Source organism: Pagrus pagrus, assembly GCF_965226575.1.
Source record: "Pagrus pagrus genome assembly, chromosome: 10".
Classification (NCBI taxonomy): domain Eukaryota; kingdom Metazoa; phylum Chordata; class Actinopteri; order Spariformes; family Sparidae; genus Pagrus; species Pagrus pagrus.
In genome coordinates, this window is record NC_140194.1 from 20,753,567 (window position 1) to 20,886,563 (window position 132,997).

Consider the following 132,997-nt stretch of genomic DNA (forward strand, 5'->3'; position numbering starts at 1 on the left):
TGAAATACATCATACAATCAATACATATCAATTCTGAATAATTGAAATGGTTTCAATACTCGTTTTTTGCTGTATCGATACACCAGTACTAGCCACATCTTTTTCTAACAACCGCAATGCTGTATTGCCCACATAGCCCCACCTCCTCCAGAAGTAAATGAGTTTATATGATCTTAATAATGACTACAGACGCCTTTTTATATTTATCTTTTAATAAAAAATATTACATTTTACGCTCTCAAACGTAGTATTGAGTAGCAAGATTATTCAAGGTATCATTAGTTAAGTTTAAAATTCCAGTATAGTGATAACACCATTTTACACACATTGTTACAGCTCAGTGCCAGAACTCAGCCATTATTTTTTGTATTGTATTGTTCTCTCCACCCTTCTAGACACCCACTGGGAGCATGACTGCAGGATTTCTTTCTACCAAACACGCTACACCAGCTCATTTCTACCAGCTCGTTTCACCTTAAACAAGAGTTGGGGAGGACTAATCACTGAAGCATGCTGTACAATACAGTTGCACTGTTGCCTTGGAGAGAAAACTATCTTCGTGGGTAACTAAGACTGCTTTGGATTAGTGATATTTCACTTACATTTCAGCACAACACCACCTGCTGATTTCGGTGATTAGCAGTGAATGTAGCCGATTTGGTAATTGGTTTCTGTGTAACCTGGCATTTCTTCAATTTTGCATTTAAATAAAATCTAAAAAACAAAAAAACATTACATAACTATGTATATGGCCCTTGTAGAGACTTATGATCCTGAACTAAAAAATAGCAGTGACAGTTAATTAAAATTTATGGATTCAATATTAAGTATTATGTTTAGATGACTCCTAAAAACCATTATTTCTTGCTTCTTTTCCTTCTGTGGGAATGGATTTTTTCTTGGCAACAGCACAGCAGAAAAGGTGAAGAGGTGGGGGGTTGATTAGCTGGAAGTGCCAGGGAGGGTTTCTGGATGTCTAGGGTGATGGAGGTCCCCAATTATTTTCCTGGCTGCATGGAGTAGAGGAGGTCATGACCCATGCCCTCCTCAGCAGACAGAGCGATGTGGTGCAGTTTGCCCTTGGCCTGGACTGATTCAGCTCTAAACCTGGCGGTTGTGAATGAAGTTAAATTTAAGTCAGTTGTAGCGGCTCAAGACTGGACAGTGATTGGACGTAGACAGTAGATTTTCTTCAGCAGCTACATCAGCACAGATGCAGCAAGAGTGGGAGAGCTCCTTAATAGGAGGTCATGTGTTCAATCCCCCGGTGACTGCTGCATCCATCAGAAGTCATAAGCCCACGATCATAAAGAAGTTGAGTGTGTGTACTTAACTTGTAGTAATTTGAACTGCGTATAGAAGTAATGTGTCATTTGCAGCCTCTAGCAACCCAAACCCTGACATTGACCCAAACTTAATTCTGTTCTTCATGTTATTTATGCCAAGTATTGATTCCTCAGTATTACATGGGCAGCAGCAGCTCAGTCAGAGGGGACCTGACGGAGGGGAACCTGAGGGCAGCCGGTTCAAGTAAAACACTGACCAGTCATGAAGTATGCAGCAGGCGCCTGACTATGTGGGAGCTCCTTCACTCTGACATCTCTATGTACTCATGCATGTCCTGTTTGAAATAATCAAATTAATAAAGCATAAAGCATGCCCCCTTCTTCTTGTACACATAAAGTTCAAGTGTAGGGATACTTACACTGGGTTGATATAGTGCTAAAAGTTTGTATTGCCTTTTATGCATAAAGTCTATATATACAGTATATATATATATATATATATATATATATATATATATATATATATATATACATATATACATACATATATGTAAATATATATTCATGTGTGTGTGTGTTTAGTTAGTGTCTTTTAAAAAAAAACAACATTTTTTTGAGAGGCTATTTCAATACATATTCACCTGTTTCAAGAGCTTTCATCATTATTGCTGTGATACAAGTGCAGTGATTTGTTGTGTTGTGTCCTTATACTTACACTCTGTTTCAGAAGATTCCTCAGACAATGTATTGGGACTAGGAACAGATAAAATAAACACGTCAAGAAAATGTTTTTGCAGCATATTCTTATGTGTTTCCCTATAAAAAATGTAAAAAAAAAAAAAAAGTATTCTGGGACCAAACAGGTGGACATTGTACAGTTTTATTATTATATATAATTATATACACACACACACACACACACACACACACAGCATTGTGTTTGCATTTTTGCACAAAGTCGATGAGTTCGTTCCATTGGTTTTCGGTTAAATGCCACGTCTGTGGTTACCTTAGGCTTAAGATATTTACATGTTTTGTCCTACAGCATAAAATACATCATTAAATGCCCCACAATTTATTTATAAAGCGCTTATGTGTCTTAAAAACAGCGGTTGCTAACAAGTGGCTAGATGAGACTACAAAAGGTGTCAAGGGTGTCTTTACAGACCGACTTCAGTTTGAAATTATTATAACTGGTTTACAACATCTAGATTGATCAATTTACAGAAAACGGGTAAAGTAATTGTGTAGTAAGACGCTTAGTGGTGGTGATATTTAAGCCATGTGACCATGATGTAGACTGTTTACTTCTAGCAATTCAATCTACTTTTCGAAAATCACAAAGGTGGTGTTCATCTGAGATCATCTTGCTGAACAAAACGTGTATGTTTCTTAAAACTTGTGTTTGCCACTAAGATTATTTTCAGTGTTTTTCCAAAAGCAAATTCAACAATCCTATAGGCTTTTCGCCGAGGGAACCAGGGCGATGCTGACTTCCGTGTTAGCCTTAAAAAAATTACGTCATCGCTACACCGCTCTGTGAACTTTTCTGAATTGATCCCTGCTTGGAGATTAACCCAGATATGAACACTGAAAAGCACTAGATTGTTTTTTATAGTCACTTGACTGTAAGCCAAATATCATCAGAAAAATTTGATAGATGGATAAAGGCCATTGTGTTTTCTCCACACAGATGTGAAGTGAAATGTCTTTATGCTATATGACCAAATTAATGTATATTCTGTGGAAATAAATGCAGGACTATAATTATTATTGAAACTTCTGGTCCTTCACAGCCATAATCTGTTGGGGATACAGGCCCTATAACATCCCATACATTCTGAATTATTATGCTATTCACAGGTCTTTATTATTTGTATTTTCTATCAATAATTGTAAAATAAAATAAAATAAAATAAATAAGTGGTTCTGTACAAATAGTTGTAGACATTTAATGCCTTTATCTACATTAATTTAAGCAGATAACCAGTATTCTGCACTGCAGATGTTAAATTGTGTGTCAATCAACTAAAAGAGGCGGTCTATTTTGTGTCAAGAAGCCTCTCATTGGTTGTTATGGACTTCTGGAAACACCTTTTTAACATAGCTTTCTTGTGATTGGTCAGGATTGACATGGCAACAAAATACGTGACCAATGCAAACCGGTGACTTTTCTGTCCCCATCAAGCTCTTGAGCTCTCCATCGGCTAGCTAGCGCAAACAAGCCAGCCAGGCTGCTACTAGGGGATTGATGTGTGTGTTTGTGCGGTCATCTTTCTGCTTTTAGCTCTCCTGATATCCGTCGCATAACCCGCCATCCTTTAACAACTGTATTTTTTCTTCTTTGGTAGTCACACAACAATATAAAACTGAAGTTGCTTTGGTGAAGGTAAGGCAGATTTTTCTCCCTTGCAAAACCGCACCGGCTCATCCAAAATGGCTTCTGCTAGCTAGCAAGCCGAAATACTAACGTTTAACATCGGCTTACTTAAGCTAACTATAGTTAGCATCTTAGCTTTCGGAGCCGGTAGATAGCCTAGCTTACCGAGGGCTCAGCTGATTAACATTCAAGTAGAAAATGGCGTCGTCGCCTAGCTACTCTTGGCTATTAACGTTATTTGCAGAAAAATAACGTAGCAATGCACGGTATGTATCAATCCGAAATGATGTCCGCTCCATTGCATTGGATTCGGGTCACGGACACCTCAATACTGACGTTAGCCTCGAATCCTAATGTCAAGTCCCAGCCATGATGGGATGGCGACACAAGCACAGCCGACTGCAAGCATTAGCGGCTAACCACGCTGCCCTGCCCCATTTCACTGCATCACGGTGCAACGCTAGGTTTGATGGCTTGTCCTGTTTTCGATCAAGCTAACGTCAAGTAGCAAACCAGCGCAAAGCACCTCGGACTTGACAGCACCAGAATTCCTATGTAACTGCAAACATTTCACTGCACACACGGTTACACAATACACCGAACCCATTACAAATCGTGTAAACAATGATATGCAAATGCGGCGAACCTCTCACCAATGTCGTGACGTAGCTAACGTGTAGGTTTTAGCAGCCTAGCGAGCTAATTAGTGAACGTTAGCTTTAGCCAACGGTCCTTTGCTTTGTTGAAACAGAGCAAAGACGGGCACAGATTTCTACGTATGGGCATTTGATGTAATTGCACCAGCACGGTCATCGATACTCAACTATAACACCAATGTTGCGTAACCTATCGTGTTCATAATCTACTGTAGTCACGGGGTTGCTTCGATAATTACATTTTTCGTTCGTGGTCAGGCCTAACATATAACAAAGCCCTGGCTACTTAACTGTTTATCAAGCTAAGTTAGCTCACTGACAGTGGTGTTAAACTGCATTGGATAACGCACAGTACCCCGCTACATGCCCATGTCAGAACGTTAAAGCTAATAATGTAGTGCATGGGTGTGTGTTGTTTTTCCCTAGCCCTCATGTAGTTACTAATTGTACTCTTTTTCTCTTCCACAGCACCGTTTTCCCCCTCCCTTCCTATTATTCTTATTCTTTTGAGTATTCTTCATTGTCAAGCCGCCAAAGTGGAGAGTGTGATTGCAGAAGGGGGTGCTTCTCGTTTCAGGTACATAACCAAAACTTGTACAGGAAATACCAACATGGAAATCCTTTTTTTCTTCTTTTCCCTTTGTTTTTTTTTCCATGGTTAGCCCCCTCATAGCATTTTGGGCAGGGACTTCCGGCCTTAAGAACAAAGCAGGATGTGGGAAGGCTCAAAATGGCTGTCAGACACTTCTCTTTGTGAAACCTTTTGAAAAGGGGGGTTGGGTAGACATAATAAGCCCTAAGAGGATTTCTGTCCTGTTGGTTATGTAGTGCTGGTGGCAGCGCACACCCAGTATAGAGTAGCAGTCAACAGGATGCCACGCTTCCTTGATTAAGTGTAAAATGTTTACGTTAAGGCTTGGGATGTTATGTGATACTGTACGGTGAATGCGAAAGTTATTGTCGGGGGGGTTTTAATTTTGCAGTTTTATGGTGCGGGTTCTGAAAGGGCTCCAGAAATATCTGTTGTCATGTCATTTGGCAGTTAGTAAATTGGTCATGTTGATCTTCAAACCAGTTCAAAATTGTTTTAACGTACCTTCAAAAGGTTGGCTGAGGTCCTGTGTATGCAAATAATCAGTTCCAGTCAAAAGCAGGTGTGCTGGTGACTCGTGTGACTGTTTTGAAAATTTGAGTATCGTTAGACCGTAATGTCTGTGATCAAACACGGGCAGTAGAGCAGTCATTGTGAAGAATAACCTGTTCTGCTTTTTCACTGCACCTGAAACCATGCATGTTGCCGTAGCTGTCTTGTATCTCATGTTTTTGGACATTTAAGTGATGTTATGTCTACTCTTCTTTGGTAGTGATATGAAGTGAAAATGTAGGCATCGTAAAACTGCACGAAATTGGCAATGCGACTTTTGAGCAGTAAATTAGTAACTCACAAACTTGTGCGGCCAGTTGCAAAGGTGTAAACTAATGTGGAGCAGTGGCAACATATTGATGTAGCAAAATGATTTGTATGAACTGTACATTTTTTGAATGCTTCCAACAGGTTTGAAAAATAAATTAAACCTTCACCTAGCTGAACGGCTCCACTACTTTAATCAAACTCGGAATTAGCAAAGATGTGTAAGTGACATAACAGAAAATCACATTTAAGGTCATAAAGTAAAGCTTTATTTATGTATAAACTATGTAGACTCTCTTAGCTCACACTTGTTGGACTGAGCAGTGCATTAATGCACATGCCATCACCTTAAATGTTCTGCTTTTGGCAGTGCTCTTCATATGCATGTGTATTGTCATTCTTGAAGCTGCATCTCCTACTCTTCAACGACCGATTGTGACAGTCCCTTGAAAAGCCTGAGGCAGTGTTTATGTATGAAGCTGTCAGCCCAAGCCATCAGTCCTCCTTAGTTTCTACTTTCAAATTATTGTGTAAAAGTCATTTATTTATTGCTTTTCTCATAACTGACAGTTAGCAAGTGATCAAGTGCAAGGAAACAACTAGTTAGTAGTTTAAATGTATAACCCATTTATTAAAGACATTTTAATCTGTACCGGATGATTGAATTGAATTCTTCAGTTTTCTGATTGCGCATGTTTTGAGTTCTTAAGATGGTCATTGGATCTCACTCGTAGCCGTGGGCTCTTGTTCCCCAGGGACTTCAGTGTAAATAATGGTTGACTGAATAAGCAGGACAATTAATCGTGTTTCCTACGATGTGAAGACACAGGCTCATACCATCTAGTGCAGTGTTGTGTGCCTAATGTGTTCCCATCCTTGTGTCTGCTTCTGCAGTGCTTCTTCGGGGGGAGGAGGTGGTAGGGGTGCACCTCAGCACTATCCCAAGACTGTCGGCAACAGGTTTGTCATTTGGCTTTTTTCTGAAGCACACTAAATGTATAGCGATTCAATTACTATTACCGTGGCTCCAGGGACTATTGTTAGTATTTCCCCCCCACTGTAGAAAGTGGGGAAGACATGAGACCTCAGAGGGCCTGAATTCTAGGAAACTTAGATTTGCATATCTAGAAGTCCTGTAACATGATGTCAGTCAGCTGCAGACAGCGCATGCATGTTTACCAGCTGGGCGGTCTGAGATCATTTTACAACAAAGGGTATAAAAAAAGGGGGGCAGGAATGTGTTTGAAGGCCCAACACTTGTGTGAAATATAAATACAAACAAAACTTGTTTTTACTGCTCGTGCTAATAATCTACACCCAACGCCTGAGTTTTATTTTAAATAAATAATAAAATGAGGCAGCATAGATTGTGTAGCATTTGTAAAATAAGTGTGCGGATGCATGTAAAAGAAGTATTACTAGGGTTTGTGCTCGAACAATAATTGTATTTTGAGGTCATTTGTGTATTTTTCTGTTCCTGCCAGGATGTTGTTACATTCTGTGGTGCTCAGTGTCTCTCTCTGTACTTGTTTAGCGAGTTCCTGGGGAAAACCCCAGGGCAAAGCGTTCAGAGATGGGTTCCTTCACGAAGCACTAGACGAGATGTCAACTCCAGCAACGAAAAAGAGCGACACGATGCAATCTTCAGGAAAGTGAGGGGGTAAGGTTCAACCCTGTACACATATTTGAAGAGTTAATTATCCATCCCCAGGCACAAAAAGCACCCTTTTTTTTTTTTTTTTGCTAACTCCTCTTTGACATTTACCCAGACATAACCCAGAAATGATGTGAAAGAATTTGCTCTGTTGTGGCTCAAAGATTGTTGGTACTAAAAACATTTCAGTTCAGTCCACTTCTATTTAGATTTACAAAATCCATTGGAACATTGGTTCTTTTGGTTTGGCTTGCAGAATTGTATTCTGGATTCCCAGTATAGCTCATCTGAAGAAAAATCCAGTAAATGTCTTGAAAGTTGGAACAGTGAGCTGGACAAATGTTCAAGGACTCCAGCTGATTTAATGAAAATACCAAATCTGTTAGAAAATCTAATTTGAGCTTCTTCTAAATGGTCTTTTTATCCAGAATGGCCCTTCTGGGGATCGATCGTTAAAGGCTTATCTTGTCTTATCAGGAGTTTAGGAAGTTCATCAATTTCCTCTTGCTTCAATTTCAGCAGGGACAGTGTGTTGAATTGCTTAGTTCTGCACTCATTAAAATGGCATGTGCTTTGCTAAAGGCACTTAAGCCCTGTTCCCCTCGTGTCAGGTGATGTTTACAAGTGCAAAAGATGGGGAGATGAGTTCTCTTCTGGAATGTAGACTAACTGTTGGCCACAGCAGGAGGCAGCTTTGCTTTCTTTTCACAACTCCTGTACATTTTATGTACCCTAATTAAGCCAGATTTAGATCCAGTCAATGCTGTTTTTCCTGAAAAAAGCCCTGTGTATGTCATAGAAAAAGCTACGATCTACAGTACAGTGGCTGCAATATCTAAGTCTCCTTACCCATCCTCGGCATGAACTTGTTGCTGACATGTCTTTTTTTAATTCAAGATCAGAAAATCAAGGTGTCTAAAATTACCATACAAACTGACAGTGTGCTGTGCTAAAAACCAAATCAGTTAAAATGACAAAGCTAATGTGGCTAATAAAGATTCAGTATGCCTGTGGATTAAAAAATCATTATTAATTGGCTCTGTTGCAGCATATCAACAGATGCTGCATCTTTGCTCAGAAGTGTGAATAAGAATCATAAAATGGTCGATGAACGATTTTTGATGTTATGTCGACATCTTGATCTCACTAAGTAATACTGACTTCATTATCTTGCTGCCTCTCTGGCCCCCTCTTGTTTTTGTTTTTCTAGCATACTCAACAAACTCACGCCTGAGAAGTTTGACAAGCTATGCCTTGAGCTCCTGAATGTGGGCGTAGACTCAAAACTCGTCCTTAAAGGAATCATCTTGCTGGTAAGCGCACGTTTCTTTGGTACTCTGCTAAAAGCAAATGTATTCATCCATTCTTGGCAGGCTGCTCTGAGTGACTCATACACCACACGTTTTAATGACCTGAGTGGTCCCTCTCTGCCTTCTCTCTCCTCTCCTCCTCCCTCACTGTGGGTTAGATTGTAGACAAAGCCCTAGAAGAGCCGAAGTATAGCTCGCTCTATGCTCAGCTATGTCTGCGCTTGGCAGAGGACGCACCAAACTTTGATGGCCCTTCATCTGAGATCCAAACATCCCAAAAGCAGAGCACAGTAAGTGTGGCTGTTCACGTTCTGCTCAACAGTTCAATACGTTTTCAAGCCTTTAGAATATTTCTCTCCTCTCCTTCATGTCGTTACTGACATAAAGCCATTGGTACTTCTGCTGATAACTGACAACTTCTTAATGATTATTTTGTTTAATTATAAACACTTCCGCAAAATATTGTGAAATAAACCCCATTCCTCAGCTCATTTTTGCTTTGATATTTCCTGTTAAGCTACATCTAACCAATGGATAATAGGTTTGTTTTTTCTTTTTCTTTTTAGACCTTCAGAAGACTGCTGATTTCCAAACTTCAAGATGAATTTGAAAACCGCACCAGAAATGTTGAAAGTAAGTTCATGTTTTTGTGCATCTTGTGAGAGGGGCAGCATCTTTGTAGCTCATTTCACATCAGCCTGTCTACTACTAACTTCTGTTTCTCTTTGCACTTCAGTCTATGACAAACATGACAACCCTCTTACTTCTGAGGAGGAGGAGCAGCGTGCCATTGCCAAGATCAAGATGCTTGGCAACATTAAATTCATCGGGGAACTTGGCAAACTCGACCTCATCCACGAATCTATCCTTCATAAGTGCATCAAAACAGTACGTGCACTCTCCTCTTGGTGTTTTTTGCGTGTTTGAAATTCATATCCTTTTACATTTCTAAGAATGTACAAGAAGAGTTGGAATCAAACGAAGTACTGAATACCTTCTTGACAGTAGAGTATGTACCTCGTATGACCCCCTGTCTTCCTTCTCTCTGTAATCTTTTCTGAAGCTTCTGGAAAAGAAGAAGAGAGTTCAGCTCAAGGATATGGGGGAAGATCTGGAGTGCCTCTGTCAGATAATGAGGACAGTGGGGCCGAGACTCGACCATGAGAAAGCAAAGGTAACAGCTCCAACCTTAAATGACACCATAACCATCTGGAGAGGCTGTTGAGCTCTGTTTGGATTTTGTTGGTGGAACAACGTGTCCCAATAAGCACAACTTATTCATAGGTGTGCAAGTTAGTTGTGCTGTTAAAAGCTAAAAAAAAAATAACTAAAGGCTTTAGGGGGGAACTTACAATTTCTTTAAGATTATAAGAGTGGTACACACAAATCAGAGATGTTGGGTTGTTTTTTTTGCTCTGCCAGCCTCTTTTCTCTGTGCCCTCGTGCTCCTGTCTGTGTCAGGACCATGTCATTTCAGGTCCTGCCCAAGCTCATCATCTGGCTCGCCTAAGGCCCCACTTGGCTCACAGCCAGTCCTAACATTAATCCAGCTGCTTTACTGTATGGCGCTAACGTTGCCTGTCCTCACTTTCCCCTCCTCTGTCCACCTGTTCTCCACAGTCTTTAATGGATCAGTACTTTGGCCGTATGCGATCCTTAATGAACAACAAGGAGTTGCCCGCTAGGATCCGCTTCCTGCTGCAAGACACAGTGGAACTGCGAGAAAACAACTGGGTCCCCCGCAAGGCTTTCATCGACAACGGACCAAAGACGATTAACCAGATCCGTCAGGATGCAGTGAAAGTGAGTCAAGTGAAAATGAACTGAAAATTGGATGATCACTGTTCACAACCCTGATACAAAAAAGGTTGGACGCTGTGTAAAACATAAATAAAAACAGAACCCAATCATTTTCAAACAAACTGTGTTTACTGACAACAGTTTACAAAGTGTTCCAGAGCCCATTTAGTAATATCCTTCAGACAGTCATGTGTTTCACAAAATGGTGAACCTCACCTCCTCCATGCTTGTGAATGACTGAGCCTTTCGAGGATGCCCCTTTCATACCCAGCCATGATACTGTCACCTCTTACCAATGAACCTGTTGACCTGTGAAATTTTCCAAACAGGTCTTTTTGGAGCATTCCACAAATGTCGCAGTCTTATGTTGCCCCTGACCCAACTTGTTTGAAATGTGTTGCTGGCATCAAATTCAGAATAAGCATTTACATACAAAGAACACTGGAGCTGATGATGTTAAACATGAAATATTTAGTCTTTTTACTGATTTCAAATGAGCGTATGTCAAAAAGGATTAGCAAATGTTCATTCTGTTTTCTGTTTTAAAAAGCTTCCCAACTTTTTTGGAATCAGCGTTGTAGATCACACACATATTTGGATGATTAATGGTTAGTACCCAGCACCAGAAGTAGAGGTTGAGGCATGCATTTGTTAAAAGGCTCCCAAAATAAACTTGTGAAATTATAACCCTCTCTCTTTTACAAACGACAAGTTTCTACACATCAGTAAGCAACCTTTTGTGAGCAGTATGCGTCAGCAGCACATTGTCCTGACAATAAAGAATGTACAGGATGTAATTAAGTTTCCCTAAAAACTCAAGTTAATGTTAGAAACCCAAGTTGGGTCAGATGCGTAATCATGTGATTGGACGGTTTTCTGACACCAGCTCTGTTGTGTGTTCCTGTAGGATTTGGGTGTTTTCATCCCAGCACCCATGTCTCAGGGGATGAGGATGGACTTCTTCCTGGAAAGCCCCTTCATGCCCAACAGAGTGAAACTGGACAGAGAGACTCTCGGGGGATTGGCCGACATGTTTGGACAGATGCCAGGTATGAGCTTTGTTCCTTGGTGACATGACATGATATATGGTTTGATCTATTATGTTTTGTTTTTTATAATGATATGATGGCATGGCAAATTCAAATATATTTGTATTTTGTTTTCTCAGGCAGTGGTATTGGAACTGGCCCGGGGGTTATTCAGGATAGGTACTCGCCCACTATGGGACGCCATCGCACCAACCCGCTCTTCAACGGCCACGGTGGCCACATCGCCCCTCCACCACAGTCGCAGTTTGACATGGGGCCAAAGTCTTTTGTTAAGTCCAACCAGGTGAGCCTGCAGTATATAACAAGTGTTGGTCAGCGGTTGATGTTCTCCTACAACTCCTGAGGTTACAGTTTAAAAGAGTGATCCTGTATGCCCATGTGACTTCCTACAGGTTCAGAACCAGCATTTCATCAACCAGAACCAGAACCATATGGCCCAGCAGCAGGTCCAGTCCAAGGACATGCCTCCACGATTCAGCAAGAAAGGACAGCTTAATGCAGATGAGGTAACTGGTACTAATTGTAGCTGGGTTGCAAGATACAGACAAAAACTGAATAGCAGTCGATTTGACGTGTTGTGTATTCAACAATTTATGAACTAAAATCTATGGATGATTTTTAAAAAGTGAGAACATTAAGCTTGAGCTAGATCTTTTTGCAGTTACGATGCAATCACACTAGCATTATAGGCTGTATCATGCAGTCCTCCATGCCAGTGTTCAAGTCTTCATGCCCAGTGATTATAAAAAAGACGCGTTATTCTGAGGAACAACCTGCTACCAGTCTTTCTTCTACCTCTTACTCCATCTTTGATCTATCCTCCCTATCCCTCCTCCACTCCTCCTCTTGTCTTCAAACTGGTAGCTGGCCCACTGACTGCAAGTGTAGGATGAGGGCATGAATTTAGCCAATATACTGATTTTTATTAGTGTGATTTTTTTATTTTTTCAAAGACTATGACTAATCCTGTTGTATGCTCTTTCTTCATGGTGCTTCGTGGTTCCACAGATCAGCCTCAGGCCTGCTCAGTCATTCCTCCTCAACAAGAACCAGGTGCCCAAGCTCCAGCCCCAGATCCCCACCATGATGCCTCCCAGCGCTCAGCCCCCACGCACTCAAACCCCCCCTCTGGGACAGGTGAGAGACAGTCCCTTCTCCCAGTTTACCAATATGTTAGTTTAACTAAGACAAACGTAGATAAGAGGGAAGAGGAAAACTATACAATACATACTATGGCCCTTTGCTTCTTGTCATTCCCCCTCTCTCTCATCCCATGTCCTCCCACTCTTAAGCTGTCCCGTATAATAAAGCAATGAAAAGGCCAATAAAAGAAATGTAAGGTTTGCGTGCAAAAGGGGAAAAAGTCCTGGGTAAAAACCCACTCATCATAAAATTTTTGTTTTCTTGGTGGAACTATATCTGTTTGATAACCACATGACCTTTTCCTCAGCCTCCACAGCTTGGCCTGAAGACCAACCCTCCGCCCATCCAAGAGAAACCTCAGAAGACGAACAAGAAACCACCTCCTGCCAGGGAGGAACTGCTTAAAATGACTGTAGGCAAAAACGTTTATATCTTCCCCTCTTTTCAATCTAGAACAGCTGCAACAAATAAATAATGGATTACAAATTAGATTGGGCACGGAAAAATCAGCAAGGAGGAGGAATCGGAAATGAAATGAAGCAAGCTAATGTCAGAACCTACATTTCCTACTTTGATAGCATCAGACTAGAAAATGTCCGACCTCCGAAACATATCCAGAAGATGGTACTGTACCAAAACTGTAATAATATAATTAAAAAGAAGCTGTTAATTAGGAATCAGAGTTTGAATACAACAAAGTATGTCTGCTCATAAGAAAATTATTGATTGCTTATCTGAACCAGAACCATAACCTCCAGATCTGGGTGATAATATCTGTTGAGAGCTCAAATCAGTTTGTACGCTTAGTATTTGATGATCAAACAGCTCATTTCTGCGCACTGTAATCTTCCCTTCAGGAGGCGATCATGACGGAATACTTGAACAGTAAGAACCTGACCGAGGCTGTGAGCGGCGTGCGAGACATGAAGGCTCCCAAGCACTTCCTGCCAGAGATGCTGAGTAAGATCATCGTGTGTTCCCTGGACCGTCCTGATGAGGACAAGGAGCACGCGAGCACTCTGATCCATACACTCCGCACTGAGGGCCTCATCACTGGAGAGAACTTCATGCAGGTATATACACTCAACATTAATTTATGTAACACTCGAACTAGACTGATCCAATGGTTTGTAGTTAAAAATGATAAATTATAGAGAATTAATGGCAATATCTTACTGCTCTCTACTGAATAAATTGGATCTATCAAAAAATCAAGCACAGTATGTCAGAGATTTGCTTAAAAGGGTAGGAAAAACACATTGTAACTTGTAAGGAACTGCCCAGGACGTAACACCTTTGTCACTGGGAGCCATGAAAGGGGCCACATCCTTATTCACACACTGGCATTTCCTCGCCCTCATGCCATGCAGGCTTTCCTCAATGTCCTGGACCAGTGCCCTAAGATCGAGCTGGACGTGCCCCTGGTGAAGTCCTACCTGGCCCAGTTTGCGGCTCGGGCCATCATCGCAGAGCTGGTGAGTGTGGCGGAGCTGGCTCACCCACTGGAGAATGGCACCCACTTCCCCCTCTTCCTGCTTTGCCTGCAACAGACGGCCAAGCTGAAGGATCGAGAGTGGCTCACCGACCTCTTCCAGCAGAGCAAGGTCAACATGCAGAAGATGCTCCCAGGTACTTCTGTCCTACAGGCACAAACACTCAAACGCAACATCAAACCAATATGACCTATACAAATTCAAAATGCATCCCGCTGAGGCAACAGTTGTTAGCATCATGACCCCCCTCCGAATAACAGACTTCTTGTTCTTGGCAGAAATCGATCAGAACAAGGACCGCATGCTGGAGATCCTGGAGGGGAAGGGCCTGAGCTTCCTGTTCCCGCTGCTGAAGCTGGAGAAGGAGCTGCTGAAGCAGATAAAGGCAGACCCCTCTCCACAGTCCATCTACAAGTGGATCAAAGACAACATCTCTCCCAAGCTTCACACTGATAAAGGCTTTGTCAACATCCTCATGACCAGGTAAATGAAGAGCAGGTTAAAGTTTAATGTTTGTCTTCATTTGATAGATTTTTTTGTATCTTATAATACCAAAGGGTCTTTGGAGCTAAAGTCGCAATGCTTTCATGTGCATTCTCACTGTTTGGGGCACCAACAAGTGATATTTTTCATCATCGATTATTATTTCCCCGCAAGACCGTACATTAGAAATGATCAGACTTTATATGAGAGGTATAATTTGTGTGATTGGCCTTTGTCCTCTGCTCTTTTCCCAGTTTCCTCCAGTACATCTCCCAGGAGCTGTGCATCGTGGAGAGTGACGAGCCGCTGACAGCCCCCTCCAAAGAACAGCTGGAGCAGGAGAAGCAGCTGCTGCTGGCCTTCAAGCCCGTCATGCAGAAGTTCCTGCACGACCATACCGAGCTGCAGGTCAGCGCCCTGTACGCCTTGCAGGTGCATTGCAATGCCAGCGCGTTCCCTAAAGGTAATGTAATCTCTTCTATCTGTAATGATCATGATTCCAGTATCTGTTGGGCTGTGTTGTCTACAGTTACAAGTACAGCAGCTCTGGCTACAACAATGATTTAGAAGCACTATAAATCCTTTCTTACCTCCCTCTTCTTTGAAAGGCATGTTTTAACTAAAGCAACCAATCATGGCTTAATCATACATTGCTAGTAGTACAAAATGGCTTGTTCTCTTGTCAAATTCATTAATGCATTTTTAAAATAATCTGTCCTGTAAGGCATGCTGCTGCGCTACTTTGTCAACTTCTACGACATGGAGATCATTGAAGAAGAAGCCTTCCTTGCATGGAAAGAAGACATTACCCAAGAATTCCCTGGAAAAGGAAAAGCTTTATTCCAGGTACAGTAAAGACTATTTTGTTTTTTTGTTTCGCAGAACAATTTCTGCTGAAATGGGATTGCTTTCAAGAAAATGATTTGCCATCAAATGTTTGTGACTGAACTTCTTCATAAACATCGTATCATACAGTTTTTTCCCCCGTTTTCCTTCCATCAGGTCAACCAGTGGCTCACCTGGCTGGAGACGGCAGAGGAGGAGGAGTCTGAGGAAGAAGCAGACTGAGAAACCGAAGCAGAAGCATCATGATGTAGAAGATCAACCTCATCTTATTATTACAGTCGCCTTTCCTTTATTAAACTCCATGCTTAATTTAACCACTACCACGTGGCACGCGGCTGCTTCTGTCTGCAAATATAAACCGAAAGCTTGTACCTGTAGGGCCTCATGTGTTACCACCCGTACCGTGACGATAGGCTGAGAAGCATCATGTGACCTGTTGCCTGATGGATGTTTGATTTTGGATCTGTGTCCTGATCAGCTACATGAATTCTGAAGACTGGAGTGGCTCAACCATGTGTTTTTTTTTTCTTGCTCTGACTGTATTGAGTTTGTAACTTCTTTTTTTTTTTTCACTGTATCGCATGTTTTTAATTTTCACACGATTTTTACTGATTTGAACCTTCCCCCATAGGAAACGGCTTTATTTAAGAACATGTAGGATTTCCCCCCTAAATAAATCAAATAAGTGCTCATCTTTGCTAATGCTAGTTAACGGCATAAGAACATTAACAAAAGGTGTTTTCAGTGTGCTGCTTTGTGATCTTCTGTTAGGGTCTAGCCTGGATTCCCCTTCCAACACACCTCTTATGTGACCTTAAGAAACGAGAGGGGGATTTAAAATCACCAGACAGGCTGCAGCACGACCCACATATAGACAATATATAACATTCAGCCTTTGTTTGGGAACGTATGATGAATAGCAAGAGGGGCACACTGAAGTGAGAGTGACGCATTAGCCGGCAAGATATTTCAAAATGACTTGAGGTGCGTGTTTAGTCGACCTTAAAAAAACAATTCTTTTGTTTTGATTGTTTCTGCCCCCTTTTGTTATCTGTCTCTTTGTTGTCTTTTATTACATGAGTGGTTGCAATACTCATCCTCCAAATGTTACAATATTTTAAAAAGTTGTAATCATTGCTGTGCCGCCGTAACGTTTCAAAGTTGCCTGTGTTTCTACCTCTTAGTTAGATGGGCTTTTGTTTGTTTTTGTTGTGCTGGGATAATGAAATCTACTAAGAAGAACCTAGAGCCCAAGCTCATGCTGAAGTATTTGATTTAGTCCTGGCCTAATTGCACAATAAATTTATTGAAGCAGACTTTTCCTATGAAGCCTCACCTGGTTTACAAGTATTAAGAACGAAAGAAAAAAGCTTGTTTTTATTGATTCGACAGCTCGGCGTCTTCTGAAAAATGTACCCGTTAAAAGGTTTCAGAGTTGCATGTCGCTCAGAACTTGGGAGTGACGGCGTGAACGTGGCCTGTGTATTTTGATTGGCCAGCATTAAAAATGAAGCAAGGAATTTTAAATGTTTTTCTTACATTAGCGGAAGAAAGAAATCAAAGCCTTTAGGTAGGTTGTAATCGACCCCTCTCACTAAAATTAGTCTAACAGCTAATTAAGAAACAGGTTTTATCCAAGAATTGTGCTCACAAGCCATGTTCATGTATAAGGCAATGGATTTGGATCATATTGTAAGGTAATTATTGTGCACCTCTATTGCTTTAATGACAATAAAGTCCAATACATGAGCACCAAAACTGTTTTTCACTTTTATTTACACTTCTGCACCTAACATGTTCCAACAAAATGCTTCACACTCTCACACACCTTCACATCTGAGATTTCTGCAGTCTAATTCATGATCTGCTGGTCGGTGGGCAGCTCCACTGAACCACCTTGACTTTTGATGCCTTACTGAAGAGCATAATTAACTGAATTAACATCTTTAACTGTACATTCTAATAAAACCGAGGCAATTATTCTGGACTAAAGATTCTACTGTTGTTGTGTTCAACGGTCAAGAACTTGAATGTCAATCAAGTCCTTGAATGTGACCAAACAAAACCCTGAAAGTATTTAAAAGTACTGCAAAACTAGTTATAGTCAGTTAACAGTTTGAGTGAGCCACAGATACAAATCCATCCTGTACCTGTTCATCATAAGCTTTTAGTCATTTACACAGAGTTACTTATGATGAGAGGAACTGTATAACATACTTTGTTGTCAAAATAGGAACCATAATTTTAAAAATGTGAAGAGCAAGTGTAAGTAGGATAGGCAGGAGTTTATCCAGGCTGTACTGTTGGGATGGCAGTCCACGGCCTGGTGGTTTGGATGTCTGTCACGTCATCTCAGCATTTTCCCCAACAACAATCACTTTGCTCCTTTGTATCTCATAAGGAACTGTAAAAAGAAAACCTTGCAAGGCAGGTTTCACCCTTCCTTGTCATGACAAAATGTTAAACGTGGACTACTCCTGGTCTGTAGGGATCCAGAAGTATTCCACCACCTTCCTGCTCCTGCGTTGGGGGGCAGAGTCGGGTCGTTCCCCTACGAAGGCGGGAAGCTCATCGAAGTGACTCGGACCCGGATCCCTCCCCGTGTGAGGGGCAGAGACCCTGAACATGGTCCTGAGAAAAGATTCATTTAAAAACATGTACAATAAAAGACATCAGTCATTTCAAAGGTGCTATGGGGTGGCTTTAACCTGTACAAAACAGGATAAAACAGAATAGTTCAAATGAATACAGGACCTCACATTTTGTCAGTGTCAGATGGAAACCTCATATTTTTTTACGTATTTGGCCCATAAATGGATAAAAGTGCTAAGAATGTTATATCACACGTCAAGGATGTTTTTCTTAGTTCCTGAAAAGTTGATATTTTTGGAGATACAAGGTTTCCCCCTGGTGGCCACAGCATTACCTGGATGAACTCCTCTCAGACTCTTCAGGACTGGACTCAGGGGTGGAGATGTACACAGGGTCCCCCTCCTGAACAAAATCATATGACACAAGAACTGCTCACTTTTTCCCCCCGAAAAGAACAGCACTGTTGTCATTAAAGTTATCCGATACTACATGAGCACATCTGCAGTCATCTCACCGTAAAATTTCTCGGGGTGCCGTCTTGATTTCTGAGGATTTTAACCCTCTGATCGCTTTCTGTCTTGCAGAGGAAATAACTCTTGATGTTGGCCTGACACTGTAGGGAAACAAACATTAGATTAGACAGTGTTATTAATGGGGAAAACCAAAGTAACTCCTGCAGAAAACAATCAATTAAGACCTTGCATTCACAGTACACAGCAGATAACAGCATAAAAAGTGATTTGAAACATGATAAACAGCTGAACGCTGCTTTTACTCAACCTCTGTGTTCTTTTTCAAGTTTGATTTACTGTCCAGATCGACACTAACATACTTTCTCTATCTGCTGACCCTTATTTATCACTGGGAAGACATCCTCCCTCGTCCTCAACACATCTGACCCTTAACCTTTGATCATAAAATTTACCTTAGAAACATATTAACCAGACTTCATCTTTAAAAACACAAAAAACTATGAAAGAAACATCAATCTGTACAGACCACCCATGTATTTAACTGTGCCTGTGTCGCATGTCATTCATCCTTGTTGAGTTGTAGTGTTATAGCAGATGATGACTTGCAAAGTAATTTTATTTTCCACGTTTAAATTCTACTGTTTGCTGACGTGTGTACCACAATGTCATTGTGTAATGACTGTGAACCCTGTCAGGATTATTTCTGCAAGACTTGGAGGACGTCTTTCTTGTCTTTCTTGTCTTTCTTCATAAGATGATTTCTAACTGTTCAATATTCACGAGGTGTGATGAACAATAATGGATGTCAGGGATGTTTTCTCACTGCTTTGCTCTGCCTCAGAGCCTTCAGGTCCTCCTGCGCTCTGAACCTGTTGGCTAACTCCTGGTGCTTCTCCCTCCAGCTGAGACACTCGGCCGTTCTCTCCTGCCTCTCCTTCTCAGCCAGACGCCTCTCAGCTTCGGCCTCCCGCTGAGCCTGGTTGGCTTTTTTGCTCTCCTCCTCCGATGCCATCGCTCTGCGCCTCGAATTCCCATCACTACAAGCACAAGGCTGAGATTAAACATCTCAAAGCATCTTATTTTTACATTCGGACTGTAGAGAAATTGTTTTGATTCCATTTCTCACTCTTTTTTTTTTTTGCTTTTACATTTCCGTTTAACTTTGTTCATTTCCTTTCCATTTTTATTCTCCTTTCTCCAATTTTGTAACTGCTGTCGTGCGAAAAACATCTTGCGTTTCTTCGGCCACATGTAAGTCTTTACCATAAAAATGATAATCAGTCATTTAACTTTCATGTGGATACAAAACAAGCAAAATATAAGCCAGAAACTTAAAGCAACAACATATTTACGAAGTCTTTGAGGTACATGTGTCATCAAGCCACATAGTGGATTTGGATAAATCTGTCTATGATAATTAAGCACATCTGGATTCCTCGATTTTTCCTTTGAAGAATCACCCAAGTTCACAGAGACCACCTATACTCGTGTCCAAATGAAGACAAAGACGTGTGATTTAATGGAGTTTTAAATTGTTTAGCCTTTTAAGATCCACCGCACGTCTATGTTGAATATGTCTTCCAATCAAGCAGCCCTTCCCCTCTCCTACTTTCATCTTACTTTCATTTGTTATGTTCTGCAATTCATCTAATCTGATGAGCGTCCTATGTTACAAGTTATGCTCCCGGCTTTACATTCAGCAGGAGGAAATATGTCCTGTCTGGTTTTGAAAAATGAGAGGTTAAACAGAGCTCATGTACTTATGCACTTGATGTATGATGCAGCGCTGGGAGGCCCAAAATGGTAGCATGAGATGGATTTCAATCAAATTGTCTGAAACATAAGAAATCACTTTGGAACATAATGCTCGAGTCTCCACAGACTATAAGCTCTAAAATGGTGATTTGTTATACAGTTACATAGTTTGCTGTAATTTGATTTATTCCTTATGATAACTGGAACACATTCCCACTGTGCTCTATGTTGATAAGGGCTACAATCAGGTATGATATCCTACCCTGCTGCATAGCTCTTCCTATTTTTGTACATGAAGTGGTGGGAGACACGGTGAACCCAAATGTCTCTCCTCTGGCGACCTTGACATTGTGCCAACTTCCCGTCTTAAAGAAGTATTCAGCACTACTGGCCCTACAGACGCCTATCAGTTGTCGACAGCTCACATTGTTCTGACTGTGTGCCTGATAAGTTTAAGAAAGCATTTGTTTAGTCACTTTAAAACAAGCCTTGACCCATCACCTCCTCGTATGTAGAGTGTAAACAAGGTGAAACAGCATTTTTAGGGTTTTAAACTGTGCTGTAATTCAAACATACAGCTGAATAATGTATTCTGGAGCTGCTGTAATGTGACAGTAAGATTTCACACTGCTGTCAATAGTATTTTACATAATGTGTTGTGGTTTGCTGTGAAGCACTTCTTAATCATGTAGGAAAAGTTTCTACATAAATTGAGGCTTTTCGTGATATGAGATTAAATATCGTCTTCGATTTTGGGTGTTTTTATGTCACGATATGGCATATTAGTGTTGTCTTTTCCTGGTTTTAAAGGCTGTATTACTGTACAGTGATGACATTTTCTGAACCTACCATGCTTTTCTACTTGCTCTAATACTTTACTACTTACATTACTGATGATTACTTATCAAAAAATTATTCATTGTATTAATATTTTCCAATAGCAATCCCTACAATATTGTCTATATTGAGGTATTTGGTCATAAATATTGTGATATTAGACTTTGTCGCCCAGTCCTAGTACTAAATGTGGAATATGTGGGAATTTTAAAACATTCAAAAATGAACTAAAATGATCAACATGTAAAATGTGTTAGCAAGCTAGGCCCCTCACCGCACCTCTGGCCTGAAAACCTCCTCCTTCAGGTGGTCCAAAGCTCCTGTGAAGCTTCCAGTCCGGGCAGACTTGAGTAAGCTAATAGGACCACTAGATGGACTGCTAAATGAGCTAACTAGCTAAAAGCAGCTACAGTTATCAGATGTTAGAGGGTTACTCTGGTAATATGCTTCTCCCAATTTTTGGACATATTGCACCTTTATATTGCTACAAACTGTCACATAGAGCCCATTTAAAAGCTTCAGAGGAGTTATTTTTACGGCTTTATTGCTCAGCCCTAGTTATTGTTGTTCATTCTAATAACTGACTACTCCCTTTTAATGTATATATATGGGAGGTTTGGGGTTTTCATGGTGTTTTGTATTGTTCTGTTTTGTTTTGCTTTTAACCTCTGTGAGGCACTTTGTGCTACTGAAACGTATGAAAAGTGCCATATAAATAAAGTTGATTTGATTTGATTTGATTTGATATAATCTGTTAGTAGTTTTAAGAGGCTTTAAGTGGTATATACATTGGCGTAGTGGAGAGTTTGAAATCCCACATCTTGAGCTAAAATTAGGCGCACACCAGGGTTCTATCCTTGGTCCCATTTAGTTTTATAGCTGATGCTTACTCTCTGAAGTGTCGCTTCAAGGCTATTTATTACCATTGTCGTGCATATACATTTTTCAGTCTCATTTTCAGTGTTAAAATTAGATCAGTTTTGTGATTTCTTACTCTGCAAACAATTAATTTATGTTTTAGTGTTTTTTAGTTTTTCTTCACCTAGTCTGTTTTAATGTCTTTTAACCCCCTTAGGTTACCTGCTGCCTGACTTTTTCATTTTTTACTTATGACCATACCTGACGGCAGAATCAGAGGAATAAAGTGCATGTGTAACATCTCAGTTAGTGAGGTGGGATATTCTCTCCTGTTGCAGGCTTATTAGATTGTTTTTATATAAAATTCTTGCCTCGTGCAACTTCAACGTCTGAAAACACAGCCACATTCCCAATTAGATACACCCACCTCTCTTTAATTTTGACATTTTCCTCTGTGGTCTGTCTCAGCTTGTGTCGGAGGTTGTCTCTGTCTCCCTCCAGACTCCTGTTCTCCTGCAGCAGGGCCTGTTTCTCCCCAGACACCCGGTCCAACTTCAGCTTGGTCTCAAAATAACTCTTCTCTGTTTGTGCTAGTAATAGCTGCAGATCAGCATGCTACGGAAGAAATGGAAAATGCCAAATTACTGCCACCGGTTGTAATTGAATTGATTTAGTCCAGTGATATTTTTATATCCTGTTTATTTCCTGGTTGATTCAGGGATAATGATGTTGGTAACAGAGAGAGGAACCTCAGAAAGGAGATGTTATCTGCTGTTGATTACTCTGCTCATCACCACATAATTATGGAAATGATGATGATTAACCATCAAGTCTTTCCTGTCATCCCATGATCTGGTGAAAGTTATGGGTTTCAGAGTGGAACCAAATAAGGAAGTGGTGTAAAATCTATTTTAATATATTACATTTTGTTTTTCAGACCTTCAATGGGATGGCCTTGTGTTATATTTCAGACCTTTTAAACCCTCAGGCCTAACCTCAGTCCTTGAGGTTCTCTGACCTCTGAAATACAAAGGTGCTCTCTTGTGATTATCAAACCTTCAGGCATGCCTTAAAGGCCAATTGTATTTGTTTTTTAGCTTTCAGGGTCTGCATAATTACCTGTTATGTCCCGTTGTGCGCTCTATATCTCTGTTGCATATTCTTACAATTGAACCTGCCTTGAAAATTGTACAGCGCGACAGCTGATTTGTTCCTACTGAAGATCTACAACTTCAAAAAAACAAATGAAAAGCTTTAGAGCAGGGATGCCCAAACATTTTCCGTTAGAAGACCAAAACTGAAACTTAATGGTGGGCCACGGGCAAAAAATACCATTTTTATCTTATTTCTATGATGCAGAAATGGAACTAGGATCTGAAGTTCCCTTAATTGACTTCCCGCACCAAGTGTCACTCTGCCCGCCATTTTCAGATTATGGAAAATCATTTATAATTAGGGATCTTTTATGTTTACAGAACACACACAAATTAAACAACATAAACAATCATTTATATTATAAATTGAAACAAAATATTATTAATATTAGTTTTACTAGAAACATCTAGAGGCCCACTTTGGGCCGCCCTGCTCTAGAGAGAACTTCCAGCAGCAAGTTAGTTTGTTATAATTGGTTTCTTGATATATTGAGCCAGTTCTTTCATTAAGCCAAGTATCTGATATTCAGAGTGTGTTGGATATAATGTAGTTTGCTTCTGGTGTAATTGATCAACATTGTTTATCTCAAGAACAAATTCTTATTCGACATTTTTGTCATACGATTCAAGGAAACTTTTCATAATAAAATAATGACTTGTATACTCTTATTAAGTGATGTACTGTTTTCTTTTCATACTATGAATACACACACATTCTTTACTTGGAGTTGTCAAATTGGTACTTAACCCACTACGCCTCTGTTCTACAACTACTGTATAATTTAGTCTTAATAGGGAAACACTAACAGCTGAAATTTGGGATGAAGTGGAACATCCCACCCTGAGTCATGATGGAGCGTATACATTACATCTTGTACTACAGTTACTAATTGCTGCCTCTAATTATTTCTGTTGTGTCGCTAACAAGTTTTTTGTTGGTGAGTGTGTGGATCAGCTGACAATATGTGTCAAACTGTGTGTGTGTGTGTGTGTGTGTGTGTGTGTGTGTGTGTGTGTGTGTGTGTGTGTGTGTGTGTGTGTGTGTGCGTGCACCTCTTTTTTGAGCTGCTGCAGCTCCTCGCTCAGGCGGCTCCTGTCAGCCTCTGCTACTTCCTTGTCCCGCTGACACCCGAGGGCCCGGGCCTCAGCTAGGGCCCTGCTCTTCTCAGCGTCCCGTCTGGACTCCTCTGCCTCGTCTGCAGCTCGTGTGCACAACGTCGCCCTCTGCTGGCTCTGATACTGCTTCTGCTTCAGCTGATGGGGGTCAGAGAGAGCGTGGGTGTATACTGTAGTGACTTGGTGAGGAAACAGTAGAGGCCTGTCTTTTTTTCTAGATGTAATATGACTCCAACCACTCGATCAAAGTCGGAATGAGGGTCAACGGTGAGCTAGAGAGAATGAATATAAGTTTAAAGTACTACATGAAACTCATCGATACATTTATGTAAGATTTATACCATCCTGTGAGACTAAATATGATCATCTCTGTCTCTACCTATGGTCTATTTCTAACATCACATCCTTACCTAATTTGATGTCTTCAGTCTTTATTGGAAGTGTGTTTAGCTCACTATAGTTTATTGAAGGCTGTAAAAAATCTTTATGACACAGCACCTCATAGTTCATAGCTGTCATGGCAACAAGTGTCAAACAGCGTTATTGATGTGAGGACAGAGGTTTAAAAAAGAAAATGCATAAATCAGTTGAACATCTGGTATGTTGGATGTTTAATGAAGATCTATAGCCTTCCTTATTTTTTTCATCAATGATCAGGGGAGGCAGGCCCTTCTGTCTTATCTTATGAGTGATGCACTCTTGTAGACTATGTCAAGTGTGTGAGTGTACCTCTTTGACTTGAGCCTGCAGCTCCTGGTTCAGGTTCCTGAGGTTCCTCATGGTCAGCTCATTCTCTGTGCGCATCATGATCCGCTCCATGTGGATCTCATTTGCTAAGTACTTGTTTTCTTTTCTCAGATCCTCGCATTCCTGAGGGAAGGTTACATTTTATTAGTGATGTGTGATGCTGAGCAAAAACTTGAGAGATTAATTTCAAAGGACACAAACTCACAAAAATGATGGATTAGAGAAAAATAAACCAAAGATAACCTTTTGTGAAAGACACCTCGGACATTCATGAAAACTTATGATGAATGCTTTGAAACATCAGTTTTGTACATTATTTTTTCACTCTTGGCACAGCAAACAATACATTTGTATTCTTAACAGCCTCTCTCAGACTCTCAGTATCGCTTTTGCCATTTTTGGTCATATTATCTTTTATGAACATTTAAACTCACAGCAATCCTCAACGATGCTGGATTCAAAGGTAATGTTTTGACCAAAGAAATAGTAGTTTTTTCTCAGTAAATTGAGAAAATCAATCTCACCACAACCTTCATTTCACAGCTGTTCTAGAGATTTTGATTTAATCAAATCACGTAAATTGAATCACCTTAATGACATCGGCAATTCAAATACAACTGGGCAAACTCTATTTGGGGATGAAAATCACACATATATCTAACTTTTTAATTCCAGTCCAATATAAATGTTTTTTCTGTCACATTGTTGCAGATTAGCCACAAGAAGGAGCTGTTAGCTGTCAGTGACGACATGACCCAACAAATACAGGTCTGTTTTTTGTCAAAATGAAACATTTGACAAAATTTAACAACATGATTTTTGATGCTTCAGTGGAAAATGATGTTCTTTGTTGACAAGTGGAAAGCTGAGACATTACAATGTGATACAATACAAAGATTTAAGCGGCCCAACACTGCTGTTAAAAACAGAAGAGCCTCTCATTTGGACAGGGATATTCTTTCATCACATCATCTACAAATACTGCAGATGATGTGATTGTGTTGAGGATATAATATGATACACATTTTTAGCATACTCATCAAACCATCAAGTGACCCCTCGTGCCCCATGGATGAGGCCCCCCACACAGCATAACAGAGCCACCGTTTGTTTAGCTTGTCGTCTCATTTATTCAGGTTTTTTTGTTTAATTTGTCACCCGTCTGTAGAGACTGTGCCGTCCCTATTCTGCTTGTGGTCACATTATTTCCTTTTCCTCAGATTGAAAGCAGAGAGAGGCATGCTTTTGTTTCACTGTTCAATGCTCTATTTGTACTTGTTGATATTATTATTGAATTTACTCATTTCTTTTCTCTTCAATGGGATCGTTCCGTTCTAACCCTCTATTGGCTCGACGGTATTGAATCTCCCTGTGGGATCGCTTTCAGATTCCTGGAACATTTTGAAAAGTTTGCTTTAATATACCCATCGAAAGTGGCATGTAACATTATTCCTGGCTCGACTCATCTCCTCTGACCCTCTCTACCTCCTTACCTTCCTCTTTCTGACCAGCTCTCCTTGCAGGTGGTTGATCTGGAGGAAGGAACCATTGGAGCTGATGGCGCTGACCGGCCTGACCACCCGCACAGGCCTCCTGGACGGTCTGGAGAGACCTCTGACCTCTTCCGCTGTCCCGTTCCCAAACCGACTGCCTCTGTGCATGTTACTGCTGCTCATGGAGAACGACTTGTACAGGCTGTCGTCTAACGAAGACTTCCCAGCCGTCTGTAGGTCAGTGTGGGATTTGGCTCTGAGGGACATTTCAAAGCCTGATCGGTGCAGCTTTGTCAAAATGCCACTTCACGGTAATGGTGATGATCCTGTGAGGAGCAGGCGCCGCTCCCGGTTTGTGTTCTGAATGTTGGCATATGATGTGAATGAAGTTCTCAGTTTCACGTCGAGTTCACTGGGTGGATCCTATCACCAACTCAACATCATTCATTATTTGTAAGGTAACATGATAGGACAAACCTGCATGGGACAGAGGCGGACAGTCTCTGTGTTTAGGTATGAGAGCGTTTTAACAGTGAAATGTAATCCGAATGTTGACATGAATTCTTCACACTTAGTGATGTCACTCAGTGTCGCACAGCGAAGATGTTATTAAGCCACAGGGGCTTAACACAAAAAATAAGTCTCACATCCCTGGAGTCATAGACGATCTCGGGCCCTTCTCGGGTAGACAGAGCAGTGGGGACACAGAGGGCCAGGCAGTGTTAGTGGTTACTGTGCAAAATGCAGTGCAAAACAAGATGTGTGTTGTTGTGCTTTTATGACAAAAGACTAAAGCCAGATAATAGATGCATTAAGTCTGTCAATCATTCCTAAACCTAAATTAAATTACAACTCATTTGAAAGCCTTGTTCTGAGTCTTTCACATCCAACGTGGAAAACTTTACAGCCAGTTCTATTTGTTGTAGTGTATCGAGCACCTGGTCCTTACTCAGAATTTTTATCTGAATTCTCTGAGTTTTTATCAAGTCTAGTCCTCAAATCAGATAAAGTAATTATTGTAGGTGATTTTAATATTCATGTGGATGTCATTAATGATAGCCTTAGTACTGCATTTATCTCATTATTAGACTCTATTGGCTTCTCTCAGTGTGTACATAAACCAACTCACTGTTTTGACCACACCCTTGACCTTGTTCTAGCTTATGGTATCGAGATTGAAAATCTAAGAGTTTCTCCACAGAATCCTCTTTTATCAGACCATCACTTAATAACTTTTGAAGTTCTACTACTGGACTACACACCATTAGGCAAAAACTCCTTCACTAGATGTCTATCTGATAGTGCTGTAGCTAAATTTAAGGAAATTATACCGCTGGCACTAAATTCAATGCCATGTCTTAATATAATAGAGGACTCCTCCGCTAACCTCAGCTCCTCACAAATCGATCATCTTGTTGATAGCACTGCAGGCTCATTGCGAACAACACTGGACTCTATTGCCCCCCTGAAAAGGAAACCTATAAAACACAGGAGGTTAGCACCCTGCTATAACTCGGATACCCGCAAATTGAAGCAAACATCACGGAAATTTGAAAGGAAATGGCGTTCCACCAACTTGGAAGAATCCCGCTTAGCCTGGAAAGATAGCCTTAAAATATATAGGAAGGCCCTCCGCAATGCCAGAGCAAGCTATTACTCGTCATTAATAGAGGAAAACAAAAACAACACCAGGTTTCTTTTCAGCACTGTAGCCAGGCTGACAGAAAGTCACAGCTCTACTGAACCATGTATTCCTACAACGCTCAGTAGTAATGACTTCATGAGCTTCTTTAATGATAAAATTTTAACTATTAGAGACAAAATCCATCATCGCTTGCCCTCAACTGGCACTATTGTATCTTTAAACACAGGAACCTCAGAAACAGTTGTAAATTCTGACTTATATTTAGACTGCTTCTCTCCCATCGACCTCCACCAACTAACTTCGATGGTTTCTTCATCTAGACCAACAACTTGTCTCCTAGACCCCATCCCAACTAGGTTGCTGAAAGAAACTTTACCTTTAATTAGCACATCTCTACTAGAAATGATCAACCTGTCTCTATTAACAGGATACGTACCACAATCCTTTAAACTAGCTGTAATTAGACCGCTTCTTAAAAAGCCTAATCTTGATCCAGAAGCTTTAGCCAACTATAGACCTATATCCAACCTCCCTTTCCTCTCCAAGATCCTTGAGAAAGCAGTCGCCAACCAGCTATGTGACTTTCTTCATAAAAATAGTTTATATGAGGATTTTCAATCAGGTTTTAGAGCACATCATAGCACAGAGACGGCACTGGTGAAAGTTACAAATGACCTCCTAATCGCTTCTGACAAAGGACTTGTCTCTGTCCTGGTCTTACTAGATCTTAGTGCTGCATTTGATACCATTGATCATCACATTCTACTACAGAGACTGGAACACTTAATTGGCATTAAAGGACCCGCATTAAACTGGTTTAAGTCCTATTTATCGGATCGATTTCAGTTTGTACATGTTAATGATGAGTCATCCCTGTATACCAAGGTTAGTCATGGTGTTCCTCAAGGCTCCATGCTTGGACCCATACTATTCACCTTATATATGCTCCCTCTAGGAAATATAATTCGGAAACACTCCATAAACTTTCATTGTTATGCAGATGATACACAGTTATACCTATCAATAAAGCCAAATGAAACTAATCAGCTTACTAAACTCCATGCATGTCTCAAGGACATTAAGACCTGGATGACCTGCAATTTTCTGCTGTTAAACTCAGATAAAACCGAAGTTATAGTACTTGGTCCTAAACACCTTAGAGATGCATTATCTAATGATATAGCGAGTTTGGATGGCATTAACTTGGCCTCCAGCACCACCGTCAGGAATCTGGGAGTTATCTTTGATCAAGATATGTCCTTCAACTCCCACATAAAACAAATTTCAAGGTCTGCATTTTTTCATCTACGTAACATTGCAAAAATCAGGCCCATCCTGTCTCAAAAAGACGCAGAAAAGCTAGTCCATGCATTTGTTACTTCCAGGCTGGACTATTGTAATTCTCTATTATCAGGCTGCCCTAACAAGTCTCTAAAGAGTCTCCAGCTGGTCCAGAATGCTGCAGCACGTGTACTGACAGGAACTAAGAAAAGAGATCATATTACTCCTGTATTGGCCTCTCTGCACTGGCTCCCTGTAAAATCAAGAATAGAGTTTAAAATCCTTCTCCTCACTTACAAAGCTGTTAATGGTCAGGCGCCATCATATCTCCAGGAGCTCATACTACCCTATCACCCAACTAGAGCATTACGCTCCCAGAACGCAGGATTACTTGTAGTTCCTAAAGTCTCCAAAAGTAGAATGGGAGCCAGAGCCTTCAGCTATCAAGCTCCTCTTCTGTGGAACCATCTTCCTGTTTTGGTCCGGGAGGCGGACACCCTCTCTACCTTTAAGAGTAGACTTAAGACCTTCCTCTTCGATAGAGCTTATAGTTAGGGCTGGGCCAGGACAGGCCCAGGCCTGTCCTGGACCAGCTCTTAGTTATGCTGCTATAGGCCTAGTCCGGGGGACAATGACACACTGAGCTTCTCTCTCCTCCCCTCTCCTCTCCTCTCCATCTGTATACATTATGCCTGTATACATGCCCCATCTCTGCATGTCACTGACTTACTTCTTCCCCGGAGTCCTTGTGCTTTCTAGTCCTACAGGCTCCCATGGATCCTGGCCGCGCCCGGGTCGTGGATCGTGGATGCGCCCACTGCTATGGCCCTGCCTGATTGTGGATGCGCCCACTGCTACGGCCCTGCCTGATCGTGGATGCGCCCACTGCTATGGCCCTGCCTGATCGTGGATGCGCCTACTGCTATGGCCCTGCCTGATCGTGGATGCGCCTACTGCTATGGCCCTGCCGGATCGTGGATGCGCCTACTGCCATGACCCTGCCTGACACCCACCACTACTGTCACTAATATTAGTCACATCTCTGTTACATACGTTCCACTACTATTATTGTAATGCATTACTACATACCATCCTTACCATTAATCACTACTACTGTTATCACTAGTAATCACATTTCCATGTGCATTTCATTATTATTGCTGTAATACATCTTTATGTACTTTCACTCCTGTCAACCATCGCTCATAATTGAATACATTGTGATCTCGTTGATCTGCTCTGTACATGCGACATCTATTGCACGTCTGTCCGTCCTGGGAGAGGGATCCCTCCTCTGTGGCTCTCCCTGAGGTTTCTTCCGCATTTTTTTCCCTGTTAAAAGGCCTTTTTTTGGGGCAAGTTTTTCCTCACTCGAATCGAGGGTCGAAGGACAGAGGGTGTCGTCTCTGTACAGATTGTAAAGCCCTCTGAGGCAAACTGTGATTTGTGAATTTGGGCTATACAAATAAAATTTGATTTGATTTGATTTGATGGAATGTGTGAGGGACATTTCTTTACTATTATTATATAATACTAAGTACAGAGCGCTAAATGTGTAATTTTAGTTCTTCCAAAACATTAGCTAAGTAGTTTTTTTTTGCCTAAACCTTACCAGATATTAACTACAGAGATGGCAGAGCAGAGAAGGATCATATGAATCAATTCTTTATTGGTTATTTGCAATGATTTTGGAAAGCACTGATAAATGAAGTCATGCCATCGACAGGAGCACCAGGTCAGAAAATGCCCACATGGGTGGTTTTTAAAGGCAGAATTTATTAGAATGAATCATATGCACACTGTGCAGGTGCGAGGCAGTCAGAAAACAGTGTCAGTGAAAAAAGTCCAACAACGACATTTCGATTCTACTTTAATCTTCAACTTGATGAAGATGCAGTTCAGCTAGCAACATTGTTTTAAATGGCAACAGCAAACATCATAATTTGTTGAAGTACTTGATGTCAGATGTTTTTGGTCCTTTGTTGAAAAAAAAAAGTCTGTCTTGCTACCGTAGTTATTGCAACATCATTGGAAAACACAGATGAGGAAATCATTAAATTATATTTTGATGATCACAAGGAAACAAAATATAAAAAATAAACTGATTTTTGGCCTCTACAACCTTCCATAGAAACTGGACTTTTATACTACATCTGTCATCTTCCCAGTATGGTCTCTGGTCTTAAATTTAGGTGCCCATGAGCAAGGGATTTAAGGCACAGTATGTTAACTCTGTCATGCAAAACAATAAGAAGCAGTTCGGTGACATAGTCAGTTAGTGTAGGATCATGGGAGTTGTCATCTTCATTGTAAAAAAAAACCCACCATTGCTGATGCAAATCTGTCTGAAGAGACTCAGGCACAAATGTCAACAGACAATGTAATGTATCAAAATGATGTTAGAAGTATGAATTTCAGGGTTTGAACAGTATTTGAAACATTTAAAAGTACACAACTCAACAAAATATATATCAACAGGCCAGTCATTTGAGTAATGTTAATGTGGAGATGTTCTATTTATATCTTTATGCCCCAGCTGCTGCAGTTCAGCTTCTCAAAGACAGAGTAGGATTTTCAGGCAGGAATGTTAATATAGATGAAGGCATGCCTAAAGAACATTCCTCCATGGGTAGATAATAGTTCAAGCTAAAATGATATCAACAGTAACAGTAATAAACTTTGCTATACTATATTACGACTGAGAGAAACCGTGAAAACAGACATTTAGGGAAATCATTTGATAATTCTGTCTGTGAAAAAAAGAAGTGTAATAGGCTTTGGATCAGTGGCCTCAGAAAAACTGTTTCAATTACCCTCCCCTCTTGTCCCTGAGGACAACTTTCTCTAATGATGCCGCGTGAAGGAAATTGTCACACTTATATCAGTGAACTATGCTTTTCTGTCCCAGTGGAGGAAGTGAGACTTACACTCTTCCTGACCAGGCAAGTGTGACCAATTAGCTTCTCCTCCAGCTCCTATCTGTGTTACAGCACTGTATCCTTTACAGCCCAGCCTCAGTCATCCATGCTGCAGCCTGGGGCAGGCATTATTCACACGATTTTCATGGAGTCATTAAAGAAGACTGTGTTGATCTCTCTTTCTGCGCCACCAATTTGGACCAAGAGAGTGCCATTCCTCATGCGAACAGGCCGCTATCACTCTCACGTTCAGGTCTCCTAATGCTGGGTTTGAGAGAGACTAGAGAGGCATGCAGGTTGCTGGTTTGACATAGAGATGAGCTGTTAACGTGGCTTATTTTGTGCCACAAAAGCTTCAAATGTCCATCGGTATGTGAGTACGCTAATTCAATCGCACTTCATAAAGCCTTCTCCTTAAAGGAGCAATACGTAAGAACTGGCCACCTGTCAAATTCACATTCATAACAAACAGGGGGCAGCATATCACAGTAACAGCTAGCTGTGACTGACATTGGCTAGTTAACTTGGTTAGCCATGCAGTCAGTGAGCAGGCTGGGAGCTCAGGGACCAGGGGAGTATTAGCATTTACACTGCTAGCAGAGGAGCTTCGGACCAGGACAGACTGGGGCTATCTGGTTAGCATTCAAACTTCAGTCAATACATAGACATCACAACATCAGCATCAAAAATGCTATTTCTTCACATTCTTTTGAAACCTTTTTTTTATGTTTTCAACTAACATTCTTACATATTGCCACTTTAAAGGTGCACTATGTAGTTTGGGGGAAGAAGTTTTAATCAGAAGAGAAAGATCTTCATTGACTTCATTGAAAAATTCAATAAACAAACTCTCTTTGTTTTCCTCACTGATTAAACAAACTTTTTTTGTTTGTTTGTTTGTTTGACTGAAGCCAGAAAGCATTAAGTTAATTTATTGTCTATCTACCAGTGTATTTGCGTTTTTATAAGTTGGAAAATGACCGAAATAAACTAAACTAAACTAAAATAATAAACAAACTTAATGGGCAAAACAGCAATTTCATATGGTTTCACTTTGTTTATATGTGGCGGATCCTGCCACCTTTCTAGTCTCAAACAGTGTTCTTGGGCCCTTATTTTCCTCAGAGAACAGCTTGTTTAGTCAGTTATGGGAAGAAAAAGATATTTCTGAGTTTGTAGTATTACCCCATTAAAATTGTAAATATTAAAATTCTGAGTTTGAATTTCTTCTCTAAAACTACATAGTGCCCCTTTAAAAGTAAATAAAACTTCTTCTTCTTATAACATCAGTCTTTGTCCAGATTAAACAGATGTGATGTGACATGTTAATTTGTGAGCTCTGTGGATTCCCTGGCCAAAGCCCAGCTCGCTGTTTTTCCCATTTTCCCGCCTTTATGCTGAGCTAAGCAAAATGTTTGCTGGGTTTTGGCTTCACATTTATCCGACAGATATGAGAGTGGTATTGATCTTCTCTTCTTACTTTGGTCAAGAAGGCATATATAATTTTCTAAAATGTTTAACTACTTTAAAAATAGATTTTTACCAAGGTGTCCTCCAGAGGTGGAGTTTCAAAGCTGCATTAAAGTGGAGGATTGAGGAAACAACTTTAGATCATTTCAGTTTATATTGAGCTTTAGTGGTGCAAATTACCTGTTATTTAACTGAATTACAATTATTCAGATACCCACAAAACTAGACAGTAAACATGGGGGCCTTGGAATTGCAAACTTTGCCTGGCTAATACTCTAGACTTGCTCGTCCTACCTGGTCAGTGAGCTGAATGAGTCAGAACACATCTGATTTCACTGTGCGTAACTTTAGCTAAGCGTGACAGATTGTTTGCACTCTTCACTGTAATTTAGATTCTCAGATGTCTGCTACCCAAGACGGGACACATGAAGAATAACTCAATGAATGTATTCAAGCATCAGCGCAGTTCAATCAATTTTGCTCATCTTGACCTAAAGTGCAATTTTTGAAACACAAAATGCGCACTGTTCCTTTATCTGTATCGCTCTGGTTTCCTGAAGACGCCTGTCCCTCTGTAACAGCTCAGAAAAACAACTTGATGTTGTTTTATAACCTTGTTATTACCTCATGACTGTCCTTATTTTATGTGTTTACGTGCATATTTTTATCTTCTGCGGGCAGTGCTTTTTATTTATTTTATTTTATTGTATTATTTTTATCTTTTTGATGTGTACTTCATCTTTTGTTGTGCTTATATTGTGTTATCTATTTATTATGTTTTTTTCTTGTTGTGCAGCACTTTGGAAAACCCTGTGTTTGTTAAAATCGTGCTATATAAATAAAGTGGATTGGACTTTATTGGATTTTAAAAGACGATAAATGTCATGTTGAACTGAACTTGACATGTTTCCACCACAGAAAGACCTCAGCTTGAATCTGGTTAAATGGAGTTCAATAAACTCTGTATCTATGATTGGTGTTGACAGGGCTTTTACACGGTATTATAATTCACTTTCTAGAATTCCTAAAATTTGGGGGTTTTCAAAATAGTTTGTTCTTAGCTGAGACCTGTCTGAGGTGTAATAGACCCCAAATATAAGTAGCACCACATTGTAAGACAGCGTACTGTTTACTGCTGGGTTGCATTATCCCTTTGTTAAACATAATGATTTGTGTTTGTTGAAGCATAGCATGACATGAGGGCTGCAACAATAATTCACATAATGGATAAGTCAGTTGAAAGAATAATAATTGCAAACTATAAAGATGACTGTTCTGTTCATTTTTCAAAAAATTGGTTATGGTCATAAATGAAGAGTCTTAAGTGGATGTGCCCCAGTACTGTCAGGGTAAGAGGTTTGATCCCCCACTGTGGCGCCCACTGAGCATGCTAACACGTTAAAAACAGGCTGCCGTCTAGTACATTTTGTCCCTGGTTGGATCTTGAGCACACTGTTATTTCTCTGTGTTCACTTGAAGCAAAAGAAAGAGGACTGAACGTATTTCCTGTAGGCCAGAGAGCAATGTGGTGCAGCAGAAATATACAGAAAAATACCACAGTTTAACAGAGAACGGGAACGCTAGAAATCATTATGTAGTAAAGGTGAATAAAATGAGAGACAGAGAAAGAGAAGAGGGACAATGCGGAGGAAGTTCCCTTTTCCGACCAGCCTGTCAGAGCGAACATACCTCTGAAGATAGATGTTGGCTAAGCAGAAAAACTCCAAATCACTGAAACCCCCTAAAAACAAATTTAAAAAAACGTTATTTCTTCATCCATATTTGGTTGAGAACACACCAGTGTGAGGAGCAGTAAAGCAACCAGCCGATGATCTCTTCTTAGTCATTTATCTCAGAGCACCAGTTAGAGCTTATATCTCCTGCCATCCTGCTTTAATACTTCCTGGAAATCCTCAATTAGCTTTTATTTTGGAATACTTAAGCGTTGAATAAGCTGTTTAAGACACAGATCTGGGATTTTTACAACCAAAACAACAACGTTTGGAGAGTTAATGTCAAGTTGTCTCTCCTGTGGATGTGTGTGTGTGTTATCTCATAAAGGGGCGTCAAGCAGATTTGACCCCCACTTCCTGTTTCCTCATCCCCTCCACATCACGTTTTGTTCTGAGGCTTTTTCCCATTGCGTTTGCTTTATTTGGTTCTTTACCTTCAACCGTGCCAGTTATATTAATGTACTATAAAACATGGCTAGATTGTCTTTTTTGAATCAATTCTTACTCTTGTCTTTTGCAGCCTTTTTTCCGGCCTCCAACTCTACTCTGATTAAAGGTACGTTGTTTTTTTTCTCATGTGGGTGGAGCACCACCTTTAGACAAAATACTTAATGCATTTTATTATGAATGTAGAACATTTACATATTTTTTTTTTGTAGATCTTGCATGCATGACCTTTTATTTTCAGGACACTCTTGGGTGCTTTTCATGTGACCGTCAAAAGTTAATTCTGTGGTCACAGTTAAATGAAAGTATCAAGAATGCGTGAAAAATAATCATGAGTTAACTGTGGAAAATGTCAATTATCATGGTTTGTTTTAGTTGTTGTTGTCCCACAGTGCCAGAGGTTAATTTCTGGCCTGTGTTTTAGTATATTACGTACTGTAAGTTCAATTGACCAAACTAATCAAATCATACAGCTTAAGGACAACAACCCTGTCATGAGATGAAACACTTTATACTGGCACAGATAATACGATTAGCTTCATATTTATATATTTACAATGTTGCTGGTAGCGACAGAACTCTTGAAAAGCTCACAGTACGACTGAAAACGTTTAAAATGTGTGTATTGAATTGTGTGTCAGCAGTGCCTCAGAGTCACAGAGCGGCTGGAGTCTTCATGCTTATCGAAGGAGGAAAATACACCTTCAACTTCACTGCCGCCAGAGCTGCCTGCCTATTTCTGAACGTCACCATAGCGACCACAGCCCAGATGGACCGAGCGGTACAGCACGGACTGGAGACGTGCAAGTAGGCTCAAAGCATGTGGTGACTGTTCTGGTGTGGTAGGAAGCCTGTTAACGTGTTGGCTGAAGATTTTTGCTCATAGCTTTTTAATGGTTAAAATATTCCAGCACTCAATTATTCTTACTGAACTTATTTTACAAATGTTATTGAACCATACGCACCTCATCATACAGGCCTACGAATACCAGCTGATGCCTCATTCAGAAAAAAGAAAGAAAAACAGAAAAGAAAAAGAGACATTAGTCAGTTATATCAGCCTTTTTGTTCCATTAAGAAGGCAATGGGTTTGCTAATTAACGACATCTGCGAGCTAGTTCAGGTATAGGCACTGATATACACATGACATTCCCCACTCTCCAGACTCATCTACCAAACGCACACTGTCAATTTGGTGGCCTATTTAAACTGCAAGAATCTCCCATCTCTCCCTCTGCCTGCCAATGCCACCACTGCCCTGCTTCAGTATTGCTGCACGTTCTTTGAGCCCCGGCATCCGTCAAACAACTCATTTCAAACATGAGTTGTTTGACTGGACCAACATTATCAACAGAGTGTGAAGGAACAGCAATGTTGATGTTTTTCAAAGATGTCTCTGTGTTACTGCAGATATCTCCTGAAGATAGACCCGGCCGATCCTGTCTGAATAACACCACTTTTTTAGCATCAATAATTTAATTTGTCTGCACTTTCTTATTTTTCTCATAGATTTGGCTGGACAGCTGAACAAATCGCGGTTGTTCCACGACTTACACCTGACGAAAAGTGTGGAAAGGGCAAAACTGGAGTGGTGATGTGGTACGCAACTGAAGAGAAAAAGTTTGGTGTCTTCTGCTTTAATGCATCAGGTACTTTTAAATCACTGCACTGTGTACTGTATATTCCCAATAATATAATACTCAACTTTTTTATTATAATTATCAAGATTTTAATTATTATTTGTAAAATCTGTTAAATGACTAAAATGTAAACCTTTTTCCTCACCACTTACAAAATCAGAGGAAATTCCAAACAGATCAACAGCCAGTCCACGAGTCTCCACGATCTCCACCCCACTGACAACCCTGACAACCCTGACCCCGACCTCAACAACTGCCCCACCTCTGCTCAGATCAACGACCAAGTCTCCACCTTCAAGAGGGCCAAGAACAACACAAGCGCCTTTCACCTCAGCTTCTACCCTCCTTCTCCCGTCAACACATTCAACTAGGATTCCCTCCACCTCCACCACTCTTAATACCTTCTCCACCCGTAATCCAACCTCTCTCTCTCACCGTGTCACCTCAAAACCCACTGTGGTCAGTTCTGCCTTTTCTACCTCTGTTCATGCCTCCAGCTCTGTTTCCTCTGCGTCAGTGATGCCGACGATGGTGAGCCCTGCAAAACCTTCTCTTGGAGGTACATCCCTGTTTTCTTTTATTTTTAGATTGATATTTTTTTCTAAAGAAAGAGCATGATGGAAGCCTGTAAATGATCTTTATTTTATTTCTTTCTAATCACCAGTAGGGGTCAATATGAGTCATGCTTGGGGGTGTTCTTTTATGTATTTCAAAATCATAATTGATTAAAATGCAATGTAACATGTGATGTTCTGCAAATTTGGTGAAATAGATGTTGGAGCTCCAGTAACCACACAGTAAATAGTCTGGTTATAAAACACTGCAGTGGCTTTGGAGGCATCATGGTTGAACTGATGGATGAGTTTGCCTTCCAGCAACCTTGTTCAGTTTGCAACCCTTGAAAAACAATTTCCACTCAGGGTATTTCTTTTTTATTTTCATCACATGTTTTTCCTATTTCACCAGCATTAAAATAGGAAAATCCCCTTACCTGAACGAAATGCAACTTTAAAGCCGCATTAAGCAAATGTTAGCCACTAGGGGGCAGAGAAACACCACAATAAGTTGATGGACAGACAAATGCAAGTCTAAACGTTTACAAATGGGATTCGGGCCAATTCATTTAAAAGACGCACAAAAGTAAAGAAAACTAAAAATATCAATACAAAGAGTCTTAGTGAGGTTTTAAACTATCGTGATGGATTGATCAAGATAGATTGTAGCAGGAAGTGGAACTACTATGGTCAGCTTACAACTATCATGGGATCATGTGCACCATCGTAACTCTGGAACGAAATTTTAATATCTTGTTACGAATCTTCTATCTGCCCTGCCGACACGCCAAATTTCATGCAGACCTTTTTAGCGGAAGATATGCCGAAAAACCCAAAACATTCCAAAAAGCACCAGAAATGACAGTGTTAGAATAAGGAGAGAAAACACAGGTGAAACAAGACATCATAACTCTGGAACCAAAAGAGATAGAGACTTGAAATTTTCAGGCCTTGTGACGAATCTTCCCAGAATGATTGTTCACAATGGACGTTTATATGTTTAAAGTTTATGTTGCTTTATGTTGCAACTTTATGTTTCATTCAGTTTTCAATTTTACATCGTGACGATGCTGTACCTATGGTTCAGTTAGGTTTAGGCACATAAACCAATTGGTTAGGGTTAGGAAAATATCATCTTTTGGCATAAAATACCTTTGTTGGTCGCCACAAAAATGGCTGCAGATATCCAGACTTGAAATTATCAAGTGGTTTCACACTTACAGATGTTAAAACGCCTTTATAAACTGTCATCATTGAGCTGGCAGCCTTCTTGCCTAAACCTTCACCCCCATTCCCTCCACCCCCTGCTATGCCAGTCGGGTTATTAAAATGTAAAGTGAACGTGATATGACATGTGTGGAACAGATGTCGATACGGCACGTACAAATGTGCATGTATCATAGCATTTTATTCTGGCAACTGGGCTGACGTGCCATGTGCGTAGTTCAGTGTGGAGGAGAAATCACAGAATTAAATCTGTGATAACAGGATGAATTTTGTTGGATTTAAATTGGTTCATGTAATGTAATGTAATGTAATGTAATTACGCAATATAAATCAAATAGAGTTTGTGGTAAAAATCATTCATCATATGTTTGTTTATTTTCCAGATGTACCAACAGCACTTATCATTCTTGGCACCGTCCTTCTGCTCCTAACAGCAGCCAGCATTGTGTGGTACTATAAACTGTGAGTCACGTTGGCGGATGTCCCGCAGTGCTTGGATAACTGTTTGAAGCATTATCCCTTGACAATATTAATTTGGAAACAGAAAGGGCTACTCTAGTTTGGTTATATCCCGGAGGAGAGAAAAAGGTTGAGACCATGAATAGCTCTGTTTTCTCTCTAGGGTGTTATTGTGTATTGGAAGCAGCTCAACCACTACCATCTTAAATTCTTGAGCGTCATGTGTTTCGTACTTTGTGTGCTTGTCCCAGGAGGAAGTTTACAAAGCGGATAATTATCTTGGAGGCTCATTTATACTGGATTTAATACGCTGTCAGTGATGCATCTATACTGTGTTTCTAATATGATTTGTTTTTCTCCTCTTTTGGAAAAGGAACATTTTCACCTTTTGGCCTCAGGGGCAGCAGAAGGACGACATAGAGACAGAGATGTGGAAGCACACCGACAGTGAGATGGACCTGCAGAGTCAGCATGAAGGAGAGGAAGAAGAAGAAGACAGGAAGTACTCCAGTGATATCACGCTGTGTGTGAATCCAGACATGAAGACACACTCTTTTGAGTAGCTCTGTGATATTTCTCTGGAGGATTTTTCTAAAACAGATTGATGAATTACAGACACAGTGTTACCTGATAAATACATTCATACATTGTAGAAGACAGTTTACTTTATGAATGCTTTGACTGGTTTATTGAACTTTTCAAAGTGACTGAATATATATAAACATTTCATGAGACTGAAAAGCAGCATTATTCAGTTTGTACAGTCTGTCCCTGTATGTTTGCATGAGCATATGATTTACCCCTTAAGATCTTGTACATCATTTTGAAATAAATGTTTTTTTATGGAGACTGAAGTCTGTCAGCAGCATAATTCCTTATCTTATAGAAGGATTCCTGTTTTATAGCTCATCTGGACCAAATGTGTGAACGATGTAGAATACTTGACTGCTGACTCATCTCTGTACATGCGAAGCACTCAGGACGCTCTGAGGCGAGGGAGATAATGCTTACAGTTTGACTACTGTTGGTGATACTGTACAGTCGTGGTGAAAAGTTTGCATACACTTGTAAAGAACATGTATGTCATGGCAGTCTTGAGTTCAAATGATTTCTACAACTCTATGATAGAAATGAGTGGAACATAAACTACACAAAAAACATTCATGAAATGAGGTTTAAATAACATGCGGTTAATGATGATCTCCCTTAATTAGTACATTTAGAAAACAGATTATAGTGTTAAACTAAATTACAGAAAAATGTCATCAATGAGGCTTTTAATTGTTGATAATCTTAAATTCTAATTATTAAAAAATACTTTTTTTGTGTTTGTTTGACTTTTTTGCCTCGAGGGGAAAAATATATATAACATAAAGGCTCTGATTTAAACACACTGCAATAAAGAGAACATGACGCACAAACTCAGCACAACAAACAAGACAACTGGGGGTGAAAACGTGACTGTTCAAAATATAACTCCAAATATGTCCAAACATGAGTACATTTTCATTCAATTTAATATAATTTAAGAAAATATTTTCTTATAACAATGTGTTTTTTAAAAGAAGCTCAGGGGTTGTTCAATAATTTTGCCATAAATTGTTTTAAAGTTGGATTTTCTCTGTTAGTAGTCTGTTTTATGAGAGAGATTCCCATCCACACAGCATGGGGGCGCCAACGAGCCGTTTCAGTGTTTACCAACCGACCAAACATAGAGAAGAAGAAGAAGCGCGTCACATGACCACACTGTCATTCACATCCATGCTGAAACATCTCTAGCATGTCTTTGCTCTATTAAACGATAAAACATAAACATTACCGGGTGGTTTCAGGTGGATATTATAAGATACGTCAAAATGAGACGTCTGGGCTCCGTTCAGCAGAAGATACCGTGTGTGTTTCTGACGGAGGTGAAGGCAGAACAGTCCAGAAAACGAGACTATCAGGTGAGTTGATTTATAAACAATACGAAGCTGATGCTGAAGCTGAAGCTGGTGCTAGCATGGACTGACAACCAGGTGTACTTTAACACCGAGTTAGTGGCTAAATAAAACAACAACGCGTCCTTTCTGCAATCCACATGACGCTAATGTTTTGATGCTAATGGCTTTACGATGACGCATTTTTCTGTCGTCAGTACCGCAGCATGCTGTTCATCCTCCCAGCTTTGATGCTGTTGGGGAATGTTGCCTCAGATGGCAGGTGTATATGTTGATGCACTATTATGCTCATTTACAGGTTCATAATTTTATTTCGGATTACTACCAGAATAGGTTTATATGTTTAGATACATGTTTTGTCTGAAACGCTTTGTTTTAGCTCCTGTCTCTTTAAGGCCCACTCCCCCTCCTGAATACCCAGTCTGCTCTGATTGGTCAGCACACACACACCTGAGCCAGCATTGCTAACAACAGTAGAGTAGTTATGCTTAAACAAGGCCAGGCATAAATTATGCCAATATGTGACATGCTGATATAGTGATGTCACAAAGTCACGGAATTAAAAGCGGGACTAGGGATCACAATTTTAATGTATTTGACCCATATGAACAATGTTAATAAGAAAAGATAGGGGAATCACAATTTTAATGTAGTTCTTCAGTTGTTTGCTTCAAGCCTTTAATGTTTAAATATCTGTGTCTCTTCAGCAATTTCAGGTGGTTGCGACTGAAAGTGTGAACCCTGTCGCTCTGGAGGCAAACATTAATTGTGCCCTCGCCACAGAAAAACTAGATGGCACTTGCTGTTATGTTACAGTTTGTAAAGGTGAGTATGTATCAGAATGACAACTACCATATAAGCTTGTTTGAGCGAGGCACTGGAGTCGTTTTATATGTAAAACTAGTAAAAAAAATAAATCTAATTGCGATTATTTTGCCAGATATTAAAATTGCGATTTGATTTACAGTTAGTGGGAATGATCCTTCCTGCATCACATTTTTCATTTTCACTGGAAAAAAGAATGAAATGGAGGTTCTGCAACCTTTGATAATATTTCAATTAATTGTGCAGAGCTATGTAAAACCATGTAAAAAATACAAAAAAGATACTGCTTCAAGCTAGACGGATGTGAAAAATTGTTGCCGTTTACGTAGCCTTACTACCATTGATATTCTTATCCGATTTCTATAAAAAGAGGGACTTCTGTCACCTTCATTTGTAATTTTGTCAATTTTCTTGCAGTGGACTGAATTGGATTGTGGTTTATCCTTTCTTCTGTAGGACAACCTTACCTCTGGGCTCGACTCGACAGGAAACCCAACAAACAGGCGGAGAAGAGGTTCAAAAAGTATCAGCACTCTCACAGGAGCTGTAAAGGTAGTTAAGCATCAGCTAATAAAGTAGAAAAGTATGAGGGGGGCAGTCACTTTATTTCTACAGTGAGGCTGGACTTGTTTCATTGTTTCTGTGTTCTTTCTCAGGTTTCACGTGGAACGTAGAGGAAGATTTTAAGACGGTTCCAGAGACGTGGATCCCGGCCCACGGAGTCAAACACCACAACGGCCATCCAGTGCCTGATGAGCATGGACACATTCCAGGTCCTGAAGTTTAACCATTAATCATGAAGTAAATGAATCATAAAATAATATTTGAAGGTAGAACAGGTAGAGTAATTTCACGAAGCTTTACTGCCAATGTGATAACACAGAGCCCATCAGTTTAACTTCATGAAAGATTTAATCTGGAGTGTTTATTATGGTGCACCAGTGCAGGACAAAAAGGTCCCACACAACAAGATGACAGCAGTGTTTGACGTCATAAAACACAATGAACTGACCCTGCAGGCCAGGGCAGTATAAACAGATAATGGATGACTGAATAGACGGAAATTGCATCTTTTTAACTAGAATTGGACATTTTTTACACAAGTTCTGACTTTGCAGTGTAATCAGAGTATCAACACAGTCTCACTTCAGTATGAATGAGTATGAAGGCAAGCATTGACAATAAAATGACACCAAATCACAGCATAAGCTTATGTTGCATTTGGTCTAAAATCATCAGATATACTCTCAATCATTTCTCAGACCTGGTGCACAGAGATGAAATGAAGAGAAACAATTTCCTGGATTCCATGAACGAATGCAAGTGGCAATATTTCCAACATAGAACATGGTGGACTACGTTTACATGCACAAAATATTCTGTTTGTTGCCTTTAGTCCGTCAGTTGCAAAATGCGGTTAAAATCCCCAGTTGTGAAGCAAATTGTGTATGTGCTGTATACATGTCCAAAGAATGCTCCTAAAACTACATCACACATCAGAAAATACTACATTCAGAATAAGGCCTAATTCAGAATATCCAAATGGAATATGCTGTTTAGATGACCCGTATCAGATCCTGAATATTGTCATATTTAGAGTAATAGTGGAATATTAGCATGCATGTAAACGTAGTCATTGTGGATGATGCTGCCTGCAGAGGTAGTGATTTGTTCCTTGTGAATGTTCAGGCTGGGTCCCGGTCGAGAAGGACAACAAACAGTACTGCTGGCACTCCTCTGTGGTGGATTATGAGGTCGGGGCGTCTTTGGTTCTCAGGCCAAGCGCTGACGATGAAGGTGTGCTAGAAATTGCTGCAGTCCCGCTGGCCGACCTCCTGGAACAAACACTGGAGCTCATTGGAACCAATGTCAACGGAAACCCTTATGGTAATGTGATACTGTATTTTCCTTTAATGTTCATTTTCTGGCGTGTAGAGGGAGGATCGTTTTGAAGCGAATAGTTGTACATATCAACACAAACTTGTTTGTCAATTTCAAAAACTCAAGTTGTTTATAAGGACTGCGGTGCCTTGAGGGTATTCTACAAAAGAACTTCTCAAATTGACAAGGATCCTTTCTGAAAGTCCACCAACACCCAAAGTAATGTCCTCTGTGCCTTCAGTGTGTTCAACTTTTATGCTTTATACTGTACTGATGTTTATGTAAAAATGTATTCATTACAACGGTGACTGATTGGGGTGGCAGTTGTATTTTCTGTGTCTAAAATGTCCCAAATCTACGGAAGCCCTGAGGAAATTGTTTTTTTCTGGTGATCAGTTTTTTTAAGTTCATCTTCCTTCGTGTTTAATGAAGACATTTCAACCTGATCAGGACATTTTAGGGAAGTAACAGAAGCATTAAAAGGATGTTGCATATACACTGCAACATATACTAGAATTTATAGTTTATTTGATACTAGTTTTATTGTTTAAGTTTTATTTTCTTAACAGGATTGGGGAGTAAGAAGAAGCCTGTCCATTTCCTGGTGTCACACGGGAGTGTTCGAGTCAGAAACCCTCCACCTGTCACCTTCCAGCAGCTGTGCTCCTGGTTCCAGGAGAGTCCAGAGGGTCGAGTGGAGGGCATCGTCTGGCACTGCAATGATGGCACGCTCATTAAGGTCAGAAAAGTTAACACACAGCGTCTGCAGTGTTGATCAAGGTGAATGAAAGTCCTTTTTTGAAAGATATTTCCTAAGTGATCATATTGACACTGTCGATCTCAAATGTAGAATTTATCCCCATTTGGGAGGAAAATTTTGCTTAAAGATGAAATAAAACATAAAAATAGCTTTATGATTAATTACACAAGAGAGGATGTTTGGTATAAAAGACACCAATCTAAAGACAGATTCCACTTTTATCATTTAGAAGGCTTTGAGATGTTCACTGGCTGTTGTGTTGTTAGGTTCATCGTCATCACCTGGGACTTAGGTGGCCCGACGGGGAGACGTGTCTCGGTGACAGGCCGGTGGTCATTCATGTTGACGGGACGGTTGACGAATACAACAACAGCAAAGACGTGTTCACATCCTTCTCCAGACTAAATGGACAGTGTTTCAGCCGACTGCAGGACATGCAGTTCGACTCGTGAACACAGGTGGAGAAGAATGTCACGTTCCTTTTCTGAGGCTTGTGCTGTGACCCATAAGGAATCATCATGTTGGTGATAGCTGCCAGATATTTTCACCAGTAATTCCAGATGAATGCAGAGTGTATTACAGCCTGAAGACAGTTTGACATTTGCTTTGCAGAAACGTGTTAAAAAAAATGTGGAAACTGACCAACTGGACATTTTTAGCACCTAAAGTTGTCAAAAATGTTCCATAAATATTCTGTAAATAGTAATTACTGTATGTTACAGTCGAAGAGTAAATAATGAGTATGTAAACATCTTTTATTTAACAGGTTTTTATGACAGTTGGATAGTACAAAAGCTGCTTTATTGAGAAATACAAAGAAGAACAATATGTAAAAACTACAGAAGCCCTGAGGGGCAAGTGTTTTTCTTCACTTGGTTTCTTGCGCACATGGGGGGAAAAAAGGAACTTTTTAAGATTAGACTATTCTAGCAAAACTTTTTTTTTTACTTGTAACTCATATAGGGTCACATGACCAAACCAAGAATTAACAATAAACAGCTGCCTTACAAGAAGCTAAAGTTCTTAACTCTTGAATTTTGTCTAAATGCAAGCAGCCTAAATAAAAAAAAAATAATATGCAAAATCTGGAACTACCCAACTGTAAAGATCGGTGAAGAAAAAGTAAACAAGATATTAAATCTGAGCAGATGCGATGCGTGATACATCAGTGGCTGATTTATTATTGTTATGGTAATTTACACAGCCATGTTAAGCTAATAGGGGAATGTCGTAAAAGGCTGGCAGCGGAGCCTATACATGCTTGTCTAAAAGGACACATACAGTAGTATATATAGTCTGGTATTAGTCAAGTCTAAATAAATTAAGAGCAACAAAAAACTTACTATAAACAGATTTACAATAAATTAAAGTTTTTTTTATTCTAGGGTGGTTGAAGGCTCTCTGGATATTGGTGTATATTAGAAAAATAAACCTAATCCAAAAACATATATTGATTTTCCTCTTCATATTTATGCAGTTGTAAGTTTAATATGATTGGTTATTAGCCTCAAATTCCACTTTGGTGCCTCTCTACGGATCAGACATTCAATGGCAACATTTAGTGCCTGACAGTTTAAAAAATAAAGTATTTCTATTGAGGGTTGACACCAAGCCCCAGAGATATAAATGAAAAATAATCAAAAAATTGACACCCATAAAAGTACATTCAGGTGTAGTTTTAACAGTGTCGACGTCATGTCAAAGGCACAGGGACCCTGAGTTAACTGATGGACACGCTGGGCAGTTCAGCTGTAACACCAAACTGAGCGCACACCTTCTTCAGCTGTTCCTCCAGCAGGATGTTCTTCTTCACCTCTAAATTGTAGTTATATTTTAAGTCTTCAATCTCGTCAAAGAATGTCGGGTCGAAGCTCTCCAGTTCTTTCTTCAGCTTTTTAACCTCAGTTTGAAGTTTTGTCTTTTCCGTTTCGGCTGCTTGCAGGAGGTTTTTTAGCTTCCCGTAGTCTGAGAATACAAAGACAAGAGAAGACATAACAGTTTACACTACATATATTAAAATGTTTTGGCTGGATAACTTGATAGACATCACACTTAAATATGATTATTACGAAAACATAGGATGTTGCGAAAAATGACAGCAGCGTTACCAGACAAGCAGAAGAAATGTCACACAGCTTGTGACAGTGTGTTTAATGTCTCACCTAGTTTAGAAGATGTTTCACCGTATCGCTGACTGTACTCGTTCAGCCTTTGTTTCAGTTCTGTGTTTTCCTTCTGCAGCTCAGTGTTCAACAGTCTTAAAACGAGATGAACAACATGAAGATTTTTGTTACATAACTGAGAAAGCATGTCAAAGAAGCATGGGAAATTACTGACATCCATCTAAGCATTGTGAAACTCTCTAGGTTCGCTTGCACTAATTTGGTCTTGAGAAAATAAAACATTGTGTAAATTTTGTATAAAAAATAAAATAAAGTGTTTGCTTGATAAACAGTAGCAGTAATTGTGACTCTCTTTCTCCTTTGGGGTGCAGAGGCATTCAATTTCTTCTTGACATCATGCAGTATATTAATACTGGCTTGGTGATAAAGCTATATTAGGTAACACTTTATATTAGGGAACACATTAACCATGAACTAGTTGCTTATTAGCATGCATATTAGTAGCATATTGGCTGTTTTTAAGCCATTATAAATCACTTACTAATGCCTTATTCTGCATGATCATATTCTGCAACTACTAGGCCATTAACTACTGTGAGAGTGCTACTGCTTATTGACAGTGAGTTAGGGAGTTGTTGTAAACCACTTACAATCTTAATATGCTTTGGGCCTTACAAAGGTGGTTGTACCTCAAGAATTCTCATTCTCCTTCATAACAATTGTCTCACTCAGAATATGTTCCCATTTCTAAAGTGAGGTCTTGCTCAGTACTAATTCTCTAGTCTCCCTTCAGTAGAATTGTATTATGAGGAAATAACAGCTAAAAGTTAACTTGTTTTACACATTTTTAATGGTTTGCTTGATCGTACGTATAAAACAGTGCATTTAACTAATTTTGATTATATTGTATCTAATTTTGATTTGCCATATTGTGATATATATGGCGATAAGAATAACCATATTTCCCAGCCTAACATGACTATATCATCACTGTATCACCATTAATGACAAACCTCATTGCCTGGAACTCCTTGGTGAGTCCTCCTCCAGTCTTTGCAGCGGTAGGAAATCTTTTCAACATGTCAACCTAAGAAATGAAAACCCATAATAACAATTTAGATACATGTATTTCAAACATAAGCTGTGCAGTTATACAAGCCATATGACAGAAATGCCAGACTTTGAACTATTTTCTTTAAAAGGAGAAGTCAAAGTCAATTTAGTAGCCAGGCCTTTAAAAACAAGGAGTTTGAAGGATGTGGTTAAAAGGCAGGGAGTGTCTCACAAAACATTACTGAGTTGTATTATGGGAAAGGTAGGATCAAGGAGCTTTGGAGCATGACTTATAGGGAATAAAACACCCCATTTACACCCGCTAATAAAATGTGATCTGTATTCAGACACATTATCCGGATAAGGAAAAACACATGTCGATGCAAGGTGTAAATGTGTTGTGATTGGATCTGCCTGACTTCATCTGGAGGTAGTCTGGCTCGTTCAACACGCTGGCTTCAGTTCCGAACATAACAGATATTTTTTCGTAACTAACAGAAAATGTAGGTTGTTATAAATTTACAGAGTGAGCAAACAAGAAGCCTGAAAGAGACACGCCTCTTACTGTATATACTGTTGAGGAGATGAATGATTTACAGTAAGAAATAACTGTTCAGTGGTGTGCGTTGCTGTGTAGCTGGCGGGTAATAAGTGTTATAATTTATCTAGTCACTGACTAGTCCACAGGTCAGTCAGTACAGCAACACACCAGGACAAACTGACACAATATGTTTTATACAAATAAGGGAATAACTTTATGTAGTACATTTGCTGAATTTAGAAGAGCGGACAAATAATCAAGACTTTGTCGATGATGAGTTTTACAAAGGTTAAGAAAGTTTTCATGAACTCAACGACTCACAAAAACAACTATTTATTTTTAAAGGGAGTCTGGGACTGATTTGCCACCTCAAATTACTAAAGGCACAGGTCACGCTCTGGAGAACAGAGATCTGATCTCAATGAGTATAACCAGCCGTATTAAAAATAACCGTCGAGATCGGATCCTATAATATCTGGATAGTGTGCCTGAATATAGATGTTCATTTATTACCAGTACCAACTGGTATTAAATGGATACCAGTAGTAAATGTAACTGCAAAGACTATCCCAATATTTGACACAAGTCTGAGGCCAAATCACAGTAACATGCAGTCCAGTCCCTCAAGAGCTGAGGCAGCAAACCAACAGCAGTAAGCCTATAAATAAAAGGTTCTCATAACATTAATGGGGTATATGCAGGAATCCTGAAGTTAAATTTAATACCTTTTAAGACCCCTTTTTAAGACCCTTTCCATACATTTTAAGACCTCATCGCCACCTTGAGTTCTAACCGGTGACATCAGCTGACACACTTTTACTTACACTTACTATATACTGATTGTAAGATAGCACAACTAAACAGTCTTAGTTTGTGGTAAATCCTTATCAATACAACATAATTCAAATAGGCAAGGTGGGAACAAAGCACAAGAGAATGAACTGAGTGACTAACCCAATGCAAGGTTTGTTAGAACGAAACCATTAGAAAACAGTATTTGACGAATAGACAAAACAATTGACAAAACTAAAAATGAAATATATTAAACTTTGGTGAGCTTCAGGAGGGGCATGCCACGCTAAAAATACCCAGTGGTGGAAGAAGTATTAAAATCTTTTATTCAAGTCAAAGTAGCAATACAACAATGTAAAAGAACTCCACAACAGGTAAAAGTCCTGAAATTGGCCCTGTGACTGATATATATTATTATCAGATCAATTATTATTAGATTATTAATATTGGATCAATTCTGTTGTAGCTATAGTTACTTAATAAACTGTTAGGTAGAGTAATCCAGTGGTTCCCAACCTAGGGATCCTCCAAAGGTTCATAAGACAAATCTAAGGGGCGCTGAGATTATTAATGCAGTAGAAAATAAGAAAAAACTGTTCTGCTATGCAAATTTGTATTATTTTTCCAGAACTTTATAAAATTTGGCTTTTTGTGAAATGTTTTCGAGTTTTACCTCTAAGAGCCTTAGATATATATTCAAATTAAACCATATGAGGAGTTAAGAGGGGAAATGTCACAACTCATGGTCACGCAATGATTAAATTCAGGCAAACTTTACCTATTTGGATAAATATACATATTGAAAACAAGCTATAAAATGTAATACCTTGGGAGATGGCATTTAAGACTTTTTAAGGGCCTTACCTATTCGCTAAATTGATTTATCAACCTTTAATACTTTTTAAGACCCAGCATACACCCTGAATAAAGAGTGAGTAGGCGAACTTACTGACTGCTGGTATTAAATTAAGTTGTCATCCAGCCTGTACCTGATCTTCAAGTTGTCTGACGCTTATCTGAGCTCGCTCCTCGCGCTCGTTCACCTCCTTCAGCTCTTGTTTGAGTTCAGACAGAGTGGCTGTCTTCTGGGAGAGCTCCTTCTCCAGCTCCTTCATCTTATTCTCAAACATTCTGTGGAGGTAAGTGAAAAAAAAAAACACGGGCTCACACTCTATAAACTATACATGTAGCCCAGAGCTTTTACAGGTAGAGGGCACAGGGTCAAGTTTTTAAATTCCTAAGGGATATCCGGACTAAGAACAAGGTAATGGAGACTGGGTGCTTCCTGCTGGTGCTTGATAGTGGAACTTGTTCTGGATCCCCATTAAAACAGACCCTAATGAATTGGATAATAAACACCACGCTGACCTTGTTACCACAGATGCCTTCCAGGTCTTACTGTCCGCTCCCTCTGTGATGGGTCTGGACAGAGCTGCCCGCAGTCTCTGCTTGGTTTCTTCCAGCTCTGCCTCAAGCTTCTCAATGGTCACCTCCAGACTCGTCTTGGTCACTCTTAGCCTCTCTGCAGCTTCCATTTCCTGTCACAATATGAAACATACATTAGATGATTAGATTTACATCTACTTTTACAGCTAACTAACTAAACATATACTGCATATGTAGTTACCCTTTTGATCTCCTTGCGTAGACGTTCATTCTCCATGACTATTTTCTCCAGTCCTTTAGTTTTAGATTCAAGTTTGGAACTCAGCTCAGCTTCACTTTGACTTTTTAGTTTCTCATAGTCAGCCTAGAAAAGAAGCCTTACTAGTTATCTTACAGCTGTGTTAACAGAACAGAGATGTGAAAACACTTGTCAGAAGGAGTGGATATGAAATGTAAGACATGTTGTGATCAACGACCTTTAGTTTTACGTTTTCTTGCTCCAAGGCAGCGACCTTGTCTTGATTTGCGGGTGCGCTGGATTTCTTCAGCGTTTCATTTTCCCGCTGCACCCTCTCCACCACCTTCTTCATCAACCCGATGGTCTTCTCAAGTTCAGGTACTGTTTTACCACTGTGACCAGCCTGATAACAAGCACATTACAAATCATGTTTAGATTTACAGCTGCATCAGGAAAGTTAGTTTCAATTTAAAGGGCAAACCTCAGATGAGTTGCTGCTACAGTTTTACTTAATGTTATTTCTGTGTTTAGTCACTTCTTGGCAAATACTCATGTTTAAGGTTAATGTTTAACAAAGGTGAATACATACTCCACGTATATGTGCCAGCTTTTTCTCCCCTTCTGCCTTTTCCTTTTTCAACACGCTGCACATCTCCTTTAGGTCTGCCACTTGATTCTACAAAAAAAAACAAAGAAATTGGTTAAAATCTTACAAAACACTCTTTGCCAGAAACACTTACCTTAATCAGTATTGTGCTGTATGTTTAATGAATACTGCATTGGGGTTCTATTGGGTTTTTAAGTGTTTCTCTAACATGCCTTACAATCATCATTAATATCAAACGATGGCATAGCATGGAACTACCACCTCTTGGTTTGAATAATGTGTACCTTGAGTCTTGGTAAGTCTTTGTTGGTCTGCTCCAGCTGAAAGCGCAGCTCAAGGTTCTCAGAGGCCAACTTGAGGTTTTCTTTCTGGAGGTCCTGATCTCTCTGTGAGGGAGTGCCAGTTCCTCGTCCTGAGGTCTACAGCAAATAAAGCACAAAATCAGCCATGCAAAATATATTTAAAGGCATGGTAGTATATCACGGTTGGGAGGAAAAATTGCCAAAGCTTTAAGGGAGTGTAGAAAAACAGTCTGTCTCTACCTACACACGACCACAAAAACCTTGTTTACCTAGTTAACCTAGTTTATATTGGACGATGCAGAGGAAGGAAAGCACCAACACACTAACAAGCCACTTCTCATGTTTGCTGCCTTGAGTTTTGCTACTGCATTGCTAGCACAGCACTACCAATTCAGCTGGGTGACTATATAAGTACCTTCAGATATCTAAGAGATCTGCTTTCTCGTTTCTGTATGGGATCATCCCTTTTTTTAACGATAAACCTCTCTGGGTGTTTGCTCAGTGTGGAGTCCACATCTGGTTCTGCTGGGCAGGACATTTCTGGATTATCATCCTCTGTTGCCTCCTTTGTAGTCTCAACTGCTTCATCTCTCAGCTCGGTTTGTTCCTCAGCCTCTTCCAGCCTGTTCCCTTCTTCCCCGATTCCCGCATCATCTGTATCTTCATTATCTTGTTCACCAACACCCTCTTTATTCAACGTTTCACAGGATTGGCTGTTGGTTGCTGCCACCATAGCTAGCTCAGAGGTTGACATGGCTGATCCTGGTCTTTGAGAAGGATCATTAGGATCAGGCTCATGTACTTTGGTGTTCTGTGGTTCCTCTTTGTCTTCGACCACATCCCCATCAGAAACACCTGCTGGAATGTCTTGTGAGCTTTCTACATCTGCTTCTTCCCTAGACACACCTGTTTTGTCTGCTGCTGCGCTTGCTGCAACATCGGGACTAGATGGCTCTTGTTCAGTGCGAACATCTTCAGCTCCCACAAAGCTGGTCTGAGTTTTTTTCTTGATCTGGCTCCTCTTTGGTTCCCTCTGTTGCTCAGTGGTGTCTCCAACGGTTTTGGGGCTAACAGAGCGGCTGTAGGTTTCAGCAGGATGGAGTGCTGCAATCCCTTCGCATGACACATCCTCAACATCAAAAGTGACAGAGCAAATCCTTCTCGAAGTATGTGAGGAAGAGCTTTTCACCTTCAATGAATCAGATTAAATCCAGAGAAGGAGATACATAAAGAAAGGGAGTAAAGAAAAATGAACAGAGCGGTAAAAGAAAATCATGTTTGGCTCCTTAAAATAGAACAGGGACACGAGAAACTATTCAGTACATGTACTGCCTACTGTATAACCTGCAATGAATGTGAGGTTTTGTAATCTCTGAAATATGTTTATAGGTCTGAAAATAATGACTTTTTTCATTATAAAAATCAACCTAGATTATTTCCCAATCAATCGTTCAGTCTATAAAATGGCAAGTTGCCATCACGGACAGATGCTGTCCTCAAACTGCTTGTTGTGTCCGACCTACAGTTGAATACTTAAAATATTCCATTTTAAATTAAATAACACAGCAAATTCTCTTATTTGAGAAGCTTAAACCAAAGAACATTTGGCTTATTTGATCGATAGACTTCTTCTGTTCCATTGTGTAATTATGTTTCTATGCAAATGATCTGACATAAAATCTTCCACATGTACTACAATCGTCATGTTCTGCATGTTGATGAGCACTTACAGAGGGTCTTGATGATGGCTCTTTGGATATCTGGCTCTCTAAAGAGTGGAGTCTCTCCTCCAGGTAGCGGTTCCTCAGGGTCAGATTCTCCATGGCGTCATCACGAGGTAAAGCCTGGTGCTGTCTGCAGGTTCACCAAGAAAAAAAGATACAAGTCTTGGTCTTGATTATATGACTCTATAATTTGCCTCATTAACAAGGCTTTGACATTACTGACAATCATATTTCATACATTTTTAGAGAATGACAGCATGACAAAAACATTTGAGGGGTTACTTGCCAAAAACATTTATGGTCAGTTATTTATGTTGCTATACCTCAGACTGGAGTGGTCCAGTTACATGAATTATTCTTTAGGGCCTCCAGTTCAGCTTTGTTGTTGTATTCAGCTGAACACAACAGTAACACTTTGTCAAAAGTTTAGTCTGACTTGTAAAAAGAGATGTACTGACAATAATAACTTTCTTTGAAAGACTGATAGTTACTTTATGGTGAGGATCTGTGATTCCAGGTCTGAGTTCTTCTTCTTCAGCTCTTCAATCTCCTTCTCCATTTCATTGGATCGCACTACCACCACCTGGTCAGCAGTCACACCTCGGGCCTTCAGCTTTTTTTGCAGTGCACTCTTCTCTTGCTCCAGTCTGCGCACACACAATGAAACAAAGAAGGTTAAACAAATGCCAAAATTGGCATCCTGGATTTGGCCACTTTTGCTCTCCATTTTTGACATTTTCAAAGTTGCGACAGAAGCTCAATTCTGTCAGATAAAACAAAACACTGATTTTATGTTTACTAACTTCCCAAAGGTTGCACTGTCAACATTAGTAAATGGTGTATACTGTATACTTTATGGCACTGAGTGAGCTACAAGGAACTTGACACTATTCTGATAAACAATTGACTGATTGTGTCAAAAATGCCAAATAATTCAGCTTCTTAAATGTGAGAATCGTGGCTTTACTTTGTTTTAAATAATATTACATTGAACATCTTTCAGATAAAACAAGTAACTTAAAGACTTCGCCTTTCTTGAAAACTATAAAAGTCTTTTTGTTCTTTGACAATTATCATTTTGTAGACAATGATTGGGAAAATAATCAGCAGATAAATCAATAATGAAAATGATACTGTAATAATAATTAGCCCTCATTATAATGATGATTATCATTATAATCATTATTTTATTACAGTTGACATTGACATCACAATTATGATCTGTAAAATGACCACCAGCTGTGGATAAAGAGTGTGCTGTGCTATTTATCGACCTCATGCTTTTGTTTGAAGTCTGCATACTTCAGTTCCTCACGCTGTCATTGAAGCCAGATTTTTCCAGCTGCCTACTGCAGCTTTAGGTTGAAGTAATTCAGTTATATTTACACAAGAGAAAGATCAAAGAACGCTTTGTAAAACATAATTTATAGACTGACCTGCCATACAGGTCTTTAAGAGTGCTGAGCTGTTTCGACAGGGATTCATTCTCACGTTCCTTCTCCTTCAGGGAGTTCTTCACCTTCTCCATCTTGGCCTGCCATTTCTTACCCTCCTCCCAACGCACAATTTCGTCTCTGGCCTGTCAGACAAACAGATCATACATCAAGTGAACATGCAATGAATGATAATAATGCTGATAACCATAATAATACAGTACAGTTGTTGCAATATGTGATGTTCAAACCTTTCCATGATCATCTTTAACATTTTTCATGTCTGTTCTTTTCTCCAAGTCAGCCTCCAGCCTCCTGATCTTCTTCTGCAGATTCTCATTGGTTGGCCCCTTTCCATCTGGTTCTGGTTGATTCTAATCAGCAAATACAGAGATAAAGATTTTGATGACACCTCACTTTTCTCAGTGTACCTAGAGACTGACAGTGGTCCTACCATGTGATCCATTCCCTGTTTGAGTCAATAAGAAAAGTAAGGCATTAACACTGTAAAGGTCAGGGTCATAACCCATGGCATCATGTTAAAAATATTAGACACAGAGATGCAGCCAAAGTCCTGAGACAAATCTGGACTGACTTTAAAAATACATGCTGGCACTTATCTACACAAATACCTGAATAATTAAATCAACTCTGTTATCCACTAGAGGAGTAGATCTTACATCTTAGAAGAATGTGAGATTACACTGTTGATACAGTCCTCAATTTTAAAAAAATTACTGCGGAGCCTGGCAGGAGTCAGGAGATTGTGGTCATGTGTCCTTATTATGTTAGTGTTGATGTTGATAAAGGCTGTATCATGTGGCTGTTGTTGAGTGTATTAACCCATTACTTGTGTATTAACAACAAAAGCAACAATAAGGTCCAGAGCAGTCGAACCGACCAAACCCTTGGTCATGCTGCACGAATTTCAAAGTCTGTACTGCAAACCACACAACATTCAGTCCTGTGATCAGGAATCTTGTTGTTGTGGTTTGCCCAATACATGACTGATCAGTGGTAGAGGGTCAAACATAACAAGATGGGAATAATACAGTCCAAGTTGTTTGTGCATTGATTTGCAAAGAAAAAACAAGGAAGATAAAGAAACAAAAATGGTTGAAAGAATGGAGTAGGCTATGCGGCCAGCAGAGATTATCTTTTAAGCAGTTGGTTGTTAGGTTGGTTGTAAATACATATTTTGCAATGAAAAAGTGGTTCAGCAATGACGACACAGTTACAAATAGGCTACTGAAGAGCTTGTGTGTATGCCAATGTATTCTGATATAAACTATATTATTGTGCCCGCTCCATACAAATAGATGCAGCTGCATACAGAATGCTGCATGCTTTCTGACAAATCAGAAAGTTGCGGCGTTATTCCACGCTCCTTACAGATACTAACCTGAAGGGCGCTGCTCAGCCTCTTGATTTGCTGCTTCAGCTCCTGTATTTCCTGCTCCCTCTCCTCCTTTTCAGCCTGCAGGCGTCTCTGGGTTTTTTGACTCCTCTGGAGATCCTGGTTCAGGCTGTCCACTTCCTCCTTCAACAGGTTCTCCCGGCCTCTGGATGCTTTGGCAGAATCCTTTGCAGCTTGAAGTTCTTCATTAAGTTCTTGCACCCGCACCTGGAGAAGGGGGATTATCAAAATTAAATCAAAGGTTGGGTGACATTCTATAGTTTTCTTTCTAACAAGAAATCACAGAGAAGTCTAAAGCAATGACAGAATTTATGCTTCTATTCAATGTGTATCCGAAGCCTGATATATCATATTCTTCTGTGCTATAGAGCTCAACTGTTCAAATGCCATAAATGCATTAGACACTCCTCTTTCCGTAGCAATTGATAAAAACTACAGTGCCCAGCTGTTTTAGGAAATGACCTTTTTAGAAAATACAATCTTATGTTTCTGACCTCTTTTTAAAGATGTCTTTGTGCACTAAAAAACAAGAATATAGCCAGACTTTTCTTTTAATGTTACAATCACTAATTGTTTACTAAGTTATGACCATGGAAATGAATTGCCTAAAGGCATTCTATGAATACCAGTATCTCCAAATACAGCAATCTGTTTGTATCATGAATTCATTGCAAGGTTACAGGAAACATGGTTATTTCGTGTAACCTGAGTTACACTCTGCAATGTAACAGAGACTAACAGGCATGTTTTTAGCTGGTTATAAATAAAAAGTGGAAACTTAAATACTGGCTGTAAATGGTTATTAACAGAAAGGCCAGTTAGACTCACACACGTCAAACATGCTGTACGTACAAAGAGGCACATTCACCAACTTGACCTTATGGTAAGCTACTATTCAGAGACACTGAAGACACAAAGTCTGTGACTGTAAATCAACATAGACCAGAAGCATTAACTAATGTTTCTAATGAGTGTAAAAGTGGGAGTAGATGATATTTTAGTTGCTTTATGTTCCTATATTATTGAAAATATTTTTGTTTGTGTAATCTGAATTAACTGAGGCTTTCTTTGTGTCAGCTAATTAGCTCAACAGCTATTCATAAATATCATAAATACAATACAACATGCGTGAAAAACAAGCACGCTTTTACGATAAAGTTGTCCCACCGTTAGATCTTTGGTGTGTCTGTCAACCAACATCTGTACATTGAGACTCTCCTCTTTTTGTGCAGCGCTGGCTATGACTTGTTGCTCTGCAGCAGACGTCATCTCTGCCCGCAGCTCCAAGAGAGCCTTACTGAGGCCCTGAGATAATACAGAGAGCAAAGAGATACCAGCAATGATAAATATTATGAGTGCATTGGTCAGATCTAATTTAAACACACCATCCAGCATGAACTACTTCCTGTATCCCCAACTTGTTCTTGGTAACGACATTCATTTCTGCATGCAGTGAATAATGACAGAATGTGATTGTAGAGTATGTATCATTTAAATTGCTTTGGACAGTATTAGTATTCCTGGATATTCAGATCAGCTGCTCTTATTTGTTATGCAGCTAAAATGCTCAAAAGCAGTATTAATCCATCCATCCAATCATATTAATCTAATCCATCACACAGCCAACACAGAAACAAACATATACACTCTGTGTGAGGAATTTACAGTATCCAGTCTACCTGTCAGGCAAATCTTGGGCTGGGAAGAAACAATGTTACCAAAGGTAAACAATTGATCAACAGACAGCATTTCCACATTCCTATAAAATGAATCAATCTGCGATGTTCGATAACATTGTTCAATATTGAGATGATGATATGACTGGCAATAAATTAATACTGAAGTGCCCATATTAGCTTTTCTCTCCTAAACTCGCAGTCTCAACCAAATTGACTGGGATTAATATGAGGGTTGCTGATGACTAGCTTGGGCGTCATCAGTGTGGAAATACTTTTTGTTTCATATTCATTGCATTTTAGGTGGTCTTTTGCGATGTGTTTATTGAGCAACCTTGAGCTTTTTCTCTTTCTGCATGAGCTGTGCTTTCAGTCGTTCCACCAGGTTCTTCATGGTGTTGCTAGGAGAGCGGACGTTGGCCTCCTTCTGGGCTGCCAGCTCTGTTTGGAGGTAGTTCATCTCCTTCTCCATCTGGGCCATCTGGCTTCTCTGATCCTCAGTCTCAGCAGTCAGAGCCTTCACCTGGGCAGCATTATACTCCTCCAGCCTGCAACAAAAAAGCCCTTTGTTAATCTGTAACATACAGTTTTTTCTTTATTTGTGCCTTTACATAATTTTAAATACTTTTAACATGATTTTTTATTTATATCTGACAGGGTGGTAGGAAAATATTTTTTTTAAATGTTCCACTAACTCGAGACAGTGTGTCTTCATGTTTTCTTTAGCTAATGTGGTATGCAGGGGGTGTAATCGTGATTAGAATACAAATTGCATACACTTAAAGGGAACACCCAAAATTGAGCCTGCAGCTAACAGAAAACAAATGCAAGCCTACACCCTCAATTATACAAGAGGGTGTCTTTCTTGTATTCTTAATATCCGTAATGAAGAGCCCAAGACCATTTTTACCATAAGTGATGATTTAAACAGATATAGAGTAAAGGTGTACCTTTTGTTAAAATATCAAGAGTGTCTAAAACTATTGAAATTGTAATTTTTCTTAATTATCATGCACACAGGTTAACAATGGCCCAGCCTAATGTGAAACACTGTGACTTTCAGACACACACGTTCTGCCATATTGTCAAGTCACTTTTCACATTAAATGTAATTCATTTGGGAGGTAGAACAGTAGTGGTTCCAAGTAGGGTAATACTTCTGCTAGATATGAATATCTCTCTGTTTAGTGGGTCATTTTAACACCCATATCTCTTAAGGCCAGGCTTGGCAATTTTCTTGGGTTGGCAGTTTTTTTTGTTTTTTTTTTAACCACAGATAAGGCGATATTTGTTTCAAGCAGGGGGCTAATTTGGTATGCAGGTTTAGTCTGCTAGGTTGGCAGGTCTGTTCGACAAGCATGGGGGTAGTTCTGCTTCATTACGCCTAATTATGAGTTTATTTTACACATGTAGGGTAATATTTCTGCTCGGAGACAAAACATCCATGACTTATTGTCTATTTATTTTCGCATTGATCAATTATGGCCAATCAACAGTGATCTAGAAAGCTACATGTTTTCTGCTGCAGTGGAATGCAAAAGTGCTGAGCTATACAACAAGTTGCCAGTTTATTAGGTTAACCTCCTGTAGCAATTCAACACAATTACCCTTCAGTACACCCAATGTCATATTCAGCTTTTGTTGAGACTGAGGAGAGGTGCTGAATTAACTCGTCCCCTGGAAGACAGTGGGGTTTTTATTACTGCAGTATCTTATCTTATTATTACCTCTGCCAAATGTTTTCACCTGTGTCTGTTTGTTTGTTGGTTGGTTGGTCCACAGCATTACATAAAAACTTTTGAACGGATTTCCATGAAACTTGGATGGAGGATGGGTCTTAGCCAAGAACAGACCTCATTAACCGTTGGTTGCTCTCTTTTAGGGCATTTTTGGAATTGGGAATAATGCATGGGTCTTGATGGAAAAAATAATAAAAAATCTGTTGTATTTAGGTTTTTAGGTGGATGTATGCGCTCCTCTCTTCTTTAACTTGTGCAGGGAGCTAAGCTGTACCCTGGAACTGACATCAACCTGGTGTCCTTAAAATAGGGCTTTTCACACAGGTGGTTTACTCTTCACTGAGATTCCAATTAGCATAGTGCTTGCTATCTTTATTATATGTCTGTTAATCTGGAATTCACTAAAGATAGCAAAATACCAAACAAAACCGAGTTCAGGTCATTGGTGTGAATCAAGGTTAGATGGAGGCAATGCAATGATGTGTAATTCATCAATCCTCTACATGTTTCATGCCATCAATGTTCCTGTGGGGCTTAATGTGAGAACTAAGTTAATAAATATGCTTGCACTTGCAAAACAAAATGTTTAGACTGAGGTTAGCTGATGTAAATTCATGAACTCACTTAAACAACTACGATAAATGAAACATAAAGGATTCTGTTTTCTGCTTGTATGCAGTCTTGACAGATGACCACAGGTTAAATAAAGGTATAATCACTTTGACATCTCGTCAGTGTGTTTCTTAGCCTGTGTTTCCATGGAGATCCTTTGTCTTTCCAGCTCAGCGGTGGTTAGGTTTAGCTTCCCCGTGACAGAGGAGAGCGAGAAGTCCTGTTCAGCCACTGTCTGCTCCAGCTCAGCCAGACGCTCCAGATGCTTGGTGGTTGGCACTCTGATAGTGGGCTTCTTCATCAGTTCCTGGAAAAAAAGGAAGGTCGAAGCATTAAACAAGACACACTGCTTCAAACTAAGCAGAACATTTCAAATAGCGCTCAGAGCTCACGAGTAACATGTTCTATATTATGCTCGGAAAATGGGCTGTTGTCCCATGAAACACTAGTTAATTAATGTCAAATTAGTGTTGTCAAAAATATCAATGGATTGATACATATTGATTGTCTTCTTGTGACTTGTTTCATTTGCTCCATCGTGTTCGATTTTTTAAAAATTGCAAGCACAGAGCTTCCTGACTGGTTTTGGTTGACAAAGAAAACGTGTGTTTTAAATGTTGAGCTGTTTTCCTTTCAATATCTTTTTCAAATATCTTCCAACCAAAAGAGGTATCTCTAAATATTAATGTGAACCTGATGTCATGGACTAGACATATACCAATGTTCTTGTGAGCCTTAGCTCAACAATCCAAAGCTATTTAAGCAGAAAAAAGCTCACAGAGAGAAATGGATACATGCGTACCATTGCTGTCTGTTTAAAGCGGTCCAAGGAGGTGTCTGAGTGCAAGTCCAACTTCTGATGCAGCATTCTCAGCTCCTCCTGGTGTCTCTTTATCATGTCCTCTTGATCCTGGGATCAACAAGGTTTAGTTAAATGAAACAAAGAACACTTTGACTATAAAAATATTTACCTTCTAAAAGCTGTTTACTCATGTTTACTCTAATCAGGTGTCTAAATAGAGGTAATAAGTAACACTTTTACTATTTCTGTGGAGACAGCTCATAAAAATGTAATCGAAGTGCTGAAATGTCTTGATTTAAACCCTTTGGAGATTCAAGACATTCATAACACTAACTCCACCTGTTGTTCAAAAACTAGCGAATACCTTTTAAAAAGAACACACAATATAAGATATGTTGCAGTGATAATCATTGTGCATCCAGTATTTGTCAGTGTATCAGTGTACCTGTCTGGCTTGAGCCAACTGGTTTTGGTATTTCTTTAGCACATCTTCTTTTTTGTCAAGCCGACCCTGGAGGTCTTTGATGGTCTGGTGAGCCAGCTTGAGGGCAGGCTGACTGTCTGAAAGGCCCTCTTCATGCTTGGCAAGGTCAGCTAACAGACGTTCTCTGTCAGCTGCCGCTGGAAGCCGAAGTCGCAGCTCATTGATCACTCTGTCCCTGGACACAATGTTTTGTTCCGCCCTCCACAGAGCTGCTTCTTTCTCTTTCAACTTCTGCATATGAAGGAATGAGAGTTTAAAAAACACTACATATCTGATTTGATGCGGAATACTGATTGTATCAACAGGGACTGAATACTGTACCTCATCTAAACGTTTGCAGGTGGCCTGTGTGTCTAAGATGGTGTGGACATGCTCTCTGATTTTACCCAAGGCAAACTCTAACTGGTGAGCAAGGGGTAGACTTGGGTCTGGTAGGGATCCTGTTCCATCCTCATACTGCAAACAACCAAAAATAAAAATAAATATAGATAAAGACAAAGCTGAAGCCCAGGCTTTATGACTGGATTTAAAAACTGAAAGAGAGCTTGATTAACAGCCTGTTGGTAAATAGTCATGTTTTACTTTCTGTTAATGACAATTATTTTATCTTCAGCGGCTGTAAACAAATGTTTACCTTTTCAGAACTTCTGCTCAGAACTTCATTCTGGTGCCTTTCATACTGGTCCAGTTGGCGCTCCAGCTCCACCTCTCGCTGATCCCATGCAAGCTGGTGTTCGTCTTGAAGCTTGACATAGTAAAGAGAAGAGTTTTCTGCATTACCTCGACATTTACCCTAAATACTACTGACACAGCTCTGTCCCTAAAAGCTCCATAACAAGTGACGTAATTAAAATTGCATATTAGCTTCTATAGAACGCTCCAAGAGTTTTTCTCTCACCATGTTTTGCTGCACCATATCTTCTTCCAGCGAGCGGATGTTTCGCTCTTGTTCTTCCACCAGGTTCTTCAGATACCTGATCTCCTCCTTCTGGACCACCAGCTCCCTGCCTTTCCTCAGCTCCTGCAGACGAGCTTCTTCCATCTTCTTGTGCCACTCAGTTACCTGTTTGAAATTTTACAGTAGAGTTGTTTTCAGAAATTGCAGCTTCTGGTCAAGATGTCACAAAAATGATATCACATGACTAAATATCTTTCAACAGTTGTGATAACATTTTTAACTGTCAATCAACCGGAATGACCTTCTGAGCCCCTTTCACGTCCTTCAGTGTTGAGATGAGCTCCTCCAGGCCTCGAAGTTTCAGCTCCAGTTCTTCTGCTCTGCCCTCAGCTCTCCTTCTCTCCTCCTCAGCCTTCTTCTTCTCCTCCTGGGCTCTTGCTCTGTCCTCCTGGAGGTTCACCATGGTCACAGAGAACTTTTCCTGCTGGGGAAGAGGCAGAGCTCCTGCAAACTGCCTACGTAATGACTGGATGGTCTGCCGCAGGTGCTTGGATCGATTTCTGCCCTCCTGGCGGGCGAGGAACAGACTGCCCTCGCTGGCGTCCAGCCGCTGTTCAGCACGCAGCTTGTAGGTCTCCAGCTGTTTGATGTGAGAGGTGGCTGCCTCAAGCTTGGCCACGGCAGCTGACTCACTAAGCTGCAGAGCCACAATGTGCTGGTGGAGCTTTGCAATGAGGGCCTTCTCATCTGACTGTGACTGTGGGAGAGAGATAACAGTGAAGATACACACTCAAAACTATTTCACTCGACTGACGGATGTACGTAACTGGCTGCAACACAAACCTGGTTGTTTCTGTTTAAATTCAGAAATTTCAATATACTTTTGACCCATTGAATATTTAGAGGATGTTGATTCATGAAAGGGATAAGGTTTGGTTGCTTTACAAAAGCTTCTGACTTTAAGGGCAAATCTTTGAATTTATTCTACAAATAAAGTTAATGATCAACCCTTCCAAGGTTCAATAAATTTAAGAAAATAAAAAAGAACACCCGATTACCTGGAGGTCCAGTATTTGTCTCCTCAAAGCTTCTACTTCCTTCTCTTTAGACTGTTGTCGGGCCTGTAGAGCAGACGCCTGCATCATGGCCACATCAGACACCTCTTGAAGTCTGTAGAATAAGCAAAAAACAAATAAAACACAAATTACATTCTTAACACAGTATAACAGTATAATAGGGGAAACATGTATTTGTTTATTACAATTATAAGCAACAGTGAAAAGCTGAGTGTCACAACTCACAACCAATATATAAAATAAAAGCAAAGGCGTGCTTGTGCATTACAGAGAAGCGTTTCAAGGAATGACAAGCTTATGTTTACATCATCTGAAAGTTTGATAAAGATTTATTCTCAAGTAAACCACTGTGTCCTCAAAAACAGTTATATCTAATAAACAATGTAATTCTATGATTCTAAATGTAATCTTAACAAAAATGTATATTTAAAGATAAGAGCATAATCTCATAATCTCATAAACATAAAATAAAAGCAAAGGCGTGCTGGTGCATAACAGAGAAGCGTTTCAAGGAATGACAAGCTTACAGTATGTTTACATCATCTGAAAGTTTTATAAAGATTTATTCTCAAGTAAACCACTGTGCCCTCAAAAACAGTTATATCTAATAAACAATGTCATTCTATGACTCTAAATGTAATCTTAACAAAAATGTATATTTAAAGATAAGAGCATAATCTCATAATCTCAGCCCTGCACATTGTCAAACATACTTAGAAACCTCGATGCGAAGCTCAGCCTCGGCCTTCTCTAACTCAGCAATCCTGGCTCTGTCAGCGTCGCTCACAGCTTTGCTGATGCTGTCCGCCAGCTCGTCTCTCAGCTCCCGCTCCACCCTCTGGGCCTCTACATTCAGCTTGGTCAACTGCGGAAAAAACAGTGGTAACACTTCTTAATAAGATTCTTTAAATAATGACTTTTGGGAAAAATTACCTAAACAGGTGAGATTGTGGCAAACACTGACAAGTGTTAAAACACTCACATAGCTGAGTTGTATTGATGTTTTAGAGGTCATTAACCAAAATGGTGAGATAGAGAATATGGAATAAAATAGATTTCCAGAGCAAAGTCTCTAGTGTGTGTCAGAAATTAACTTATGTGTTGTTTTCTTTACCTCTGCAAACTTAGACTCCAGTTCTAGGTTCCGTTCCTCCACCTGCCTGACGGAGTTCCGCATTTGTTCATACATTTTGTGGGCATGCTCTGCTCTCTGCCTCTCGTTCAGCTCCTTCATCTCCAGAGTGGTGATCCGCCTGGCTGCAGATACCATCTCATTGTTGGCAATCGCCTTGTTTGCCTTATCCATGCTATTTTCACCTCCTGAGATTAAGAAAAAAAAAACAATTTGGGATGAGAATTGGGAGGGTGGGAATCACAAGCTAGACTTAACTCTCAAGTTACGACATGCTCTATCGTATTGCATCAAAGCTTTTGGCCCTGTGGCCAGTCTTTGGTCTATGCTGTGTCTAATGGAATCACCTCATCCAGGCAAATGTTAAGACTGATTGTTAAAACTTCAGCTTGTATAAAAACTGAACATTTCCTTTAATAGACCAGTCAGCCCATGTGTGCTGTGTTAATATACTACTTGATCAGAACTGATCCCTGTTGTAGATGCTTTACATCGTTGCATTTTGGCATTATAACACATTTAAAAACATACAGTGTGTACCATCTATCAGTTTATAATGTTGTATATTCAAAATAAAACAAAGAGAAAAAAAATGTTCTTGTTCTGACAGATAAAAATAACTAAATACCAATTGCACTGATGTTGTCCCATGCTTGCTCCAAAGTATTCAGTTTCTCCTTTGTGATCTCTAGTTCTTTATTCATGGCAGAGATTTGCTCCCGAAGAGACTCATTCTCACTCTGAAAGACAGGATAATAAGATCAAATTTCATGTGGTCAGTTAATAGTCAAACACAAAAAAGTGTGTGTGTATTGGAGGAGTAATAAAAATTCTTGGGAAGTTGTTTGTTTTAATACCTCCAAATGTTCGAGGTTGGTGGTTCTCTGTATGAGCCGGCTATCCCTCTGCAGCATGTCTCTGTACTTAACCGTCAGCTCTGTGTACTGTCTGTTCGCCTTCTCCAGGTCAGATGAGGGTGCACTGTCATCCAAGGCCTTCTGCAGTGCTGCTATCTTATATGCAGCCATTTCCTAAAAACAAAACAAAAGACAGGGCTGTCTGAGGTCATTGTATGGTGGAAATAATAGTTGACTCCATACTTATGATTTTTAAAAAGAAGTTACTGCGGGGATTATGAGCGTTTGATACAATAGCTATATTGATTTTAAGGGGAATACTTAATATTTGGTTGGAGTCAAAGACCAGTAATTTAATTTCGATTTGATTTGTGTGTGTTTTCCCACTCAATATCGTGAGAAAAGGAGCACCAGATTTCATTTTATGTATGATCTTCGGAAAGACCTGTCTGATTTACTCTAACCTTATACTTCTATACTCTGGAAAATGGACATTAGAATGATTTTGCTCCAGAGTTTGTTGGTGGAATTAAACTTTTGTACCTTGTATCTCTGAAGGTAGCCCATCCTCTGGGTGACGGAGGCCTGCATGTTGATGCTCTCCTCCTTCAGCTTGCTGTTCTCCTTGCGGAGGTGCTGCTCTTGCTCCAGCAGGGTCATGTAGCGCCTTGTCAGTTTCTTCTCATTAACCTTCAGCACCGTCAGCTTGCGCAATGCTTCACTGAGCTGTCTCTTGATTTCGTCTGGGTCCTTCTGAAGGGTGTCAAGCAGCTCCTTATGGGTATATATGATCAGGAAATTACCAAACAAAACTGACCATTTATGAAATTTTTGGGAGAAAAACTCACTAGAGGGTAGACTGAGGATAAGTGCAGGAGGCAAAGTAGGATGTCCATTACAACTGAGGCTGGATCTGATCCCAACATGTGCAGACATCAAAGGTTAAGTCCTTTCGGGCCTATGCGTGTGTAAACTTTATAATGGAGTGAAAAAATTTGAATTTTCCCCTTGGGAATTAACAAAGTTATTCTTCTTTTCTCTCTGAGGCAATCTGTGCAGCCTGAGACTCTCAAGGGTCTCACTCTTTAACTGCATGAAAGAGTGAGTGGTCTGTTGCCCGTATGTGTTTGACAATGATTCAGTTAGAGGTGGAAGTTGGACAGAAACACAGTGACAGTAACAAAGAAGATTATTTAAGATCAGAACATTAAATCATCTCAAAGTATTGGGCTTAGATTAATGCAGCCCAGCCTGCAGCTACTAAGTTCCACTAACCTTTAAAACATTTATTTTTCTGACTTACTTTGAACTCCTCAATTTTAACAGCGTCCACCAGTTTTTCCTCCTCCAGTTTGTTCTTCAACTCTGTAAAGGTCTCGTTTTTCTTTTGCCACTCTGCCTTCTCACTGAAGAAAAACACAATAAAAATGGTCTCAAATTTTACACGTTACAAACCAGCTATAAACTGCAAGAAACTTTCTTGTTAACCAACCTTAGGTATTCTTTATAGAGGAGTCCCTGTTGATGGCTAACAACAGAGAACTTCTCCTTGTATTCCTCCAGTGTTCCTACAAGTTTCTTGCTTTGTTCCTCCTTGTTTTTGAGCTCCTAATTAATATAAGATTTACAAATGTTTACCTTATAGTTGAGACATATGGTTGGGTCTGAAGAAGACAGCAATACTGACCTGAAGAAGTCGAACGGCATACTCATTCAGAGAGCTGATGACCTCAGTGCTGCTGGACCCCAGGCCCTCAGGCAGGGTCAGAGGTCGGAGGATGATTCCACTACTGCCTGACCTCCTTAGCAGCTCCATTTCACCTTCCAGTTGGCTCACCTGAGAGATAAAGAAAATACCAAGAAGTGCCTGTTTTTTTAAAATATAAACTTCAATGTCATTGTCAATAAAAGCAGAAGTTTATTTCTAGTATCAAAGGCATATTAAGAATAATTGTTCAACAATAGAAAGCATCGATCAAATTTGCTAAGCTTGTTTTTCCTTCACACAAGGTCAGAAGGCATTGTTGGAAAAAATGGTAAAGACCTGAGAAAAAATACACAAAAGAGAAGCAGTGGTTTACCAGAATTATAGTGGAGAATTTAAAGATGAGTTATGATTGTTGCCTAAAGGAAAGACTTTGATGGCTTTGATATAAAACCATGCTTTCCCCTTTGAACAGCAGGGGTCCAACAAATATTTTGTAGGCCGTACTGTGGGAAACACGGCTTCTATTAAAACTGTTTAAATAGCTGAAAAGCTGAGACATAAGTTTGTTTACCTCATTTTGCTTGTTATATGAAACAGAAGCAACACATATTGAAAACAGAGAAGATGGATTATGAAAGCAATGTTCCAGTCATGCGAATTACTCTGAGAGACAAAGACCATGTCAGGCTTTGCCACTGTCGCTATAAACATGCATTATGTAAATTTGTACATTTCTCTGGTTAACTACTTTAATGTGAGACATTTATCTGTTTATTTGGAGAAAAGAGTTGTGACACACAGCTGTAAGCATTTGGAGTTCGCTTGATGGACCAGAGTTTACAACTGCTCGCTTGAGTGACTTGGCAAATTGAAATATGCAGCCTGAAAAACCTGGGAAAGTTAACAACACCGCTTTGTGCTTTTGCCAGAGGAAAGTATATAGCCAAAGAAAGGATTTGATAGAAAAGTTAATGTATCACGACTAAAAAAGAAAAAAAAGAAGAAAAAAAAAGAACTACAACCATGTTGTCTGTCATTATCAGTCAGCAGTATCGTTTACTTACCTGGAGGTAACACAGTCTGGACGTACCTTTTCTTTGGCTCTGGCAAGCTGACTGAAGCTGCTGGTCGCTTCTTCCCGAGCCAATTTCAATTCCTGCCTCAGTTCTTCATTTCTTCCCACCAGCTGATGTATATGGGATTTGAGGTGCAGGGCTGACTCAGACTGCCCAGTCATGTAGTTAACATCGGTAGCCTGTTATTTCGGGGATGAGCACAGTTAATTGGTTTTTAATACCATTAAAACAAACTCAAAAAGACTGAATGATAAATAAATGAGCCAGTCTGTGAAATAGAAAAGATCCTTTGAGGTTCTGCCTGTCAGTCAGTGTAACCACCATCATATTCACTTCCTAGTAACATTTGCTAACACTTCTACTTAAAAGAATACTTTTCCAAAATCACACTTAGTAAAGATAACATTAAATCTGCAAGATCTGATTGATTTTCAGTTGCATGTGGCTTGCACCTGGCATTTCCTGTCACCTTCTCCTGACATGTCTGGCAGAGCCAAGCAGTGCAACCTCAAAGCAAAATAAACATCTTCTTCAGCTCTCTCGAATTTGACTTGCTGATGGATTATCAGCACGGCACAATCCAAAAGTTTGACCGCTCTAAACTTTTTTTCTGGTTCACCACATTTGTTGTTTATCAAGTTGCTATGTGACGAGCCCTCAGCGGACATTAACCTAGTGGTTGTATGTCCATTGTTTTCAGCAGAGCAAGTCTAACAGCACTGTACGTGGTGAAAACTGAGACAGTGGGAAACATTTTATAACTCTCTAGGAAAAAATACACAAAATTCATGTGATCACAGATTCAATAAGCATGATGTGTTCCCTGAATCGGTTACAGAGAAAATCTCATTATTCTATCCCTCCACTTGTTTTTGTTTTATATAACTGTATTTTATTCGACATTTCAGTCATCTTAATTTATCTATCAAATTATCCTGCGTAATCTAAAAATATTACTGGCTTGTTATTAGCCAATGGCACACCAAGACTGCCTTTTCTTTGTAAATCTTTTGTTGTTGTTTTTTCCTACTCTTCGTTATGTAATTGAGTCAGTGCCATTGCAAATGAGGATCACCACTCAATGATCTCTGGTGTATAAATAAAGGTTGAATGAATGAATGAATTCATTTTGTCTAATTTGATATGTTTGAGGTTATTTTAGCTGAACTAGACTCAGTATGCCTTTACTTAAGAGTGGACCTGAGCTGCTTATGCAAATCTTTATATAAAAAAGATTTTTGTCCCTGCATCATATATTTTTATAAACTGCAAATATTTTGGAAATCAAATCTATAAACTTTTAACACGAATGTCACAATAGAAGGAATTTTACTGCATATTATATCCGAAAATAACTAAACAGTAATTAGACTTATCATCATAACTTCAACCTAAAACCACCACTAACTGCTGATATGCTACATCTACTACTGGTGCCATTACTGCTCGCCTCATCGCACTCTCATATTCTTCAGAAAAAAATCCTTTTCTGTTTTATCAAAATGTAGATAACTTCATTTATGTTCCCAAGTGGCATTTAATTATACAACAGATCAGATATTGCAAGATTGGGCAACAGAACAGGCTGTTGTTTTCCATCAGCTGTAGCCAGGGGAATGTCACATGGACATTGATCTGATCAGTTCCAAGAGGACAGAATACAGACAAGAATACATAAAAACAGACAGAACACAGTTAAATGACTTGTAATAGGTTAAGAGTGCACACATTAACTACACTGACAGCTCAACTCAGTGATGTCATATGTCGTTGAAAACAATTGAAATACTGCAGTTTGAGTAAACATCAGATCATTCATTGTGATGCAATGATTTAGGAGACAGAGCAGGGAGACCAATTTCTCAAAAGGACTACAATGGACGCATGAATTAAGCTATGTAATGTTTGTTATTGTCTTTAAAATTTCTGCGTCCTTACATTTAATATAATATTTGAAGTACTGGAAAATCTAGTTTCATGGCCCACAAAACATTTTGAGAGCTTCACACTGAAACAGTGTTGTAGCATTCTTCTAAACAATTGAAGTGGATGGGGACTTGTTTCAAAACGTAAAAAACACCCAAAAAATAAATATAAAATGGCTCCATACAGCTTGTCTGGTGTAAGCCAAGCTTCCAGAAGGCCTCAGATTACAACGAAAAGATTTTTACGTCCTCAATGTGCAATCGAGCTTGTGCGCCCACTGCATGGGAGATACTTACATTAGCCAGCCTTTCCAGACTGGGAATATTGATGGCAGCGTCAGATGGAAAGGCGTCTTGATTAACTCTCATGACTTGGAGGACATCTCTCAGCGCAGCCTCCAGATCTCTCTTCACTTTTGACAGTTCATCCACTATGAGTAAACACACAGGAGGGACCAATATCAGTGAAGCTGTGGTCACTGATTTTTTTCATTTACTTGTAAAAGTCTGATCTCTGCAGCACATATTCCTATACTTCAAGTGTTCAGACGAACAAAATCTATGGTTGATGGAACTGACTCAACCGTAAAACTGTACTTACATTTGATTTGAAACTGGGTCTTGTGAAGTTCCAGCTCTCTTTCCTTATTGCCGAGTTCTTTTTCCAGGTACTCATTCTGCAAAGAAAAGTCACAAAAAAGTGGATTTCCTGCCAGATTCTTTTTTCCTTTTTTACCTGTTTACCTGTTTTTTACATAACCCTTGACTGTATTTACACAACATACTCAACTGCTTTTTTACAATCCATGTAACCATTTCATTTCATGTTGTCCATCCTGAAAATAGCATGAATGAATACCACCAGAGAACCAATAGAAAGCATCTTGACTGGAAAGACCACCCAGAACATCATTGGTACCCATCTAACAAACAACAGTGATGTCAGTGAGATGTCTGCATAGGACACTGAAAAACAAAATCCACACCAGCCACAGTCTGTTCACCCTGCTGCCTTCTGGCAAAAGACACGGCAGTATCTGCTACTGTAACACCAGACTGCGTTAGACTTGTGTTGTATAATGATAATCAAACTGAATTTTGAATGACTAATTCTGTAAGTACTTGGACACGCTACATCAGCTGATTAAAACATTTATCAGACATTTGTACTATTGGCACTTAATAAAAACTGAATAAAAGGGGATGGATTTATAAAATCCTCAACTATTTCTTTCTCTCCAGTCTCCCCTTCTATCTTCATTTGTTCCCACTTCTTCCTTTACTGTTGTTGGTGTATGAATTGTGTAACCAAGTCCGTCTAAATAAGGGACACTGTCGATCTAAACCAGACTACCCTGAATAAATAATCAGATAAAATGAAACACTGAACACAAATCATGCTGCTGGTTCTAAAACGACAAATCGTTTTTCTGTGAATATCAATTTATGTTGACACTAAAAATGTCAGTTCATCAGTTCATTGGTCTCTCTTTCAAATGCTGGGCCTTGATTGAAGTTGAGATGTAAGAAATGATGTCATTAGCCCGGAGCTTACTTTGCGTCGGAACTCTTCATCTGTGTAGGTGCCTGGTTTAAATGGCAGCTGTCCAGTTCTGCTGGGCCCAGCATCCTCCTCCAGCAGCAGGCTTGACTGTGGGATCCCTGTATACACAAGTTATTGTTACTAAGACCTAATAATAAACATCAGAATATTTAATCACTTTCTGTCAGTACAACACATTTAAAGAGTAACAAAAAGACTTCTAGTCAATAATATAAAAAGGCTAATAAGAAACGTTCAACTTTTAACTAGCCAACTGCTGTACTGTTTGGATTTATTTGCCAGAGTTTTGAGATATCTATCTAGCGCTTGTTGGATTAAATTTCTGCCTCCTGTCCAATACAATGGACAAATCAACATTTAGTGAAACAGACTAAGAACACTTGACCCCTGGGTGAAAGTCCTGCACATGCCCATTCATTCACCACAACTATGGGCACTTTGTAACTCATTATACTACTAATACGATCAATATTTCCTGGTTTGTAAGAGGAGTCTGACTCGACCATTATTGGACAGATCAGGCAATCGAAACTTAAAAGTTTTGTATGAAGGCTCACTAAAGATACAATATCAAACAGGCAGATGAAACACCCTTAAGTATTCTTTAGTCTCTGAGGAGAAAAGCATGTCAAAAAAATGTTAATACAATAATTGGTGATATTTAATTCCATGATTCTTGTTCTTCCACCTCTTTCCTTCACCATGCGTCTGATTTGTTTCTTTAGCTCCAATCTTTCCTCTTCAAGCCGTTCAATCTAGAGAGAAATCAAGCAGAGAGGTGAGAGGTTCTCAGAAAACTTAGTGGTTAGAAAAGCAGTGGTTATAACGTATGTAATCTCACTTTACCTCTTTGGTGAGGACTTGGTTTTCTGCTTTGTACTGGCGTTGTCTGAGATCTTTGGCTCGCCTGAACTCTGTCAGATCCACTTCTTGCTTTGGTTCCAGACCTTCGGAGTCATAAAAAGACAGAAATAAACAAAAGAAAATGAGTTTCACAACCACGAGTCAGCCAGTGGTGTTTACATATACTGAGAGGGAGCCATAAAGATTTTCTTTGTTAAATCTGACCTAGTTTTTCTCGGAAGTCCTCATTTTCGTCCATGAGGTCATTGATTCTCATCTCAAGCTGGTTGATCTCTTTCGTCATTGCCTCTGCCTCACGATCTCTCACGCTAATCTGATTTTTATACTCTTTTATCTCTACAATGGCTGCTTCCAGGCCATAAGTACCCTGAAATGTAAAGACAGAGCTGTTGTTACTTATCCATCAAAAAAAAAACATGATTTGTCTCACTTTTTATTATTTCCTTGTTTTTCAACTTTGGCACTTAAGGGAAATCAGGATGTGATTAGACATAGTGAAAAACAAACACTTGGCTTGTGGACTCAAAAACCATGTAGATCACACCGCAGTCACACTCTCATTTCAGTGTCTCGGATAAAAGTGAGGATGGACAGGAAAAAACAAAACTTTGCTTCTGGGAATTAAATTGTCTCAATTAATTCGTTTTGGATAAAAAAAAAATAAAAATCTTTGATGTAAGCCAAAAGTAAAAACAAGAGAGAAAGAGAGGGCATTTGTAGACTCACAGACTCGTACTGGCTCAAGCGGTTTGAAGCCTCAATGAGTGCTTTGTCTTTTTCCTCAGCATGAGCTTCTGCAAGCTTTACTGCCTGCTCTGCTACCACTGCTCTGGCCTCTGCACTTTCCAGCTTGGACTTCAGTGCAGCCATCTTGTTCTGTTGTATGGACGATGGAAGACCTTGGAGAAAAAACAAAGGAAATTATTACTTTGAATACAGAAAAAAGTGATGATTTGGTGGTTGCAGGGTATCAGAATTTACTTGTCAGTCCCTCTAGTTCACCTTATAATATGCATTAGTAACAGTACAGACTTAGATAAACTAAGTTCACCTGTGTTTAACAGCCACAGAATTTGTTTAAAGATAGCTTCAATAACTCAGTAAGTATAGCTTAAACTTAATTCAATAGAAGGCTGGCATATCGGATGAGTAATGACTACCAGGGCTGGGCGGTATGGCCTTAAAATAATGTCACAATATTTTTAGGCTGTATCGCAATACATATATATCTTGATATTTTGAGTCCTAAAAAGCAGTTCATAAATGCTATGATTAAGCATCAAATCACAGTATTTATAATAATACATCGATATTAACATTGTGACACATGCACAAAGTTACAGAAGCACTTCCAAACCAAAGATGCTTAAATGCCCTGCAGAGATCAGAGGAAATGGAAATTCAAGCAATAATTCTCTGGGGGCTTAAAACTACAAGTTTCCTTTTACATCACTGTCACTTGATACATTCTTGATAGCCCCCTTTAATAGCGGATGAGACCACAAAAATTCCTTACGCCACAATGAGGGATTTATTTTTAATCTGTCTGTTTCTGTGCCTAGACATACATTACCTTAAAGACAAGTATTTTTTCTCTAGCTTGCAGTCCATAAGTGACAAAAGAAAAGTGCGGTGTTTTTCCCAGGTATGTGAAAGGCTTAGGTGCACATATTTGGCAGGGGCATTTGGCCTAGGTGATGCCCAAAACGGCATGGGTGTTGCGCTTAAGCCTTTTAATAGTAGAAAAGAAGTTCATCACAATTGTCTCTGGTATGAAAGAGTTCAGTTAGGAATCTCCACCCACCTCGTTCTTTCTTGGACGTCATTAGCTCCTCAATGAGCAGGGTGTTCTTCTCCATTTCCCCTGTATACTGCTCCACCTGCTCACTCAGCATCTTGATTTGATTATCTCTCTCTTGGACAGCCTTTAAGCATTCACAAACAATTTGAAAGAGAAGAATACACATGTAAAATGGAGCACATCCGCAGCACACAAAATAGGCACTTTCTTCAGTATCGCTGATGAATTTATGAAACACGGGAGGCTGAAGATAAGACGCACATGACAGATGAAACTTACACTGAAAAGCTCATATATGACCTGGCCCAGGGCAGCGATAGAGAGATGGAAGGGAGGACAGGATGATAAAATGACATGAAAAGGGAAAGACGGAAAGCAGAAAGCAAGAAAAGTGATACATGGAAAAACGTAAAATGTCAAACCAGTCCAAGTAAGGATTGCCCCGCTCCAAAGGACCCAAGAACAGGCATGGACACACAAGAACTGTCCACATTGTAATTAGGATTTTATATTCAAGTTAATTAACCCTTAAGTGATCCTGCAGCTTTTACCATGCTATATTAAAGCATGACCATTTACTGTAATGAGGTCATAAAATTAATGTCAACTTGTATTGCTGGAGCAATACAAATTTGTGGTGCCTCCTAGCAATATAGTTTTTCCATTAATAACTCATTTATACTATTTTGTCATACTAAGATATAAGTGTTTTAAAATCTGACTACATCATCTACCATATAAGGAGAACCTTTGGTGTAAAAGTTTCTTGATATGTCATGATAATACCATGATAAAACAATGGCCCACATTGTGTGCATTACAATGGCAGGAGATAGTAAGTCATAAATATACTGTGTTTACATAGACAACGAGGATTAATTCCCCCCCACCCCCCCCACCCCCCGTTTTGGAGACAGACCTGCTGCAAAGCAATAATGTTGCTTTTGTCCAAGTCCAACTGGGCTGAACGCAATTTTTCTCTCAAGTCGCGGATCATCTGCTGGTATACCAAAATGTCATCATCCTTCCCGGACAGCACTCTCTGTGTGTAAGGATAAGATCAGGTCAGCACAGTGGAAAGCTCATGATGGTCTTGGGGAATAATTCAACAAAAAGCAAATTCAAGGACAATATCAAAGAAACATGACCATCAGGAACAAAATCAAGGACACAAGTCCTTTCTACGCTTTCCAATTTGCTCTCCTACCGCCTCTTAAGATCTGTGAAAAGTAGGCAAATTACTCAAATAACGTAATAAAAAAAGGAGCAGACACAACAACACAATCCTGGTCTTTGTAGTTTCCTGTGTGACTTTGATGTTTGAATGGATATTGTAAAGGAGACATCCAGAGTTAGGGAAGTCTGTTTTCGTACATGATCACGTTGATACAATTGCCATTCTCTTTTATTCTCATATTAAAGTGGTTGGTAAATTGACTAAGTAGTATGGTTTGACATCAATACCTTTCAAAAAAAGGTTCTGGGCTTTCAGAAAGTACTCCCTTCAGAGCAGGGACCTTTTGTCTGCCAAACTAAATTTAGACTCTCTCCAGTTATGTTATCTGAGTTCATACAGACGGTTACTGGGTTCCTGGATGAATTTCTCTAAAGGAACATATATCTTATGTACATCTGGCTCAAAGAAAAAAAAAAAGACCAGAGGTGCCTTTTTGAGAGCTGTAAACACTTGATTAACACTCACCTTCCACTCCTCCACTTTGGCATTGACTGCTGCCATTATTGGGTCATCCTCCTCAGTCATGCTATGAATCTTATCTGTTAACTCTCTGACCTGTACGTAAAACACAAAGAGAAAGCCTTGATTCACAGCTCCGACCCTGCAAACTTTTTTTTCAGTTCATGTATGTGATAACCTCATAGTGGAATGATGAATGGTGTCAAGTAATTCAGAACGAAAATATGTTTTAAAAATCGACCCCATTTTTAAAGTGGCAATATAATACTATTTATTTACTTGTAGCTGTGCATGATCCCTCTCTTTCCTGAGCTGGTCCATTATGGAGTCAGTCTGCTGCACAACGATTTTCATCTTGTTGTACTCGTCTGTCATCTTCTCCATCTCCTTCACCGACTCCTCCAGGCTTTTCTGCATCTGCTCATTCTGTGTCTTCAGGTGTAAGATTTCATCCTCCGATTGCTAATGGAAACAAAAGCAGTACAATGAAAAAAATTTGAAAACCATAAAACTAAAGAAGTAAAATATTAAATTAGTAATTGAAAGCAACACTGATCCTACACATTTTTATCAGAACACAGACTTTCCTTTGTCAAGGGCCTTGGTAGTTCTGTGTTTCTCATAGACTACAGCTAAGCACTATTGCCAGGCTTGCCACCAGATGGTATAGTTAATAAATATTTTTCCAAGTACCTGAAGGTCATCCAAGCACTGGTGGAGCTGGCGGTTGGCTATGCTGAGCTTCTTCTTGGTCTCAGTGTTCTCATCTCTGGATGGAACCTGCTCTTTCTGGTCCAACTCTTCGCGATAGAAGTCCACATCCTGCTGGAGCTGTTCATTCTGTTGTGGTGCAAATACAACAGAATTAAAGTCAGAAATGGAACTGGATTCAATGTCCTGTGGTCATACAGTAATCTATTCACACTACATTTGATGACAAAAACAATGGGAAACTACTATTATTAGATTACTTGATCAACAGAGATTTAAAATGTAAGAATTTTCATAATCTAATACTTTGTTCAATAATTTTCCCACAAAATTCCCTGGTTGCCAGCTTCTCAAAAAAGTGAATTTCCCACCATCTATCTTATGCAATAGTTAACTCAATATATTTTAGACTTTTGAACTGTTAACTTAATCAAACAACCAATTTTGAGACATCACTTTGGATTCTTTGAAGTTGTGATGGGCCTTTTTTTTTGTATTTCCTGATATTTTATAGGCCACTTTATCTACTCATCGAAAAATCCCTTTCCATAAAGATAATGAAAATGAGCATATGCTTCCCTACATATATTTGACAATGACAATGACAATTCGTTGAATTTATATTAAAATGTATACACTCTCCCTCTATGAAATCTAGTCGCTTAATACTGGAACACCAAGAAACTGCACTATTACACATAGTATACACATAGTACTTCATTTGTGCACACAGGTCTAAGATAATGTACCATCTACACTGTATAATTCTGATTCAGTTGCTATTTGTATAATGTTCCTACCTTCCTCTCTGGTCTTAATGATTTTGTATCATATTTGTTCATATTTTCAACTCTTACACTGTCCCTGCTCTTACACTGCTTTAACCTATTATGGTAGAGTTATATAAAAATCTGTGGCAAAATAACATAATAACAATTCTGTAGCAGTAATATATGTACAAAAAGTGACCATTTGTAGAGAAATGTTTAAAACATGTACTCCACATACTGGCTCACTTGTACATTTATACAACTACACACACTATAAAACTTCCAGAAAAATTGTGACACTTTTAAACATTAAATAAAACAGAATGTGATAATTTGTTAATCCTTTTTGATATATATTCATTTTGTAACCGTACAAAGATGGTATATTTTATTTTTTACATATCTATCATCAACTTCACTGATTTTTGTAAATATATGCTTATTCTGAATTTGATGCCTGCAACATGTTTCAAACAAGATAGGACAGGGGCGAGAAAAGACTAGGAAAGTTGTAGAATGCTCCAAAAACACGTTTGAAACAACAGGTAAACAGGTCAAATGGTAACAGGTGGTAGTATCATCATTGGGTATGAAAGGGGCATCCTCAACAAGTTCAGTCGTTTACAAACGGGCGATGTTCATCACTTTGTGAAACACATGGTTGAATTTGGGATGTTACTGCATGGGCTCAGGAAGGCTGTTGTTGTGGGTATATATAGTTTAATAGCATTCTGTTTTTCTTTATGTTTACACAGTGTCGCAATTTTTTGTAATCAGTGCTGTAATATATAAAACCTAAATTTACTTCACTACCCTTAGTTCTTACCTTCTTCTTAAGCTTTTTTATCTAAGGCAATGCAATGCAACAGGAAGAGATGGAAAGAGTAGATGAAAATTGATAAAGCATTCAGATGAGCAACACACAAGAGCACACAAGATTGCGCAAGTTTTCAGTGAAGACTAGATGGTGTGCCGACTGAAGATGAAGAAAAACTAAAAGATACTTAATGATGTAGTGCCAGCTGCAACATACCTCTCTTTTCAGCTTCTTGACCTCATCCTCGGCCTCCTCTGCTCTCTCAACCAACTAGAAAAACAAAAGAGAGTACAAATTGCAGGAACAGACTGAAGTATGAATGTAATCACACAAGATCCATGACAAACACATGTAACATTAGAGTCGCACGGAATAGTTTGATGCTTCGTAGATTCATTCATAATGTTGATATTTGAATTGTAAATCAACATTTGAATGCCTATAAACTTTTTGTGCATGTCTATTTATTTTGTTTAAACGTGGCATTTCCGCACAGTTGCATATAAGATTAGGCCAAAATTATTATTAGTATTATAAAATTTGTAGAACAGTGTTTCCGACTATGGCAATACATTTCCAATAACTCAAGAGTGTTTATAAAAAAAAAAAAAAAAGGCAACCATTTCCAACTAACAAAATAAATATACATACATATACATATATATATACATATACATACATATACATATATATACATACATATATATATATATACATATATACAGTATATATAAATATATATATATATAAATATATATTTATATATATGTATTTATGTATGTATGCGTATAAATAAATGCGTATAATGTGTGTATATATATATATATATATATATATACACACACATTATACGCATTTACTAAGGACATACCAGCAAAACAACAATACAGTGTGTACCAACTGTACCCATAGGAATTATGGGTAAGAAGCGCCTACCTCCTCTTTGGTTTTCTTTTCTTTGCCCATTTCTTTCTTTAACTGGGTCAGCTCTTTCTCCCTCTGCTCAAGCTGGTTCTCGAGCTGCCGGATTTCATCTCTCAGAAAGCGGGTGTCTGGCCCTGTGCCGGAGTGCTGAGCCGAATGGGCCGGAAACAAGACATACAAACACCCAAACAACCCCCACCAAGAAACCTCTTAGTCTCCCATCACCTCCATCTGTTCACAACGATAATGCATGCATGCAATAATACTAACAAATCCCTAAACAAGGAAGTATTTTGTCGTTCCAAGGTAAACCGTTCTGCATACATGCATACAAACCTTAAAAAATGAAAATAATAATCAGGTTGAAGCTTGAGGTAATGGCTGTGAGCATGCAAGGAATTAGCTGTAATCTTCTTAGGTGCTGTCATTCAATGGTCACCACAACCAATCCCTTTGTAGCTGGAATTAGACTCTATGATTGGCTAAAAGAGTTGGCACTGTTGCCGGAAGTAAAGTAGCATGAAGGGTGTTTCCTTTAGTCAGACTGGCAATAAACGTGAAAAATAGGTACTGGCAGTCATGCCACTGAAAACACCTTAGTAGCTCATTGAGTAAATAATAAAGAAAAATGTGTGATGTACAGTATATAAGTATGTAGACATGCAGTGTAAAGTCAAATATACAGGCAGATGATGAAAATGTTTTACCTTGCATTCTTGTTCCAGCTTCAACACCTTCGTTTTGAGTTTCTTTTCTACAGTACATAAGACATGATCAAAAGCAAAAACAGTGCTGTTTGTTGGCAAAGCTTAAACATTTGTAACATTTTGTGTGCTAAACTTTATCTGTACACTAACCAGTTTCAGCAGTTTTTTCTGTATGCTTGAAGAAGTAATCCTCTGCGGCTTGAAATTCCTGAACCTTCATCTAATAAGCAGAGGGGGAGAAAGACAATTACACATAAAGTAACAAACCTACATTCATTTTATTGCAATATTGCAAACAACAAATGCCACCAAAAAAGCTTTACAGTCAATAATGTGAATTATACACCAAATATCTTTGCTCTTTGAAATACATTATATTGGCTGTGGGGTTGCTGATAGATGCCAGTAGATGATACACAGGGGAGATAAGAATATAACAATAACAACACTGATCACCTTCAACAGTGCCTGAAATACTCTGAGGACGTGAACAATGTTGTCTGGAGCTTTATCCTTCACCTCCCATTCTTCTGTCTGCATGGAAAACACAATTTGTAGTCATTCAATGTCATAATAATCCATAAATACACTCTGCTGACAAAGCTTGATTGAGCAAGGGGTAGCCACAACAATGGCTGAATACACACAGCACCATGTATTCAACCTGCAATTTAAAACCAGAGAAGCTGGTTTTAAATTGCAGGTTGAATGGTGGTTGAACAACTGTGCAGAAATGAAATTGATATGGGTGTTAAGTGTGGACAGTTACCATCTCTAACATGCTGGTGACGTCCATTAGGTCCTTTTCAGACTCATAGAGATTCACTGGGTCAATTCTCATCACTTTATCCCACTCAAGAGCAGCAGGCATCTTGGCGTGGTTGTAGAGACTTAATCAGGAATTGAGCAGACAGTGCAGTGATAACTAGCTAGCTAAAAGATGTTAAGTGTTAGCTGGTTGGCTAACTCATTATAGTCAGGAGACTAAACCTCGCTGTGATTCTCGACTGTGCCATTGTTTTCGTCGACAATGCTACAGTACAATACGTGTGCTAAAGCTGTACGTTATCGTTACTGCCTAAACGGCTGCAACAAGTTCTGAGACCAAGCAACTCAACCACACGGTGACATTTATAAGTTAAACGTTCAAAGCAAGTGTCTCCTATTATTTAACATCACTTAATATGGTCATTTGAAAATACCTGATGGAAAAATATAGGCTACAGGTAAGTTAAAATAACAGTAAACAGCCATCCTGATTTTCCATGATGTGATGCTTTGGCTGCTAGGTTACCAGTACCAACAGCAGTGTCAGTTAGCCAATTAAGCTAACATTAGTCCACAAGAAAATAAGACTAGTAAAAAGCGGCGAGTGGAACCCTGCAGGGAACTCTACCAAACTGTAGAGACGTGACGGTATCACATTATCGCAAAACACCAATAAAGCGCACTTGGTATTGACCGCATACACGTGAGTTTGTCAAAAACATCGAGTCTAGCTTAGCTATCTGTAATGTTTAACTTGCGCGGTCACCTCTGCACCGGAAGTGATAGTGACGTTGTGTTGAAGCTAGCTTCTTCCCCAAGTGGAATGCCGCTTGCTGAAGTGAGTATTCCGTATGAGTAACCATTTCTCGTTTCTGATATCACCTCTGCAGTCGCCGTCTGCCCTATTATAGACACGGTAGGTAGGGCATTTCAGAAAACCCTAAAAATACATCTGCGTCTACCTTATCTGGTTTAAAGACTAGTACAAACCTAGTTAGCATTAGCTGCTAAATTAGCTTTAGCGTTAGCTAACGTTATGTTGCAGCAGCCAGTCTGAATTTGACAGAGCACGCAATCTGGCTTTTGTACTTTTAATACAGCAGCGATCGAGCGATAGCAATGTAGATTGTTTTCACTTAACACACGCCTGCTATTCCATAGCTATTTAAAGAGGGTGATGTTGACAACCATTGCTTTTTATTTTCCGTTAAGGTCCACCCTCCATTGCTTTTGCTTTTTACAGTCAGCTGTCAAAGTAACGCTACTGGTTGCTGGACTGTTTGATTTTTCAGTATCCGAGCTAATGTTCCCACCCACACTGTTAGCTAACGTTACTCGTAGGGTAATTTAGCTGCCAGGTTTTATTTACAAATTTGAAATTAGAATAATTCACGTCCAATTTAATAAAGCAGGGGGGCTGTTTATAATTGTGGTATAAGGGACAGATGATATTTCCAAAGCAGATTTTAAGTCGGATAACAGTGGGTAAGAATTGTGACAAGGAAGCTTCAGGACGAGTTTATCAAATTAATTCTAACTTACTTATTATATGAGGTACCATACCAAGTAATTTGGAGAGCTGTATTATTAGTGTGAATGAATGGTTGTGTTGGAAATACTAGATCAATCAGGAAATTGATCTTCTTGACAAGGTACCTGTTTTACATGTCTCGGTGTCAGCTAATTTTGATGCATCTCAAACCTCTTTGCTTTCCTGTACAGTGATCAATGACGGCTTTGATCAGCCATGGCTGTCGTGTCATGGAAGGAAATTTTACTTTTGACTGGACTGGTGGTGGGATGTTACTGGAACAGTCTGTCCTGCGGCTTTGTGTTTGATGATGTCTCAGCAATCCTTGACAACAAGGACCTCCGGCCCTCAACACCTGTCCGCAACCTATTCCTCAATGACTTCTGGGGAACACCCATGGCTGAGGTAAGTAATGATCCATGACACACCTCTGTGCTTTGTACATACAGTTTTAGTTTTAGTTTACACAAAGCAAAATTCTATTATTACATTGCTTTATTGTTATGCAGCCTTTGCAAACCAGGAAAAGACAACACTTGTCCCATATTAAGATAAAATTATATCCAGGAACTAAGACATTAAATAGTCTCCTGTTACGATAATGATATAATAGTGATATATTGCTTTGTGCAGTTTTTAATTGTGTACATGCCAAAATGGTTTTCTTTTTGGTTTACAAAGCCTCTCAACTTTTTTTTTTAATCAAGGTTGTATTTACCTTCAGGGGTGGTTCATTAGCAGTTTTTTTTTTTTTTTTTTTAGATTAATGAAATTTATATAGGTCCAGTGAAACTTTAAGGAATCACTCTTAAGCCTCACTAAACATTTGTCAGCCTTTAATTTCTCTCAGTCAAGTAACCGACCTGCATCTAATAGCACATATGCCATGTGTATCCCAACAACAGGAGCGGAGCCATAAATCTTACCGACCCTTGACTGTACTCACCTTCCGATTGAACTACCTCTTCAGTGAGCTGAGCGCAGCTTCCTACCATCTGCTCAATGTTGTTTTACACGCCGTAGTATGTGTGCTTTTCCTGCGAGTGTGCCGGTTGTTCCTGGACAAGACTTCCAGCCTGGTGGCAGCATTGCTGTTTGCTGTGCACCCCATCCACACTGAAGCTGTAAGTGTACATTTCCTTGGTAAAGGCAATTTATGTAATGTGTGTTATAACAGAACATAACTTAATTCAGAAATCGTACTATTCCTCTTTAAGGTGATGTATTTCCTGTTGACACAATCAGTAAGGGGTCCATTTTAGGTTCAGTCCCTGGGCAGAAATTAATTGGTGATCTTTATTAGTTGAACTTTTAAGTTACATAAACAAGGTCACCACTGGAGACATCCTGTTTTTTTTAAGTAGTTCAAATCAGAAGTGTCCATTTCATAAGATCCTTATTCAACCCTTTCAGTTCTAGGAAGAAAATACCCAGCATTTACCCTCAAGCAAAAGTGAGGCTCCTTCCCCGAATGATACTCCACCACACATGTGGGAATGTTGGCGAAATGCTAAAGCAGTGAAGTTAACAGTACACTGTAAGCAGTGTCAGCAGCACACAAGCTATTACCAGTGCAGCATTTTCCTGTTTGAATTTAGATATCCTGTTTGCTAAACAAAACACTCTCGGTTTGTTTCAAACAAGGCAACGTGCCAAGACAATCCATGTGCGACTTCATAAAACAGTCTGCTGTTGCACTAGTGTTCGTTCATACATTGCACAAAATGAAAGAGCCAAAACATCACATCAGAACTCAGTGGTGCTTCTTAACAGGGTTATTGTTTTGAGGTCCAATAAGGTGTAAAGGAGCCCGTAGTTTGTAAGCCATGTATATATGTACGTGTTTTGTCTTTACTGAACAGGAGTGAGGAATTAGGAAATAACTTGTCTGCCGTGCTGCTGTAACATCACAGCCTCGGCATTGCTCCAACATGCCCGCCAGTTCTCTCTGTGGGGTGCGGCATTTTAATCAGACATTGCCTCAGTTTCGTCGCTTCTGAACGGGTGACAGTATTTATGTCCTTATCTATCTGTTTGTGTCTGGTTTTTCCACAGGATCAATAGTAAAGATTTCCTACCCACTATTACAGCTGTAGAAGCCACCTCAAAATCAAATTGTTTTTATATGTTTTTTTAGAATAATGAGATGGTGAACAGGAGGTAATGAAACAATAACTGTCCATGTTAGTGATATGAATTTAAAGCAGTTTCTTTAATAGTCGGCTGCCCCCCTTTTAAGCACTGACGTGATACAGTATATGTTCAATGCAAAATCAGAGTAGGCTACATGTCATACCATTTTGATATATTTGACAATAAGGGATTTGCAATTAGTAACAAGATCCATTATGATGTATGAGTGCCCTTCTCTGATTGTCATGAAGACATTTTAACCAGATACATTCTTAATGGTGATTAATCGATTGAGTAATCTTTTACATTCCCAGTCCAGTATTGTTAGAGCCTGCCCCTTATGGCCTGCTTAGGGTGTGGCAATACCTTATCCAAGAGATCCCCTGCCCTCCTTGTGGACTGATCGTGTTATTAACTCACTTATAATAAGATTAAGGCAACTCCAGTTAATGTCATTGAAAGAACTTCTGTTTATAGAGCAATGATGATCAGTCCTCCTCTTCTGACACTGAATATTTTAAAACTAGTCACTTTTCAAAACTTTAAGCTTCTCTTTTGACATTTGAAAGTAAGCGGTCACAGCTGTTTATCATGAATGTTATCGGTACCGCACAGTTGATCTTGAAACTGAACTTGATGGGAAACCAGAAACCTTTTGCTTATTGTTTATCATTTGAACTTGATCTTGTTGTCTTCTATAGGGCCTGTCTGAAAAGGCTCTTCCCCAATTAGGACCTGTAATTCATCCTATTCAACATAGCTGAACTAATGACCAGACAGGCCCTGACCAGAGTAGAAAAACAAAGAAAACATTCTGCTTCTTGGGATGGAGTGCTACTGTTACACAGCATGCACCGCTGCGCCAATCTTCCTCGTGGTGTTCTCTAATCTATGCAGAGTCTCTCAGACTTCTTGAATGGAAACAATTTGCCTCACAAATGAGCCCTTAGAGTTAGTCCAGCGAATGCCCTTCATGTTATCGCCGTCTGGAATCTCTCTCTGAACGGATCATTTGTTTTTGAGTTATGCTCCAAGCACTGAAGGTCCCTTTATGATAAGGGGGTACAAAGAGTCCCTGTGTGTCCCCATGTCTTTCTCAGTGTGATTTTTGGTTATCTGTCCTTTTGAATGGAGTCTTCAGGGGTTTTTTTTTGGTGTATCCAAGTATCTTTAAATACAAATTATTTTGTGTCGTTGACAAGGGTATGTTAAACCTCTAAAATGGAATAAGAGGAAAGCACTTACTGGAAAGAGGCACCCTAATGCTGTAGAGTCAGACACAAAGTGACATGAAAATTGGATTTGTAGTCTAAGTAATTCAGCCAAATTTAGCTGTAGTCATCTTATCTAACATTCTGTTGAATAAGCTTTGATGGAATGATGAGAACATTTTAAGACTGTCTGTAAGCAGTTGTACTGCAAAGTCCTTAGATTTCCTTGTTGCTTAAAAAACGTATCCTTCCCCTGATTTTTAAAATGCTATGTGACCAATTAAATATAAAGGTCACTGTGACAAGTGATAGCTCAAAGTATGTCTAGACATGTTCAGATAATGCAGTTCTTAACAGAACGTCAAACAGCAACAAACTACAACTGCATAAGAAATTCAGCCACCTTATCAGGTGAGCTACAGGATTGTGGCTGCCTGATAAGGTAAGTGTAGGTAGGTGTTGTGAATCTGTGCAGTTAGGTTTTTTGAGAGCAACAGACCGCACCATTCAAAGGACACAGTGATATACAGTCTTGTAGTTCCTTAAATAAGCAACCAGTGAGTTATTTCTTCTGCCACCAATAACCACTTAGTAGGTTATTCAGGGGACAACGCGTAAGCCTTGTCTGAATGCTTGTTTGAACATTTCTCTGAAGTTGTAACCGTCTTATAATGCTTAGTGAGGGAATACATATGAGACTCAACAGGCTCTTTTGTAAAGTGATTTGCAGAACCCTTATGTGTGGTTTTAGGGTATGTCGGTTTCTAAGAACTCAGGTCTTTGGATATAAGTGAGATGTTATTTCTTCCACACGAGGGCAGTCATCATTTACACAAATGACAGGCGTTGCTGTCAAAGAGGCTGTTTTACAGAGACGTATATCTGCTTACCATCTCCTGAGAAGATTTACCTGAATAGACCTGTTTTTATAGCTGGATTCAAAGGCTTTAACGTGTGGAATTTGGCTACTGCGTAAGTCAAGTAGATCTGTAATGTCATAAAAGGGATTAGAACAAAGCATTACTCTTGATTATTTTCTTAACTTGAAGTGTATCGGGAGTTGTGCAACGTGCTTCTAGGCTTTTGTCAATGACAGTTTCCCACAGGTTGAGGATGTATTTGTGGTGGTCTTTGACCCCTGGGGAGGAAGGGTCATGTGCTGGAGGGAAGCTCTGACACCTGGACACCTGAGCGCCCATGGCAAAACAGCATGGCATTTTGAAAGTAACGTCTCATTAAGAAAGTAGTATTTTTAATCTATATAAATGAAAATACACTAATGTTGAAATGAACTCACAGTTGTCTGCACCTCAATTAGATGTAAAATGAACAAGTGATAAGTATAAATCAGTATGAAGGGACCGCTGTACTGACTGCTGTCATTTTTTGTCATCAGGTCACAGGTGTGGTTGGCAGAGCTGAACTTCTCTCCTCAATCTTCCTCCTGGCTGCTTTCCTGGCTTACACAAAATCAACCAGTGCAGATCACTCCATTGGTAAGTCCAATGTACCTCACCAGTCTTGCAGCAAGATTTACTGTGTTCATGTCATGTCAGCTTTTTTCTGTTAAGACCCTATTATTGGAAATATTCAAGACAGAGATGGGAAACAAAACTCAAAATGCCCACTTGTGACTGACTATAGGACACAAGTAACCCTCAGGTCTTTGGCAATGTTGCAGTCCTCCTTATTCATTGATAAGCAGTAATAGTCCACAGTTTAGTGTCTGTGGCAACAGGAGGGAGGGGCTGGGAGAGGATCAAACAAATGACTCAGAGGAAAACTATCAGGGTTCAGAATTTCAGGTTCACAGTTTTGTTTCCTAGATAGGTCAATTAAGGTTGGATATTCTGTCATTTAATAACACACCTGTTTCTTGACGACTGCAATTATATTAACATTGACAGTGTTCATTGTTGAAAATGTAATGCCGACACACCTTTATGTCCTGTGTTTCATATGCAGTTGGTAATTTGTTTGTGGTTCTCCATGTCCTGGAATCTGTTATGTAATCAGAAGTTGTAATTGTATTTGTACCCTGAGGAAAATTTCTGTGCTACAACATCAGTGCCTTACAATTTTGTTTTTTATGTGCAACATGCAGTAACCATACACAGTATGATAAAGGCCTTCAAACCTTTAGATTCGCATGGAGTTGCTCTAGCTCTGCCTGAGTCCTTTGTTGACATTCGAAAGTAACAAAACGAACAGAAACCATGACATAAGTTTTAATTAAAGCCCAACCTTCACCTTCAGTTTTTGATCAGGATCCTTTAAGTTCTTATGAGGTCATAAAGTTTATGAACAAGATGTTGCCTTTCACTGGCAAACAAAGAATAAATAGCAGTGGAAATAAGGGACAGGTTCCATGATGGTGTTTACAGGAGTTATGATATTTCATGTAATGCACATGATGCACGGCTGGCAAATAGTGTTCCTGGCTAATGGAAAATACATCAATATAATTTCCTTTTCTGTGTAATGTCCTATGATTAACAGCATCCACCCTGGTAACAAGAGCAAACACAAGAGTGAATTCCGGACTTCCCTGCAGGGTTTTTTGTTCATTTTGAAGTGGTATTTTATTATTGATTGATGGCCACCTAAGTGCAAATGTTTGATGTTTGCTTGTGTGATATTTTCCAGTTCTCCATGTTGATTAGGAATGTCTGAATGTTGCATTAAATAATGGATTTTCAAATACTGCATAGGATAACTGGGTTGTATCTATTCAAGTAACAGAAGGCTGCATTGTACCAGGGATTGGCATATCATTTATCAAAATAATCTGTCTACCTAGAATTTGCCCACTCATAACGGTGAACCACTGTAAAGGGATGTTTTGTTGTTGTTATTTAAGAGTATGCTTTCCTCTTTTTTCAGTTTGGGCTCCCATCGCTCTGACAGTCATTCTAGTGGCTGCAGCAACACTGTGTAAGGAGCAGGGAATCACTGTTGTGGGCATCTGCTGTGTCCATGAAGTGTTTGTTGCACAAGGGGTAAGGTGGACATGTGGTCACTCTTTGTTCATATTGGTAACGTCAGCAACATCAAAGCAGGGCTGGCTTTTTGCTAAATTCTCATGTTACGCATAAGCTTAAAGGCAGTCTAAACAAAAATATTTGTTTACATCAAAATGGAACAAAAAAGTGAAAAGCTAAAATTGTGCAGAAACACTTTACATTAAAATATTGAGTTGACCTTTCATCTCTGTTGCTGCTCTCAGTTTACGTTGCCCATGCTTTTGGAAACGCTACGCCACGTCCTGCAGGGTAAAGATGGTTTCCCCTACGCTGTCCTACAAACCCTGCTGAAGCTCATTGTCCTTGTCATCAGCACCCTGCTGCTCGTCATCATCAGGGTCCAAGTCATCCAGTCCCAGCTTCCTGTCTTCACCAGGTAGGCAGCATGATCCCATCACCTACATTTAAATGGTGATTAAAGTTGGTAAGAAATCTAGCTCTACAGCTGCTGTATCACAGCTGCTGTATCTCATCTGCACAAAGGAAAAGGAAAAGACATTTGTAGATACTAACAGACTGTGGAATACAGTCAAAGTCATGATTTAGATGTAAATGGATTGCAGGATTATATAAACACATTATACTACTCTGGTTCTTTATTTATTTCAGATTATGTAATAGTTTACATAATGTCTTTATTTATTTGATTAAAGTAGAAAATTTTCCCATGACTTTTGACTTCCTGCAGTTAATGGATGTGACTAACAGACCTATATCTATTTTGTAGTGCATAGAGCGCTGCCTGAAAATGAGTTTTACATGTATACATTTGCATTGTAGTTGATTTTCAGTGTGACTTTAATTCCATGATCTCAAATGTTGAAAGTAACCAGCTGTTAGATGTTCAAACCCAAAACAACAAAAAAAATACTCCCTGTAATCCTCTTACAGGACAGTGTACGAGAAAAGCTGGCATGCTTTTCATCTTTCTTCATCTTTTTTTTTTTCCCAGATAACACATGCTGAGTCTCCCTCAAGGGAAATATGTTTTTGTGATATGTATGCTGTTATATGATATTTCATAGCAGGGGAATTTTAGGATTTAATATGAGTGAACGGAGCTTGTAGAGGTCATAGGATCTCATGTAGGTCACGATGCATACATGCTGTACTCAGCAGTGCAATCATCTTCTGGAGCTCTTGTGCATCTCAAGATCTGTGCTGTATGTGCGCCTTCAAAACGTTAATATTTTCTTTCACTTGCTGGGTCAGGGGCGAGTGGGTCAGAAATCTACTTTCCCAAAGTCAATTTATACTTGCTTCTATACAAATTGGTTACTGGTATAGTATTATTGTATTGTTGTAAGCAGTTATCGAATAAAAACAAATACCAAAGTTAATTTTCATGTTTAATCTCATCTGCCTTGCATAGCTCCATAGCTGGAGTTTCAACCAACAACATCCCACTAGCCTCCTGCCTCCAGGATAACTGAAATGTTCACTTGCGCTGCAGCTCTTAAACGTCTTTACGCCAGCATTTTTTGTGTGTTCCTGAGTGATACTGTGCGTGTGCAACTCTCCACATAATGACAAGGAGGCAAGATCACTCACTCTTTATCTACTTCCATCATCAGCTGCTGCTCAGAGTTGCTAGATTTACTAGCTCAACGTGGAATTTTTACTTGCCCCGCCAATCATAAGTTCAAAAGTGCATGCATTAGGTATTGACCTAATTTTTAGCATTGAATTACTCAATTATATGAATAATAATCACGACCATAAACTAATTGTGTCTTCATAACATGGTTCTCTAATAATGATGCTTGTGATTCATTGAATAATTGTCAAATAATACTGATAAAGAAGGTCACTCGAAAGAAAAAACATTGACAACCTTTAGACAAAGGTTTCAAATTAAAAAATGTTCTTGTGCTAAAGTCCTTTTGCATGAAGGTGTGTAAATTTGAAGGACATTCTCATCTTTTAATTCTTCATTTAATTTTAATTTATGCAAGTGAAGACCTGCATTTTACTTAAGAGAATGGTTAAACCGACTTTATGTCAGTGAATAAGTAAGGAACTTTGTTTAGTCATCGATTGTATTTATTACACTTTTGTTAAAAAAAAAATTGTGTGCATGTAACCGTGGACAATGAATCCTGTAAAACTGAATTGAAGAAAATTTTATTTTTCATTAGTTTTAGATTCAGTTTTCTGCGCAATCTGTCTTTTATAGCAACAACAACCATGACCTGAAGTGGATAAAATGATAGATATGAGCTTGTAATGGTAATAATTCAGGAGAAATACAGTATTTGGGTTACTACGTGACCCATTGAGAACACTATGCCAATGGCCAAATGTTAATAACTCTATTAGATTAAGTGTTGACTCTAGACTATTTTGAAATAGTCTGTACAGGATTCCACACAGACTCCACCTAATGGCATTTGATCTTGAAGATAAGATTCCACACAATTAGTCTAGATGTGCTAATCCTCTGGTGTAATCCCAAGGATGTCTCCGGATTGTCTGAGAGAATTTCTGTGTTCAAGCCAAAACAATATTGCACATTTAGATTATCACCAGTTGTGATCAGTAGAGGACTACTTCTTTGTAAAATTAAACAAGTTTGGACTACCTGCTGGACCTGAACAGTTTAAATGCAAATACAGAGAGGAAGGGTTTACCTGTAGCACCAAAGAGAGACATCATATGTTAAGGATCTAGGGCTGTCGCTGGCAGCTGTATAGACAAAACATATTCATTGTTTAGAGCGTTGTCTTTTTTTTTGGTAAGATCAGATGTTCGTTGTCAGAGCCTTCCTCAGATGGGTCTTATATTTCTGTATACATTTACATTTTTACAGTTGCTTTTATTTTCAAATTTGTTTTAGCCCTCCTAGTAACTGGTTCAAAGACTGGTTCATCCGACACAAGTACAGAGAAAATTTCAACAGCTACCGGCCAGAAAGCCACACATTTTCAGAATGGATATTTATTTTCCCATGTTAATGGCCCCTTAACGACATCGAAGACCTTTTAACCTTTAATGTAGCACCACCATGTGGTTAGACTTTCTCCATGGCCAGCAGTTTGGTCTACAACAAAAGGTCGCAAAAAATTAGGGCAAAGTCCTCATTGAAATTTGCCATGGATGACATTGAGATTGCCAGAGGATAAATCTTCTGACCCCTGACATTTCCTTTAGTTCACGTTCATGCAAATTTCACTAAGTCACAAAAATTGATCGGCCAGATTGCAATGTAACATATGACACACGCCTCCTTTCATTTCTGACATTCTCTGAACTTTCCTTTATCAAGATGAATCTTTTCACTCAACTTATCTCACTTTTTGATAGCAACTTTTCAATTCATAGCTGACAGCCAGTCTGTAAAAAACAATGTGATTTCATCTCCCAACCAGTGATGTTGGAATTATGGTTGGTATTGAGAGCTCCGGAGGCTCACCATAATGACAAAGATTGTAAAGCCTAGTTTATGCTTCTGCGTCGCGGCGACGGCGGAGCTACGTCGTCGACCCTACGCCGTCATTGAGCATTCGAAGTTCTGCGTCGAGGGAACGCGTTCAATTCACCACCAAGCCGCGAGGGGGGGTGGGGGTGGGGGGATTGGTTTCGGGGGGTTCTTGCTCTCTTGCACTGCAGTTGCGGTCAGAGCGGATATGCTGTGTAGCATTCTGGTCACAGTGTGGGGCTACAAGCTACATGCTGCACAACACCAATACTCCTCCTGTCCTGCTGGGATCTCACAAAGCATGGAGTTCACAAGCAATAGGAGACAAGCATGCAAGCAGCAGAAGTAACTGGCGGTGTTGTTATACTGTTGACCGGAAAAGCAACTGAAGGAATGACGGTCTGAGCGGACCAATCCCAGTCCTTGCCGTTCGCGTCTCGACGCGTCGACGTGACGCGTAGTCAGGATTTTTTGGAGGCGCACGTCAGGCTACGGCGCAGGGTCTGCGTAGGGGTCTGCGTCGACGACGTAGCTACGCCGTCGCCGCGACGCAGAAGCATAAATCAAGCTTAAGACTATCCTAATAAATCTAATAAAATGTTAACAGTAAGATGCATCAATCTGTTACAGTAAAAGTAAATGTCCATAAATGCAAAGCTTAGAATGTATTTTATGACGTCTCTTTAAGGTTTTAAGAAGTCCCTATTATCAATGAATATATAAGATACAATTTGCTGTATTGTATTTAATATATTGTGACCTTTGTGCTTGTAAAATCTAATTTTATTGAAAATTACTCAGGTTCAATCAAATTTAGTGAAGTACGGGGACGGGTTGGGCGATGTCTGCCGAATTGGCAGATGACGATGTCTACAGTGAAACATCGTGATGGACGATGACATCATTGTTTATAAATTTGAGGCAGCGTGTCCCCTCAGTGTTGTCGTAAGGCAGCAGTGGCATATTGGCTCACCACTGTAGCCTTCGCTGTTTCCCACCTTTGCTTTGACATGAATCTTGCTGTGCCAGGTCTAAAAGTGGCCTCACCTCTGCACCACATGTCCGTAACTAACCCTAACCCGCTTTGTTCAGCCTTGTATGCTTAAAAAAATTCTTGGCCGACAAGCCAAGGAGGGTAAGCTAAGGAAACTGTGTATAAAAACGGCATGACTGAGAGAAACAGCGCCCCTCGGGTATAGAAACACTGCTGCCACAAATTTAAACGAGTGTCTTGGGTTCGCCTAACTGAGCTGGTTTAATAAGAAAATAATTAACAGGAAATGGAGACGTAATGATAGTGCAGTGAGCAGCAACATACTTCTTTTCGTCCATCGGCCCAACCCTAGTATGAAGGGGACCAAATAAGGGAATATTTCAGCAAAATATGTATGTAAATACTGACATAGGTTAGACTTAGCTTTTTTTCCTTACAAATGTCACACCAGTCCATATTACGCAAATGTTATACCCTCTCCTGCTTTATCCATGCCGTGCCTTATTGGTAAGATTAACTTTTCTTCTTTGTGTTCTCTATGGTAGATTTGATAACCCGGCAGCAGTCAGCCCCACTCCCACGAGACAGCTAACTTTCAACTACCTTCTTCCTGTGAATGCGTGGCTTCTGCTGAATCCTTCTGAGCTCTGCTGCGACTGGACTATGGGCACCATTCCTCTGGTGGAGTCACTCATAGACCTCCGTAACCTGGCCACCCTGGTGTTCTACATTTTTTTGGGCCTGCTAGCTTACCACAGCCTGCTCTACAGACACAGCTCGGCCAAGACTGTCATCATGGTGAGAGGAAGTTTGGTCAGATTATTCAAATGCACTATGATGCAATATGTATTGTCACAATTTGCATATGGTCAACGCAGTTCAGAGGTCAGACTGCAGCATTGTTTAGTATGCTGTACAGTAGATGTGACACTGAGTCACTGGGACACAATGTCAAAGGGAGGTATCAAGTGGTGTCACAGGATGGGAAGACACACAGCCAACAAAATGTATTTTGTTGATTCAGTACAAGTCAAGTACAACATACCACCATCTTTATATCTAACACAAGGTGCAACAGCAGCATTGCTACACAAAACCACTTCTTTGCAGAGCAATTAGAAAACATAGTGCTTGCAAAAAGTGAGATTTGTATATCTTGGATACCTATAAACAAAAGCTCATTAAAACAGATGTTATGGTGTTTCTCTTTTGCAAAACACATCATGCATATTTTCGCTCCTTGTGAGTCAAATTAGGGATTTGGCATCTGGGATACAGCAGTAGCCAGAGGCATGATATTTTGGGAGGTCTGTCTTTCACTTTCGCATACATGCGATATCTCAGAAACACCTTGAGGAAATTTCTTTAAATCTGGCAAAAGTGTCAAGCTAAGACTGAAGGATGAACCTGTTGGTGGAAGATCAAACATCACTGTCACCATGAGCTCACAAAAGAGGTTTTTATGCCATAACTTACTAAAATGTTAAAGTCATGACAGTAAATATCTAAAAAGTCAAAGGTTAGATGATGTGTGTGAAGCATCCACTTTTAAGAATTTGTAGCTTTAAGACAGTCACACACATATTTGAATTGTAGTCCACCACAAGTTTGTTTTGCTGATATTGAGCATCAGGTGATCGTCTTTGCACCATGTGAAAGAGCTCTCCATCAGTCTTTGTACTGCCTCTAAGTGAAGACAGCATGTTTCTGGCTGGAAATGATTCACTGAAATCATACATGTCAATACAGAGCATCATAGCTAATGCTAAAATGGTCCATCATTTGCAGGACAAGAGATTTTAGTACTGTATGGTAAGTACAGTTGCTCAGGTTCTTACCTTTGTTGTCTACTTCTTGTTTTTTATCGATAGCAAAAGTCTTGTGACGTATGCTGCATTACATTGTTGATTCACTGAGACAAAATCAGGATTGCAGAACATTCCTACCAGCTAACATTAAATCAGCACAAATGAGAAGAGATAAAACATAAGCTCTTTCTTAAGCTTCGAAGGAATGAATGAGTGGTGATTGTTCATTGTGGCACACAGAAACAAATTAGGATCTGTTGTGCAACAAACCCATGGCTCTCTTACTTCAAGGTCAGTAAACTTCCCTCAAAGCATTGCTCTCAGCTTCAGTTTAGAAAAGGGGACCACAAATCAACACAAAATAAACTGAATTATGACCTTTGCAGTGTTTACTCTGGTTTGCTAAGAGCATTTTGGAATATGTTTCATAACAATATCATATCACATCAACATACTTAGCTTCATTGCAAAGCTACCAGCTGTCTCACATGGAACGTGAGACACATTAAATAGTTTCAGAGAGCAGTTGTCCACTGAGGAGGCTCTGAAGTACCTTCCGTCCTATATTGGCTGGGTTAGCAATTAATTTGCTGATTTATTTTCTTGGCTAACCATTTAATTATTTAGTCTACTGAATGTCAAAATGTCAAACTGTATTGTCATAGAGAACTAAGAAAACCAACACATAGTCACATTTGACAAAGAAAAAGAGGAAGAAGAATCGGTATTTATGTCACATATCATGTACAACATGGTGAAACTCTACATTTAACCCATCCCGAGGGAGCACTGGAGAATTAACCTAATGTGCATGTTTTGATGGTGGGGGAAACCCACACAAGCACAGGGAAAAATGCACACTGTTCACAGGCCCTCGGGGCGCTGCCCCAGCATGATCCAAACCCAGGACCTTCTTGCTGTGAGGCAACAGTACTAACCACTGCACCACCATGCTGCCCCAAAAGCCAGAAGCTGTACATTTTTGACATTTTGCCATAAAATTGTGAAATGGAAAATGTATTTTCAAAATAGATCTTGCTGATTAACTCATGTCAATCTACTAGTTGATAAATCAACTTATCATTTCAGCTCTACTCTACACAGACAGTTGTAAGCTTTTTAAAACATGAAAACTTTGTCAAAATTACCAAGGCAGGGCTCAAGTCGTGTAAAGCTAGAAAAAAGCCCTTCATCAATGAGAAGCAAAGAAGAGCCAGGCAGATGTTTGCAAAAGACCATACGGACTGGACCATAGAGGACTGGAGTAAGGTCATCTTCTCTGATGAGTCCAATTTTCAGCTTTGCCCAACACTTGGTCGTCTAATGGTTAGACGGAGACCTGGAGAGGCCTACAAGCCACAGTGTCTCGCACCCACTGTGAAATTTGGTGGAGGATTGGTGATGATCTGGGGGTGCTTCAGCAAGGCTGGAATCGGACAGAGTCATGTTTGCGAAGGACGCATGAACCAAGCCACATACAAGGTTGTCCTGGAAGAAAACTTCCTTCTGCTCGGACAATGTTCCCCAACTCTGAGGATTGGTTTTTCCAGCAGGACAATGCACCATGCCACACAACTAAGTCAATCAAGGTGTGGATGAAGGACCACCAGATCAAGACCTTGTCATGGCCAGCCCAATCTCCAGACCTGAACTCCATTGAAAAGCTCTGGAATGTGATCAATAGGAAGATGGATTGTCACAAGCCATCAAACAAAGCTAAGCTGCTTGAATTTTTGCACCAGGAGTGGCATAAAGTCAACCAACAGCAATGTGAACGACTGACTGAGAGCATGCCAAGACGCATGAAAGCTGTGATTGACAATCAGGGTTATTCCACCAAATATTGATTTCTGAACTCTGACCATTTGTCATTCTCTGCAAACAAATGCTCTAAATGACAATATTTTTATTTGGAATTTGGGAGAAATGTTGTCAGTGGTTGATAGAATAAAACAAAACTTCATTTTACTCAAACACACACCAACATCAGAGAAACTGATAATTTTGCAGCGGTGTCTTAATTTTTCCCAGAGCTGTATATTAGTAATACAAGGAATAAGATACCTACTGTAATTTGAACATAAGTAATTAGTTTCTGTACTCAAATCTTTTTTTTTTTTTTTTACGGTGAACTTAGACATTGCTTGCTTTGTCTGGCCAACAGTAAAAAAAAAAAACACAAATATTATGTCACATCAAGATAAACAAAAGTTTAATTTTCTGCTTTTGTCAGAAAATGGACTGCAATTGTTTATTAGATTTTGAAAAAAGGAGCCAAATTATTTTCTATCTAGCAACTAACAAGTTAATATATCAATTGTTTCAGCCCTAGCATAATCATTGTCTGTAGCACATGTTAAGCATTATATCTGAACTTTACAATGTAGTCAAGCACATTAAATCAAGACAGTTCATATGGACTTAAGTCTTTTTTTTGTCTTTGTCCTTTAGGCCCTGTCTTTAATCGTCCTGCCTTTTATTCCTGCGTCCAACCTCTTCTTCCCTGTGGGTTTCGTTGTTGCAGAGAGGGTACTTTATGTTCCCAGTATGGGCTTCTGTGTTCTTGTTGCGCATGGTTTCAAGATTCTCTCACATAAAGGGTGAGTGTTTGTCCAAAATTAAATTACTGCTCTGAATATAATACAACTGTGACCTGACAAATTTTTAGAAACCTGTGCCTCAGGGAGGCAGGAATAATAGAACACACAATGTTTATAATCCTGTCCTATTTTCCAGGAACTTCTTGAATGAAAGAACACAGTGCATTCTTGTACTTTTCACAAAATGATCAGACTCTTTGAATTATCAAATGTCAGTAATTATTGTGTTTGTTTTATAACCAAATCAGTATAATTTGAAACTTTTTCTTTTGTAGACACCTAAAGAAGATTTCGTGGTTGATAATTGGGGTGCTTTTAACTACACATGCAGTTAAAACCTTCAACAGGAATTGGGACTGGGAGTCGGAATATACTCTATTCACCTCTGCCCTGAAGGTAAGCTGGAAAGACGATTAAGGAAGCGTTGCCAGAGTTTCTTGGCCCACTTCAGTATATCCTGGCTGTTTTCCAATGGTAAAACAAATCTCTAACCAACTTGTCATTAAAGGCCTCAATACACGGTCAAACAGATGACTCATCTTTTCTTAATAATGATAATGATCTTCACAATACAAAACAAGCTTATTATCATGTTTCTCAAACTGTCTGGTTCTTCAGGTCAACAAGAACAATGCCAAGTTGTGGAATAATGTTGGCCATGCCCTTGAGAACCAAAACAATTATGCAAAGGCACTGCAGTATTTTCTCCAGGCCACTCGCGTCCAGCCAGGTAAGAAATGTCAATCACAAATATGAGGAAGACCACTGCCAGGTTTGCTAAATAATTTTTCCGACAAGATACTGTGAGATCTCTCATATTCATGTTCTGTTTGCAGTGGGATTCGGAGTGATCATAATGTTAAATTTACCATTTTTTACCATGTATTTTGAGAAACTGTGTTACAAGTTATTTGTAAGATCAAACAGAAACACCATTCAAAACAACAGGGCTAGGCAATATTTTGACATCATATTGTTGTCGTGATATGAGACTATATATCGTCTTAGATTTTGGATATCGTAATATGGTGATACGGCATAAGTGTTGTCTTTTGTTGGTTTTAAAGGCTGCATTACAGTAAAGTGTTGTCATGTTCTTATGCAAGTACGGAAGCCATAAAGGGCCATGCATTCATACATTGTATTTCCTCCGTTTTCCTGTGATAACGAGTTAATTTCATTTGTTTTCTCGAGATCTCGAGTTATTATCTCAAAATAACAACTGCCGTTTTCTGGAGATAACGATATAATTAATTCGAGATCTTGAGAAAACAAAATGATAGTGTAGTATATTAAATCATTGCAGGAAACATCATTCAGTGTAGCAATGTCAGAGGAGCAGGAGCATATCAATCACCGCGTCACATATCTTTTCAATCAAGGCCTGACACAGGCTGAAATAGCATTATGCCTTGCTATTAGAGATAATATACACATTAGTGTGCGTAATCTAAAAAGACGATTAGCAAGGCTTCAGCTATATTGGCGGCGCAATCTAAGTGAGCCTGATGTCCTCGTTAACTACATAGCTGACCAGCTACGAGGTCCCGGGCGTCTCCATAATCGCAGGCCTATCATATCACAGTCATGATCTTGAGATCTCGAATTATTTATATCATTATCTCGGGAACACAAAGTTTCGTTATCTCAAGATCTCAAGAAAATTATCCCGTTATCTCGGGAAAACGGCAGTTGTTATTTCGAGTTAATAACTCGAGATCTCGAGAAAACAAATGAAATTAACTCGTTATCACGGGAAAACGGAGGAAATAAAATGTATGAATGCATGCGTATGCAAGCACCCTTTGAAGTTCTTTACAGTTTTTTTTTTTGTTTTTTTTTGTTTTTTCGGTCAGGGTCTGCATGTGTTTGCCAGTGCCGTTTCCCTCTGTTAATTAAGGTGCTGATCCCTTCTGATTCTTAATGTACAAAGTGTCTACACTTTTGAATTAGGCTAACAAAGGCTATTGTTTATTGTTCACAGGCTTACTAATGGCTTTCACAGCTATTGCAGATGCTAGTTTTCCTATAGTCCTCAATGGAACTGAAAGAAAATAAACGGAAATGTGTAAGAAACCATCACAAATATAGAGGAAATGAAACATAACATTTTTAAACAAGACTGAGTTAATACAATAAGCTAACAAGGAAAAAGAACGAAGACAAATTGAATACAGGAAGTGCAAAAAGGGGTGCAACTTAACATGTAAGATGCTACGCTTTGCAATAAGAGTAAAACTGTGTGACTCTACTGTGCAGAGATCTTAACGGTAAATAAAGCGATGACTGTTCGAAATAAATGTAAAAACTTGTACAGTGACACCTAACCTCGTCCTTGTTCCCCAGGACTTTGTGCTTATACAGTTGTTTTGGATTGTCATTTCACTTCTCTCCACACATGGTTAACAGCCACCTACTATTCAATGAATCCATTCATTATACTCTTAAGAACCACTGCATACAACTGACAAATCTATACCAAACTTCATACATAAAATATACAGTTGGAGCAAGTTAAGCCTCTCCCAGCACGTCTGTTTTGCTTCACAGCTTAGTTTTCAGGAAGCCTGCCATCAGCCGAGACATCAGCACTTTTGCCGGTTCACCACCCAAGAGTGTTTCCCAAAGATTAACGATGTAAACACATTAACAAGATGAGGATTTCCTGCTATGCTAATCATGAGGCATTGGTTTGTCCTGACCGACCCCCCTTCAGCTGCACTCTTCTTACTGGTTCCGAGAAGGGTTTATTTTTCTTCTAGTCTCCTCATAACAAAGATGCTTTTTTACCCTAAATACTCCATTAGGGTTATTAGTTTAGCTGAGGTGTTTAAAACAAAGCATAATGGCAGAAACGTGTTAAAGTACATTGGAAATAAACAAGGTCAGGTGAGGTAAAAAATAACTACATTTAAAAAAAAAAAGAAGAAGAACTTAAAGGTCCAGTAGTCTTAAGTATAATTTCGTTGGTCTATAGTCACCTGAAACAAAGAATCATGTTTGTGTTACCTTAGAATGAGCCTTTTATACCTCAAAGTCCACCATGTTGCACTGCTGTGTTTCTACAGTAGCGCAAAACGGACAAAGCAAACACTGACTCTAGAGCAGACGATTCTTTAACCGCCACCATAGCAGATGGGGAGGCGAGCGGTGTTCAGTTGGTTGCAATCTGCAACCTCACCACAAGATGCCGCTATATCCTACACACTGGACCTTTAAAAACAACCAAGAGGCTAATGCATGTTTCATTCTGTATAGTAGTTGATTTTTTCAGTTTCCTTTCTCATACTCGATATAATGTTTCTGCAGATGACATTGGTGCCCACATGAATGTTGGAAGAACCTACAAGAACTTGAACAAGTCCAAAGAGGCAGAGGATGCCTACCTTGTTGCCAAATCACTCATGCCACAGGTATCTCATCACATCATATATGGGTCACAACGTATTTTACTTTCTTTGTTTGTTTGTTTTGCACAATGTTTCCTCGTCTGTCTTAGTTAGTTGAACCAGCACCACCACCAAGATAGCATCCAGAATGAGGGCAGGGTTATTCAGGAGGCATACAGTCACTTTGTGTTGATATCAGACATGTTGAATTCACTGTATTTCTGTTGCCAAAGCAGTGAGATAAATGACTTCTCTGTTAACAACTCCACAGGTTATTCCCGGTAAGAAGTATGCGACACGCGTGGCCCCTAACCATCTGAATGTTTACATAAACCTGGCCAATTTGATCCGGGCCAACGAATCAAGATTGGAGGAGGCCGATCAGCTCTACAGACAAGCAATCAGCATGAGACCAGACTTCAAACAAGCCTACATCAGCAGGCATGATTTTAAACTTTGTACCGGTCAGATTTCAATCTTTGAGCAAGATTAATCAACCTTCATTATTTCCACACATACAGTACAGAGCAAAACAACTATTTTTTTTTATTTACTTTTCAACATTTTTTCTCTGTAATGGCCATTTTCTGCCATTTTTTTAAATATGCCTTGCTATCAGACTCAAATTACCTACTGTACTGAAAGTTGACATTGGCAGTTTATTGATTATCTGACGTTGAGTAATTGTTAGGTAATGTCCATTTTATGTCTTATGCATAAATCACTGGTAGTTTTGAAACATGACATTTCATTTACTTCCATTCATATCAATCCTACTGCACGGTGATCAGGAAATAAAATAGTTCCTACACAACAAGGTCTCTTTAAGGCCGCAATTTAGCAACTCATACCAAAACAATATAGATGGACAATAATAATAATAATACATTTTATTTCATAGGCGCCTTTCTGTCACTCAAGGTCACCTTACAGTAAATAAAAGACAATGCACAGTACACAATAGAATAAAATAAGTTAAAAAATAAATTTAAAATAATAAAATAAAATAAAAAGAAGCCACAAAAGTACACGAGTACAAACAGTTAAAATGGACAGGAAGCTCAGTTAGAGGGAAAAGGCAATCTTAAACAGGTGTGTTTTGAGTCGGGACTTGAAATGTGAAAGTGTACTGATGTTCCTTATTTCGGGTGGCAGAGAGTTCCAGAGCCGGGGAGCAGAGCGGCTGAAAGCTCTGCTCCCCATGGTGGTAGACAATAGATAAAATGATATTTTGGGGGTTTTGGGGTGAACTGTCCCTTTTAAGTTACAGCTTTCAAACTTGGAGGGAAAGTGGTCCAGGTCAAAAACCCTTGAAAAAGCACAGATTCTTAAAATTGAAATCAGTTGAATTCACTGTAAATTCTCCATCAAGTAAAAGATAATGAACACACTTTGACTTTTGATTTACATTTGTGTGCTTTTTTTCACTCAGAGGGGAGCTACTGCTGAAGATGAACAAGCTCACAGAGGCCCGGGACGCCTACCTCCGTGCCCTGGACCTTGACCGCACCAACGCTGACCTGTGGTACAACCTGGCCATCGTCAACATTGAGATGAAGGACCCGTCAGAAGCCCTGAAAAACTTCAACCACGCCCTGGAGCTCAGCCCACGCCACAAGCTGGCACTCTTCAACTCAGCCCTTCTCATGCAGGAGTCTGGTGAGTGAGGCCTGCCAGTTCTGCTATGAGGAAGTCAATAGTTTAAATCCAACTGGAGTAAAACATTGTTTTGCTAACAGAATGCACTACTCTGGCATTTATGTAAGGCCTTTTTGACGCCTGCTGGTAAGAACAAAGGAAATAACCTGATATTACCTTTTAGGGTGTAACCTTGTTCTTAAAATTTGCCCTGATGTTCCAGTGAACCCTACGTGACCAGCCAAGTTTCTGTCTGAGCACGCTTCATTGACTTTGTGACAATAAAAGCATATAATAAGCAGTTAGATTCACAGCAGGTTTGACTGTAGGTTTATGTTAGCTCTTCCACCCATGTTTCTTTGCTTTTGTATATCTCGCCACCATTGGTCTTGCACTCTTTAGTACTTCCACATTCCTGCTGCAGGTTAATGCAAGTGCAAAATATGTATGAAAAGCACTTTGCTGAGGCTATAAACATCACGGATGACACGTTTATTTAACTTGTGTAATGTAGGGTGGTCCAAACCACATTAATGAGAAAAAGGTGAGTCATTGAGGTAGCAATATTTCTTGTCAACATTGTGTTTTCCTTTTCCGGGACCCTGAACTGAGCGTGACTGTATGACCGGTCAACCGTTGACATGTTGGCACGTGTGTTAAAGCTTTTCATTGCTTCTCGATCAATCAAAAGTTCACATCTTCCACCATTTACAACATGACATGACATCTACTCTTAAAATGATTCATATAAAGACTTTAAAAAACACTTTCTCAATATTGCACAACATGTTCCATGTTTGGCAAACTCAGACAGTCTGCTTCTTTTCATTCTGCAGGTTTTGCATCACATTTATCAAGTTATTCTCTTCAATTGCAGTTGTATAAACACACCGTTTCATTTCCTTTGAGTCCTGAACTGACCTGGTTTTCCACTACGAGGACACAAACCCTCACCATCATGTGCTGACTTTGCATGGACATCAAACACAACGCTGTATGTGAAATAAGAGATTTTTAATGTGGATAAACAACACGTGTAAAACTTCACATGATAGTTGTTTTTTTTTTCACCACATTCTCCAGTAGAGTAAAGTGCAAACCTGAAGTTCAGTGCACGCCCTCTGAGAAATGCTTTGAATATAGTCTGAAAGCTCTATTTGCATTTAGGTGCACGCAGGTGTAAAAGTCGGCAGCAAATGCTGTACATTTTTCTTCTCATTCCTTACATTCCTACTCATGCTACTGTCTGTGTTCACTTTTCTCAATCATACCAATTGCCTCTAGCAGTTACAGAGAAGGTGTTCTTTAGTTTTCTCAGCTGATAAGAGAATCAGGTTCAGCAGAAGAGCTTGATAGACTCTCACTGAAACCTTCACTCTCAGTTTATGACTTGCAGTGCCAGAGCTGAAGGAGACACTAAGAGATGTAGCTGTTTTTGTCCTCCATGTGAATGAAACATGTTATTTTCTGTGTCGCTTAAAGCTCGACTAGATTTATCCATTGACAAGTCTATCAAAAAAAAAGTAATTTCCCATTATTTTCATAAACCGTTAATCATTTCAGTCATTTTTCAAGCAAAAATGTCAAACATTTTCTAGTTCCAGCTTCATAAATATGGATCTGCTGCTAATACTAATATTAAACCAATTTCAGAATTACATCCCAGCGGTGGCTGCGTAGGATTGTTTCTGACTTGTATGATCCAAGCATGTTTTCCAAACACTCCAAAGCAGCCAAAAGTCCAAATTTCACAACATGTTTTTATCTGACAAAATGTTCTACCTCGATCCGTGTGTTCAAGATGAGATGAGAGATGAGATGAGATGAGATAAATTTAGAATTTTGTTCGAGGTTTTCTTTATGGGTGATGTTGTCATAAAAAAAATACAAGCTTCATTCAAAAACTTGAAGCTTTGAATGTCATGAACGACATTGGGTTCAGCCCGACCTCATACTATGTTTCTACTTTCTATTGCAGGTGAGCCAAAGTTCTGGCCTGAGGCTAACCGTCGTTTCCTGACCTACGTGGAGGAGGAGCCTGATGATGCCAATGGCTACTTCAACCTCGGAATGCTGGCCATGGATGCCAATGAAAATGCGGCAGCTGAGCGGTGGATGCGTAAAGCCATTGGTTTACAGGCCGGCTTCCGCAGCGCCCTATTTAATCTTGCATTGCTTTACTCTCAGTCCAAACGCGAGATAGATGCACTACCTGTGCTGGACGAGCTGCTGCGCCACCACCCAGAGCACATCAAGGGCCTAATCCTGAAGGGCGACATCCTCATGAACCACAAGAAGGACACGCGTGGTGCTAAAACCTGCTTTGAGCGCATTTTGCACATGGACCCCACCAATGTGCAAGGCAAGCACAACTTGTGCGTGGTCTACTTCGAGGAGCGTGACCTGCCGCGGGCCGAGCGCTGCCTGGAGGAAACACTGGCCCTAGCGCCAAACGAGGAGTATGTGCGTCGTCACTTGAATATTGTGCGAGGTAAAATGGCTGCCATGAGCGCAGCAGGGCAACCGCTTACTTCAGCAGAGGGAGCCACCATGTCGGCTAAGGAGGAAAAGCCGAAGAGAGTGAAGGAGGGGGTGGAGGAGGTTGCTGAGGGTGAAGAGGAAGGGAGGGGTGCTGATGCTGTTGGAAAGGGGGCTGGGGATGAGAAGAATGTGCGGAAATCCTCTGCAGAAAGCCTCGGAGGTGTGGGCGTGGACCAATCAGAGTCTTTGGCCAGCAGCCAGTCTGACAAGCGGACTAAGGGTAAGTCCACTAAAGAGATTAAAGATATAGAGGAAAAAAGGGCAGCTGCCTTGAAGAGACTAGAGGAGATTGAGCGCATATTAAGTGGTGATTGACATTGTTGTAATTTATAGCTGGACTACTTTTATAGAGCTCTTTAATGCTCCAAAATAAGACAGCATTTCCCCCCTTAAAAATGTGTATTCTTAATCAATTGTCATTTTATCGGTTTGATTTATTCACATATTTGCAGGCCGCTCTGCATGGTCCTGCCGTTTTAACACTAATCATGTAAAAAAGGGAAATGTTGATCTGCACATGAAACTCGTGTAACAAAAAGCACAAAGCCAATTTGGGATAATCTATTTAAAGCATATATTGCAGATGTAGATGCCAATGCGTGTGCTTCATCTGAATGTGATTTCACATATCGTAGATCTGCGCTAGTTATAAATAATGTTTTGTTCCTCCATGTGTAGTCATTGTTTATCACTGGATTTTTTTTTCTTTCACTAAGATGTGACTCACTCCCTGTGTGTTATTGTTTTTAAAAACAGAATGATTGTATCATGGACAATTAAAGGAAATGACACGTTCCCCAGATTTCCTCAAGGCAGGATGATATCTGCAGAGTTTGCGCCTCAAAATAACTCAAACCATCCAGAGAGAAGAATAACACTCCAGTCTAAATCAACACCAGGCTTATGTTCCGTTGCAGCAGCGTCTTCTAATCTGTATTGATCTCACCCAGCACTTCCTGCCACTGCATCATCGGCCCCCGTGCTCACAGCTGCCTTCACCTCAAAATTTCATTGTGATCCCATCTGAAGACTATTTCCGCACTCCCTTTGTCACATTACCCCATGCATCTCCTCGCCTGTATCCCATTCTTCAGACACTGCATCTACATTGGAGTTGAATATTTCTCCTGCATACACATGACTTTGACCCAAGCAGCACTAATTTTATGTGATGGTCAACAGTGACACACGCTCAGCCTTCAGTTTTCTGCCAATGTGCTTTGAAAAATGAACATATTACGAAAAAACTTGTCCCACAGTGATTACGTTGTTATAATTGTAATGTTTTTGGAGTAGTCCTTTGTGTTCACTTTCATCACAGCTGTGACCACCCAATCCAACATACTCTGCGTCTCTCTGCACCTGCCGATATTTACCTGCTGTGGGCGAGTACACAGATTAACCCTGAAAAAGGATCTACAAATCTCTCCAATCTCTCCCTCAGGCCCTTCACTTCTATTACAACACCACTATAGAAAACCCAGCCCCTGATTGGCTGCTTCCCAAGAGGTCTGATGATTTAAACAATTTTCTGCTCTGATTAAGAACACTTCAAGGAATAACAGGCCAATAACTGGTCATCGAAACCCACTTTTGTTTCTGCACAAATGGTTAACAGCGTAGCTTCAACAGGAGCTCCGATTGCCATGAACCTAACATGAGCTGACTGTGATTGTAGCGGTGAGGCAGATCAGCAGTATTCAATTCCTCACACTCATTACAAAGCAAATTAGAAATATTCTTTCACGCAAGCTGATGTTAATGTCTTCACAGCTCCATGATGTTCCTGTTTTTTCACCTCACGGTGCAATAATTTGTTTCAGTACGATGACTTTCTGCTCAGTGCAATTCTTGATAATGGGAGAAGACTGATTACTGTAAGCTAGGAGCACTGTGGTGGTACTAAGGAGCCTTGCTATGCATTGACCTTGTCTATCCCTGACTTTATATGTACATATATTTACAGTGTACCTGTATCCAGTGTTATTTATTTTTATATGCACTGCAAATGCTGTAGATGTTTTTGTTTACCACTGACAGTATGCTTTAACTTCATGGTGCATTATTTTGTCTCTATTAATTTTCTATGTGTGTATACTGTCACTTGTAAAACACGTCATAGATGTTTTTCACTTAACAACAGAGCCCATGTCGGTGATAAACATGTATGAAATGTTCAATCAACTGTCTGCTCTGGAAAGTAGGTACAGCTTGGAATGAGGAGGCTTCAGGTTTGCAGTATTTTCTGTCTCTCCTCATCTGCTGAGTGACTGATTTTTGTACGATTTAAGATTTTTTTTTTTAATGCAATAGCCCTTGGTGGTGGGGGGTCTAGGTTATTAAATAAAGTGAAATGAAACCTCATCACGTTTGTTCTACTGATTTCCTGCTGGTCCGCTGCAGGAGTGCATGTGGTGAGGGACGTGCATCACGTACTGAAGTGCATTTCATACCAAAGGGAGATCGTGCCGTCCCTCACAGGATGTCGAGCCCGGAGCCAATCCAATTTGAAATCCCAAATTGAGTTCCAAATCGAAATCCAATGTTCCAAAAGTACGCTGTCATTAGTCTCTCTGACCAATTACATTTTCGATGTAATGTCATTTACAAATATACTGCATCTAAATCAACGATCTTTCCCATGACATAGTTCTTTATTGTCGCATTTCTGCAGTGGCTATGAGGAAATGTACAAAAGATTAAAGGGTTTTGTTTGTATCAATGTTTACTAAGGGCTATTTACATAAAAAAAAAAGCTGGAGTTTTGCTTGAGGATAGGGGGGGTTAGGTTTCAAAGTGGGAAAAAAAACATCGGTAACACTTCGTAATAATAACCATAATAAATCTACTGTTAATTACATTTTCTGGCAACAATTACACACTTTCTAAACTATTTATTGAGCAATTATTCATTGTAAAATTGCAACTGATGTTTATAATACTTGACGCCAAATTGTTTTAATAGGAGTTATCGAGCACAGCATTTACAACCTCCAATACAGTAGTTTGTGGTGAGCACCTTTTTGCCGTAGGTTAATGATCTGCTAATAAACACAGAGAAGAAGTTTTGCAATTTGCAAAGCATGTTCTGCAAGAGCACTGAGAGGAGCGAAACACTCTTCATCTTTGCTCGCTACATCATGGCCTTTCTTACTCTGGGGATTGGGAATTATAAATGGGAATTATTTGTCATCTTATTGCAAGCGCCAGAATAAATGTCGGCAATGCACATTTCTGCAAACCACTGATATGTTGAAAATTAACATTACTTTGCAACTTTAGTTTCTTTAGGTCTTATTATCTATGTTATATGTTGTGCTGCTCTTATGATCTGGATAGTTTAAGGCACACAAATCACTTGGTTTGAGTTAGGAAAAGAACAAAAAAAAAGTCCACATTGTGAGTCCCTAGACTTTTTTTTTTTTTTTTTTTTTAAGTACGGTCTGTTCTTTCTGTTCGGGTGTGACAGCTGTCAACAGTGAGGGAGTGGATTAATGACCATAATACATTGTTTACGGAAAGACACACCTGTTATTTTTCTGTAATGCTATGAGCACCAAAAACTAAATGTCATTCACCTACGTTGTGTTTGGATGGATGCAGAAATCTCAGGTATATCAAAACCTGGAAAGTTAAAACCCAAACTATCAGCATGGTTGCTTGAAACTCGAGGAACTGATCCTTTAAGTATCTAATATATCACGATCAGTCACACAAATTAATAGGTATCTTTCATCAGAAAACAGTTTGGAGATGTATGTTGTGTAAACATGAGTCAGTGAATAAAGTCACACCCCATCCTGTCCATCATCTATTGCCACTGGTTGGTTTAGTATTAGGTAGTTGCCGTGACGGGAAAATCTCCTTTGTTGGGACAATGAGGAAAGATGGAGGCACTAAGATAAACAAAGCCTCTGGGTCCTAATGTCAATCCACTTGCATAATTCCTTGCGTAATTACTTTTGAACAGTGTGGGAGTGAAGCATCACAGGAAATCAAAGGGAGAATTTGTCATCACTATGAATCGAGCCAGAGCCTGATCTGTCAGCTTGACTGGAGCAGAGCGTAACTGTCAAGCTGTCAGTCACAATGTGCCTTTCATGCAGCGTGATGTGCTGTTGCCCTGAACACTTTGCTCAAGGGCTTCTGCTGTCACACATACCTGCTGTGCGGTTATCATCTGAGGCTTTCTCTTCTTGCCAGGAGACAGAATTTGAAATGCACTTTGCATTCTGGCAAGGCTCTGGTCTTGTCTTTATCCCACTTCCACTTGCTTATGAATGACTCAAATACACATAAGAGATAATTAGTCTGTTCGCATCCATGGGAACGTAGTATTTATTACAACAATAAAAGTACTGAGTGGGACATTCTGCATTTGAAAAAATAGACTGTCAGTACTTTTTGCTGGACGGACAAATCAGTGAGGACGCGTTTCTAAACAACACATCTTTGGCATTAATGCAATTTCTTGTTAATGAGCAACTTAATCCCCAGGCTGAAAAGGGGCTGTAAAGTTACTCTTTTAAGTGTCACAGCTGCGCTCCCTCAGGCAGGGCTCTGAGCTCCCATGAAAGCTGTAAAAATCAGTCATAAATCTGTGGGGGGTCATTAATAAATTACAAAAATGCCCGCTGTTAGCGACATCTCCTCCAGACCAAGGACGTTATAATTATACCTGGACACAGCCATGGAGGCGAAGTCCTATTCATTTCTATGAAAGCTGCTCCGTGGTGCACGAACCCAAATGACTCACCTGTCTTCCGTGTAGCTTTTGCATCGTGGGGCCCATAGAGCGTACGCACTAGAGGCTTTCGCCAACCGAGACAGCTAACTTCCTGTATAGTGCCCGGCTAACTTGAATGTAATGGTGCGGCTCTTCTAGACTTTGCAAATTTTATTGGACCGATGGCTCAAATTCTGACAGTGAAACCAGTCGATTCGCGGGGGTTGGGATGCTGAGAGAAAATGTATCCATACAACGACGCTTCCTTCACAGTGTTAGCTTATGGGAAAATGTACTTTTGTGCCGCAGTGCATCAAGTGACAATGTAATTACAGTTTGGCCACCACAAAAACTAGAATCAGCCTGCCGCTCTTCCTGGGCGCCTGCTTCAGACCCACACAAGGCTCAGATTATAACTCAAACCCTGCATTTAAAACATGCATATGAGCGTTTATTATGGCCAAAAATAAAGGCTGCATTATCTCTTATCTTTTTTTACAATTTACTGGATTTGTTAAAGGCTTCCCAACACTGACAGGTGATGCACTCAACAGTGCATGTTATGCTATTTGTGAATAACCTTCAGCTGATAACATTTTAGGAATGTAAGCCTGCAGTATGTACTGCTTTAAGACAACCGGCGCCAAAGGGTGTCTGTCCATCACTCCACAACGAGAACATCCTCTCAGAGGAAAATTTTACCCTGGGAGGTGAGTTTGAATTACTAATTATTCAAACATCCAAGCTCTGCGGGACAGGAAAAGCTTTGAGTAAAAGAAGCAAACGTGACTTAAAGGATGCTGGGTTGAATCCTCAACCCAGAAGGATCACCCTCTCCTCTTCTGAGGAATCTCCATCTGTGTGCCCTTGATGAAGAACACAATGCAGCCGGGATTTAATCAGCAGTTGTGCCTTGCGGCTGTCAAACATGAGCGTGTGAGACGATAGCGATAAACAATAAGTACAGAAAGATCATCTGCTTTTCATTAACTGGAGGGAAAGATGTTATCTGCAACAGACGAGTTTTCTGCTTCAACGTATCATTATGTAGTAAATGTGGATTGCACAATGTAATACATAGGGAATAATGAACCCATCTGCGTTTACATTGGTTCACCTCACTATCACTACAGCTTCGTCTGCCACTGGGGGCACGGTCACCCAGGAAAAGGAAGGTTTACTGGTGATCCATCTCTATTATATACTAAATGACTGAACAAACTCACGTTGTGTGCTGCGTTGTCGTCATTTGTGACTCTGAGGAAAACAAACGATCCAGTTGTCTTTACAACAGCAACAACAATACCCCTTGTAAACAACAGGGGGGAAAAGTTGCCTGCTGCCACTTTAAGTACATGCCTGTGTAGTGTTGAGCCTTGAGCTATACAACAAATGCTGACGATAGCTGACATCTATTCAATGTCACTGTGTCTGCTTTACGTGGACAAATTGGGCGGGAGGTACAACATCAGACTGAACTACAGTACAACACATATTGTACCGTCACTGCCGCTCATTTGTGCCTGTTCTCGCAACTTCTTCATGCAGGATACCACTGCACTGTTATGCCAAACAATTTAAGTGATTAATGTCTTCATCAAATTAGAAATTTAAAAATTGGGTCACTTGGAGACAGTCTTTCCCAGAATTGATAACTGCAACCCTGCAGATGTCTGCGGCAGATTCAGACTGTTTACCATCTGAAAACCAGGAGCCAAATAATAAAAAAATGTTTCACCCAAGCTCACCAGAACAAATGCGACCTGATCGCCAAAATAAATGTTTTTGTTTACATTTCTGCAAACTACGAAAATTTTACATTTCTTCATCTTGCAACTTCATGTTTACTTTGGTTCAATTTTCAATTTTATGCCGTGACGGTGCTGTACTTATGCTCTGGTTAGGCTTAATCAGGAAAACCACTTAGTCAGGGTTATAAAAAGATCATGGTTTGGCTTGAAATAACTTTTGTTGGCTGCAAACAAGGCTAGAGATGTCATAAGATCTTTAAAACATCTGTTTTTTGTTGCCAGAATGCCTGGAGATGCCCTGACTTCCCGTCAAAAAAATCTATTTTTTTGTAGCCAAAACATGGCTGGAAACGTCTGGGAAGGCTTTCCACAAGATGTTGTAACCTGGCTGCAGGGATTTGCTCCCATTCAGCCACAAGCGCATTAGTGAGGTCAGCCACCGATGTTGGGTGAGAACTTCTGGCTCGCAGCCAGCTTTCAAGTTCATCCAGGTCAAGGTTTCTGATGGCTCAGTACAGGACCAGTCTGGGTTTGTGCACGAGACTGTTGTCATGCTAAGATAGGAGGGGGCATTCCCAAAACTGTTGCACACAGTTTGGAACCAAATTACTGTCTATCCATTGCATATCATTGCATCCGATGCTGTAGCAGTAAGGGTTGTCTTACTTGGAACTGAAGGCCCAGACACCCAGATCAGAAGTGCACAAAATGTGTCCATATTCTTTTGCCATATGCAGGTGCATCTCACACCCACCCACACACACACACACACACACACACACACACACACACACACACTTTGCTGGCTAACTAAAGCTCTGTTCTCATATCTCCAGAAAATTTCCAGGGAATCAGGTCTAAATCTCAATTGTGTTCATCTCTATCTGTGATTCAGAAAACACAGGAGTCATGGGAAGGGACTGGAATGTAGTCACCGTTGTTGATCAGATAAGAAAGCGTACAAAACTGTCAACAAGACATGCGAGGAAGAAAAGATCACAGCAACGCCCACGGTGTGATTGACAGGGAGACTCTGAGAATGCTTTGCAGAAATGCCACAGAATTTAGCACTGGTTAAATGACACAATGTACATTATGAGAGGATGTGATGAGGAGGTCAAGGGGTTGATGAATGTGTTAAAAGAAGAGAAACAGTCCTCTCAAGGGGAGACAGCTGAAAATGATTATCTTTCAGATCAGACAACAGAATATTTAAAAGAAAAATCTTTAGTTAACCTTCTTTTTCAATTTCTTATACTATAAATATTTTTATCAGCCATATTTAGACTCTGAAACATTTTTGATGACACTTTTGTGTGACTTTGTATCATAATCATTTCATCCATCAGATATGCATATACATTTTGCAATTGAAATTGCCTAAAAACCAATGACTGGCTGACCAATGACTTTTTCCTGTTAAATATGGGTCATTACTTCTGACACCGTCAGTGTGATGCGTAGGGTCACAAACTGAACTTCATCCTGCCTACACCCTTTTACTGACAGAATTACCCATTTTTGCTAAAAGTCAAAATCAGCTTTATTTTATAAAATAGATGTAGCACAAAGGACTCGGACAGGACTTTGACTGAGTTTCATTGCCCTCAATGTGACACACAGTTCCAAAAAAAAACTTACAGGAAGATAGAACTAAATACAGCTAAAGATAGCTGAACAGGAATAAAGAAACAGAACATACACATAAAAGCAGCAACGAACAGCATGTCTATAACAGAGGTTCCCAAAGTGGGGCCCGTGAGCCAAAGTTGGCCCACCTTATGGTTCAATTTGACCCTCCAGATGTTCAAAACCACAAGGTCACGCCGTTTTATTTTTTGTTAATTAAAAATGGTCTTTGAATATGTAGGATCCCTTATTATTATTATTTTTCATAATCAGAGTGAGACTTGTCCATGAAGTCAGTCAATTAAGGGAACTGGTACCATTTTGGGAAAAACTAAATAATTTCAAATACATCGATATGATGGAACAAAGGTGGTATTAAACGCATCGAATTCTGTTTTTATAAGATGAATTCCTGCATTGTCTGTCTTGATTTCACATTGTCAGACTTCACTCCTGAAATTCTTGCCCACCTGTTATTTTCTCAGACGACTTTTACGTGCAACCTGAAGGGTCCAATTAGCCTTTTTCCTGCTTTCTGCAAATCAGCATATAAACACAGGCGCCTCTTTCATCTACCTGTTGTGTTTTTACCAGCAGCAGGATCAACAGTCCCTCAGGGACTGCTGGCTGTTAGAATATCAAGACTGAAAGCTGAAGGTCACTGTCGTCTGTTGTTGCTCCTTCGCTTTGAAACCACAAAGTCTCACAGATGCCAACATTTGTAAAACGTACTTGTGTTCTCTGGCTTTTGTGTAATCTTTAACTAGTTAAGAGTCAAGTACATGTTTTTGAACATCGTTTTGTCCTTCTCATATTTTATCCTAATTTTAACCAAAACGCCTTTCTATACGCATTTTTTCTAAATATCTAAAGAGCTGTTATAAGCTTTGTAAACACAAATGTTTCTCAGCTGGTTCATGGAGATATTATTACAAGTACAGCTTTCCCACGATCTCTTTCCCCTTCCTTTATTTTACTTTTCTTTATTCATTTTTATGTTTTGTTGTCTTCATTGTTATTACCCCCATCACTCTGTATTTCATGAAGATTCTATCCTCCAGTGAGTCAGTTTATATCAATATTGTTTGAGTTATCTAATTGAAGTACAGCCAGACCTGACATGGATGTTCCTGCTCGGGTCACTGTAGGTTAGAGCATTGGTTCTCAGCCTGGGGGTCAGGACCTGCAGGACACACACACAATAATTTTTTTCATTTTGGAAGTCCCAGTGGAGGTGGCAGCAGAACGCCAACCTGATTTTTCTGGGGGGTTGTGACTCAGAAAGGTTTACAATCACTCCATGTTAGAGGATCAAACTGAAAGTAGTTGGTCGAGTGTCTGCTGGAGGTCTTGTGTTCAGCTTCCAAGAGACCATCAAACAGTAGTTCTCCTTGTCTCCTTGGAAAGTGGAGACGCTGGTGTCACGTCTGTTTATTTACTTTGCCTGGTACCTTTGACCCTGTTATATTTGTATCTCATTGATGAGGCGCATGCAAACAAGGCAGATAAGCTTATTTTGGGCCAGCAAACAATACATCATTGAAGCACCAGTGAAGCCTGAAAACCAGGAGGACTTTTAAGTCTCCAGGCGAATGTGACTCCTCACCTCGTCTGCTTTAAAGACGAATTCGCCACCTGGGTGCTCGGCTCCGTCTGACCCTAGGTGGTAAACTTCACATGGCAACGCAAAGACAAAGATCTCTGAACATGCTGAGAGAGTGCACACTAACATGAGAATTCTGCTCTGCAAATCCAATCTGATGGCTCAAAGAGTGAAGTAGTGCGACCAGATACAACCAAATGTTATTGTATTTAATCTTGCTTAAAAGCATTACATATTTTTCATCATTTATAGTGTTATTTATATATATATATATATATATATATATATATATATAATATGTATATGAATTGATTAATATAATATTATTTTAATTTACCTTATGTATCCCTTTTTTAACAATTACTTTCATTATCATGTAATCAGATTATTTTCCTGATTCATTATAGAATTGATCAATAAAAATGTTAGAAATAGTTTTAAAAATGCCAATCAGAGTTGATAAATTCAAATTGCTTGTTTTTTCCAACCAACAGATCCTCAGTTTGCCATAACAGAAGACTGGGAAAACCAGCAAATAGTCAGATTTAAAATCCAGAACCAGTGATTTGTTGCTTAGAAATGAGTTACAACAATAAATCAATTGTTGCAAATAATGCAATTCGTTTTCTCTGGTTGCAGCCTCTCGCATCATGTGACAATTTGCTGCTTTTTCTTCCACATTATTAAGAGTGCACATCATCCAAAGAGTCTCCGCACACTTCACAAGTTTTAAAAGACATGACACTAGGCATGAGAGCCCAAAACATGGAGGCAATAATGCCTGTAATGCTATCATTGAGATAAGGAATTGAAAAGTTTCAAGTTTTTACAGCATCAGATCTTAATTGGGGCAACTACTTAAATACTCTGCAGACGAGATAACTAGAAACACTCAGAGAAGAGCGGATTCATTAAAACTAAACGTATTCATGCATGTATAGGGCTTGTTCCTGCATAAAAGGACAAGACAACAGACGATCAAGAAGATCACGACCATTAAAGACACAAACGCTGAACACGACACCCTATTATCTCATTTTCTATCCTTTGCAGATGTTAGCAGAATCCCTCTGGAGTGACTTCAAAGAACGTCCACTGAGATATTCTAAAGAAGTCAGACAACAGAGGAGACACTTCATAACACGCACAATGCTTTTAGAAGACAGCAAAGCAAAACTTTCAAAAGTGAGTGTCATTTTGTCATCCCTCTCTGATGACAGGTAATACTTAGCGAGATTTGCATGCTGATGCTTGTTGCCTCCACAGTCACATTATGAGGAGGGCTTCATGTATGTCAGCGCTTTAGAATTGTAGAGCTATGGAACAAGTTTCCCAGACTGTGATTTTCCTTTTTGCCTCAAGTCCTTGAGTTGAATACTGTCACACAGAGGAATGCCAGTGATTACACATGGTGCCCAATGGTCTGTCTCAGTGAATCACATGAAACTTTCATCAGTGGAACTGAAACATGCCCAATTTCAGGCAGATTTATTTTTATCAGAACGCCAACTAGGCACGGGAAGGCTGTCTGCACAAACAGACAGGAATTTAAACAGATTCAGCAATTGATGAGGCAGTATCATAAACATAATCAATACTGTCTCACTTTCTTTTGTCCTAAACATACTGCGGACAAAACTGTGCACTGTTCTGCTGTAAATTCAGCATTTTGTATCCGTTATTGTTCTTCTATTATGACTTTGAAAGAGAGGACATTGTTCCCGTTTGAGGGTTTAGAATCTGTGCTCGTGGTTAGAATTAGGTGAACATAATGGCTGTGGTTTGGATTAAGGTAAGGCTTGCAAGCAATAAGAATTCTCATTATAGAAGTACAAAGACGTGTTTAAAAAAAACACCACAGGCTATCCTTAGACTTTTGATGTGCCGTTTCATCTCAACTTAAGATGAGTCATAACTCAGTGAAGAAATTATGATAAGCCGTCATTAAGTCCCCAGGAGTCCCACAGACAGACAGACACGGGTCACGCTATTTGAATCAGAATCAGAATCAGAAATACTTTATTGATCCCCGAGGGGAAATTGCTTGCATTACAGCTGCTCCCATTTAAGTCTTAGAAATGTGCAGAAAAAGGCCCATTATCACCACCTTAATGGAGGCGAAGTGGTTTATGTCTCCGAGGACATTTGTTGTCTCCATGTTCCACAGCTAATAGCTGGCTAACTAGTCTCACAAAGGCCCTGCTCAGACCTGGTGTCACCATGCGTCCTGAGTGATCTGATCACGAGTGGACAGTGTTACGTAACGGTGCGAATGCCCCCAAGATGCATTGAGATCTGATCATTCAGACCTGTCAAATACATTTTTTTTTTTAAAAAAGACAGTAAACCGTAACCAATACAGGGAACATCTTTGTAGCCTGTGGAGAAAGTCCCCAAACTCAATCTAAAAAATGCAAAGATTCGTGAGTTGAAAGAAACTTTGTGAAACGCACTGACAGATTCTTATCTATCTGGGCTTTCTTGTTAATTCAGCAAATGTTGAACATGAAGATATTTATTTCTTTGTAAATAAACATTTTATCCATTTGTCCTAATTTGCATGTAGAGCGGGGAAATGAGATCCAATCACAGGGGGTCACTCGAGATGCATGTTAATGCCAGGTGTTAAGAACTGTCAACTTGTGATTAAATCCAAAATTTAAATTGCATTTTTATTTTGGCAACTGGGCTGCTGACTAGGCCAAAAATGACAAAACTCGGGCTAGCATTCATGTATGTATGAACTATGTCTCTTAACAAGCTTAACAGGATGAAAGACAATATGTGAAAACGGTTATAATATTAATATATAATATAAAGGGGTGTATAATCCACAAAAAAAGGATACAAAATCTTATGAAAATTACAAAAATGTATATACGTAAAAAAAAGCAACCTAATATTACTCACCAAAAAGTCAAATTGTAAACCCAGACAGCAACAATTTAAACAGTCTTCCTTTGTTTCTTTGGTAAGCATCCACTGTATGCTTAGTACAGTATAATGAGAGGTTTGCTGATATATTGTTAATATTAGACTTGACCAAGTCCCTTTCATAAAAGAGATCATAAATCAGACCCGTCTTAGTTTAACAAATGGTGAATGAATGGTGTGTATTGCAATCATTGCATTATCTTGTCACATCTTGAAACATACACAAAGACAACTGCACACTCACAATCTGTTGCATGTGGAGTGTAGAGTAGTGTGTCACATGTGATACTTGTGTGGTTTTGTTTGAGGCAATTCCTTCACAGAAGATGCAAAACAGTTTTGCTTTAGGGTGAAAACTGCCTCTCCAACATGTCAACATTCTTTTGGGTGCCGGTGGAGTCTGGTTTTAGGAGGCTTATGTCAAACCCCTCAGGACACTCCGAGCTTGCGGATGCAGTACCCGGGCCATAAAAAAAGTCAGTGAAAAAGATAAAATTGAGGTTGAGTTTTAATGTAACAGTTTATGGAATTACCCAGCAGGTTTTAAAGCAGGTCCAGGAGGAGGATGGGGCTCACTACCAGCCTGAGAGTTAAACAAGCCCATGGGGAGAGAACGGGCGGAGGGCGATTCATGTTACCTTTAAAAATAAACAGCTGAGCTCTGTGTTTGATAATTTGACACCGGTCCACACCAAAAACATACACTTACAGGAAACTTCAAGAAGGAGAAACTGCTGCGCTGAAAACAGGGGAAGTTGTAAGATAGTTCCAGAGTCCTACACTGTAAAAATATCTTGATTGTATATTGACACAAAATCCATCTTCAGAAAAAAATATATACATTTTTATTTCACTAGGAAGTCACAATGAGGTTAAAATCTCTTTTACAAGTGAGACCTACAAAAAAACATTTCCTCAAAGAGTTTTCAATGGAACTGTTGAACAGAAACTCCAATAAAAACATCAAACTTTGACGTCAAAACTTCATGAAAGAAATCCTCGACAAAGAAAGATACTGAAAACATGAGAAGGAATAAGAGTTCTAGTTTCCTACTTCCTTTCGTTCTGGGTAAAAATATTTATGTAACTTTATTTTCACTAGGAAGTCACATTGAGATTAGAATCTCTTTTACAAGTGAGACCTAAAAAAAACATTTCCTCAATCGAGCTCAATCATAATTCTTCACGGCGAGGTTTGTAGATTGATTTCATGGGGCATCATTTCTGGGGAAACAAATCGCTGCTTCTCCCAAATCCCTCATTTAGATATCTGATATCATTTATCAGGCTGAACTGACCCTTCACTGGAATGGTGAATAGATGTTCCCTTTGGGAAATTTCAGTAAAATTTTCAAGAAAAACTGGTATTTTTGCTCAACTTCAATAGAAGTCTTAGCTTACACAACCCGGTTTACCAAAGTAGTTTGGATGTAATGAAAAACAGAATGTAACAGTTTGGCTCAGTCAGTCACACACAAGCACTTTCTAAGAAATTGTATAACATGTTTTGGTCTTCTAATCTCGGAACGATACCTGATGAAGATTTGATGACCAAAACACTGTATTAAATCAGGCTCAGAATAAACGGAGACAGGATGAGACCCAATTATTTTTATTTACTTGTTCATGCAGCTGGCAGACCCCCAAAGCCTTGTACACAAGTACATATGATTATTATCTTTTAACTGCTTTGTCAGTTTGAGACCCCCACCCCATCCTGTCCCCACGCTGCTCTGTCCAATGAGAGGAACATAAAACGTGTCATGAAAACTTTCACTCTGAACCACAAGAAGCTGTCCTTTCGACATCTGTAACAGATGTTAGAAAGACAAATAAAAAACAAAAAAACTTTAATTCTGAGTCTTCACTGGTCGTCTTTTGGACATGTCTTTGTTTTGGTTAGTGAAAAAAGGAAAATCATTTTGTTTGTATTCGGCAACAAATGCAGACTTACAAATTCTTTCTCTCAATCTCGACAGAAATAGTCTATCAGGATCTTGGGACTTACTAGGGAGAATTGCGTGTTCTGCTGTTTGTGCTCAAAGCAGATGTGTCTTGTGTAACTGGCATTCACAAATCATTGCTGATCCAGTTCCCAGTTCCTCTCGTTACAGCTCCACTGACATCAAGAGTGAATCTTAAGACAAATCATTGTCTGTTCTGCATTTATAAATTTGGTCGAAACATCATTTCAATTCGGATTAAATTATTCTTGCAAGTCTCACACAAATACAAACACGACCATAATTCACTTTGTAAATGTTGAATAATATGACAGTGAAGAACATGAGAAAGGAGAACAGAGCCATGTCTTGTTCATATCACAGCACTCTGTTCTCGGAAGTCACATGTCCCGGAAGAGTGCAGAGAGAAGATTTATCATTGAGAAACACTGATGCAGAAGATTAGTTAAGTGTTGGTGCCAAGTGTCAGATCTGGAAATAACATGTCAGACATCTGGGTCCCCTTTGAATCTTGATTCCCCGTCCAAAGCAAACTGTCATCACCTATTTGATACCAATCAAATCGGGTGGTTTTATTTATCTGGTCTCCAATTAAATAAATTCATTTAAGAATACAATACCTTTTCAAAGTAACCTGAACTTTTTACTGGCTACATGTATGTGATAACTTTGGTGACAACATTTGCCTCTAAAACATAGTGGCCTGGAAGCAGCTAAGACTTTGCAGGCGGCTGGTTGCTGCAGAGTGAAAGTCTCCTCCCTGATCAGAGTGAGACATTTAGTCATGTCTAAATGCTGCAGGGTTAGGGTCAGCCTAACTCTAACGTCTGGTAAATGAAAACTGATTAAGTCATGCTCAGGTGGGACAGGATTCGGTCTACTGGCTTCACCTGGATATGCTCTACAGGTCACACACACAGGTCCTGGTAGTAATATAGGAAGTAATATACAGGTTAAAAGATGCAATAAATCCATCAAGAATAAAGCTGCCTTCAGCTGTGGTAGAACAGTCAAACGGATTGTGAGGTTGGTACCTTATAGAGCCTGACCAACACTGGATTTCTGATGATATTAGACAGTAAAAAAAAATGATATCAGGGGATATTCTTACATATACATGCATAAAAGCACTTTTTTGTAGTGATCCTCAATTGTGGTTTTCAGACACTTGATCAAAGATGCGTATGTAATAAGAAAGGCAGGATATTTTAGTTTAACAAGATATTATTGTCCTGGATGACATCACTGCACTGAGACGGTAACGTCAGTGGGAATATAATAACTAAAAATGACCCCAAGGTCATATGTAGATTGAGGAACGGCAGGAGCTCCCTGACAACCAAGCAAGACAACAAAAATGGAGGTAATGAGAATTTGCACCTGCTCCAATAAACTTTCTCCTTTTGTCAACCAGGCCCTGAGGTCCGTCTCCGCTCACCAGGAGATGACCCAGGATTGCAGGAGGAAATGACGCGTCATATTTTCCAAACCCTCTTAAAGCTGCTATAATTTAATGTCTATCTCTAAAGAGGATCGCTGTCAGCTGATCGGCCACGCTAATGGGGTGAAATTAAAAAGAACAAGCTGGGTTATACATCTACCAGTCATCAAAACCGCTGCTGAACATCAAGAGCCTAAAACACTGACAAATGTAATTATTACTTATTATTTCAGAAACTTAAACAAATACAGCTGTTGGACTGTAATCAGAGACATTGGTCTTCATTACATCATTTTCACCTGTGTGAGAAATAATAGAAAATGCCATGCCAGAAAATGTAGAATGGATCATTATCACCTTATAAACGTGAAAATTGTAAAAAAAAAAATGTTTTTAATGTTATTTTCTGCTGACGGGAAGCAAGTATTGTTACATTATCATTTTAAGCTTTAAATCACATTTTTTCTTGTTATGTTCCTATAAGCATGTAGAAGGTATATGCTGTGGTTCAATGACTTTTACAGTAAGCTAAACATATTTTACCCATTTTTAACATCACTATGATATCTTAAAATATCCCCATATCAACTCATGGTATTTCTGCTGCTCAGTTTTTACACATTGTGATTTCATCCAACTTGCTTTTTTATTGTCCCTTTATCATAAAGCAACATAACCTCTGACATAGCTATAACTGTTTAATATTATTAGGTATTGTTTAATTTGTATATTAGTATTTCTTCCTGGCTTTTACTGCAGTTTTACTTGCCACTTCAGTCTGTGCATCCCATTCAGAGGTCAAAAGGTTTGCCCCGTAGCTGTCAAGAGGTCAGAAGGCATTAAACACTTTATTTGCTGTCAGCAGGATGCGGAGTCAACTGTCTGAAACTCTACGTAATAAAAGGTAATTAAGGTTAACAAAGTTAAGATTTTAGGGAGGGGATGTTTCTGCAGGCACAGACCAGTTCAGCAAATGATGGGATAACTTCACATGGGGGAAAGAGAGAGAAACAATATAGGTGCAACCAAAATTAGATAAATTGTGATACTTTGTGGTTGTGAAGAGCCACTTTGAGCAGGATAAAAACATATATGCATATCTCTTAATCCATAGTGCATGAAGCAAGTATTTGATGAACCAAATTAATGGACACATGAAAATCATGGGATCACCAAGGTGATTACAACACACTCCAAAGCTATTATCAGTCTAAGTAGAACATAAATGTACGAGACAAATTTCATAGCTTTTTCATCCAATAATTGTCGAGACTCACTCAAAACCACAAATGTCAACCTGCTGGAGGTGTAGAGGAGGCCGTAGGAGAAGTCTTTAGAATTTATCGAGACCATGAATGTTACAAGATTTCATGATAATCCATCCAATAGTCGAGGTCACTGCTGGTTAAGTCAGTCAACCAGTATAAACCATCCTGTGAATTAACCTACAGGCTTTGAAACACAATATCTGTTTAATGACACGTAAAACAGACATAGAAGCTTTAGCCAGGGTTTTTAAACATCATATTCATGGACTTTCGAGGACTTTCCATTACCAATTCCCCCCAAATTCAGGGACACAAACATAGCATACTTTGAGACACGCATGCTGCCAACAATTCTTGCATAAAATGTAGAAATAAAGGCACTTTCAATGACCCATGTCTTTCTATGTGCACTTTAAAAACACTTTCAAGGACCCAATGGGAACCTTGTGTAGAAACTCGCAGAGAACATGCAGTCACCATCACTGCTAGAGATCCTTGATGAGTGTGCCCTAGCCCTGCAATCCATTGCAAGTGGGAAGTTGATAGCTCTGATTCGGTTTTCCTTACTTCCAGTGTAAATGCATCCCAGTCCATCCACTCAGGAAAACATGGACACCTGCAGCAAGCGCATGTTTGCATATTAGGTCTCTGAACTTAACAAGCGGGTGGGCCGTCTGTAGCTCAGGAGCTAGGTCATCCAGTAATCAGAAAGTTGCTGGCTCGAATCCCTGGCTCCCCAAGGCTCATGTCGAAGTGTCCTTGAGCAAGATACTGAAGCAATGAGCAATTGGCATCTTGCATGGCAGCCTCTGCCATCAGTGTATGAGTGAATATGTGTGAATGTGACAAGTGTTGTAAAGCCCTTTGAGCGGTCAGTAGACTGGAAAAGCGCTACAGAAATGCAAGTCCATTTAACAACAACTTTAGCAGCTGATTATAACAACTATAATCCTTAAATAGAGATGGGAGGGGTGGGCTCGTACCACATGCTTGGAAAGACTTCTGTCAAGCACAAATCAGCTAATTATAAATGGCAACTTCAAAGATGTGAAAGTGATAAAAAGGTAATTGTTCACTTGTTGGCCGCCATATCGCTGCCCACAATACTACTGTGACGTCATATCGGTGAAAGATTTGATGTCCATTCCATTGCACTTGTTCGTGAGGCAGATATTTTTCGGACTCCTGAGAACAATGTAACTCAACAAGTAGCTGTGTTAAGGCATCATGTGCCAAATGTGCCGATCATTAAAGCCAATTGTTTTCTCGCTTTTTTCATACCAATCCAGCATTTGTGTGTATGTTGATGGTGTGTGAGTGTGGGCCTGTATGTGTGAGTATATGCTTTTTCGACTGGTTATTTTCTTTCATACTCACTCAACAATGTTGGCCTCTCCACAGCAAAATGAGAAAATAGCATTGCACTGTTCTTGTTTTTTAGAAAATCCTTCTCATTTTGTCTTTATGCTTCGCCTTTGTGATGATCTGGTCATGTGATGGCTGGATGGATGATGCAATGAACTACCGGATGAACAAAAGGCCATCTCTGCACAGTGACATCACTGGTAATTTGTTATTGGTACATTTGTTACTGGATTAAATTCAAACAATAAGAATAAGCCATTTCAAACTGCTGTGACTATAACTGGCAAGACATGCTTGGCTGAAGTACAGTAATGAAACACGGTCTCCAGAAATAATGTTTCTACAGTGCAGCATGGTTCAGATAACTTGGCTCTTACTCAAATTTGGAGGAATATTGTGAGTCATGTTTTCGACCTTTTGACATCATACTCATGAGATCTGTGACTAAAATTGAGTCAGCCGAATACTTTAGAGTCTTGAGAAATAAAAATAAATAATGTGATATCCCAACTGACGTACAAGAAGCTGCACAAGGACTCACATAAAGGCTTTCTCATGGTAACTACATGCATCTTTACCATTTGCAGGCTGTTGTGAGTGACCTTTAAAACTCTGTGTGAGCATAAACACTGTTGATTCAGTGCAACCTGTTTCTCAGTTTTGTTTGAACCTGCAGAGGAATCAGAACACTGAAAGTGTGTCACTCACTTCAAAACTATTTGACACACGGTGAAGGTGATGTCTTATAAAACAAAGTCAAATATGTGACTCATAATGTCCTTTTTGTGAATATGAGAAAAAAGTCGTACCTGTCCTTCAAGGATTACAGATTGTTTGAACTGTGCTGCAGTGGAGAAATGTTGTGTAGTTATACAAACAACTAAACCGTAGCCAAGGGAAGAGGCCACAGACAGACAAACAAGTGTTCTTGCTTCACTTCCTGCACAAATGAAAGAGTCTCTTCTTTAAATGCAAACCCCCCTTTAATTTCTGTATGCGATCACCATTTTTATCAAAACATATTCAAGAATAGCTGTATTATGCAGAAAAGGAGTTCATTTCCAAAATGGTGCCATTTACAATTTCACATTTGTGGTTTTTCTCTGTCTTTTCATGGACAGACATTACATGCTATTCTTCAAAACAGAACACAAAATTGATTTTTATTTTGTAAGAACAGTTTGTTTGTAGTGTGAAAGAAAACAGGAAAACCAGGGGCAACAGCTGGGAACGTTTAAGCAAGTCATTCCTGAAAATTACTTCCAGGAATTACTTCAAAAACAACCAAATAAAGTGTTAAATTTGTGGACACACATTTATCTCCTAAAGAAAAAAAATCATAAAACACACACACACATGAAAGATAGGGAACAAAATCCTCAGTGCGTGTTCTGTGGCAAAATGCATTTTCTAAAAAAACGACCAAAGCTAATTAGTTAAGTTACTTAAGAAGCTAAGAACTTTAAAACACTGTCTTATTTTTACATAATTTCCTGTTTTTTGTTTCCATGAAAAGTGTTTCTTTGCTTAGCTTGAGGGATACATCCGGATGGTCGCATGTTGTGCTACCAGGAGGAACCCAGAGCCTACTGCACCGGTGTAAGGTCTGACAATTACTCTGAGGATTTCATCCCAGTTCCTAACAGCAGTCGGGGTACAGCTGGCTATGACATAGAGGTATGTGCGCCCCTCCAAGGATATGCTGCCCCAGACCATCACTGAGCCACCACCAAACTGGTCATGCTGGATGATGTTACAAGCAGCAAAATTTCCACCACAGTGTCTCCAGACTCTTTCACGCCTGTCACATGTGCTCAGTATGAACCTGCTGTCATCTGTGAAGAGAACGGGGTGCCAATGGCCTAACCCTAACCCTCATGGAGTCTGTTTCTGACAGTTTGGTCAGAAACATGCACACCAATAGCCTGCTGGAGGTCACTTTGTAAGGGCCCTGGCAGTGCGCCTCCTGTTCCTCCTCAGACAAAGGAGCAGATACCGGTCCTGCTGCAGAGTTGATACCCTTCTACGGCCCTGTCCAGCTCTCGTTGTGTAACGGCTGGTCTCCTGGTATCTCCTCCATGCTCTTGCTCGTGATTGGAGACACAGCAAACCTTCTTGCGACCGCACATATGGATGTGCTACCAGTAGTAACAAGGACACTAGCAGAACACAAAACTAGAGAAGAATCAGTCAGTAAGTATAAGGAGAGAGCAATTGTCTGTGTCCACAATTCCCTTTTTGGGGGTTGTCTTGCTTTTGCCTCTCCATTGCCCCTGTTGTCACTTTCATTGCACCAAAGCAGTTGGAATTGATTCACTATCACTTGTGCTTCCTAAATGGACAGATATCCATATTTCTTATTCTACTGAGTGGTATAAACAAAAATGTCAGATATCTTTTGTTTTAAGTTAACTTTTGCAAAGTAGCTACTTACTACAGATCAGCAGCCACCACCACCAACACACTCCCAGAGGCTGCTCCACAGGCACTCGTACTGAACACTGATGTGTGTGGGGGTCAGGGTTGGCAGTGGACCAAACCACTGTGAGGAAAGAAAAACACATTGTTGTGTGTCTATAATTAGCACAGGTGTTTTCATGCATTTTACGTATATCATTTAATATTACATGTTTACACTGATGCAGGCTATTGAGGGGGACAACTCTGATTTCCAGAAACAGGGTCTGGACTCTTAAAGGCTTCAATTGTGCTGGACAGTAACATTTGATTAAATAGAATTTAAGCTGAATCACAAAAACCCTGCATCACATACAATAAAACTCTTTTTTAAATTATGTTATTCAATAGTGTTTACATCTAATCATCTAAAATGCATGTTTGATCTAGCGGTTAGTCCGAAATGCTACGCTTCAACGATGCTAGCATAGTAACACAGTACATGAAATAAACAGCAGAAACATCAGACAGCTCAGACCACCAAGTTACTGTATATCTTTAAACATTGCGGCTGAAAATGACAACAGAAATAAACAAGTTTACCTATGTCACATATCTCCACAATGCAACTCAACTGCAAATTTTCTACCCACATGTGACTGTTCACATCACGGAGCTTCAGCCTATAAAACAATGATCATTCTGTTATCATTAAGCAACTACAGCTAAGATAATTCACGTTTAACTTGATTTAATTTCAAATCTGTCGCTTGGACCTCACAGCTGTTCTTGGCCCTAATGTTGATGTATTGCTTTTCACTGCCGGGGTCAGTGCCAAGCAAGTCACAATAATGGCCTTTGGGAATGAACAACAAGGCTGACTGTCTTTCTTAGAGTGGTTTCAATATGAATCGGAGGCATCCAAGTTGAAAAGACTTTCTAGGTCACAGCTAATTCAACACATAGCGGTGCAGTCAGAAGCAGTCTTCAGCTAGATGAGAGGGCAAATTAAAAATCCTTTTTACCTCGGCCAGTAGTTTGATTGATTCCCATTCCTGCTCTAATGCAAAATCAATGCGCAGCCCTACTCAATTAAAGAGAAGCAGTCATATGATTCACTGAGGGGGAGGTGGATGACAGTTCCAGAGGGAAAGTGAAAAGGCTGAAGGGAGGTTGGTATTGGATGCACATGTGTGGTATAAGAGCAACGAGGAGAACGGTGATGGATGATGTGAAGACAGAGAGGGAGTGAAGGAGGGAAGTAAAGAGGCCACCAAGGAGTTGCAATTAATCTACTGTCCATTTGACCAAGTCGAAGAGGGAGCTCATTTATATGCCTGCCCTCCTCAGCCACACTCCTTTATGACTTGACCCTGGATACATTTAACATCGAGTTTATTAAGATACTGACAGTTTACATGTTTTATTTTATATTATTTCAGTAACAGCAGTTCATATGGTCAGATAGCCAAAGCTGCATGGATGTGAGTAGACACGCTGGCAGAAAAGCGTCAACCACGGTGTTGTCCAAAGATTTTCTTGAACATAGTTTTTACTAAAATAATTTATTCACTGTAGAAAGTTGTGGTTTGTGGTTAGAGACACCCTAGGTGTTAGAACGGAGCGGAAATTCATAAATTCATATCTGAAAACATGTCAGCTCTTGACTAAACTTGCGGTTTTGAAAAGGAAATATACGTCTGTCCTCTTCAGAAAAACGACCTTGTGCTGTTTTGGCGGTACTGGCAGGAAAATGCCTAGAAACTGATATGCTGCTTTTACCGCCTGATGCAGGTATCCTAGTTGAATGGTGACTTTTGATGCTTACGCAACTAGGTTGTGGAAAACACACAATTTCCCTCAACAACAAAGAACAAGGACAGCTAAGAAATCTCAACAGGACCTAAACGGAGCAGTTTCTGGCTGAGAGTCTGTTTTGATGAGGTCTGCAGTGAGTGAAGGACAGAATCAGAGTGAGAATCAGACTGACCTGGGTGCCGTTCCTCAGCTTCTCTTAGGCCTTCACAAAATTCCGTCGCCACACCCTGATTGGCTGTGAGTGGAATGTCCTAAGCTGCTCTCGCTCATTAATTAGGAGCCAGTCTCCACACCCTGCACACAGGTTATCTGACTCTACTGCAATCAGTCCAGATGGACCTTGGAGTGCAGCTAAAACAAAAAACAAAAACATAGCAAGTACTACATAATGGGACTGCTCAAGGCAGGTTGACTGTGCAAGTAGCAACACAGGTCTTTCACTCAGGAGACCACTGTTCATATTCTGTTCAGCAAAGATTCAACCTTGAATTATTTTAACTTACGAACATAGTTAACTTAACAAGTTCATAGTTATGCACATGTGTACTGTTGGATAAATCACCTGAATTAAAGCAACGTTATGTAGGAATTACTTTTTAATGTTACATGCCAACTACAAACACAACTTGGTGCATCATAACAATGTTACATCTTGAAAATGTATGTCTTGAAGTACACAAGCATGCTCCGGCATGTTTGCCATGTGGCAGTCAAAGTTTGCACGAGCTCTGCACAAAGCTTAGAAAAGTAGCAGCACGCCAAGCTAACGTAACGTGTCCAGAGACAACAACACCTGGCTGGAACATGCTACAGATTAAAAGGCTGTCTAAATTGGCTGACTATGATTGTGAGATAACAACTTTGCTGACACAGCCAAACAGCAAGAAGGTGCAGTAACACAAGACATATAACAGCAACAAAGTCCAGCTCTACGTCTGTCTGCTGCCTTTTATTTAGCGAAGCTGTTGCCAACGACTTAAAACCAGTCTGATTTCTACTCTTGTCTTTTACCTCTTGCTTTCAGGAAACCGCAAATTACAGAGAGATGAGGCAGAGCAGCTGGAGGTCTTCAAAGGGAAAACAGTTCTTACAGGATGGGTTTTGTATATGAACACATTTATGAAGTTATGCTGTTTTGGATTACCTGTTCAATTTTTTCAAAGACTCCTGCATAAGTGCACAGTATGTATTGTGTAATTTAATCTAGTGGTACAGTGTGTTAAATTTGTCAGGCCCCCGGCTATAGTCTTGGTTTCTCATGTGGCCGCCTAGGAAAAATAATTGCCCACCCCTGCTCTAAGTACATATTTGTATGTGTAATAAAGATAAATCTGAAGCCGTTAAAACCAGAACTCAGTGAAATATTTTACTGTGTATCTGGTCTGATGACAATAATTGAGTGCAGGCCTCTGCTATTTACGAAATTCCCACAATTGTTCTGGTCGGGGAAAAAAACCAAAAAAAAAACCTGACATGGCTAAATATAGCTTTTCTCACAGAACACAAGGGGGTCATTTAAGAGGGAAGTTGCGACATTTGCCAAAACTGCCTCTTACTGTAAGTGCTGGACCCTGGTATACAGGCACAAATTACATCTGTGTTGATAGTTTACATGTTAACAATATTGATTTATTACATATTTATAGTCTTACATCACTGAAGTATCAAGATTCATATCAGATGGCTGACAAGTAAATGTATAATCATATCATTTTTATACAATACTGTAGCCATGGGATTAATCAGGCTGTTTCCTTCTTGATTATGGTATTCCATGTTTATAGAACTGCGCCCAAGTTTTTTTTTTTAAACAACAAAACTAAACTATACCAGTGTACTACTGATCACAATAAACTACAAAACTGCGTTTTCTGGAGAGGATTAAATGTGTATGCTAAGAGCACAAAAAAGTATTTGCTGAGGTTTAAAAATGCAGTAACACTATGTGGCTGTTTTATAATAAGTGGTTGCTGGTGTGTAATTAATGGTTTCTAAGGCTGGCAGTATACTCTGAACTGAATTGACTTTGCAGTGTTTGCAAACCAGCTGTCTTATAAATGAAAAATGGACTGAAGCATAATAAGATGCCTTACTATCATCAGTATGATATTAGATTTTTCTATAAAGTTTCTCTAATCACTATATCTATTTTAACAAAACAGCAAATGACTACCTTTAATGTGAAAGTGGTCACTCGTTACCTGACCCTACAGTCGCCCGCAGCTCTGCTTTTCGCAGAAAACAAAGGCCAAATTATTGCGCAACCAAAACAGCAAGAGGCATTGTTTTCCCCAGTGAATATCCTCAGGTGATATGGAACAGCTGGAACAACAGTGGAAACTCTACACTGCAAAAGAAAAAGAGCCCCGTTGTCGGAGGAGGCAAAGAAGGCGAAGAAGGAGAGTGATAGAAACTGAGGTAGAGCAAGAGTGGACAGATCGACATTCACGCAATGGAGAGCGCTCTGGTGTTTTGTCAAAGTCTGTTCCCCTGTTGATATGTGTTTCCTCTTTCCACCAGGACTTGACGGTTCATAAAAACGGCATCCTTACTACTGGATCAGTAAGTAACAAAACCTGCCTCCTTATTAATGCAACCAGGTGTTTAACGCTGCATTTTTCAAAGCACTGAGATCGGAGTTTTTAAGTCAAATTGGGATTCTTACAGCCGTTTTTATGCTTTGGACTGCTACCAGCAGTAGCCATGTTTCTAACGCTGTCTTTGTGACCACGACCTCAACAGTGATACCCCAAGGAAACGCTAAGAGGGGGGTGTTGAAAAGTATTATCAGCAATATAATGTGTCAAACATAAATGTATTCATAATGCAGAAAGATGGCTCCTGCCAGTGTCATATAATTATGATTTATAGTTTTTTTTGTTTTTTTTTAGCTTTTTAATGTTTCTAACATAAAGAATAGGACATCAATCGGATTAAATTGTGATAATTTAACTGTTTCATACATTGTTGGATAGTTAGATAATTTACAAGAATATATTATTCAATAAGATGTTAACATGTGTGCAAAATCTTAATCTGAAATGCAACTTTTACCTGTATCTCGTAGAAATGTAAAGTAGAACAAAACAGAATTATTCAAGTAAAGTGCCTCAAAAGTGTTTTTTAACACAGGACTCCAGTTAATTCTCAGGCCTCTTGCAACATTTCACCACCAACAATAGTCAGATTTCAAGTGCCAAGTCCCACATCACCGTATTGGTGATATCTTGTCCTCGTTATGAGCTGATAAGAATCACTTAATTGATGGTGACCAGGAAGTCAAGAACAGTTCAAAGTCAAAGTAAAGCCCTCAACATTATTTACAGATTTAGGCAGTCTACTGTATGTGTGGGCCATTTCAGCATCTTACAGGATGTGAAGTAGTTAAAGGCTGACATAGGCAGAAATTCGTTTCCCTTATCAGAAAGGTATGCTGTCTAGCAAATCATCCACTGAACATTTAATCCAATAATTAAGAAAACTGTTCATTTCCGGAGACACATGACTGGATTAAGTTTTTCACATGACAGGAATCAAGTGCGGCATTCAATGTGAGGTAGGATGTGGACACGGTGATAAAGCTCCATCACAGAATGGAGTAGTGTGTAGTAGTAGTGAAAAAAGTGTGTGTTGCCAGTCGTTCTGCTTGTCTGGCTGATGTAGAGTAAAAAAACATGAAAGCATTATTTTGCATTATTTATGGCAGAATGTAAAACATTTTAAACTCCCAACGTAAATCTCTGATAAGATTGATCCGAGATACAAACTGTTTTTGTTTTTTTCCCAGGCTTGTGGCTTGTGGAAATTTCAAACTGGACAACATGTCTGCTCTGGAATCATTCAGGAAGACTTCGTTGCTAGCTGATCGTTGAGTCTCATTCCCAACTCGATAAATACTGATGCTTTGGGTTGGTAGGTCGGGCCGGCCACTGTTAGTATTTTTAGCTAACTGTTCTGCAGATACTATGTATTCCTTATCTGTCAGACTATTAGAATAATCATTAGCATGTATGTGATTGTAGAATGTTGAATTCATTGAACGCCAGTGGCTTTTAATGTACTGCACCCAAGCGAGAAGAACTGTATAAACTTTATGTGGCAAATGAGTGTTTTGAAATTGTTTGCAGATTACAGACTATTGGTTACAGAGTCTGATATGTTATTTTCTAGTTATTTAAAGTTATATGAATCAAAGCTATCTATTCATTTATGAGATGTAACCATGGGCGAGGCTAGCCCCTAAAACTTGGAGTAAGAAATGTTGTTATTCTAAAAC

At 39.6% G+C, this 132,997-nt stretch overlaps 7 protein-coding genes and 1 long non-coding RNA gene across 13 annotated transcripts; 4 read left to right on the forward strand and 4 right to left on the reverse strand.

Moving 5' to 3' along the window:
* Positions 1–259: 259 nt before the first annotated feature.
* On the reverse strand, positions 260–4,456 carry LOC311263892. The gene is made up of 3 exons (XR_014623411.1): positions 4,320–4,456; positions 2,002–2,039; positions 260–1,107 (listed from the first exon to the last, which is right to left on the reverse strand). It is a non-coding gene; the product is annotated as an uncharacterized lncRNA (long non-coding RNA).
* Positions 4,457–4,685: 229 nt separating this feature from the next.
* eif4g2b (eukaryotic translation initiation factor 4, gamma 2b) lies at positions 4,686–17,269 on the forward strand (the record flags this gene model as incomplete). The annotated part of the gene is made up of 21 exons (XM_084363146.1): positions 4,686–4,701; positions 4,791–4,899; positions 6,628–6,693; positions 7,268–7,393; positions 8,598–8,700; positions 8,856–8,987; positions 9,264–9,330; positions 9,434–9,585; positions 9,761–9,871; positions 10,318–10,500; positions 11,405–11,546; positions 11,666–11,829; positions 11,939–12,052; positions 12,555–12,683; positions 12,997–13,101; positions 13,547–13,762; positions 14,060–14,318; positions 14,461–14,665; positions 14,920–15,128; positions 15,390–15,511; positions 15,668–17,269. 21 exons carry the CDS (start codon positions 4,686–4,688, stop codon positions 15,731–15,733), a joined length of 2,796 nt encoding a protein of 931 aa, XP_084219272.1. The 3' UTR covers positions 15,734–17,269.
* A 713-nt stretch (positions 17,270–17,982) lies between these two features.
* On the reverse strand, positions 17,983–21,507 carry LOC311263224 (uncharacterized protein; the record flags this gene model as incomplete). Its single annotated transcript, XM_084363147.1, has 5 exons — positions 21,448–21,507; positions 19,400–19,613; positions 18,618–18,716; positions 18,438–18,505; positions 17,983–18,142 (listed from the first exon to the last, which is right to left on the reverse strand). Exons 2-5 carry the CDS (start codon positions 19,586–19,588, stop codon positions 17,983–17,985), a joined length of 516 nt encoding a protein of 171 aa, XP_084219273.1. The 5' UTR covers positions 19,589–19,613; positions 21,448–21,507.
* A 14,602-nt stretch (positions 21,508–36,109) lies between these two features.
* On the forward strand, positions 36,110–40,759 carry lyve1b (lymphatic vessel endothelial hyaluronic receptor 1b). Its single transcript, XM_084363767.1, has 6 exons — positions 36,110–36,139; positions 36,672–36,837; positions 37,540–37,679; positions 37,831–38,229; positions 39,835–39,913; positions 40,284–40,759. Exons 2-6 carry the CDS (start codon positions 36,707–36,709, stop codon positions 40,471–40,473), a joined length of 939 nt encoding a protein of 312 aa, XP_084219893.1. The 5' UTR covers positions 36,110–36,139; positions 36,672–36,706; the 3' UTR covers positions 40,474–40,759.
* An 895-nt stretch (positions 40,760–41,654) lies between these two features.
* rlig1 (RNA 5'-phosphate and 3'-OH ligase 1) lies at positions 41,655–45,951 on the forward strand. The gene is made up of 7 exons (XM_084364350.1): positions 41,655–41,856; positions 42,558–42,675; positions 43,132–43,227; positions 43,332–43,448; positions 44,365–44,562; positions 45,126–45,295; positions 45,583–45,951. Exons 1-7 carry the CDS (start codon positions 41,767–41,769, stop codon positions 45,766–45,768), a joined length of 975 nt encoding a protein of 324 aa, XP_084220476.1. The 5' UTR covers positions 41,655–41,766; the 3' UTR covers positions 45,769–45,951.
* Positions 45,952–46,053: 102 nt separating this feature from the next.
* On the reverse strand, positions 46,054–81,649 carry cep290 (centrosomal protein 290). 3 transcript variants are annotated; one of them, XM_084364343.1, is made up of 51 exons: positions 81,541–81,649; positions 81,228–81,305; positions 80,922–80,991; positions 80,772–80,818; positions 80,077–80,211; positions 79,357–79,410; positions 77,536–77,682; positions 77,122–77,304; positions 76,849–76,938; positions 76,066–76,188; positions 75,150–75,270; positions 74,072–74,244; positions 73,550–73,712; positions 73,328–73,428; positions 73,170–73,236; positions 72,473–72,579; positions 71,519–71,594; positions 71,215–71,348; positions 69,007–69,171; positions 67,896–68,045; positions 67,701–67,816; positions 67,512–67,614; positions 66,752–66,982; positions 66,209–66,382; positions 65,980–66,091; positions 65,334–65,539; positions 64,933–65,084; positions 64,202–64,313; positions 63,445–63,900; positions 63,144–63,308; positions 62,880–62,990; positions 62,567–62,701; positions 62,207–62,476; positions 61,762–61,869; positions 61,067–61,266; positions 58,943–59,156; positions 58,100–58,237; positions 56,918–57,139; positions 55,767–55,889; positions 55,519–55,661; positions 54,574–54,729; positions 54,089–54,212; positions 52,341–52,475; positions 52,039–52,125; positions 51,688–51,852; positions 51,453–51,575; positions 51,194–51,363; positions 50,815–50,956; positions 48,453–48,526; positions 47,479–47,573; positions 46,054–47,281 (listed from the first exon to the last, which is right to left on the reverse strand). In XM_084364343.1, the coding sequence occupies exons 1-51, from the start codon at positions 81,640–81,642 to the stop codon at positions 47,037–47,039; spliced, it is 7,293 nt and encodes a 2,430-aa protein (XP_084220469.1). In that variant the 5' UTR covers positions 81,643–81,649; the 3' UTR covers positions 46,054–47,036. The 3 variants fall into 3 exon arrangements, with proteins under 3 accessions (XP_084220469.1, XP_084220471.1, XP_084220470.1); XM_084364345.1 differs by lacking the exons at positions 46,054–47,281; positions 47,479–47,573; positions 48,453–48,526; ... (5 more) ...; positions 52,341–52,475; positions 54,089–54,212 and adding an exon at positions 54,406–54,477; XM_084364344.1 differs by lacking the exons at positions 46,054–47,281; positions 47,479–47,573; positions 48,453–48,526; ... (5 more) ...; positions 52,341–52,475; positions 54,089–54,212 and adding an exon at positions 54,461–54,495.
* On the reverse strand, positions 52,486–54,063 carry LOC311263178 (uncharacterized protein; the record flags this gene model as incomplete). The annotated part of the gene is made up of 2 exons (XM_084363101.1): positions 52,486–53,547; positions 54,055–54,063. The coding sequence occupies 2 exons, from the start codon at positions 54,061–54,063 to the stop codon at positions 52,762–52,764; spliced, it is 795 nt and encodes a 264-aa protein (XP_084219227.1). The 3' UTR covers positions 52,486–52,761.
* A 505-nt stretch (positions 81,650–82,154) lies between the features above and the next one.
* Positions 82,155–108,189, forward strand: tmtc3 (transmembrane O-mannosyltransferase targeting cadherins 3). Of its 4 annotated transcripts, XM_084364349.1 has the most exons (15): positions 82,339–82,455; positions 83,262–83,475; positions 83,976–84,194; positions 87,811–87,910; positions 89,298–89,413; positions 89,641–89,813; positions 94,395–94,647; positions 98,109–98,257; positions 98,533–98,653; positions 98,876–98,987; positions 101,567–101,670; positions 101,918–102,087; positions 103,079–103,305; positions 105,263–106,045; positions 106,582–108,189. In XM_084364349.1, the coding sequence occupies exons 2-15, from the start codon at positions 83,287–83,289 to the stop codon at positions 106,584–106,586; spliced, it is 2,721 nt and encodes a 906-aa protein (XP_084220475.1). In that variant the 5' UTR covers positions 82,339–82,455; positions 83,262–83,286; the 3' UTR covers positions 106,587–108,189. The 4 variants fall into 4 exon arrangements, with proteins under 4 accessions (XP_084220474.1, XP_084220473.1, XP_084220475.1 ...); XM_084364348.1 differs by lacking the exon at positions 82,339–82,455 and adding an exon at positions 82,155–82,242 and having other exon boundaries at positions 105,263–108,189; XM_084364347.1 differs by having other exon boundaries at positions 82,309–82,377; positions 105,263–108,189.
* The last annotated feature ends 24,808 nt before the right edge of the window (positions 108,190–132,997 follow it).

Excerpts from the sequence above, each read along its gene's own strand:
- tmtc3 (XM_084364348.1), top strand. The coding sequence starts at position 83,287 with ATGGCTGTCGTGTCATGGAAGGAAATTTTACTTTTGACTGGACTGGTG. Across the intron at positions 83,476-83,975 it reads GGGGAACACCCATGGCTGAG|GAGCGGAGCCATAAATCTTA; the intron begins GTAAGTAATGAT and ends TCCCAACAACAG. Across the intron at positions 89,814-94,394 it reads CAGCTTCCTGTCTTCACCAG|ATTTGATAACCCGGCAGCAG; the intron begins GTAGGCAGCATG and ends TCTCTATGGTAG.
- cep290 (XM_084364343.1), bottom strand. The coding sequence starts at position 81,642 with ATGCCTGCTGCTCTTGAGTGGGATAAAGTGATGAGAATTGACCCAGTG. Across the intron at positions 76,939-77,121 it reads GGGATCATGCACAGCTACAA|GTCAGAGAGTTAACAGATAA; the intron begins GTAAATAAATAG and ends TTTTACGTACAG. Across the intron at positions 47,282-47,478 it reads TGAAACATCTTCTAAACTAG|ACTACGGGAAGCTAAAAAAC; the intron begins GTGAGACATTAA and ends TTGTATTCTCAG.
- rlig1 (XM_084364350.1), top strand. The coding sequence starts at position 41,767 with ATGAGACGTCTGGGCTCCGTTCAGCAGAAGATACCGTGTGTGTTTCTG. Across the intron at positions 41,857-42,557 it reads CCAGAAAACGAGACTATCAG|CAATTTCAGGTGGTTGCGAC; the intron begins GTGAGTTGATTT and ends GTGTCTCTTCAG. Across the intron at positions 43,228-43,331 it reads CTCTCACAGGAGCTGTAAAG|GTTTCACGTGGAACGTAGAG; the intron begins GTAGTTAAGCAT and ends GTTCTTTCTCAG.
- lyve1b (XM_084363767.1), top strand. The coding sequence starts at position 36,707 with ATGCTTATCGAAGGAGGAAAATACACCTTCAACTTCACTGCCGCCAGA. Across the intron at positions 36,838-37,539 it reads CACGGACTGGAGACGTGCAA|ATTTGGCTGGACAGCTGAAC; the intron begins GTAGGCTCAAAG and ends TTTTTCTCATAG. Across the intron at positions 37,680-37,830 it reads CTTCTGCTTTAATGCATCAG|AGGAAATTCCAAACAGATCA; the intron begins GTACTTTTAAAT and ends TTACAAAATCAG.